At 44.7% G+C, this 144,179-nt stretch overlaps 1 protein-coding gene and 1 pseudogene across 1 annotated transcript; one reads left to right on the forward strand and one right to left on the reverse strand.

Moving 5' to 3' along the window:
- Positions 1-26,834: 26,834 nt before the first annotated feature.
- LOC121282372 lies at positions 26,835-48,578 on the reverse strand (annotated as a pseudogene).
- A 22,096-nt stretch (positions 48,579-70,674) lies between these two features.
- Positions 70,675-109,341, forward strand: LOC121282373 (chemokine-like protein TAFA-2). The gene is made up of 5 exons (XM_041196091.1): positions 70,675-70,789; positions 77,572-77,724; positions 84,846-84,970; positions 107,344-107,577; positions 109,210-109,341. The coding sequence occupies exons 1-5, from the start codon at positions 70,675-70,677 to the stop codon at positions 109,339-109,341; spliced, it is 759 nt and encodes a 252-aa protein (XP_041052025.1).
- Positions 109,342-144,179: the final 34,838 nt, after the last annotated feature.

Consider the following 144,179-nt stretch of genomic DNA (forward strand, 5'->3'; position numbering starts at 1 on the left):
CAAAATCCTGGAACTCCCTCCCTAACAGCACTGTGGGTGTACCTACATCACAGGGACTGCAGCGGTTCAAGAAGGCAGCTCACTACCGCCTTAAGGGATGGGAAATAAATGTTGTCCCAGTCAGCGATGCCCACATTCCATGAACGAGTGATTAAAATAAAAATGCATTTCTCCACCACGCTGTGTTAACTCAACTTTATTACAATTACATGGTTCTTTCTTGAGGCTTTTCCCTGCCTGGTAGATGCACTGTCACTGCAAAACTGAAAAAAATAAACCTATTAATTAAGAGCTTCCATCTCACTGAGGAGGCCTCAGGCCAATCCACATCCAACAACCTGCTCTGCAAACTCTGTTAATATTTTGACTGCTGTGACAAATGCCATCCTAGTAGCTGAGACGATCCACAACTGCCTAAATCAATCAACAACATTCTAACTAAAACAATCCAAACACTCCAACAAAAAGATAAAAGCAAAAAACTGCGGATGCTGGAAATCCAAAACAAAAACAAAAATACCTGGAAAAACTCAGCAGGTCTGGCAGTATTCTGCGGAGAGGAACACAATTAACGTTTCGAGTCCATATGACTCTTCAACATAACTAAGTAAAAATAGAAAAGAGGTGAAATAAGAAGTGGGGGGTGGGGGCGCGGTGGGACAGGTAGAGTTGGATAGAGGGCCAGTGATAGGTGGAGATAACCAAAAGAAGTCACAGACAAAAGGTCAGAGGTGTTGAAGGTAGTGATATTATCTAAGGAATGTGCTAGTTAAGGGTAGAAAGGACAAGCAAGGTACAGATAGCCCTAGTGGGGGTGGGGTGGGGGGAAGGGATCAACATAGGCTAAAAGGTGGAGATAAAACAATGGATGGAAATACATTTAAAAATAATGGAAGTAAGTGGGAAAAGAAAAATCTATATAAATCATTGGAAAAAACAAAGAGGGGGAAAATCGGAAAGGGGGTGGGGATGGAGGAGAGAGTTCATGATCTAAAATTGTTGAACTAAATATTCAGCCCAGAAGGCTGTAAAGTGCCTAGTCGGAAGATGAGGTGTTGTTCCTCCAGTTTGCGTTGAGCTTCACTGGAACAATGCAGCAGGCCAAGGACGGACATGTGGACATGAGAGCAGAGTGGAGAAAAAGCTGATTTGCCCTAACTCCCAATATTAATGGATTATTTAACAAATTCCAAGAGATTATTTAACAAATTCCAAGATGCAGATCTTTGCCAAAAACTAACCATTTCTTCCTTGTGTCATACACTATCTATGTCACAAGTTTCACTGAAATCTGTCCATTTATTTTTGAGATATTTTGTTTACAGACAAACAGACTAATTAACAGGGTGAAAATATTACCTCCACCCACCTTCAGTGCCGGTGGTAATGAGTTTGAATTGTGCATTATCATCAGCAATTCACAAGACAACCACATAGTGGCAGCAGAGTATCAAGAACCAAACAAGCAACTCTTCAAACAGTTGGCAGTTTTTAAACAAGGTCTCTTTGCGTTATTAGATTTTTTTCCTTTTCCCTTGTGGCCTTTATACGATGGTGTGAAACAGTTGATATTGAATTAGCAGCCCGTTTTACATCCTTCCCCAGATTTTCAGTTCCATTGACTTCATTTGCAGGTAGATGCACACAATTACATGCAGGCAGACAGACATCCATGCATGTGCACACATATACACACACTTACACACACACACACACACACACACACATACAGGGTGTAGGGACTGGAGGGGGTTACAGAGATAGGGAGGGGGGAGTTTGTGATTTGATCTGTACTCAGGCTCCCTCTGCCCACAAGTTGAGGGTCATCTTATCAGCTGAGTTGTTAAATCTCGGTTCTTATTAGGATTCCAGTTTCTGTCTGTGCATTGCCAAGGTGGACTCAGGATGGCACTGTGCCTTAATACACTGTCTATGAGGTCTCTGTGGAGCAAAGGCAGCATCAGCAACAACAGCAGCAGCAGAGTAGCCCAGCCCAGCTCACTCTTCCTCTCCCTCTAACCACAGATCACACACATCACACAATATCTCAGACTCTCAAGCTGCTTATCTCCTCTAGTAAACAGCACACACACACCGACGGTGCCAACAGACGCTGCCCTTATCAACAACACTGGAGAGAAATCTACAAACAAATGCCTAAGCACAAATAAACCCCAGGTTGCAGCAGGACTTCCTCATCCTTTCTCTGGTGAGGATAATTGTCACCTTCTCCCGGAGATAAAGTGAAGACTTTGCCAAAGGCGACAGATTGAAAGTTTGAAAAGGTTTTATTCCAGAAACCAATCACCCCCTCCTCCCAAAATCCACCGTTTGAGGAGGGGGGATTCTACCCTCAGGTTAATGAGACGAAAGGAGTCAGAGGAAGTGGAGAGAGGAAGAGAACGACGTTGTTGGTAATCTTCATCCCTGTAGAATAGCCCAGGATGGTGCCACTGATGTTGGGAGGATTTAAAGGGACGGACAGTCACTGATGCCTTCGTGTTCAGAGCAAGACAACAGGTAAGGAGGAGAGAAGGGAAATTGAAAGAGGGATGAGTGAGTGGAATGTTTATTCTTTCTCTCTCCTCCCTATAATTCTTTCTCCTTCTCCCCCTCTCTCCTCTGCTCTCTCTCCTCTTTCACTCCTTCCTTCCTTCCATCACTACCGCTTCCCCCCTCCTTCCTATCTCCCTCCTTCTATCTCTCTCTCCTTTCCCATTTCCCTCCCTTTCTCATTCTCTCCCTCTATCTCCTTCTGCTCCTCTCTCCCATTCTCCTCTCTCTGGTAGAACTAGTACAATGTTTCTGGGATTTTTGAATATGGATGAAGTTGGAGACTTCTGGAAACTTCTAAACCTGGGCATTCCTCCCTTGCCTATCTATCTATTCCCCCCCCCCCCCACCCCCCCCCCCACCCCCCTCGCCCCCCCACCGCGTTCCTGATGCCTTTGCAGAGTCATTGTTGCTGGCGACTCACCCATTCACTCAGTGTGAGGCTGTGCTCATGTTTGTGAAGTTACTTAAAAAGGTAGCCTGTAATCGTGGGTGTCCAACATCACCGGGACAATGTTGGAATGGAGTTTAATATGGTTCAAATTCTTTTACACTTTACTTTTAGCTTAGTAATTTTGAAAGTGTGCAGAGTGATATTTGCCGAAATGAATGAACGATGAAATCAACAAATGCCCATGGTTAAAGGGAGAAATGTCCAGTGATGAAAATCTCTGTCAAATTGAACTCCTGGGCTAGGTTCAGGTGAGGGGCTCAGAGGTGAAGCTTCCTGTTGCCTACACCCCAACCCCCCAGCCAGTTATCCTGGGGTTTTTAACCTGCCAGCCCAAGGAGGTTGCATGGCTCTGGGTAGGGTGGGGAACGTCTGTGTCATGAAGCATAACAATGTGGGACAGGTTCGATAGGACAGGAGGTCATGTCCTGTCTGTCATTTTTATGTGAAAGGCAAGGTGAAAAATATATTCCTAATGTTTATCAGCGCGAGTGTATATACCCGAGTGTGAAAATGTGTGTGCGTGTGCGTGTGTGTGTAAATGTGAGCGCGTATATGCAAGTGGGAGAATATGCGTAAGGTGTCTGTGTGTTAGAGTTATGGTCATTTATGGCACAGAAGGAGTCCATTCGGCCCATTGAGTCTGTGCCGGCTCCCCAAGAAGCAACCCAGTCCCGCTCCCTCGCTTGATTCCCACAGCCCTACAAGTTTATTTCCTTCAGCTGCATGTCCATTTTCCTTCTGAAACCATTTGCAATCATTTCAAGTTTTGTGTCATTTTCCAATTTTGAAATTCGGACCTACACACCCGTTTCTAGGTCGTTACTATATCATTGTATGTATACATCTGCCTGGTTTGAAAAACAGCTGCGCACTGCTACTCTCTCCTCCCCGTTAGTCAGAATCCATGCTGCTGCTCCTGTCCCTTTTATTCCGTGGGCTTCGTTTTACTGGCAGCTATTATGTGGCATCTTTCGAAATGCCTTTTGAAAGTCCATTTACACCACATCAACTACATCACCCACATTAAACCTCTCTGTTACCTCATCAAAGCACTCGATCAATTTAGTTAACCGTGATATGTTAACAAATTCTTTCCTTAATTAATCCACACCTGTCCAAGTAACTGTTAAGTTTGTCCGAGATTATCGTTTCTGAACGCTTTCTTACTACCGAGTTTAAACTAACTAGCTTGTAGCTGCTTTTTGGAACAAACTTGTAACATTTCAATTCTCCAGTCCTCAGGCACCGGCCCCTGTATCTCAGCAGGATTTGAACATCATGGACAGTGACTCCACAATTTCTACTCTTACTTCCCTGAACACCCTCCAAGGTGACTAATCAGCTTTAAATATGGCCAGCCTTTCTAATACCTCCTCTAATAATAACTTTCTAATACCCCCTCTAATAATACCTTTCTAATATCTATTCTAATAATAACTTTCCAATACCTCCTCTTTCTAATACCCCCTCTAATAATACCTTTCTAATATCTATTCTAATAATAACTTTCTAATATCTCCTCTTTCTAATACCCCCTCTAATAATACCTTTCTAATATCTATTCTAATAATACTTTTCTAATACCTTCTCTTTCTAATACCCCCTCTAATAATATCTTTCTAATATCTATTCTAATAATACCTTTCTAATATCCATTCTAATAATACCTTTCTAATACCTCCCCTTTCTAATGCCTCATCTCTGTTACTTTTTAGCCCATCTTATGTCTCAACTACCTCCTCCTTCACTGTCACTTTAGTAACATTTTCATCCTTGGGAGACATAGATGCCAACTACCCAATTCAGCCATGCTCTCTGCATCCATGTGTAGAGCCCCTTTTTGGTCCCTAACCAGCCTCACCCATCCTCTCACTATCTTTTCACTCTTTAGATGCCTGATGAAGTTTTTTTGAATTCCTTTCATGTTAGCTGCCAGTCTCTTCTCACACTCCATCTTTGCTTCCACCTCCTCCAATCAAGTATGTTCCCTCGATTGCTCATGGTCTTTTTCCAGACGATCACAAGGTTTAGGTTAGCTGTGACCACAACCGCTCCCTAGATGTTCCTCCACTGATGTTTGATCCACTTCACTCGCCTCATTCCCAGACCCAGTTCCAACAATGCCTCCTTCCTCTTTGGACCTCAAGCAAAACCGATCAAGGAAATTCTTCTGAACATATTTCAGGGACATCTATGGGGAAGATTTTCCACTCGTCGTTCAGGTGGATAGGTGGGCCTGGGAGTGGCTGCGCCCGCAATCGGGCCCCAGTTAACGGGCAGCCAGCATGAATCGGGCAGCGAAAGCTCCCTGAAGGCGCAGAGCTGCCTCGGGGAGCTGAAGGCTTCCAACATAAAAAATAAACAAGTGAACAAATAAGGAAAACATGTCAAAGAATGGGATTTAAATAATCTTTCTTTCGTTTTTAATTAACACTGGAAACCTCCTCCCACCCGTGGGTGAGGTTTCCTCAAAACTCCAAAGGGCCGCTTGGCTTTTCCACCCGTCCGCCAGCCATAATATCGCCCGAGTGCGCGATGGCGTCGGGATGTTTGATGGATGGTCATTGCCGGGCTATTCCATGCTCGTACGTGTCCGGCGCGAGCCCGCACTCCAAGCAGAAATTCCTGCCCTCCGAGTGTGTCCCCGTGATTGTGAGAATATACGTAACTGTGTGTAAGTGCGAGGGGGTGATATAATCTGTACTCGGGTTTGTAGGGGCCCACTCCTTCTCCTGTCCCCAGCCATAAATGGCACCTGAGAAAGGTGGGAAATGCCTCGGAGCTGCATTTTCCACAGCCCTCCCAGCAAATTAATGGCAGCCCTGCGGAATCAGCTCCGAGGAATTCCTGGAAATACATCTTCCCATAAGGGAATTTATTATTGAGGCAGAGGGCACTGCAGTTACAAGATCACAAGATCATTTTTAAAAATTCTATCACGGGATGTGGACTTGGCTGGCTGGGCCGGCATTTATTGCCCATCCCTAGTTGCCCTTGAGAAGGTGGTGGTGAGCTGCCTTCTTGAACCGCTGCAGTCCCTATGGTGTAGGTGCACCCACAGTGCTGTTAGGGAGGGAGTTCCAGGATTTTGACCCAGCGACAGTGAAGGAACGGCCGATATATTCCCAGATCAGGATGGTGAGTGACTGGGAGGTGATGTTCCCATCTATCAGCTGCTCTCATCCTTCTAGGTGGTAGCAGTCGTGGGTTTGGAAGGTGCTGTCTAAGGAGCCTTGGTGAGTTCCTGCAGTGCATCTTGTAGATGGTACACAGCAGATGCTGCTGCTGTGCGTCGGTGGTGGAGGAAGTGAATGTTTAATGTGGTGGATGGGATGCCAATCAAGCCGGCTGCTTTGTCCTGGATGGTGTTCTGACCAGGATGGGAGGCGTGCACTGTTGACTTAGCCCAACCACTCCACGGGTCGAGCCATTCGTTTAAAAGTTTAATTTACTCACAAACATGGCCAATTGTTTACCTTCACTAACGGAACCCAGAATAAAAAAGACTTTAACTAGGCTTCTTTCAATAAACAAGAAACTTATTAGTTTATTTTAAAACCAGTCTTGTCAAATAGAAAGATAAAGTTTATCAACGTACAGTATGGAATATGAAATTATACTAATTACTCTTTTGAGATACCCTAAGTGACACACACACACACACACACACACACACACACACACACACACACACACACACAACAATGAAATAAAAATAGAAATGGAGGAATTCTATCAAAGGTTAAAAGGCAAAGGATTGACGGTGGAGTCCTTGAAGCGGTGCCTGGGTTATACAGTTAGTCTCTCAGTGCTGATCTGCGAGACAACCAATGACTCTGGCATTGCTTTTCCGGAGGGCTCCAGGAAAACTCGGAGTTACTCTATCCCAGCGTATAACAATTTAGGAACATCTTGTATTCACTTCTGGCTGTGGACTGGCTCTGGACTAAAAAAGGCTGGTGTCTTCCTTCTCAAGCGGTTGGTCCTTCTCTTCTCTAAAGCAAAACCAAAACCCACTTATAAAACACAGTCTTCCAGGTGAATACAAGATGCGTCTAAATCACTATGTGCTGGGATAGAGTACCTGCGAGTGTTCCTGGACCTCACTGGAAAAACAGTGCCAGGTGCAGTTATTTGAATTTCAATTGGAGACACAGGTAGACAGTACTAAAGGGTCATTTTAGGGTGGATATCAAGCTTGATCAACAGGACCTTCTGCACCCATGACGGACGCCTGCTTCATCCCCTTCCTAGAAGGAAGGATCAATATTTTCCGATTTAAACAGCAGAAAGGCATTAAGAGTTTGGAAATAAATCTGGCAGGTAATTGCCAATTCTGTGGCAGTAACAGCCCTTACAATTCTTAACATGGACTTTAAAAGCAGGTAGAGCTTTGCAGAGACTAAAAAAAGACTCCTCTCACCTCTACCTTCTGCTCAGAATCACTTGCATACGCATCTTGAGCTATGACATTAAATGAACATAATGTGACATGGTGACAGCTAATGACTGGCATGTCTCTAAATCAGAATTTCAAATACTCGTTAGTTACTGAGTGTGATAGCTTCTGTTCTTCTGTTTAACATTGTTCCACAGCACTTGTTTAATGATCACAAGTTCACTGGTTTTACAGGCACTCAATTAATCTGCTAAATCTGCCCCCCCCCCACCCCCCCAACCAAAACCCCCATCCCCCACCCCGCCCACCCCCCCCCCCCCACCCCCCCACCCCCACTCTATAGCTGCGACAGAGCTTTTTAACACCGGGGTAGTCAGAAGGTGGAAGATGCCATTTAGGGAGACTAGACCCAAATAACCAAAACTCCAGCCAGAGAGGAGATAGAAGGAATAAAGAATGAGCAGCATTAGGCATCTCTGATTCAGAGTCTCTCAGGTTCTGTGAAATCTGTGGGATTGCTGTTCATCCCATTCACAAAGAGTGTGAATCCACAGCATGAGCTGTAGTGTTTTACTCTGTATCTAACGCTGTGCAGTACCTGATGGGGCAATGTACAGGAAGCTTCACTTTGTATTTAAACTGTGCTCTGCTGGCCCTGGGAGTGTTTGATGGAGACAGTGTAGAGGGAGCTTTACTCTGTATCTAACCCTGTGCTGTACCTGTCCTGGGAGTGTTTGACGGGGACAGTTTAGAGGGAGCTTTACTCTGTATCTAACCCTGTGCTGTACCTGTCCTGGGAGTGTTTGATGGGGACAGTGTAGAGGGAGCTTTACTCTGTATCTAACCCTGTGCTGTACCTGTCCTGGGAGTGTTTGATGGGGACAGTGTAGAGGGAGCTTTACTTTGTATCTAACCCCGTGCTGTGCCTGCCTAGGTATGATACTCGGTACTTCTGCAAATACTTCCTGATCTGATGTAGGGCATTCTCATTGTTGTCCTTGATAAGTGCAGAAAGAAAGGTCATAGATCACCATGATGGGTAAAAAGTTGTGTTTATCTTGAGGTTGAAAAGGAAAGATCTCAATTCACAGTGTGATCAGTAGGTGATGTGTAAAATCGTGCACAGAAGTTAACTAGAGTTTGAATTGTTACCTTGAACATGCTGCTGTTCCGTTATAACCCACTCAGTCTCTCTCCAGGGGAATTAGTGCTCAGCAAATCAACCTGTCACAATTACATAAAAATAGAACTTGTCAGTGATTTATGTTTTGTAAAGAAAGCAAAACAATTTGCATCCAAAGTCCAACACACTCTCTAACTGCGCATTTATACCTGAGGATGGATTTAGCTTGAAGAAAAAATTGCTTCACTGTCTCTCTATCACAGGCACTGACTCTTGTGAAGGACCAGTCTGTGGGACAGGGACTGGGGGAGCAGGCATGCTCTTTCTACTTCAATATTGATGAATGAGTCTGACAATTGACTGCTCCAACACTCCCATTGCAGTGATGATAAACCTGCAGTGATACTGAAACTACTTTCCTACTACTCTGGTTGTTGTACATTAGACTGGTGATTCCCAATGTCTCTCAACAAATTTGTAGATCATTGGTAGTGAGATTAAAACAGTCTTTTTTTTTCATTCTACCCTTGCCTCCAGCGCTTGCATTTCCATCTCATTACAGTAAAGTTTTCACCCTATTAGTCTGTTTGTAAACAATATATCTCAATAACTAATGGACAGATTTCAAAGAAACTTGGTACATAGAAAGGGTATGGCCCAAGGAAGATTTGGTTTTTGGTGAATCTGGATCCTGGAATTTTTTAAAGGATCTGTTAACATTGGGAGATAGGGCAAATTGACTTTTTGTTTTACAACGTTGTGGGTTGTTTTAGAATGTGGTCAATTATTTGATTTTGAATGTTGTAGGTTGTCTCAGCTGCTATGGTGGAATTTATCACAGCTGTCAAAATATGAGCAGAGTTTTCAGAGCAGGTTGTTGGATGTGGATTGGCCTGAAGCCTCCTCATGAGATGGAAGCTCTTAATAAAAAGATTTCTTTCCTCAGCTTTGTAGTTACAGATCGTCAACCAGGCAGAGAAAAGCCTCAAGGAAGAGCTGTGTAATTGTAACGAAGTTGAATTAACAAAGCATGGTGGAGTTATGTGCTCTACTGAGTGACCTCTTCACTTGTTTAGCCCCTGTTTTAGTTGAGTCTTTGGTTCCAAATTTTAGTCATACATTATCTTAGTTTACATTTTTTTCCAAGCTAACTGTTTGCTAGTTTATTTTGGGAGTCATGTACATAGATCATTAAAATGTCAAAAACAGGTGCAAAAAAACACTCAAAAGGCTGATGGGGTGCTGGTCTTTTTATCTACAGTGCTAGGATACAAGGGGTAAAATTCATGCTTCAGCTGTAGAAAGCCCTGGGTTAGACCACATCTGGAGTGGTTCTGGGCCCCGCACCTTTGGAAGGATATATTGGCCTTGGAGGGAGTGCAACAAAGATACTGGGACCCTAAGGGTCCAATGGCAAGGACAGTTTACACAAAATATGATTGTGTTCTCTGGAATTTAGGAAGTCAAGAGGTGATTTGATTGAAGATTTCAAGATATTAAGGAGAACAGATAAGCTAGATAGAGGAATTCTATTTCCGATGGTTCGGGAACCTAGGACTGGGGCCATTGTCTTAAAATTAAATCCAAGCTTTTCAGGACTGAAATTAAAAAACTCTTCTACACACAAAGGGTGTTAGAAGTTTGGAACTTTCTTCTGTAAATGGCAATTTATACTAGATCAATTGTTAGATTTAAATCTGAGATTGATATGTTAACTAAGTATATTAAGGAATATGCAATACAGGCAGGAATATGGAGTTAGGTTGCAGATCAGCCATGACCTCAATGAATGGCAGAGTAGGCTTGAGGGACTGAATGGCCTCCTCCTGTCCCTATGCTCCCTACATTGGTTGCTGTACTGTAGTTGGAGAGCAGCTGGTAGAGACCATTTCCAGTGAGGTGTGTAGATTGGTTCCAGATCATTTCAATGCGATGTGGAGCAGTACACCTTGCAAAAAAAGAATAGTGAGAGAGAGTATATAGCTTAAACAATAACATTTTTAACATTGTACAAGAACAAAGTCAACCATGGGTGCAGAGACATCAATAATGTATTAAAAATCATTGCCTGGGTTTTGCAGGTTTGGGTACATTGTACTCATTTTTAAAAATTCATTTACTGGGCTAGTAATGTTAAGTAGTATGTCATAAATGATCAGTGGCCCTTTTTTACTACTTCTTTACTACTTTACTTTTTTACTAACAGGCAGCTTGATGTTAATTCTTGATCATGCACAACTTAGAATTATCAGAAAGCAAAGTTTTCTGATTTTCTTTAAAAAATTCAAAACATAAAGTTCAGGATTAAGATCATCAAGTTTTAAGTTGCAGCCCAAAAGGAACATGAGAGAAGCAGATTTGTTGCTGACATACAGCAGGTTGCGGATGCCAGCATTTATTGCCCATCCCTAATTGCCCTTGGGAAGGTGGTGGTGAGCTGCCTCCTTGAACTGCTGCAGTCCCCACTTGAACTCTTTCTTTCATCCTTCAACCCTGCAGATTGCTGGGAGAGCAAGTTGCAGAGGCATAATGAGCACAACAAGGAACCTGGGACCTTAGTGACCAACGGGACAAACAGTCAACCTCCCTCACCCAGATTGATAAAGTAATGGAAGGCAAGCTGATAGGATGAATTAGAGCCAAGTCAGGGACAGAAATAAAAATAGAGAGAGGGAAAGAAAGATTGGTTGGAGAGAAAAAAAGAGCCCAAAAGGATAAGTATCAGGTCACCTTGTATCCTTCTGATTTCTCGAGAAAACATCCCCAGCCCATTCAATGTTTCCTGATTGTTGCTACTTCTCAGTTCTGGTATCATATTAATGTACCTCTTGCTTAACAGGAGCAGGGGGTGATGGTGGTCTAGTGGTGATATCGCTGGGTTGGTAATCCACAGGCGCATGGATTCAAATCTCACAGCTGCTGGTGAAATTTAATTAATAAACCTGGAATTGAAAGCTAGACACAGTGACAACTGTCATTAAAAAAAAAAATCTGGTTCACTGATGTCCTTTAGGGAAGGAAATCTGTTATGCTTATCTGCTCTGTAACATGTAACAACACAGCCACATGGTTGACACTTAACTGCCTTCTGAAATGGTCTCGCAAGTCACTGAGTTTAAGGGCAGTTAGGGATGCCAGTGACACCCGTATCCCATGATAGAATAAAAAAAAAACAGACTCACTTGCTTATTAATGCTTAGGCTTGCCAAAGCATGATATATATTTCTGTAGCTGGCAGAAAGCAATAATAACCCTTTGTGAGCAAGAAACAATCCAATAAATAACCCAAGGTAGAAAAAGTGCTCTGTTTTTAATCACAATTTGTTCAGTCACAGTTAGCATGATGGGCTTCCAATTACTGGAAGGTTATTAGAGCCACTGAGAAGATTCATTACGCTGAAGATTCAGACTAGGCTACAAAATTAAGCCTTGGAGTAGGGTGTGTGCCAAAATCTTCTGACTTGCATGCATGGGTGGTAGCACTGAACCAATAAAAAGAGAGTAATTAGAAGAATTCTTTGCGCACAGAGGGAACATAAGAATAGGAGGAGCCATTCAACGACTCAAGCTGTTCAGTCAGGTCATGGCTGATCTGCATCTGCTCATCTTGGTTCTGTAATGCTTAATAGGAACATAAGAAGTGAGAGCTGGAGTCAAGCCTGCTCCACCATTCATAGGATCATGGCTGATTTTCTACCTCAACTCCAATTACCCTCATTATCCCCATAATCCTTAATTCCCACAGTACACAACAATCCATCGACCTCCGTATTGAATATACTCAATGACTGAGCATCCACAGCCCTCTAGGGGTAGAGAATTTCAAATATTCACAACCCTCTGAGTGAAGGAATTTCCAATGTCAGGTCCTAGATGGTGGACCCCAAATCCCAAGACTGGGGTCTCGTGTTCAAGACTCCCCAGCTTGGGAAATATTTTCACAGCTTCTACTCTGTTGAGCCCCTTAAAAACATTTCATGTTTCAATCGGCTCATCTCTTAATCTTAAAAGGGAATATAGGCCTAGTCTACTCAACCTGTCCTCCTAGGACAAACCCCATATCCCATCATAGATATGGCAAAGAGCTACTGCTACACAGGATGAGACTGGGGAGGAAATTGTACGTTGTTCAGGAGAGAATTGGAAAAGTGAAAAGCAAGAATATTAAAGCATACAAAGAAAGGAGTGGGAAATGGGAATAGCTGTGATTGAAGAGTTAGCACCATCACACACTCAATGGGCTGAATGGCCTTTTTTCTGTGCTGTAATGTCTCTATGATGCATTGTGTAAGCCTAGAAATGTTACATTGACAATCAAAAGAAGTTGGTCTAATATTTTCTTCTCTGCTATGTTAGTAGGATTGTAATTTGATTTGAAATAACTGGTGTAAAAAGTGTTAAAATAGGGAATGGAGGCAGGTCATATGAATTTGCAAAATGTTAAAGTACATATTGCAATACATAATTACAAAAGTATAATAAAAACAAAACCCAAAGAACCCTTGTAACCATATAAAGAAAGATAATTGACAAAAGAACCGGAGGGGAGATGAGAAGAATTTCCTTTTACTCAGTGAGCAGTTCCGATCTGAAATGTCTGAAAGGCTGGTGAAAGAAGATTAGCAGTAACTTCTAAATGGGAATTGGATAATTATTTGAAGGAAAAAGAATTTGCAGGAATATGGGGGAAGAACAGAGGATTGGGATGCATTGGATGGATTTTTCAGAGTTGGCACAGGCACAATGGGTCAAATGGCCTCCTGTATCATTCACTGATTTATAACGAACAGAGTTCAGATTAAAATATAACGCAGAACAATGTGAACTGAGCACTGGGAACAAATGGACTCTACTAATATTAAGACAGAAGTCACAATTAAGACACAATTAAATATGCTAAGAGGACAATAGCAGTAGATGCATGAAGACACCTTTTGCAGGTTCCACCCCAAGCCCCACATTATCCTGACTTGGAACTATATCGCTGTTCCTTCACCATCTTTGGATCAAAATCCTGGAACTCCCTCCCTAACAGCACCAACAGCGCTGAGTGTGTACCTGCCCCACATGGACTGCAGCTGTTCAAGAAGATGGCTCGCCACCTTCTCAAGGGCAATTAAGGTTGGGCTACGAAGGCTGGCCTAGCTAGCAACACTCACACCCCATAAAATAATTTAAAAAAAAGTTTGTTCACTCATATCAGCAACAAATTCTGACTGCAGCTTCCTTTTCGAACTCATTATCTCCCAAATATCCCGGGGCCTCATATCTCAGTCAATCTTCCCATTCTTCCACAATCTATGGATTTTGAACACGCCTCTTTGAACTACTAGCTCCTGCTTTATTTCTGCTCTTTAACAGGTGCCCTTGGTTTTCTCAATTAAGCCTGGTGATGAAACCCAGGCCGGCTGAATTTAGATTAGGTCTGAAAGCATAAAAGAAATCCTCTTGACATCTGCTATTACCATGTACAGACTTCTGTCTTAATATTAGTAGAGTCCATTTGTTCCCAGTGCTCTGTTCACATTGTTCTGCGTTATATTTTAATCTGAACTCTGTTTATTATAAATCAGCGAATGATACAGGAGGCCATGTGACCCATTGTGCCTGTGCCGACTCTGAAAAATCCATCCAATGAATGCCAATCTCCTGCTCTTCCCCCATTTCCCTGCAAATTCTTTCTCCTTCAAATACTTATCCAATTCCCATTTAGAAGTTACTGCTAAGCTTCTTTCACCAGCCTTTCAGACATTTCAGATCGGAACTGCTCACTGAGTAAAAGGAAATTCTTCTCATCTCCCCTCCGGTTCTTTTGTCAATTATCTTTCTATATATGGTTACACGGGTTCTTTGGGTCTTGTTTTTATTGTACTTTTGTTTATCCTTGAACTGCACTGCATGCTTTAGAATTCCTTTTACTGGACAGAGAGAGCCGATTATAATCCTTTCAATGATCACACTGGGAGGTAATTCTGGCTTTGTGAGGCAGTATCAAACAGCGACAGTGAATTGACAGACCATTTTACATGTTTATTTCTAAAATTGCTGTGTGTCAGATCTCAAATTCCTTGTATACTGTATCCCAAAATATTATTTTCTGTAAGAGATCAATCTAATTTGCGTTTGAGTGAATCGATACTGCATCTGCTGTCTCCCAAGGGTGTCAGTGGGAACATGTCCAATTTACATAATTGTTCCTCACAGTCCAATCCCTCTTCTGCATCCTTTCAATATCCTTTCTGCATTGTGGTAACCAGAACAGTGCATAGCTGGGCGACATCTTGGGAGGCAGAGATTAAGGGAGGTGAGAAGATCCATATAGTTTGAAGTCAAACAACTGGTAGGTTGGAGAGGGTGATGGTGAATATTAATTTCAACACAGTGAGAATGGGGGAGGGTGTTTCTGTAGGATGATGTATTTAGGATTGAACCGAGTCTCTTCATTACTCCATTTGCAACATTTGTAGTGAGGGTGGGGGCAAGGGGAGAGGGATTTGGAAGGCTTGAACCAGTGCAAAAGGCCAGTTTTAACTAGTTACATTCCCTAAGTGCTCAATGCCATCAGTAAAACACAGAAATCCAAAACAGATTGTGAAGGAGAACAGGCTGCAGGAGGCAGGAGGTGAAAAAAAAAAAATCCCTACCAGAAAAATACTGTCTAACAGAGGGCAATTGTCTATCAGAGATGGATTGTCAGGGGACAATTCTCTATCAGTGAAAGATTGACTATCAGAAATTGTCTATCAGTGAACTATCAAAGAACGATTGTCATTCAGGGAAAGATTCTCTAACCGGGAACAAGAATGTTCTTGTGAGAGGGGAACTTCGAATCAGGCATGAGGATTAGGCATCAGTGCAGTGAATGCTCACAAAATTGAAAAAAATGAATATATGCCAGAATCAAATTTCAAAGTGTAGAATTTTTAATATCGCTGTGATTCTAGCCTGTGATATTTAAAGTGAAATAAATTAATACTTTGAAGCAACTACTGCTCTGTTCCTTTAAATTTCTTCAGTCAGCCAACAGGAATGGACAGTAAATCATTCTGATCTGATATTCCTTTGTAAAGGTCTAGTTACAGAATGAGTATTTGGATTCTTGCCTGTAAATGATTAAGCAGGAATTACATTGAGGACCTTCAACTGCAATTCCAAAATTGTAGTTACGGGAATAATGATATTTAAATGATTCTCGAGGGCACATTCAAATTATCTTAATAAAGTGGCTGGTTAGTTTGGAAGGAAATAAACTTTCACACCGAACAATAACAACAGCAGCTTGTATTTATGTAGCACCTTTAAAGTAGTAAATCACCCAATGTATTTCACAAGAGCAATTATCAAATGATTTTTGACATAAAGCCACATAAGGAGCTATTAGGCAAAGGGACTAAAAGTTTGGTCAAAGAGATAGATCTCACCTCCAGACTAGCCAAAGCCTGTCCTCCATCTACAAAGCACAAGTCAGGAGTGTGATGGAATACTCTTCCCTTGCCTGGATGAGTGCAGCTCCAGCAACACTCAAGAAGCTTGACACCATCCAGGACAAAGCAGTCTGCTTGACTGGCACTCCCTAAACCACCTTAGACATTCACTCTCTCCACCACCGACACACAGTGGCAGCAGTGCGTACCATCTACAAGAGGCACAGCAGCAACTCACTAAGGTTCCTTAGACTGCAGCTTCCAAACTCGCGCCCTCTATCACTTCAAAGGACAAGGGCAGCAGATGCATGGGAATGTGGAAGCTCCCCTCCAGTCACTCACCATCCTGACTTGGAAATATATCATCCTTCCTTCCGTTTGCTGGGTGAAAATCCTGGAACTCCCTCCCTAACAGCCCTGTGGGTGTACCGACACCACATGGACTGCAGCGGTTCAAGAAGGCAGCTCACCACCACCTTCCCAAGGGCAATGAGGGATGGTCAATAAATACTCGCCCAGCTAGTGACACCAATGTCACATGGAAGAATAAAAAAAAGATAGATCTGATGAAAGGTCATTGGCCAGTGAAACATTAACACTGTTTCTCTCTTTGCAGATGCTGTGAGACCTGTCAAGTGTTTCAGCATTTTCTGTTTTTATTTCAGATTTCCCGGTATTTCACTTCTGTTTTAAGGTTTCAGGAGTATCAAACTTACCTCAGAAAGTTTGTGTGTGGAAAATAAGAAATTTATAAATGTTCCATTTTAGCAGCTTACTATATATAATTAAATCTCAGACTCATACAGCACAGAATGAGGCCATTCAGCCCATTGCGCCTGTGCCAGTTCTTTGAAGGTGGAATCTTCCGTCCTTAGGCTACAAGTGTAGTCGGGGCCATTTTCGCATCTTGACTCCCCTCTACCTGTCAGGGAAAAGGCCCGGCTGGGAAATGATCCCAGAGGCTGCCAGTTAAGAGGCTTCCTCCGGCTCCACAGTCCAATTAAGGATTGCAAGTGGATTCCTGAGGCTGAGTCTCAATCGGAAGGTCTGCGGCCTTGGGAGGTCGGGTCCTGCTACTGTTGGAGGGGAAATATGGGGATGTCGCCATCTTGAGGTGCCCTCTCAAGCGATTCGATCTCAATAAAAAAATTCCTGTGGCCGTGGCTGTGAGGGCCCCTTGTTTAGTGGCAGCAGCTGAGGCCAAGGTGACAGCCCCCAGTTAGCCTATTTAATTATGCAGATGCAGGAAGGTGGGAAGGCCCAAGTTTCCATCTCAGAAGTTATATTTCATTATTCATCCACAGGATGTGGGTGTTGCTGACAAGGCCAGCATTTGTTGCTCATCACAGGTTGCCCTTTATCTGAGGGGTTAAGAGTCAACCACATTGCTGTGGGTCTGGAGTCACATGTAGGCCAGACCGGGAAAGGATGGCAGATTTCCTTCCCTAAAGGGCATTAGTGAACCAGATGGGTTTTCATGGTTACCAAGACTGAAACTAGCTTTCAATTCTAGACATCTTTTAATTGATTGACTGGAATTGAAATTCAATGTCATATGGGGGGATTGAAGACATGACCCCAAAACATTAGCCTGGGCCTCTGGATTACTACTTTAGTAACATTACCATTACACCAACATGTCCCCCATTCCTCCTGGTCCTATTTGGAGACTGCCCCCTGCAGACCTGGAAGATTCCATCCTCAGAGTTCTATCAAACTTGCCCCCCTTGCCTGCTGTTTCCCCTTAGCCCTGCAAAGTCTTCCTTCTCTTCTGAAAGTTACATGCGCTGGTGAAAAAAATTCTCCTGGGCATCCCTCTGGCTCTTTTACCAAATGGAGACTCAAAAAAACATTTGCACTCAAATGAGTATCTTTATTTCTAGACATTCTTTCATTAAAGGCTTTAACAGAATCAAAACTTCTGATGCTGGGCAAAGCTACATAAAGCTGCTTGTGTAAAGACAGGCCTAGGAATATAAGTACAAATTTTGTCAAGAGTTTGCCTTTGTGGCTAAATATGAAAGTCTAATTGGGAACTGTTTTCTCTTGCATTGAAAAGGCAGATTTACATTTGATAGGTTCAATATTATTCAAGGAATAAACACTCTATTTCCTTGGAATCTGCCTGTTATAATTTCAGCATCTATCATTGAAGAAAATAGCCTCCTAAGCACCAATCTTGCTCCACGATGAAGCCCTTGTTTAGGATTCAATTTCATAGCAACAGGAGCGGTGGAGCAGGCTCGAGGGGCTGAGTGGCCTACTCTTGTTCCTAATTCATACGTTCATATGTATGTTTGCATTATAAATACTCCTTGCATTGAGATTGTACCTTGACATGCCCATTGGAGTTAGACTGTGTCGGCACTCTGGAAGGTAAACTGGACAGGTTTGAATGGCGGAGCAGGCTCAAGGGGCTGAGTGGCCTACTCCTAATTCGAATGTTTGTCTGTTTGTATGTTACTATCTTCAACTACAGAATCAACGCTTAAGTATTCTTTCAATTCATGAACATATGAACATACGAACAAGGAACAGGAGTAAGCCATTCAGCCCCTCGAGCCTGCTCCGTCATTTAATAAGATCATGCTGATCTGATAGTAACCTGAAATTTGCATCCCACTACCCCTGATAACCTATCACCCCTCCTTGCTTAACAAGAATCTACCCACCTCTGCCTTAAAAATATTCAAAGACTCTGCTTCCACCCCCTTTTCAGGCAGAGAGTTCCAAAGACTCACGACCCACTGAGTGAAAAAATTTCACCTCATCTCTGTTTTAAATGGGTGACCTCTTATTTTTAAACAGTGACCCCTAGTTCTATATTCTCCCACAAGAGGGAACATCCTCTCCACATTGACCCTGTCAAGACCGCTCAGGATCTTATACGTTTCAATCAAGTCACCTCTCACTCTTCTAAACTCCAGTGGATACTAGCCTAGTTTGTCCAATATTTCCTCATAAGCCAACTCACCCATTTCAGGCATTAGTCTGGTAAAGCCTTTTCTGAATTGCTTCCAACACATTTACAACCTTCCTTAAATAAGGCGACCAATACTGTACAGAGTCCTCCAAATGTGGTCTCACCAATGCCCTGTACAACTGAAGCATAACCTCCCTATTTTTTATTCAATTCCCTTTGTAATAAATGATAACATTCTATTATTTGCTGTACTTGCATACTAGCCCTTAGTGTTTCATGCACTAGGACACCCAGGTCCCGCTGCACCTCAGAGCTCTGCAATGTCTCACCATTTGGGATAATATGCTTCTCTTTTATTCTTCCTTCCAAAATGGACAATTTCAAATTTCCCCACATTAAACTCCATTTGCCAGATCTTTGCCCACTCACCTAACCTATCTACATCTATTTGTAGTCTCCTTATGTCCTCTTCACTATTCACTTTTCTACCTATCTTTGTGTCACCAGCAAATTTGGCAACCACATCTTCAATCTCTTCATGCAAGTCATTTATATAATTGTAAACAGATGAGGTCCTCAGCACTGATCCCTGTGGCACACCACTCGTTACATCTTGCCAACATGAAAATGACCCATTTATGCCTACTCTCTGCTTCCTGTTAGCCAGCCAATTTTCTATCCATGCCAATATGTTACCCCCTACACCATGAGCTTTCATTTCCCACAATAACCTTTGATGTGGCGCTTTATCAAATGCCTTCTGGAAATCTAAGTACAGTACATCCACCAGTTCCCCTTTATCCACAGCACATGTTACTTAATCAAAGAACTCCAGTAAGTTGGTTAAAGATGATTTCCCTTTCATAAAATCATGTTGACTCTGCCTGATTACCTTGAGCTTATTTAAGTGCTCTGCCATAACTTATTTCATAAAAGCTTCTAACATTTTCCCTAAGGCAGATATTAAGCTAACTGGCCTGTAGTTACCCACTTTCTGTCTCCCTCCCTTTTTGAATAATGGAGTTACATTTGCTATCTTCCAATCTAATGGGAACTTCCCTGAATCTAGGGAGTTTTAGAAAATTAAAATGAATACATCAATTATCTCTCTGGACACTTGTTTTAAGACCCTATGATGAAATTAATCAGGACCCGGATCTTGTCAGCCCACAGCTCCAACAATTTACTCAGTACCATTTCTCTGGTAACTGTAATTTTCCTGACATCCTTCCCCCCTTCCATTTCCTGGTTTATAGCTGCTTCTGGGATGTTTGTATCGTCTATAGTGAAAACTTACAAAATATCTGTTCAATTCATCTGCCATCTCCTTGTTTTTCATTATCAATTCTCCAGACTCACTTTCTATATGACCAATGCTCACTTTGTTAATTCTTCTTTTTAAAATACTTATGAAAACTCTTACTATCTGTTCTTATATTTCTGGATATCTTTCTCTCATAATCTAATTTTTCCCTCCTTATTAGTCTTTTAGTCATTCTTTGGTGTTCCTTACATTCTATCCAATCTTTTGGCCTTTCACTTATCTTTGCACAATTATCTGCTTTTTCTTTAAGTTTGATGTTATCTTTAACCTTTCTAGTTAACCACAGATAGTGTGTCTGCCCCTTGGTCTTTTTCTTACTCATTGGAATGTTTCTATTCCGTGTATTCTGAAATATCCCCATAAATATTAGCCACTACGTCTCTTTCGACCTATCCCTTAACCTAATTTGCCAATTCACTTTTGCCAGCTCAGCTTTCATGCCCTTGTAATTGCCTTTTTTAAGTTTAAAAACTTAGTCTCAGACCCACTCCTCTCTCCCTCAAACTGAATGTAAAATTCAATCATATTATGGTCGCTACTACCTAGGGAAGCCTTCGTTATGAGATCATTAATTACTCCGATCTCATTGCACAATACCAGGTCTAGTATAGCCTGATCTCTGGTTGGCTCCAGAACCTGCTGTTCCAAGAAACAATCCCGAAAACATTCAATGTACTCCTCACCTAAGCTATCTTTGCCCACTTGACTTTCCCAGTATATGTAAGTTAAAATGTCCCATGATTATCACCGTGCCTTTCTGACAAACTCCAATTATTTCTTCCTTTATGCTCCACCCTACCATGTGGTTACTGTTAGGGGGCCTGTACATGACTCCCACAAGTGACTTCTTGCCTTTACCATTTCTCATCTCTACCCAAACTGTTCCCACACCCTGGTTTCCTGAACTTAGGTCATCCCTCTCTATTGTGCTAACACCATCATTAACTCATCGGGCCACCCCTCCAGCTTTTCCCCACTTTCTGTACTGCCTACATATCCTGTACCCTTCAATATTCAGGTCCCAATCCATGTCCTCCTGTAGCCATGTTTCTGTAATGGCTATCTAATCAGCTGACATCTTTTCTCAAACATTTTATTTAAGTCCAGTGAATCTTTATTTTTAGCACAAAAAATAGCTTTTAAATAATAAGTTTGCATCCAATAATTGCCCTCTCCACATATTGCAGCACTTAACCAATTCTATCACCTCATTCATCCCTCTCAGCATTCCCATCCCATCCCTCAACCTCTCCAGCCAGGGCAATCTCGTTTTTGTCTCCCCTTAACCATCCACTGTTTATGTTCTCCACCAGGCATCCCACCCCCAATCCGTAACTACTAATCATTGGCAGCTGCATGTGCGTCACACGTTTCAGTCCTCCCTGTGCTCCCTACTTACCTCTCCATACACCAGGCATTGCCTACCAAATAAATCCACCAACTGATGCGTCCCTTAAACTCATCAATCAAAGCAGTCCGAGCAGACAATGAGAATTATTATTATAGACAGGGTTAAATGTGAAAAAAATGTACTTTGTAACTGTGACTATATGACTTTCAAAAATAAACTGGATAAATATTTGAATGGGAAAAATTTGCAGGGCTATTGTGATAGAACAGGTGAATGAGACTAATTGAATAATTCTTTCAAAGAGCCAGAACTGGTAAGATTGGCTGAATGGTCTCCAGCTGTACTCTATAATTCTGTGACTCTCAGATGCCATCAACTCATTTTACAATGTGTCTGTCTCAAACTTATGTGCAGCCAATATTGAAGAATTAACAGCTGATGGGAGATTGAAATAACCTTTAGTCCTGCTCCTAATGATCTGATAGCTGCACTTTGATGATTTCCAATTTGAGTTAAGAACCAGTCTACAGTGCAGAAATGCTGACAGGCTGACATAGGTACAGTGTCAGCTTAAAAAACTGACAGGAAGAATGTAAGAGTTACTCAGCACTGAATGTGAGGAAGGATTATCAAGGGAGATGTAAAGATAGTTATCAGGGAGTTTGAAGATTGAAGTTGTACCTGTTAATTCATCGCCCCCACACATTCTGTTCAGTCACAACCTTAGGAAATTCATCTTGAGTGATGTCAGCAGCAATCACAATTCAAATGAAAATATTCATGAAGTCAGTGCCAAGCTAAGAAGCAAACAAACCAGAGAGTGTTTGATGGGTACAGTGTAGACGAGCTTTTATCTAACACTGTGCTGTACCTGTCTTGGGAGTGTTTGATGTGGACAGCATAGAGGGAGCTTTACTCTAATTCTAACCTCGTGCTGTACCTGTCCTGGGAGTGTTTAATGGGGACAGTGTAGAGGGAGCTTTACTCTGTCTCTAGCCCCGTGCACATGTCTGATAGATTTAATACAAGAATATTGTTGCATGTGTTTCATGTGAGGGAATTCCTGAATTCTGGCTCTCAGTCTCTGCACACTTGGGCAGAATTTTTCCAAACCAATGTAAAATGACGCGCGATGATGTCGGGCGAGCGTCCCGATGTCATCGCGCACTTGTGCGTTATTTCGGTCGGCAGGAACGCACGGGAGTTGGAGCCACACCTGCCATTAAGTAAGAGGCCAGTTAAGGCCCTTAAGAACCCAACTGAAACTGATTTTACATTGCCCTTGCAATTTCACACTCGTCACACATGGGCAGGCGGGCAGCCCACAATTTGCAAAACCTCATCCATGGGTGGGATAAAAAGAAACAGCAGCATTGCCAGTGTGAGTAGTGAGAAGTTTGATGGATAGTTTGCTGCTGGTGACTTATTGGTATTTGGCAGCTTCATTTCTGTTAGCATTTCCAGGCTTCATTTCAAGACTCCTCGATGTGTCGAAGGCCCTCGCCAGCCCCCCGCACCCCCCCACCCCCGCCCCCCCGAGGATTTTGACCATGTGGACCCTTCCTGGTATCAGACAGCCTTCCGTTAACCTGGTAATGGGGATTGTGGTCTCCGCTGGAGGCACCTCCTCTGAGGAGGAAGAGAGGGGCAGCAGAGAGAGGAGGCCGGGTGTCCCAATGCAGCTTCCAGGGGAGGGACCTGTGGGAGGAGAGGCGCAGGCACAAGGGGCGCAGGGCCAGCAGGTAGTCCAAGGCAGAAGGGGCCGCAGAAGATGCCACTCTCCTGCTGCCAGGGTTTACAGGCGGTGATGCAGCTACCTCAATATGTCTGAGGAGCAATGCTGAAGGAGGCTCCACCTCTCAAGGGAAACTGTGACCTCCATTTGTCAGAGAAGCGGCCCTGAGATCAGCTCCAACTGTGCGGATGGACACCCCATGCCAGTGGCTCTGCAGGTCACAGTGGCCCTCAGCTTCTATGTCTCCGGCTCTTTCCAGGAGTCAGTGGGGGATCTGTGTGGAGTCTCCCAATCAGCTGTCCACAGCTGTGTCAAGCTGGTGATAGAAGCTCTGTTCAGCCGGGCATTGACCTTCATTCATTTCTGTACAGACGAGGTCAACCAGGCTGAGCGAGCCAGAGGCTTCACAGTGATTGCTGGGTTCCCCCATGTCCAGGATGCAGTCGACTGTACACATGTGACCATCAAGGCGCCAGTGGGTCAGCCAGGTGCCTTCATCAACAGGAAGGGCTTCCACTCCATGAACGTGCAGATAGTGTGTGATCACAGGATGCTGATTCTACAAGTCTGTGCAAGGCACCCAGGCAGCTCCCATGATGCCTACATCCTCAGACACTCCCAGGTGCCGGGGCTCTTCAGTGCTCCAGCCTGGCTTGATGGATGGCTGCTGGGTGACAGGGGCTATCCATTGAAAAGGTGGCTCATGACGCCTCTCTGCCACCTAAGAACAGAGGCAGAGCAGCGCTACAGCAGGAGCTATGCCTCCACAAGAGCGGTGAGATGCACTTCCGATGCCTGGACCCCCCCCCCCCCCCCCCCCCCCCCCCCCCCCCCCCCCACCCCCCCCCCCCCCCCCCCACCCCCCGTATAGGGGGAGCACTACAATACCCCCCAGAGTGGGTGTCACTGATAATGGTTACATGCTGCGCTCTGTACAGTCTGGCACTGGCAAGGGGGGACCCACTGAAGGAAGAGGATCTTGACACAGCTCCACAGGTCATAGAGGATGAGTCCAGTAGTGAGTCAGAAGAGGAGCAGGGTGAGGAGAACACTGAGGCCGTGGAGCCAGACCTCGGTAACCTCCAGGGAGGCAGGGACACCAGGGATGTCTTGATCCAACGCTCCTTCAGCTAAGCTAAAGGCAAAATACTGTGGATGCTGGAAATCTGAAACAAAAACAAAAAATGCTAGGAAAACTCAGCAGGCCTGACAGCATCTGTGGAGAGAAAGAGTTACAGACACAAAATGCTAACTCTGTCTTTCTCTCCACAGATGCTGTCAGACCTGCTGAGTTTTTCCAGCATTTTTTGTTTTTGCTTCTTCAGCTGGGCTGCTGAACTTCTACTTCCACCTCATGCCAGGGCTGCCGCCTCCATCCCCAATGTCTGAAATGACCTTCCCTTTGCCCCCAAGATACACTCAGTGCCTGTGCTGTAAAGAATTGAGACACTCACACCCAGCATTACATACTGGCCTACCCTGCACCTACAAAACAAACGGTGCATATTCAGGTCAATAACACAAAAGTAAATGTAAAATAATGTTGGCACTCTCAGATTATGAACAGAACAATATCAGGTGCCGATGGTCATACCATTAAAAAAAGGAAAACAAAATGGGAGAACAAAAGATCACCCGTGACCAGTCCCTCTTGTGCTTATGCTGCTTTAAACTTACGTTTACATGTGCTACGTCTAGGTGCTCTCGCCTTGCTGGCACTGGCATTGGAGACAGCCAGCTGACTCTGCTGTCTTGTTGGCCTTGATGACCTTGGCAGTTGTCCTCTGGCTCATGGAGCCTGTGCTGGCCCCATCTGGGACGGAACAGCCAGTTCCACAACTGGCCTCTCCCCAGTCGCCGCAGCCTCATCAGATGCTATGGTCACCAGCAGAGGGGTGGAGGAGCTGCTGCCCTCATCCAGAGTGCCCTGAGAGGAGCCCGCAGAGATGACAGGCAGCCCTTGCGCCAACCTGAGGTCACTGTGGACTCTCTGCTCGCCATTGACGGACGGGCACCTAGCTGGAATACTGGGTGCCTCATCCATCTCACGCAACAACATTGACCATTTGAGGTAAATGCCTGTGTGAGGGCTTGCAGCTCTGAGCGCAACCCCAACAACGCTGATTTTGTTTATGGAGCTACCTGTCCATAGAGTCGCCATTCTCTCAATGGAGGAAGCAGTGAGCTCGGCCATGAGGGTCAGCACAGTGCTGATGCTCCACATGGACTCCTCCATCACGGAGACCATGGCCACGCAGACCCTCATGGATCTCCGCCAGATCCTCCTGCACATCTCGCTGGACATTCAGCACCTGCCGCCGAATGGACAACTCCAGAGGCTCATTTTCAGCCTTCAACTCAGCATCATCCTGGTCTCCGACTGCCAGTGCCCTGGGCATTCTCTGCCTCCGCCTGCACCACAAGTGAGTGTGAAGTGTCCTCGCCAATGTACACCGAGATACCAGCCGCCAAACAATGCCTGCCGTGGTGCTGGTATCTGCGCTGGTGCCTGCTTCAGAGAGTGGGTGTGACACAGGTGCTTCTGGGGCCTGGTGGTCCTCCGGTGTCAGGGGTAGCTCCTGGAGGTCCTGATATTGGCTGCATGGTGACAGATCTAAGGGAGAACAAGGACACGTCATTAGTTAAAGTCATCACACTGTCACTGTGCATGCCAGGCACCTTGGTGAGACAATGGAGATCTGCATCATGGTGCCATTGTCTTTCAATGATCAATGTGGAATCTAGTTTTTAGGCTCCCATCAATGGTGAGACTTCACAAGAATGTTTGCACCATCTGAAACACTCAACTCGGTGCGTTGCACTCTTACCTTCGTCTGACACCCCAGACTTTCCGCGGCCAGTTGACCGAGGTACATGGTGCCTCTTGAGCTCCAAGGCCTCCTGCTCGTATCTGGAGAGGATGAGGAGGTGTGGGGGTCCTCCGCCAGTCCACAACCTCTCAATATTGTTATGGGATGTCTTCTCCTGAAAAGACACAAGAGCATTGTTTAGTCCCCTCTCTACCTGTAGCCCCATTGCAGCCTGGCCAACTCCACCTGAGGAGCACCTGGCAGGGCACATCCAAGTCGTGGCCCTCGAGCCACAAGGCGCTCAGTCCGAACGGCCAGGGCTCACCCCCTTGGCCAGCTCCTGCATCATTGATGGTTGGCACTCAGGCTCTAACACCCCTAAGCTCCACAGTTGGGGGGGGGGGGAGGGGTTGTGGCCAGCCCTTAACAATTCACCACACTGATTCATGCCAACATGATACTCACCCTTCTTGAGCACAACACGCCATTAGACCTCTTGTGGCACTGTCCCCTGGTGTGCCGCACCACATTGTGTCTGCTCACCCCGGGCTGCCACCTCCTCCCATGCCCTCTTTGTGAGGTGCAGTGGCCTCCTCTGCCCATCTCTGGGGGCAAGGGTGTCCCTCCAGGCAGCCACCTCCTCCAGGAGGATGGCGAAGAACTCGTCCGAGAAACAGGAGGCGAGTGCCCAGCTGGACTCACCCCCCCCCCGCCTGGCGTCTACATCTGTGTTAGGAATCATGTCCTTGCAGTAACTGAGGCCGGCAGTCTCCCTGGGGCTGTCTGTGCCATTTTTGAACCGCCCGCTGGATCGACATTGGACCCGATGACCAACAGGCTGCCGCCTGCCCCTTCTGGAACATTCTGCAGCCGGCGTTCACGCTCGGCAGGCCTTAAATGGCCCGCCAGCGTGAAACCGTGGTCACGGCCCACCTGTGGGCAATGGGCCGTTTCGTGGCAGCTCCCGCTCTCCCCCTCTGAGCCCGCCCGACGAGGGCAAAATTCTGCCCTTTGATTGTTTTGTTAATACCATTATAATCAATATCAATAATAGGCATTGATTTAATGATTTAATTCATTTCTTCACATCATGTTTCAGTTCCTCTGCCGTATCTCACTCCTCAGGAGCTTTTTTCTCTACTCTGACTGAGATGTAGAGGCCCATTCCAATTGTTGGCACCATCTGCTGCAGAACAAGGTAATGAACGCCACCCCCCACCCCCCCCACCCCCAACCGACACCCCCTGACCCATTCTGATAACTCCACCCACCTCATCACCCACTCTGACAACCCCCACACTCTGCTAGCCCCTCTAACAACCCCAGCCCATCTTGCCAACCACCCCCCATGTCCAGCCATCCCCTGCTGACACACGCACCCCCTCCAATCTGAAACTCACTCTGCATACTTCCCCAACCTGACACCCCCTGATACACCCCCCTCACTCTGACACCTCCCCCACAAATCTGACACCCCGCCCCCCTCCCTGACAACCCCCCCCACCCCCCAACGTTGACACCAGCTCTGGCACACCCCACTAATCTGACACCCCCCCCTCACAAGACCCCAACCTGACACCCTCTGTGACACACACAGCCCACCCTGACACCCCCCCTCACAAGACCCCACCCTGACACCCCCTCTGACCCACCCCCAATCTGGTGTCTCCGGACACACCCTACTCCCATCAGCTTTGGGCCCAGGTCTGTTGTGTATTGCTCTTGCTGCTTTATATCTTGCTTTGGATTTACATTGCTTTCATATTTCTTTAAAAAATGCTTTGCAGTGATTTTGTTTTGCCAAACTTGGTAAAGAGGTTTTCTGTCATTTAGACCTTTGCCTCTGTGAACAGCAGAATAATCTGTACCCTGAATTAGAGGCAAGGCAGCCTTTGCAAGGGTCCCTGAAGGATTGCTCATCTCAGTATCATTTCACCTTTTATTTCCACCCCACCCCACCCCACCCAAGCCTAGCTGGAGATGCTGTGAAGGGTTATTTCACACTGCGTCACTCAGCACAACCAGCCACGCGGAACATCCTCCTTCCTACACCTCCAACTTGTGGTCTTTAAGTCACATTTATTACCCAAGCCTTGAAGCCCACAGACACCATTATTCCATAGTGAAAAAGTGGCTCTTGAAAAGGAATTCATCTCACCGTGGTTTGAATGGCTTTATTGATTGCAGTGGAGTTGTTGATGGGGAAGGAGAAACATCTTTGTTTCTTTTTAAGGTTAATTCCTTGCATTCAAAGTCCCAGCTATCAGGAAGTAAGAGAATCAGTAGCATTGGTACTGATTGGCCAAGGGTGCTGGACAAAGTGAAACAGTGAACTGCTGTACTTATAGTTTTCCCAAGCATCACAGTCACATTCTTCATGCTATAAAGCTCTTGACAGGCGAGGCACTCCACACTGGACTCTGGCACAAGAGGGGAGGAGGAATTTCTTCTCTCCGAGGGTCATTAATCTTTGGAATTCTCTCCCCCAGAGAGCAGCGGAGGCTGGGTCACTGAATATGTCCAAGGCTGAGTGAGACAGAGTTTTGATCTACAAGGGAGTCACGGGTTACAGGGGGCAGGCAGGAGTGTAGAGTTGAGGCCACTTTCAGATCAGCCATGATCTTATTGAATGGTGGAGCAGGCTGGAGGGCTGAATGGCCCACTCCTGCTCTTATTTCCTAAGTTAGCTACAAAGATGATGATGATGATGATGTACACACGGTAACCAATGATTCAGCCCGTGCGTCAGCCAACCATAGAATCTTATAGTACAAAAAGAGGCTACTCATTTCATCGTATCTGTGCTGGGTCTTTGGAAGAGTATCCAATTAATCTCACTTCTCGACTCATCCCCTTCTAACCCTGCAAATGTTTTCTGTTTCAAATATTCATCCATTTCTCAGTTGAGTTCGTATTAAATCTGCTAACACCACCCTTTCAGGCAGCACGTTCCAGAGCACAACAACTCACTGTGTAACAACAATTTCACCTTGTTACTGACCCTCCTGTCAGTCAGACAGGTTATCTCTATTTCCTACATCACAACAACAATAACTGGCATTTATATAGCGCCTTAGCATAATAAAATGTTCAAAGGCACTTTACAGGAGAGTTATAAAGCAATATTTGACACTGAGCTACTTAAGATGATATTAGAGTAGATGACCAAATGCTTGGTCAAAGAGGTAGGTTTAAAGGAACATCTTAAAAAGAGGGGAGAGAGGTTGAGATGTTTAGTGAGGGAATTCCACAACTTAGGACCCAGGCTACTGAAGGCATGGCAGACAAAATCGCAAGAGACCAGAATTACTTGAGCTCAGATATCTCAGAAAGCTGCAAGGGCTGGAGGAGGTGACTGAGATAGGGAGGGATGAGGCTATGGAGGGATTTGAAAACAAGGATGTGAATTTTAAAACTGGCACATTGCTAAACAGGGAGACAGTGTAGGTCAGCAAGCACAGAAGTGATGGCTGAACATGACATGGCATGAGTTAGGGCACTGGCAGCAGAGTTTTCAGTGCCTACACTTCAAAAGTACTTTCATTCATTCTTTCATGTGATGGGAGTGTCGCTGGTAAGGCCAACATTTGTTGCCTATCCCTAACTGCCCTTGAAATGTGATAAGTTGCCTTCTTGACCAACTGTCTATCTGTTGTTGGTACACCCACAGTGCTTTTAGGAAGGGAGTTGTAGAATTTTGACCCAGCGAAAGTGAAGGAATGATGATATATTTCCAAGTCAGGATTGTGAGTGACTTGGAGGGGAACTTCCAGATGCTGGTGTTCCCATCTATCTGCTGCCCTTTTCCTTCTCGATGGTGGAGGTTATGGGCTTGGAAGATGCTGTCTAAGGAGGTTTGATGAGTTTCTGCAGTGCATTTTGTAGATGGTACACACTGCTGCCACCATTCATTGGTAGTGGAGGGAGTGAATGTTTAAGGATGGGGTGCTAATCCATCATGCTGCTTTGTCCTGGATGGTGTTGTGCTCCTTGAGTGTTAATGGAGCTACACTTATCCAGGCAAGTGGAGAGTATTCCATCACACTCCTGACTTGTGCCTTGTAAGTGGTGGACAGGCTTTGGGGAGTCAGGAGGTGAGTTACTCTGCAGAATTCCCAGCCTCTGACTTGCTTTTGGTCTAGTTCAGTTTCTGATTAATGGCAACCCCCTGAATGCTGATAATGGGAGATTCAGCAATGGTAATGCTATTGGGTGTCATGGGGAGATGGTTCGACTCTCTTGTTGGAGATGGTCATTGCCTGGCACTTAATGCAAGTGTTACTTGCCACTTGCTAGCCAAGCCTGAATGTTGGCCAGGTCTAGCTGCATGTGGACATGGACTGCTTCAGTATACTTCATTGGTCTTAAAGCAATTTGGGATGTCCAGAGGGTTCTATTTTCATTATCAAAACTTCTAGAAGCTTCTTATATTACTCAGATGAAACTTTCTCGGACATGCCTGGCTGTTACCTTATGTAAGAGTTTATTTTCTTTAATGCTAGTTGTAACTGTATGTTTGAGATAAGTCAAATGTTCCCAGGTGTGAATCCATTAACTGGATTTATTTGACAATTCCTCTTATGGTAGCTTGCAAAACTGCCAAAGTTTTGAAGTGGGTTTGGATGATGGATTTTACTTAATAATAAAAAAAATGACTTTCTCAGTCGGTTCCAAAATGGTAATAAATGCGCCAAATCAGGTGTCAAACTTGAAAATGTTCTGGGAGACCTGTCATATGCATACCCCTTCAGTAATTTCCAATTCCCTAAGCTGGGGATGATAGTGTAGTGGTTTTGTTACTTGACAGGCGATCCAGAATGCAAGTTCAAGTGCTATACTTTGAGAATTTAAGTTTAAAGCATCTGGCAATATATAAAAGTTACAGCACAGAAACAGGCCATTTGACCCAAATAGTCCATGCTCATGCACATGCTTTTAACATCTGGCTTCACATCAAAGACAAGCTATCTCGTTCAATTCTGCACAAGTTAATGTTATGTGCAAACAGCTACCATATTTGCCTATATGCCACCAGTCACTGACGTCTACAAATGTAGCCATGGACTCAAGCACTGCCTGTCTCCCTCTTGACTCTGCTTCATTCCTCTCCTCTGCACCCTTTCTCCCACCCCTCACCAAATTGGAGAGGATCTGAAGAAAGTTCCTTGACCTGAAATGTATGTTCCCCTCTCCACACATGTTGCCTGACCTAATGAGTGTTTCCAGCATTTTCTGTTTTTATTTCAGAATTCCAGCATCTGCAGTATTTTGCTTTCGTTATTATTATTGGAGAGTTTCTGTCCTGTTGATCTTCATTGTGAAAACCAGAGAAAACCTCCATTGGTTCTGAGGGGAAACCTTGTCTTGAATGAGCAGCATAGAAACAAGCCATTGAGCCCAACTTGCTCAAGTCAGTGTTTATCCTCCACATGAACCTCCTCTTACCCTAATTAACTTAACCTTATCACCATCTACAATTCCTTTCTCCCTTATGTATTCAGCTAGCTTCCCTTTAAATGTATCTATACTGTTCACCTCAAACAGTCCCTCCACATTCTCACCACTCTCTGGGTAAAGGCATTTCTCCTGAATTCCCTATTGAATTTCTTGGTGACTATCTTACATTTTGACCCTCCTAGTTCTGGTCTCACCCACAAGAGAATAAACCCTCTTTACTTATGCTCTATCAAATATGTTCATGATTTTAAAAACATCTTTCAGGTCACCCTTAACCTTTTGTTTTTGAGGGAAATGAACCCCGGCCTGTTCAGTATTTCCTGATAGTTATAACCTTTCAGTTCTGACATTATCGGGAATTGGTAAGCAACTAGTACCAATAAAAATGACCATCCAATATAAATTCAATGTAACAAACCTGACTATTTATTAGCTAAAACTATAATGGTTGATCAGTTGTTGTAAAATCTCTGCTAGTAACTAAGGTCCTGTGGTGAAAGGAAGCGTGTATCCTTACCTGGCCTACAGATTAATCTAGTTACGGATATGGTAACATAGTAATTATGTTACTGGACTAGTAATCTGATTCATTGCTCAAATCCCACCAAGGCAGTCGTGGATCTTAAACTCAGCTAATTAAATAAATCTGAAATGAAAAATCAGTAATGGTGATCCATGAAACTACCAAGTTATTTTAAAGAAACCACCAGGTTCACTGAAATTCCTAAGGGAAGGAAATCTGCTATTTTTACTCAGTCTGTTCTTAAACTCAGGACCCACAGCCATGTGGTCGACTCTTGACAACCCTCTGAAATGGCCTAGTAGACTATTCAGTTATCAACAAGTTGGATCAGCATGACCTTCTCAGGGGCAAGTTGGGATGGGTAATAAATGCTGGCCTTGCCACCCCCCTTCCCAACCCCTTTCCACACTTTTCCCGTGGATGAATAAAAAGTTACAATTGCTAGGACAATATGTTGCCCACATCTTGAGAACAAATAAAATGAAAATGATGGGGCGCAATTATTGTGGAGAAGCTTGGGGGTGTGGGGGGTGGTGTTTGTCCTAGAGAAGTGAATATTATGAGGGGATTGGATAGAGGTGTTTAAAATCACAAGGGGTCCAGACAGGCTAGATAGGGATAAATTGTTTCCATTGTTAGAAGGGTTGAGAGCCAGAGGACAGCAATTTAAGGTGATTGGCAAAAAAAAAGCAACAGCAACATGAGGAAAGTGTTTTTAATGCAGTGAGTGGTTAGGATCTGGAAAGCACTGCCTGAGAGTGTGGCGGAGACAGGTTCAATCAATGCTTTCAAAAGAGAATTGGATATTTATCTGCAGAGAAAATGTTTGTGGGGCAGTGGGAAAAGTGGGACTAGGTGAGGTGCTCTTGCAGAGAGCTGACATAAACACAATGGTCTCCTTCTGCGCTGTAGACATTTCATAATCCTATAATCTGGTCTCTGGTAATTTGTAGCAGATTGTGGCACCAGTGTTTTGCACAATGATCTCCTGCCGGCTCATGGTTTGTTTGCTTGTTGCTGACTTCCTATCTCTACTGAGAGAGAAATGGTTCAGAGAACTACAGGCCATGCCCAGGTCTGCTAACTCAGGTTGAAAGAAATTAAGGAACAAAACATAGTGACCTAGATCTTCCAGTCTCAGAGTTGCCGGAATTCAGCAATTCAGCTGAAACTCAACTCAAGATGAATTGCTTGGAAAGATTGAACTTCTGATGGGCAATTCCCCCATTTCCCAGGACCCTCTGCAAAAGTCTTCGACTCTGAGTTAGATTCAGAGACTTTGGATGGTTACCTGAATAGTTACCCGGGAAATGATAGACAGGAAAATCCTAGTCTAACTCCTGGGTAACTCCCAATCACTCACACTGATCCCCTGACTCCTCCCTCAACTCCCTGACTGATGTCTGACCCTCCCAACCCCCGACAATCTCCATGGCCCCCATCTGAACCCCCAACAACCAGCTCCCTAAACCCTTGACAGCCCCGCCCCGTGACCAGACCTGACTAGCCCCCACTGACTGATGCCATTTGACCTGATCTGACTACCCCCGACCCACGCACCCATCTACCACCCTATCCACCTACCATACTACCCAAATGCCACCATAAACACCTGCCACCCTACTACCCTATCCACCTGTCACCTTTCCACCTGCCACTCTACCCACCTACCACCCTACCACCTGGCTACCTGCCACTCTACCCAATTACCCACTTACCTCATCCACCTTTGCACTCTACCCATTCACTGATTGCTCCACTCACCCATTCACTAACATTTACAGTTGACATCTAAACTTACCTTAAGGCAAATAATGCTCTAAAAGGAGGGTGTGTCCAGCCGAGTCCCCAGTGCTATGGCACTCTGACAGAGCTCTTGGACAGACTCGTCGCTCCGCATTTCTGAAGAAGCTGGTCTTGGAAGACCTAGCCAGAAGTGCGGAGCAGAGTCAGGGTGGGCAAAAGTTGGAATGGAACAGCATTGGGACAATGATCGCCAGTCCTCAGAAGATCCAGGCCATTATTATTTTCATGCCCCTGTGACTTTTCTTCTGGGCTATTCCTCACAGCAGTAACCGGACGATTAATCTTTAATTCCGAGAGACTCCAGGGGAAACCTGGAGAGTTGGCAACCTTACTCGACCTCAGCGAAGAAGTTACTGACAACAATTGGTTTTGTGGGATCACAAAAACACTAGGGGTTTTAGGTTATGTTCAATGTGAATTTAAAAGGCTGAGCTGTTCAATTGGTGAGGCAGGAGCTAACTGAACATATATTGATTTTACTATCTGGCTGAAGTTTAACAGAGCATAGAGGTTAGTAATCAGGGAGCAGGAGCAGCCTAAAGGTCTGACAGGCTCTTGTAATTTAAAGAAAGAAAGACCTTGCATTTGTATAGCACCTTTCAAGACATCACCAGCATTTAATTGAGGGGAGACAGAAGTGTACTGGAAATGTTGCTGGACTAGTAATCCAGAAGCCCAGGCTAATACTCTAGGGATGTGGGTTTAAATCCCATGTGGCAGGTGGAATTTGAATTCAGTTAATACGTCTGGAATTGAAAGCTAGTCTCAGTAATGGTGACAACGAAACTATTGTTTATTGTTGTAAAAATCCATCTGGTTCACTCATGACCATTAGGGAAGGAAATCTGCCTTCCTACTTGGTATTGCTTTGACTCTTAACTGCCCTCTGAAGTGGTTGAACAAGCCACTCAGTTCAAGGGCAATTAAGAGTGTGGTGCCCACATCCATGAATGAATAAAGAAGAAGGAAATTAAGTAGTTCCAAACTATAGTCCTATAGGTAACATGGTAGATAATTTGTATGCAAATAGCAATGTGATAATCATAGAATCATTACAGCATCCAAGGAGTCCATTTGACTCATCTTGCCTGTGTCCACTCTGTGCAAGGACAACTCAAATGGTCCCACTCACCCACTCTTTCCCCCTAGCCCTGCAATTTCTTCCTCTTCACATAATTATCCAATTCTCTTTTAAAAGCTATGATGGAACCTGCCTCCACCACACTCAGTGCCTCCCAGATCCTAACCACTCACGGCATAAAACAGATTTTCCTCATGCCAACATTGGCTCTATAGCCATTCACCTTAAATTGGTGCCGGCTGGCTCTCGGCCCTCCCATGAAGGGGAACAGTTTCTCATTTTGTGTGTTATTGATTAAGAGAGAACTCCCCTGCTCTTCTTCAAATATTGCATGTGGAATCTTAAAGTCTACCCGAGAGGGCAAATGAGGCCTAAATTAAACTTCTCATCTGAAAGACAACACCTCTGACAGTGCAGCATTCCCTCAGTGCTGCATTGGGACTGTCAGCATAGCTTGTTAGCTCAAATCTCTGGAGTGGGACTTGAACTACGACATTCTGATTCAGAGGCGAGAGTAAGATTAGACCAGGTGGGATGTTTCAAAGCTATGAGCAAAGTGGAATATATGTTATATAATATAAAATAATAACAAAAAATGTTGGAAAAGCTCAGCAAGTCTGGCAGCATCTGTGGAGATAATGTTTTGAGTCCAATATGACTCTTCTTTGGAACTGAAGAGAGGCAGAAATGTGATGGGTTTTATGTTGCTGAAATTGGGGGAGGGTCAGGTAGAACAAAAGGAAAGGTCTGGGATAGGGTAGACGGTGGAAGAGATTAAATAAAAAGTATGTCATGGAACAAAAGGCAAAGGGAATGGCAATGGTTGTAGTAAAGGAACAAAGCATGTGTCTGGAGTAAGTGTTAATGGCAGAATAAAGGACAGCTCTGTCTGAAAGCAAAAACATGAAAACAAGATATAGACTGGCACTTGGCAAAAAAAGAGAATCAAATGGAGAGAGAGTTCATGGTCTGAAAATGTTGAACTCAATGTTGAGTCCAAAAGGCTGTAAAGTGCCTAATTGGAAGATAAGGTGCTGTTCCTCCAGTTTGCGTTGAGCTTTACTGGAACATTGTAGCAGGCCAATGACGGACATGTGGACATGAGAGCAAGACGGTGAGTTGAAATGGCAAGCGACAGGAAGACCATTGTCATCCTTTTGGACTGAGCAGAGGTATTCTGCTAAGTGGTCATCCAGTTCCCGTTTGGTCTCCCCTGTGCATTATATTAGGTGGCTCATGTGGATTGAGGGAAAGGTTGTCACAAATTGCCTGTTTGCGTGCTGTTTCATGCTGTGATACTCATGGCAATTACTTTATTGGACAACTTGCATTCAGACCCCATATCTTAAAATGTGTTTCCTGGTTTCCTGTAGGAATAGGTAGAAAAACAGTCGCTGTTTCATCCTTCATTGCCTCTGATCAGGAACCAGGAGGGAAACATGAGCGGATTAGATGTTTCGGTATTTATGCTTTTTAAGCCTTCCATCCATCCTGATGGGATTCCCAAGATCACTACAACCTTTGCTTCTACCACCAGTGTTAATTGCAGCCTGCCTGATGCAGTTCTCGCTTTGAAAGGTCCACGGAAATTGAGATTGGAATCGTCTCCACTAATACCCTCGCTACAATTATTCCTTCGTCATCAGCTCAGTGTCTGAAGTTGTACATATATATTAAACCTATCTCCCTTGAACAGGAAATTAAGTTACAATGAAATTCAGATCCTTTCTAGAGATAATGATTGTGTAAAAACTGTCAAGTTCTGCCCCACTCTGTCTCACTGAGACCATTAGTTTTTAACTGGTTGAAAGTGATATAGCATGGCTTCGATGACATGTCATAAATCATAACGCAGATTTTTTTACACAAAGGTCGAATTCCTTAAATAAATTTATATTTGAAGAACATGCTGAGCATATCACAGAAAGATTGCTTTTTAACCAGAGAGCATTACAGCCTTTGACACTAATTTTTAAATGTAGAATTTCTTTTACAGAGAAGCTGGAAGATGTGAATGGTCCTGTGAAGATGTTTGATAACTAATGGGCAGGTTCAAGAGTCAAGGAATCAATTTCTAAAAAAATATTAAAGCAGAACGGAAGACCTTTATAAAGTGCCCTTCACATCCTCAAAATATCCCAAAGCACAACAATTAAATGTAGTCACTATTGTTACAAAGTCAAATTGCAGCCAATTTATGCACCGCAAGCTCCCACAAACAGCAATGAGATGCTAGATGGCTTTTTTTAGTGATGTTAATTGAGGGATAAAAATTGGCCAGGATTCTGGGGAGGAACTCACCTGCTCAGCTTCGAATATTGCATTGTAACCTTTTATATCCACCTGAGAGGGCAGGCAGGGCCTCAGTTTAACACAACACCTGAAAGATGGTGTCACATTCTTCTTCTGTTCAACATAAATCTATGAATCATAGACAAGGATTGGTGAAACAATTATGTGGGTTCTTTATTTGAAGGGAAGACGATATGCAGATAGGTTTAACTGGGCGGCTCAGCATAGTACATCTGATCCCTACCCTAATGCTTGTCAACTGACTGCTAGTCGTGGGACTAATACGTCACATCCTGTTGAAGTACCCCAGTGCCACATACAGTGTTAAAAGCTGAGCATTTTCTGGGTGCCTGTATGGGGCTGTACCATTCGCATTGCTCACTAGTCTTGCCTGATTTGGCTATTATGCCAGTGGTGGGTGAATTACGCATAGCCTATGGACTCTGTCTACCCATTAGTATGGCTTCATACTCGTATCTGCTTTGCAGTAGGTCTTCCATGCTGTAACCTTTGGGTTAGTCCAAGAGGTCTTTTTGGAATGCTTCCACTGTGCCAGATGCTATTACAAGCTTGATTATTCTGTTGGCTAGCTCTGCTGTCGTGAATTCACATTCACACTCCTTGTCTCTGCGTCTACTTATGAATTGATCAATGGTCTCTGTTGGTTGTTGTCTGAAGGACATGAGTTCCAGATGGTATATTCTGAAGCTGGGCTTCACTTATAATTGTCCTTCGACTATTGACTGTAGATTTTTTCAGATGTTTGTCAGACAGCTTCTTCAGTCTGTGGAGCCTTCATTGCTTACAGCAATTTTAATTTTAATGGCTTGTTTATCTGATTCAGAAATATTGAGGTTCCGAAAACACAGCTTGATGCACGCCGGAACAGAATAAACTCAGCTAGGAGATCCGTTGCTTTCCAATTGTGTGTTGGAAATTTTGTGGTCACCTTTTACCTTTTTGCAGGATTTTTAATGCTATCTGGAGCTTTTAACAGCTATGCAAGTTCCCTCCAGTTTTTTTTTAGTTAATTTAGCCCTAAGTTGCAATACCTTTAGTGGCCAGTGTCTTAGCTGGTCCTAGGTTATTGCTTGATTGCAATGGTGGTGCTGTTTAGCACAATCTGAATTTTTTTGCCAGTTTAACTCTAAGCTCTGCCCACAAAGCAGTTATTTTGGTGGGAAAATGCCTGCAGACTTCAAAAATGAAAGTAAACAGTTAAAAAAGATTTTTTTTTACTAGCTTCTTCTTGCTGTTACTGGATATATTCTTCTCTCCAAAATCAGCAACAATGGACTCTCTCCTCTCTGTAAGTTTTGCTTACAGTGAGGCTCCCAGACTTTGCTATCTAATTTCTGCTCCTACTTAACTTTTGCAGCAGTTAGGTTTTTACTCATTAAACTCTCCCAGATTTGAACAATCTTATTGGGACCCATTACCTGCTGGCTGAAGCAGGGTATGATCCCAGAATGAAGGTACAGTGTGTGTAGAATCCCTACAGAACTGCAAAATCCTTACACCATGGTGAGACTTAAATGCTGTTTCACTTTCACGCCAGTTGTTTTCTTCTGCTGTCTGTGAAGGATTGAGGTTTGTATTTTGCTTAGTCAAATCTCCCTAAATCATGCTGCCACCATGATATGTTCTTCTGTTTGATGTTAGCCAGACCAATCATACATGAGGATTGCTAAAACATTAATGTGGGTTCTTTATTTGAAGATGAGGCTATAACTAGGAGGCTAAGTATAGTACATCTGATCTTTACCCTTTTCCTCGTCAACTGACTGCAAGTCATGGGATTAATAGGCCACATCGTGCAGTGATATATAATGATTGACAGTAGCTTAAGATATTCCTCCTTAAATGTATATGCACATCATATCACAACAGATGGTACATCCGACAGTACAGCACTCCCTCAGTACTGCACTGGGAGCGTTGGCCTGGATTTTGTACTCAAGCCTCTGGTGCCTGACTTGAATCCACAACTTTCTGACTTGAAGGTGGGAGTGCTACAAACTGAGAGGAACGTAAAGAAAAAGACAGTTGTGAGTGACAGTAAAATGTAAAACCACTGATTTATTCTATACGCTCCTGTGTTTAAGTCCCAACTTTAGCCTGCTACCCTGCAGTGTCAGTAACTCCAGTCTGGCTATTGCTTGCTGGCTAGTTATTGTATCTATTCTATAGCTCAGCAATTAAAATACAGGATCTGAAGCAATACTCTGTGTCTAGAGTTGTAACAGCTCATTTGACCCTACAGTTTGAACCCTGCATATGTGATACAAAAGGCAAGTCAACAGAGTTCAACTTGGGGAGGATGTCAATGTCACAGAAACAGGGCACGTTGTCGTGCTGACATTCCACCAGCTCAGGCTGCTCTTCCCAAAAGTGATAATAATACTTGCAAGGCATGCTGGATGCATCTAGGGCAGATCAGCAGATCACTACCCAGTACCAGGTTAATACCTTGGGCTAATTCTCAGCCTGGAATCTGCTGGTTTGTTCGGTGAGATTGCCAAAGACGCTCAAGTTACAAAGTGAGTCTATGTTTGCAAGTGCTGCTATTTTCATGGAAGTGCAGGTGACCTCTGAGGCTCCTCGCCAGGACGGATGTCCCCCATGTACGGGCATCCCTGAAACCAATCCCCAATGAACTCTCAAGATGTACTTACCAGTGAAGCCTTCACCCCTTTGTGAACTTCCTGCCTCATAGTGAACTGATACCTCTGTGAATTGACCCCATGTGATAAAGCACTAAGGCAGACAGCACTCACCATTATTTCTGTACAGATTGGGCAGCAATTTTCAGAGTGGAACTATGCAGTTAAATGTGAAAACCCAGATGTCTCTGTCTGAGATCTCACCATTCGGCTGACAATGGAAATGTATTGAATGGCACGAGAGCCCTGAATGGATGCCTGAGATGTGGCTAAACTCACCACAGAAAACTGCATCATTTCAGTTTAAATACCTTTCTTAATGGCATAGTAAGTCTTAATTACTGTCAAATAACCTCTCTGGAAACTAAAAAACTAACTTTTAAAAGTGTGGAATCTCATTCCTTCTGAGTTTAATTATTGTTAGAGATTTCAAAAAATGTTTGAATAAAGTTTTGAATTAAAAAATGGTAATGATCAGGAACCTGCTATGAAGGTGCTGCAAGTGGTGACAATGAATGATTTTAAAAGGAAATGGGATGGGCATTTGAAGTAAATAAACCTGCAGGGTTACAGGGCTAGAGCGGTGGAATGGGACTGACTGGATAGCTCGACAGAGAGCAAGCATGGACTCAATGGGCTGAATGGCTTCCTTTTGAACTGTAATGACTATATGACTGATTTTACATTGAATTTAATATTCTAGCTGACACTTCCTGGTTTGAACTCTGCACCCTTTATTAACCATTCTTCAATATGATTGGTTAAGGAGATATACAATTGGTTTATCTGTTCACACAGGTCCCATTTACCCTATAGCGGGTGCTATGCTGTTTGGATGCCCCATTAACAGCAACTTATCGAAAGGGTAATTTGAACGTGATTACGAAAGTGGAGGCAAAAATCAAATTCATTATTCAGGATGTGGGTGTTGTTGAAAGGCTGCCATTTATTCACCACCTCTTATTGCCCTTGAGAAGGTGGTTCTTCTTGAAACACTGCAGTCCGCATGGTGATGAAACCGCCTGTTGGGGATGGGTTTCAGGATTTTGACCCAGCGATGATGAAGGAACAGTGATATACGCCAGAATATTGTGTGACTCGAAGGGGAATCGCTGTTTGTTGTTCCCTGGTACCTGCTGCCCTCGCCCTACTGGATGGTGGAGGTTGTGGGCTTCAGGAAGCCATTTGGGGTGGGGGGTGGGCGTGCGCAGTTAAATGCTGAGATGGTGGTAACTATGCAGTGAGGAACTAGGTGGACCAGTAGACTCTCGAAGCTGCAGCCTTGTTTGCATTTGATACTAATCAGCTCACTGTGATGCACGTTGAATCTCAGAGATCATCGTACGACTGACTAGTAACCTAAGAGCCACTCTCCTGAGATCAGAGAAAGGGTTAAAACCCACAGAGAGCAGCAGAGTAACAGGAAGAAGCTCTGCTGACTGGTAACCAAATGGTTAAAGACTGGATAACATTTACAGCCCATAAACTCTGATTATTAATTAATGATTTTAATGATCATTACTATGACTGAACTGACAATTAGACACATTATGCAATTAAAGGTTTTTTGGCCTCTTTTAACACTGGGCTCAGTCGACAAGTTAATTAGTGGAAAGTTCCAATATTAATCATACCATTCTCTTTGAAATGCTAAAATGCCATTTTATCCCAGCTTAGACATGACTGGCTATACTGTCAGATTCTGCTGAATATAAACATGCTGCATAAATGTAAGAAACAGCAAAAGTCAAGGGAAGGATTGGTGAAAATCCCACCCCTTGCAGATTCAAACTCATAGGGCTGGATTTTACCACCCCCCCTCCCCCCATGTCCCACCATCCCCAGTCAGTCGTGCTGTCGATTGGGGTGGGAGGGGCACGTCAAATATGCTGGGTGACCAGCCCACCACCTTCCCACTCACCACGACCGTTCCCTATAACATGGTAGTTGGGCAGGCGACAAAATTGTCAGCCTGCCTGTCCTTTAAAAAAAATACCTAATGAGCAGCTGAGATTGTTAACAAGCCAATTGGCCAGGACATTACACTGCCTATGCCATAATACAGTTGGCGTAGGCAGGTGGGCGGGAGTCAGAAGGCCGTTTTTAAAACTACTTTGTGAAAAAGGCAGGAAGGAATGGTGGTGGTGTTGCAGGGGGTGGTGGGGTGATACGGGGGGCATGTCATTCAAGGGGTGCCCTGTGCGCATTGGGGGGTACCCTGTTACAAGCCCGTGAGGAGGGGTGAAATGACTCGCCTATTCTCCCACTCCAGGTTTGACCATAACAGGGTTTTTAGTGAATTTAGAGAGCAAGTGCTTCGCCAATTCTGTGATAGTCCCACTACTTACGCTTTTTGGTTGTAAAGAATTAGTCAGACTGGTTTTCTTAGGTTAAACAAAGAACAAGTTAAGTTCATTGAAACTACCACCGGAACTAAAAATATCTAGGCAAATCGCAACCACCATTCTTAAGTCGCACGCATGCGTCTGGGCCCACACACACGCACACAAACAAACAAACACACATAAACAAACACACACTAAACAGAAGAGGTTACGGTTAGCAGTTCCTTGGCTGAACCCAATGCAATGGCCAATAAATGCTGGCTCAGCCAGCGAAGCCCACATCCTGTAAATGAATTAAAAAAATGCTAATGTTTGGGCCATTTTGTTCAGTTGTCTCCCTGGGTGTAATTGTATGGAGCAGATTTCTATGATTTTCTCAAAAGGTCTTGGTTTGCAGTAGATTTCTCTCCTCAGGATGGTTACTTTGCAAGCCGAGCTGCATTTCCAAGAGGGACAGACAGAGAGGGCACATGGTTTCAACAGTCCGTGTTTAGTATTGCATTATCTTTTGTTCTCTCTCTCTTGCTTGATAAGCAGTCCTTAAAGTACCTTGCTGGCTGTGTATTCTAGAGAAATTCTATTAGTTCATGTCTGCTGCAATTATTGTTTCAGAGTATTTTGATGTCTCATCTCAGAAACATTTGAGAAGTCTCAGGCTGGTGTGAAGTGACAGGTATTTCACTCCCCCCCCAGGGGATTGAGTCTGCTTTTTCTCATCCCACTTGGTGAAATGTGAGATTGTGTGTATTGTAGAGTTTTGTCATTGTCTCCAGAGGGTTTCAGTTTTTAAAAACCAAGCAGAAAAAGAAAAAAAATAGAAATTATATCTTTAAAAGCACATCCTCATAGCACCCCAACAAGATGTTACCCCCACCCTTTGTTCCTTCTCATCTGGTCTCCAAAACACACCCACCCAACCGTCTTTCTGCCTTCTCTAGGCTCCCCAAACCCTTTCCATCCAAACTCCTGAACTTACCTGGGTCCAGATGCCATGTCAGTCTTCACCCCCAGGCATAATTGCAGTCCCAGCCGTGTCCACCACTCAGTTCTGGCTGCTGGGTTTGCTAGAACTGCCAACCACAATTCTTGAGGGCAGAGCATTTACCATTGAGGGACTGAAGTCTAACCCTCACTCCCTCAAAGCTGCCCGAGCCATGTTCTGGCTGCAGAACAGTCTTCTTGAGCATTGGTTGGTGTGGCACCAATATTTTTTATTGGGTGGGGGGGGGCAGTGGTGGTGGTGTTGGGGTGTGGGTAAGGGGTGAGCTGTGTACTACCACCAACCACCCCCCCCCCCCCCCCCCCCCCCCCCCACGCCCCCCACCAAACCCCATCCTACAATCATACAGCATAGAAGCAGGCCATCAAGCCCACTGGGTCCAGACAGGGTCTTTTAAAGAGTGACCTAATTAGCTCCACTCCCCTTGCTCTTCCACTATTTATCCAATTCCCTTTTGAAAGTTACCATTGAAATAGCTTCCACAACCCTTTCAGTCATGTCAAAACACAACAAGTCACTCTGTAAAAAATTCTCCTCCTCTATCCTTTGGTTCTTTTGCCAATTATATTAAACCCGTGTCTTCTGTGAGCAATTTTGGGCCCCGTATCTCAGGAAGGATGTGCTGGGCCTGGAGAGGGTCCAGAGCAGATTCACGAGAACATTCCCAGGAATGAAAGGCTTAACATATGAGGAACAGTTGAGGATTCTGGGTCTATACTCAATGGAGTTTAGAAGGATGAGGGGGGATCTGATTGAAACTTACAGAATACTGAAAGGCCTGGATAGAGTGGACGTGGGGAAGATGTTTCCATTAGTAGGAGAGACTAGGACCCGAGGGCACAGCCTCAGAGCAAAGGGAAGACCTTTTAGAACAGAGATGAGGAGAAACTTCTTTAGCCAGAGAGTGGTGAATCTATGGAATTCATTGCCACAGAAGGCTGTGGAGGCCAGGTCATTGAGTGTATTTAAGACCGAGATAGATAAGTTCTTGATTGGTAAGGGGATCAAAGATTACGAGAAGAAGGCGGGAGGATGGGGTTGAGAAATGTATCAGCCATGATTGAATGGCGGAGCAGACTCGATGGGCCGAATGGCCTAATTTCTGCTCCGATGTCTTATGGTCTTATGGCTTACGGTCTTCTGGTCGCACCCCACTCCCCCTCCATCAGTTAGGAACAATTTAGCTTTATCTACTCTACCACAACCTCACATAATTAAATCTCCTCCTAAGCTTCTCTGCTCTAAGCAGAACAATTCCAGTTTCTTTACTCCTTCAGACTGACTCAGTTGGTAGCACTCCTGTTTCAGATCTTCCTCCATATCTTGAACATCTAAGATGACTGTAGGACTGAGAGAGTGCTGCATTGGCAGAAGAACATGTTTTGGATGTTAAACTAAGTTTCCACCAGGCAGCCCTAGTGGATGTAAAAAAGATTTCAGATCTTATTCAAAGGTCAGTGTCCTGGACAACACTAATCCTTCAACTAATAGCTGAACTGCAGCCCCCATTAACTGTAGTGTTAATTGTGTGTCAGCGGATAGCGCACTAAACTGAGTTCGGAGGTTATGAGTTTGTTATGTTCCTTCTCTGATGGGTCACTTTGCTCAGCGAACATGGTTGCATGCCTATCTACTGGTGAGTGAGTTGATGAACAAGATAATGCAGATGCAGAGACCAATGTAAGATGAAGCACATGCTGTTTATTCGCACAAGTAACTGAGCATTAAGGCAATGTGTGCTTCTCCAACAGACCCTATTCTAAAATACTGATTAACATTGTAGCCCGCGTTACACAGCAATTGGATAATACAATGGTAAAGTGGTCAATCTGCTCACGTTCTCCTAAAGGTACATTGCACCTCAGATTACCACATCCCTCCCCCTTTATTCGAAAGTAAATTTACAATCTTTACAATATATCAACTATTTATGTAGATAATCTTATTACAAATTCAGTATTTCTGGAGGCTTCTTCAAATGTGTTGAAAGTTGTAGCTCTATAACTTCGGATGGTTTATCCGAGGCCTCCCACTCAGCAGTCATCTGTCCCCTAGGCTGTCCAGTAGGTACCTATAAGTTCGTTTATTCGACTCTCTAAGGTTCAACGTATCCTACAGACTCTTCCAAACTGAGTCGAGTTCCTTCCTGGCGTATCCTTTCTTGTAGATCTGTTTCCCTTTTCCTGAGGTGATCTACCTGTCCCCTAATTATCCGAACTTTGACCGATATGTGATTGGAAAGGGGTTCTGTCACAGCACTAACTTCATCTGATAACCATTTGAGCACATCTCCAAAGTTCTTTGCAAAAACTGTGTCTCCAACAGTGAAGTTTCTTTCAAGACTGTGGTAATCGTGTCCATTTTTCTGGGCCTCCTGACTTCTCTATATCCTCCCCCTTAAATTCGGCCTTATGAGACTCAAATGCGTCCTGCGACATCTCTTCACCAATAACCCTGTGGGGGCAATACTGATGTTCATGTGTGGAGTAGTCCTATAGCTGAGTAATAAGCGTGATAATCTAGTTGCAATAAAGCCTCCAACCAGTTTTTTAATTCCAGATTTGTAGGTCTGGACTGCCCTCTCAGCTAAACCATTGGATTCAGGGTGGTATGGCGTGGTTTTAACATGTGTTATGCTTTTGAGACTTGTAAATCTTTGGACTTGCCCACTGGGGAATGCTGTTCCATTATCAGACACTATTATTTCTGGTAACCCGTGTATCATAAAACTCTGATGCAATCTGCCTATGTTAGCGGCAGATGTGGGTGATCTCACCTCGTACACATCCATCCACTTCGAGTGAGCATCTACGATCAGGAGGAACATTGTGCCCAACAAAGGCCCCACATAATCAATGTGGAAGCAGACCCAGGGCCTTCCTGGCCATTCCCAGGGATGCAATGGAGCTAAAGGGGGCAATTTCTGTATTTGCTGACACTGTATGCAGTTCTTGACTAAGTTTTTGATTTCTGTGTCCATCCCTGGCCACTATAAGTAGCTGCGCACAAGCATTTTCTTCTAGAGATGCCGGGATGAGCACTATGTAATTTGGTCACTAATGATTTTCTTCCTCTCAGAGGCACAATGACTCTCACTTCCCTCAGCAAGATGCCATCCTGGCAGGTGAGCTCATATCTCCTATTAAAATAGGGCTTCATTTCATCAGGCTTTGGTTCGTTAGACCATCCCTGTGAGACTTGTTCCCGTACATGAGTGAAAACTGGATCGTGGTCTGTCCACTCTCTTATTTGTTTGGCATGTACTGGTGATGAATCCAGAAAGTTTAATAACAAGACAAGTTCTTGGGGAATTGGGACGTTCACTTTGCTGTCCTTTAGAGGTAATCAGCTCAGGGCATCAACATTTGCGATCTGGCTAACTGGCCGGTGGATAAACATATATTTGTAAGCAGCTAGAACCAGTGCCCACCTTTGGATGCATGCAGAGGCAATTGGAGGTATTGCCTTATCTACCCCGAACAAGCCTAGTAGTGGCTTGTGGTCGGATACAATGGTAAAGTGGCAACCATAGGCACATTGGTGGAGCTTCTTAATGCCACATATAATTGGTAAACCTTCCTTCTCTATTTGTGAGTATCTTCGTTCTGCAACACTGAGTGTCCTTGAGACATAACCAATGGGCCATTCGGAGCCATCTGCCATCCAGTGGGAGAACACTGCCCCTACTCCATAAGGGGATGCATCGCAGGTTAAAATGAATTCCTTCTTTGGCTCGAAATGTACCAACAGGGTTGATGAATGTAGCAGTTGCTTTACTGTCATTAAAGCCTCTTGTTGTGGAGCTTGCCAGGGCAAACCATATAATGGAGCCAGTACCGTTGACAAATTTGGGAGCAAACGGCCATAATAGTTAATCATTCCCAAGAAGGACTTGAGTTCTGTCGTGTTTTTCGAGGCTGGTGCCTCACAAATAGCTCTCACCTTTTCTTCTGCTGGGTGATGGCCCTGCGAGTTGACCCTATGACCCGGGTAAATCACTTCTTTTCCTTGGAAGATATATTTTTCTCTTTTCAAGTGTACTCCTGCTTGTGAGAAACGCCTCAATACCTCCTCCAGGTTAGCCAGGTGTTCTTCAGCAGTTAAAGTCCTGTTACTAGAACATCATCGAGATAAATCACCTCATGGGGCAAACCTTGGAGCAAGTTTTCCATTGTCCATTGGAAAATGGCACAAGCCGATGAGACTCCGAAGGGTAACTGGGTTTATTGGTATAACCCCCAATGTGTGTTGATAGTCACAAACTCCCGAGAGGCCTTTTCTAGTTCGACTTGCCAGTAAGTGTGGCTCATGTCGAGCTTCGTATATGTGGTTCCCCCGGCCAGCTTGGAGTACAATTCACCAATTTTCAGTATAGGGTACCTGTCAAGTCTGGCCACTTTGTTAACGGTCAACTTGTGGTCCCCGCATATCCGCACAGTCTGGTCAGGCTTTAATACTGGAACTATGGCTGCTGCCCATTGGGAAAATTGTACAGGTTGTAAGACTCCCAACCTTCCCACCCTGTCTAATTCAACATCAACTATGGGGATTTTAGCTTGCAGCCCCTGAATCTTCCCAAGCTCCTCCCTGAAAACAGAAGTATATTTCTGTAATAATTATTGCAAATCCTTCATTCTGAGTTGAAAAATCTCAGTCCACTTCTAACTTTATTTCCTTAAGCCAGTTCCGACTAAGTACACTTGGATCCACTATCAGGGGTAAATTAATAGACTAATTTTCATACTGTGCTGGGACATTGCATATACCTCTTACTCGTATGTCTTCTCCAGTATACATCTTTAACTTAGCATCTGAATTATCCAGACTTAATGGATGGTCTCCCCTATTCAGATATTTGAACATATGTTCCCTTATAGCTGTCGTGGATGCCCCTGTATCCACCTCCATTCGGATGGGTTTCCTGTTGACTTTCACTGTCACGTAGGTTGGCTCTGTTTTACCCATTTTTAAGTTGTGTAGTGAGAAAATATCTGACTCTGTTTCTCCTGGTTCCTCTATCATGTGGATTTCAAGATTTCTACCTTTCTGCTTAAAATTTTGTCTTAATCTGTCTTTACAATATTGCATAATGTGCCCATTATGATAGCAGTAGAAACAATGGATTCTTTTAAATTGTCATTGGCTTGCAGGCTGCCTGGTGCTATTTCTGCCATTATTATTATGGGTTTTCTCTGTTAAACCATTGCTTTTTGCTGGTCTGTTAATGGTGGCTGTTTCCCACCTCTCCACGGACCCCAGCGCTTCTGCGCCATTTCTAACCGGTGCCTCCCTCCTGATGTGAAGGACTGCGCCATTTTGTGCTCCCTTGATTGCTTCTGAACCCTGACTGTGTCTCCATTGTGAGCACCAACTCCAGCACCTTGCTGAAGTCTAAATTCATTTCCGACAACAACCTTTTTTGAATGGCGCCTTCGTTAATCCCACTTACTAATCGGTCTCTTAACACGTCATTAATTGACGTCTCGAACTCACAGTGCTCTGTCAGTTGTTTTAAGGCTGCTACGTAGCAAGCGACTGTCTCTCCTGGGGCACAACACCTCAAATTAAATTTAAAATGTTGCGTTTTTACTGAGGGTTTAGGCTGAAAGTGGCTTTTCACAAGTTTTACAAGCTTATCAAAGCTCTTGGAGTCTGGGCCGTTGGGTGCTGTTAGACTACAAGTTAGGCCGTATGTTATACTGCCACATGTTGATAAGAGGATCGCTCATCTCTTCTCCTCCCCTGATATGTGGTTGCTCAAAAAGAAGAATGTCAGGCGTTCAATGTAATGTGACCAGTCATCGGTGGCCTGATCAAATGGTTCGATGCGGCCAAACTGTGGCATACTGGAGGGAAATAACTTCAACGACTATGATGAAGGCTGTACTTACAATCGCCTTGCAAGGTACGGCTGATTTACAATTGTTGAATTTCTGTGGCTTTCTTTGGTGTCGTTGACTGGTCGTGTTTGGCCTCGTTGCCAGTTGTTATGTTCCTTCTCTGTCGGGTCGCTTTGCTCAGTGAACATGGTTGCACGCCTATCTGCAGGTGAGTGAGTTAGTAAACAAGATACTGCACACGCAGAGACCATGTAAGATGAAGCACATGTTATTTATTTACACAAGTAACAGAACACTAACACAATGTGTGCTTCTCCAACCAGATCTTATTCTAAACTACTGATTAACATTGCAGCCCGCGCTACACAGAAATTGGGTAATACAGTCACACGGTCACATTCTCTTAAAGGTGCATTACACCTCAGATAGAGTTCATGTGTCACTCCAGGGTATGAGAACAAAAATAAAGGTGGACACTACAGTGCTGTACTGAGGGAGTGCTGTGCTGTTATCCATCCTATCACAGATCTTTCCCTGTCTCTGTACTTGCTTAAACTTGTTACATCTCTAATGCTTTGCTGTTCTGATGAAGGGTCATCGACCGGGAACATTGAAATCCTTTCTCTCTCCACAGATGCTGCCAAATCTGCTGAGTATTTCCAGCATGTTCTGTTTTTAACTGGAGTAGTTAATAGTTTATTTCAACAATGAATCATGGTTTTACATAAACTAATTGAACCAATTATAAGTAAAAGCAATGCTAACGGGTTTCTTGTCAACTTATGCAGATCTTGCCTCTGTTTCAGTCAATGAATGTAAAGTCTAAGTGAAGTGTTGCCACTGACAACCGTACTTTTGTACCAACATAACTGCTAATCCTGCTTGTGATGCATTAACTGAAATTCTATTGGCCTCTCTGAAGCAGCTCTTTAATCATTCCTTCCTGTTTATGATTTCATAGTCTATTTTTATTACTAAGTGACAACGTTTTTGTTTGTGGAAGTTTTGGTATGAACTTCCAAAGTAATTGACTGTTTCTTCTGCAGGTTGGTCTCTTTCAGTGCCAGTACTGAGGGAGTGCTGCACTATTGGCAGTGCTGTCTTTCAGATGAAATATTAATCCGAGTCTCCAGCTATCATCTCAGGTGGATGCAAAGGATTCCATGGCACTAATTAAAAATAATGGGGGAGTTCTCCCTGGTGTCCTGGCCAATATTTATCCCTCAATTAACATCGCTAAAGACAGTTCATTCATCTCATACAAATTTAATGATCTAGGAGCAGGAGTAAACCATAAGGCCCTTCAAGCCTGCTCTGCCAGTCAATATGTCATTTAAAAAAAAATATATTTCATGGGACATTGGCAAGACCAGCATTTGTTGCCCATTCCTAATTGCCCTGGAACTGAATGGCTTGCCAGGCCATGTCAGAGGACAGTAAAGCATCAACCATTGCTGTGGGCCTGAAGTCACATGTAGGCCAGACGAGATAAGAATGGCAGATTTCCTTCCCTACAGAACGTTAGTGAATCTGATGAGCTTTATGGCCATTATTACTGAGAATAGCTTGTAATTCCAGATTTTATTGATTACGTTTTAAGTTTTCCCATGGTTAGTACGGACCCATGTCCCCAGACCATTAGCCTGCAGCTGCTGGATTATTAGCCCAATGGTGTTACCACTATGCCACCATGTCTCCTACATGCTTGATTTTCTGCCTCAACTCCACTTTCACGCCTGCTCTCCTTGTCGCTTCATTCTCGAATTGATGAGTAACCTATCTCACTCAGTCTAATATCCCTTCAATGATGGAGCATCCACAGCCCCCTGGAGTGGCGAATTTCAAAGATTCACAGCTCCTTAAGTGCGAATGTCTCCTTACATCTCCTTATCTCAGTCCTAAATGATCGATGCCTTATCCTAGGACTGTGCTCCCTTGTTCTAGGTTTCGCATTGTTATGATCCCAGCTGATGTTACTACTGGACAAGCCAGATCCCAGGGTGGAACCTGGCTTGATAGATGCTAACTTTTATATTTTGTTTAGATACGTGGAGATTGGCTACTTAACAGTCACAGGAGTCAGCTGAAGAACTTTTAACAAAAGAATACAACATTTATTAAACAGGAAAAGATGAACTATATTACAATACTCCTTCAGCCACAGCTATACCTTTACAGATATATACAGATTTGTAAGGATACCACAGGTTACAAAAGCTATCTTATACTCTAATGTTCACAGAAAGTACACAGCCCATGTAAACCAATAAGCGACCTGTGGTCAGACACACCACACTCTGAAACCAAGTGACAGGTGCCATACCAAACAGATGCTATGGATCTCTCCTCAACTCCCCCCAGATGCTTGTCACACTATGATCCAACGAGTCTCACTGAACTCTGTCTCTCACATGAGGATTTCTATCCTCCACTCTTGAAGGACTTGCCTTGGAATCTTCTCTCAAAACAACACTTTCTCTCAGATGCCTTCCGCAAGGGTTTATCTCCAGGCTTTTGAGCTCTCCTTCCAATGTTCCTCACCCATGGGTCACCACATGCTCTCAAACTTTCTTCCAGTCACTCTATCTCACTGACTCAGCCATCAACAGTGCACCACTGCTTCACATGCCCATAACAAAGAGTTACAGACCTTCAGCTGTCTCCGTGGACCTTCTGGCTTCTTGCAGGCCTATATCGCTTTAAATCTGCGTCCTGCAGCTTTTTTCTCTTTAAGCTTGAAGCTTGAAACCTTCCTTTCTGCTCGTTACTGTCACTTCCACAGAACAAAACCTTTTCCAGATTCCTGTCCTTGTCCTTTGACTGGACTGTCTTCTTGGGACCCTTACTGTTCCACTCCTCTAGATTTGGGGACTTTACTCTTTAGTTTCTGGAACCTGTTTCTGTTGGCAACTGCTTCCAACTGAACTCAAACTGCTTTTCTTTCATTTTCTCCTGTGTGTCTGTGTGGGCCCTTGTTGCTAGGCAACAGCACAGTTTTTTTTCTCTACCCTATTGGCTTTAATTCTCCTTTAAGAGTCATAAAACTAATTAGAAATGCAAGTATACAAACCTGCTGTCTCCACTCAAAAATGAAACTACATCCCAGGTTTCACCTTTTAACACACAAATAGAAAAAAAATATAAATTGAACTTAAACTTAAAGATATACCTTATTCCTAACACACTCAAATACACATATAACTTGCTTAAAATAACTCTATTTCCTAACACCATCCAGGGGAAGCTATCTCTCAGTGTCTACCCTTTCGAGCCCCTTCAGAATCCGGTATGTTTCAATGAGACCACCTCTCATTCTTCTAAACTGGAGAGTCTTGACCCAATTTACTCAATCTCTCATCATAAGCATTCCAAGAGGCAACTGCGTGGACCTTTGCTGTACCACATGCTGTGCAAGTATATCCTTGCTTAATGGAGACCAAAACTGTGTACAGTACTCCAGGTTGATCTCACCAAAGCCTTATACAATTGTAGCACCTCATTGCTGTTTGCGGGAGCTTGCTGTGCACAAATTAGCTGCTGTGCTTCCCATGCCACAGTTGGGACTACACCTCAAAAGAACATTCAATTGGTTGTAAGCTGCTTTGGGATGTCTTAAGGTTGTGACAGGCATGAAAATATTTTCTCTCTTCCAGACATGATCTATGCTTGTCATTGAGGCTTTTATATTCTCACACTTAATGCCTTCACTCATGATGATATCATCAATAAATATGGGCACAATGACTCTAAATACTGTTGTAATAAATGCAGAAAATGCTAGAAATACTCAGCAGTTCTGGTATTATCTATGGAGAGAGAAGAAAAGTTAATGTTTCAGGTCAGTGACTGCTCATCAGAACCAGAAACTTGTTTTATTCTGTATGTGATAGGGCTCTAGACAGAGTTTTGGGGATTGTCTGTTTTACCAAAATATGCTGCTTGGGTCTATAGTTTCTGAAAACCATTACTCTTTACTTACAGCAAGTGTTTACATATTTGGACCACCACACAAGATGGAGCTTCTCTTCGTTCCAGACCTTCCTCACTTTTCAGTCATGTGACCTGACATCATTATTACATCAGCACCATGTATGCTTCTGATGTTAACCTTTTACTCTACATCTGCTCCCTAAGTCTTTATCTCCATCATATATCCCCATCCTTCTACATCTCCCGCCAAAGTCTCAGACTTCACAGTGTTAGTCTCTGAGATGCTGTGACCAATCTCTCTGATCTCATTCTGATCTTCCTTTGAGGTCGAGGATCCATACTCTCCCTTATGCCAGTGTGAGTGTTCTTCACCTGGATGGATGTAAAGATGTCAGTAAGTCTTCCTTCTTCTTCAGGATCTGAGTAGTAAGCCCAAGTTCCTATTGGCTTTCTTTTCAAGGATATTAAGGCACTGCAGTTTCCCCCCATGGTACCCTGGTCTGTGTCAATCCTGTATGATTTTGGTTGTGGAGTTTTTTCAATTATTGTGCCTTCTTTCTATTGGTATTGGACCCATACTCTGTCCCTGAGCTTCAGCACTGATAACTCTATGCCTGTGAATGATTCTCTGTTCTTCCTCGTGCTGTTTTACCCTCTTGTGGTGATATTGGGTTTGAGTTTTTGTTCTAGAGATGGAACCTACCCATTAGTAACTCCGATAGTGAGAAACCATTTTGTAGTGGTGAGGTTTGATAAATCAGAAGAGCTGGATTGAGGTCCTTGTTTTTCTTCAATAAATCTTTAATGGTTTGCACCCCTCTCTCAGCCTGTCCATTTGCTTGAGGGTAGCGAGGTGGACTGGTTACACGAATGAAGGCACATTCATTTGCGAAATTGTGGAATAGCTCATTACCCAGTTGCTCCCATTGTCGGGCACTATGATGTCCGGGATGCTGTGTGTTGCATAAGTTCTCTTGAGGGATTGAGTGGCTATTTCTGCTGTGATACTTTGCAATCTGAGTGGTAATCAATGACAATAAGGAAGGTTTCCCCCTAAATTCAAACAAGTCCATTTCCATGGCCTTGATGGAAAAAGTAGAAGGTAATAGTTGCTCTTTTTGTTCTTGGCTGTTTATGGTGCAAGTAAGACAGTTAGAAATCATTTTTTTCCATAGAGTGAGCAATGCCTGGCCACAGGACTGATTGCTCGGCACTTGCACATTTTACTATTCCTCGATGACCTTGGTGAAGTCTTTGAAGAATATCCAGCCAAAGTGCTCTCAATATGACTATTCCTTTGTTGAAGACTAGTAAGTTGTCTATGACAGTGAGGTGCTTGGACTGTTTAAAGTATTACCGTAGAATCAGATTAATGGGGATATAGTCTGGCCATTCTTCCAGATAATATTCTTGGATTTGGAGACATTCTTCATATTGTTGCTGGGCATGTGTTATTTCTTGCACATTTTTCGCAGTAGCTGGTAAGCGCTGAGTGATTAAGGATGTATATGCTTCAACCTCCTCAATGATCAATAAATCCTCTTGTTTGGCTCCTTCTGATGGTATTCATGGGCCATCACATGCCAAGATTTCAGAAGAGATTAAAAGTTGTTTAATCCTTTCAAAATTATTTTGCAGCTCCACATTCCAGCACCACTGTTGACCCTGTCTCAACAGCTGTCTCAAAGGTGCATTGACCTCTGCCAAATTTGATAGGAACTTTCCGACCTGAATGACCATTCTGATGAATCTCTGAAGCTCCGTAATGTTCCTGGGTTGTGGTAATTCTCGGATTACTTTCGTCTTTCGTGGATCAACTGTGATTCCAGTGGCTTGTACTATGTGACCTAGAAACTTGATCATAGGTTTGGTGAACTCACATTTTTCATGCAATGTTAAGCCTGCATCCTGTAGGACTTTTGGGACGGCTCTGACTCTGTGATCATGCTCTTGTCTTGTGGAGCCATGTATAAGTATGTCATCCATATGGCATATTACCCTTTCCATGCCTTCTCTTCTTTGGAAAATTTCTGGAGCAGACACTGTTCCAAAGGGCAATTTATTGAAACATTAATAATCAAATGGCGTTATAAACGTGGTCAGCAATCTGGATTCTTTGTCCAGAGGTGACTGCCAAAATCCACTGTTTGCATCCAATTTGGTGGATAGAGTACTCTTGGCTAGTTTGGCAAGGCTCTCATCCACTGAGGCCATCGGGTGGATCTCACGTTCCACTGATTTGTTTAGTTGAGTTAAATCCACGCAGATTCTTATTGAGCTGCTTGGTTTTGGGGCTATAACCATTCCTCAACACCGTTTTGTTGGCATGGTGACCAGTGAGATAACACCTTGTTGCTGCATCTTTTCAATTTCATCCTTGACTTTGTCTAAGAGTGGGTGAGGGACTTGCCTTGATGTAAAGAGGCAAATTGGTTTAGCATCAGTTCCTTGCGTGATATGGTACTCAGTCTTTAATTTCCCTAGGCTTGTAACCTATTTTGGAAATTCTTTTTGAAATGTGCTGCTGTAATTCTCATTGGAGACTTCATTCACTTTATAGATGAATTTCAGTTTTAGGAGAGCCTTTCTGCATAAGAGAACACTCTTGATTTTGAACAACAGTGAGAGGTTTGAGGATTTCCCGGACTTTATATTTCAGATTTGCCATGAGTTGGCCTTTCATTTTTAAAGTTATCCCGCCAGGATCCTGTAATTTGATAGAGGAATGTTGCAATGTAATCTCTTTGAGCCATTTGACTTCATCTGATTAAACAGAACCCCTGCTCTTGTATCTAGTCTAAAGTCTGTGGGGTGTCCAACCACTTTGAGTTTAATACTCTAATACTTGTTTTCAGTAACATTTACCTCCCCCAGGAATGTTAATTCCTTTGCTTATGATTCTTCCTCCTCTTGTATGCAGCTCCGTTTTAAAATTTTCCCCTTCTTTTACAGGTTGTCAGCGTTTTTGAGTGACAAACAATTTTGAAGTGGTCTATTTTCCCTCAGTTGTGGCGCTCTGCCCTCCTTCTGGATGTTCTTCTTGTTTGCGTGGTTTGTTCCAGACACTGAAGGCATTTCTAAATGGTGGTTGGTGATCTTTTCCCTATTTTAGCAAGCTTAGGCTTTGTCACGCTTTCCCTTTTAAGGCCTACAAACTGAATGGTCTCACTCGATCTTCTCCACAGGATCCCTCCTTCCTCGCAAACAAACATCCGATTCTGTTTCTTGAGTTCCTTTTGCCTCTCAATCTGCACTGCTTTCACTAGTGTCTGTAGGAGATCTGATAATGCTTCGTCTAGGACACCGACTACAATTCTGTCATGAATCAGCTTGTCCTTTAAGATTCCGTAATCGCAGTTCCCTGCAGCCTATACAGATTGTTGATGAACGAAGCCATGCTTCCACCTGGTCTTTGCTTTCTTATATTAAATTTAGCCCTCTCTATTATTAAATTCCGAAGGACACCGAAATAAGAGTTGAAAGCTTGCTGGACCACTTTATAAGAAGTTGAAGTCTCATCAACCCCCTGCCTTGCTATTATGTCATCAATGATAGATCCTACTGCATGCAGTAATGTACTGCCCTGCTGTTTAAGATCTTTCTTGTGTAAACCTGAAGCAGTTCTGTACCTTGTGAACCTTTTGCTCCAGTTGTCCCAGTTCTGGGCCTGTTGCAATCATTCTGCAGTCTGAAATGGCTCTGGGAGCCCTGGAATTGTTCCTGTTTCTGTGCTGCTGCTTGCTGCTTCACACCTGCACTCACTGCTGTCCAGTCTCCAGGTCTGTGTCCTGACATCTTGGTGACTCTGAAGTTTTTTAAATTTTGTCCTTCCTTTGAACCCTGCATCTTTTTGTTAAGGTTCTTTTACTCGCTGCGACCATATTTTGTTGCGTGGTATGGTTCTAGACAGAGGTTTTGGGGATTGTCTATTCTCTCAAAGTATGATGTTTGAGTCTCAAAACCATTATACTTTATTTACAGCAGGTTTTTACACATTTAGACCTCTACACATGGTTGGAGCTTCTCCTCCTTCTAGGCCTTTCTAATACTTAATCATGTGATCTGACATCATTATTACCTCAACATCATGTACACTTCTAATGTTAACTCGTTACTTCATAAAGCTGTTCCCATTGGTGGAAGGGTCCAGAATGAAAGGACACAGATTTAAAGTGATTGGCAAAAGAGCCAAAAGCAACATGAGGAAAAACTTTCTTTACGCAACGAGTGTTTAGGATCTGGAATGTACTGCCTGAGAGTGCGATGGAGGCAGCTTTCAACTGTGGCTTTCAAAAGAGAGTTGGATAATTATCTGAAGAGAAGAAAGTTGTGGGGCCTGGGGAAAAGGCAGGGGAGTTGCTGTCGGCATGGACATGACAGGCCAGATGGCCTCCCTCTGGGTTGTAACCATTCTATGGGCAGAATTTTCCCTGCCCGCTGGTGGCGGGCATGATGGGTGGCGGGAGCGGACAATATGGCACGATCGGTTTCACTACGGTGGGAAGGCAGGTCACGGATTGTCCGCTCAGTCCGCTGACAGAGGGCCGCGTTTCCTACCATCGGTCGTCGGGAACCTCATTGTAATACGTCAGCGTATCATTACCAGGCCATCGGGCCAGGCTCTTGCACCCCCTGCTGGATCGTCTGTCCACGTCGGCGGGAAAGCACGGCGACGTGTTTCACAGCAGCACAGAGGTGGCGTGCACTTGGCGGCCTTCACTTTGGGTGACCTGGAGGTGAGTGAACAGCAATGTTCTGCAGGGTTGCCTGTTGCTTCACAGACTTCAGGGGCGCCGGGGGTCGGGGTTAAGTCCCGCCCTGCTGGGGGGCCGCCCTGCTGGGGGGCAGCCCTGCCACTGAATATAGCGCACAAGCGTTCGGGGTGGGTGGGGGGGGTGGGGCAGTGGATAGGGTGGGTGAGGGTAGTGGCCACACATTCGGGAAACCTGTAGAAAGTGACCATTCCTCTGCAGCTGAGGCAGTTCAGACACAGCCACATTGATATGATTGGGGTCGGGCTCTGAGCTTATCCGTCCACTCAAGTAACGCAGAGCCATTAAGGTTCCACCAAAATCTCCAGATGTCGCGACCCCACCTCCCCGTGACACAGACTGCAAACCCATGAGCGTTTTAGTGGACTGCAGAGCAGTTGGACTGCTTACGTTGTACAACCTCCTCGCTCAAGCTGGCCATGGAGCAGTCACTGCTGGAGGCGCTCACAACCCCTTGCAATGTCAGCATCCCGGTTTGGACCAGTCTCCCCAATGGTTCAAGCTAACAGGGCAGCCATGCAGCGCACTAATCTCTGACTATCCAAGTGGTGGCCAGCACTCTCCAGGATGTGTTAAGGGGCCTTCGCACTTAACCAGGACATGTTCTTAGTACACCCATGCTAACTATGTCTCTCTCTTTCATCCTGCAGGAGGAGTACATCAGGATCATGGAGCCTGGTAAACTAACTGTATGCGTCATGGTCTACAGAGCATGAAGAAGATGGAGGAGAGAGCAACTGAGTCTCCTGGCTGCACAGGGGCAGGAGCAGCACCCTCAGGAAGAAGGTGCGGCTGGGGTTCCCGCACACGCCATCCAAGAGCCACAGCGAGGTGTCACAGGCCGGGACCTAGTGACTCCCGGGGCCTATAGATGCCGCCTTTCATTCCTGCAGATGACCAAGAACCAGTGTTGCCACAAAGACTGCGATTGTCTAGGGAACTGGTCGCTCATATCTGCCATTTACTGCAGGATTTGGCACCATGGGGACATGGAGAGCATCCACTGTCAGTGGCCGTGAAAGTGACCACAGCGCTCAGTTTCTAGGCCAGTGGCTCCTTTCAGGGCTCCACAGGTGACCTCTGTGGGTTCTCACAAGTCCTCACCCACAAATGTATCCATGAGGTCACGGATGCCAGCTTTGCGAGGGCACAAAACTGCACCAGGACCAGGACAACCAGGATGCAAGAGCGATTGGATTCGCCCAGATCTCCAGTTTCCCACATTCAGGGTGCGATCGACTGCACTCATGTGGTGCTCAGATCTCCATTGCAACACACAGTGGACTACATCACCCACAAGGGGTTCCATTTGCTGAATGTGCAGCTGGTGTGTGACCACCACAAACATATCCTGCAGATGTGTGCACGGTTTCCAGGGAATGTGCACGATTCCTACATTCTCAGTCGGTCACAGATCCCTGACATCTTCCAGGGTCCACAGAGGCTGCAGGGATGGCTCCTCAAGGACGAGGGCTACCCGCAGAGGCCATAGCTGATGATACCCGTGCGGTGGCCTCAGACTGCAGCAGAGCCCTGCAATACAGTCCACAGAGGGTATCACACATTATTGTTGTCTACTGAGCCCTTTACAAACAGGCGCTGCAATAGGGAGATGAGCTGGTTGAGGAGATGGAGGAGTTGAAGGTCCTCTGATGAGGTGGACGCTGATGAGGCTGAGGCTGAGGAGGTCCTTGGAGGTGCCAATGACAGGGATGAGACCCTCGCATGGCTAGACAAGGCAGGCGTGCTCAGAAGGCCCTCATAGCTGCTAGATTTGTGGAGGATGATGACGACATGCAGTGAGGTGACCCCATAGATCCTCACATCGCAGTTGTGAATGTTTGTCTCCAGTCTGGCTTCCGGCAGCGCAAATATTCTCTGTGAGAATGCTCCTGTCCTGGAGGTGCAGTGGAGGCCCTAATAGTCGCTCGATTGCAGGAGGATGATGACGATATGTAGTGAGGAAACTCCATAAATCTTCACACAACCTCTGAGAATGTCAGACTCCTGTCTGGCCAAGGGCAGCTCACTTGCGCTCCATGATCAGGGTCATCTCAGAGACACAGCCATGAAACTTTAGAAGCATCTAATGCTTTGTCCACTTTCAGCATCTGAACCCTTCAGAAGCTGGAGCACAGCATCAGTGGTCACAGACGCTGAAGAGATGGGGGCCAGCCCCTCCTTAAAGGAGCTGAGAGCACACGGAGAGAGTGAGAGAACTCTGTGGCGTCTGCCCACTACATTCTGGCAGCAATGACCAGCACCATCGAGGTGCAGGCATCAGTAATGTTTCCAGGGAGTGTGAGGCTGGACCGTCACTTTGGTCTGAAGGCTGCACAGAACACAGGGAAGAGGCCCTGGACTGAGACACCTGCCTTTATCTTGTGCAGAAAGGTTTCACATCTGAGTGACAAGAACACTGCTCATCAGAACAAGGAGCCATAGGCAGGGAGACATTCTTGGGAGTTTATTGACAATAGTGAACAGTATGTACAAGTGATTAACACTCGAGCCCAGGCTGTGCAAATAATTCTCTTAAACATTCCTAACATCTTGGTGCTCCCCAGACATCCACAGCAGAGGTGGGGGCAGCCTGCTAACTGCGACGCGCTGTCTGTAATGACTTTGGCGGGCATTCTCTGGAGGGCAGAGACTTGGAGGACTCCGGCCTGCTTTCAGGGCCCTGCTGTTTGGCAGTGGCACCCTCCTCGGCCTGAGGAGCTGGAGCTGCTGAGGTCACAGGGAGAGGGGAGTGGGATGGGCCGGACACTCTTGGAGTCACCTGGATGGATGGGCCCAGAGTGTGCACCTGCTGATCCCCCTCCCTATGGGTGCCTGAGGGCCCCAGGCTGACTCCTTGAGGAGCAGGGGTAGCTGGAGTGAGATTGAGCTGCCTGGCACCCCTCTCGCGTACTAACTGTTGGAGGCCAACTATGGCATCAGCCTATGCAGCAGTGCAGTAGCAATGCCCTAGGCCAAGGTCTCCATGGCGGCCGCCATCCTACCAGTGTTGACCTTGGTGCATTGGCATGCTGGCACTATAACCTCAGCCTGAAGGCGGATAGACTCCTCTATCGTGCCTTGCAATCTGAGGAGTGCAGCGGACATCCCTTCCTGATGTTCCCGAGCTTGCCTTTGTAGATCCTGCAACTGTGACATGACCAAGTCCAGTGGTTCCTCATATGACTCGGACTCAGCAACATTCTGGCCTCCAGCAGTGCTTCGAGTGCCGGACACCTGGGAAGTCCCTGCCTCCACCTGCTGTGGATCAGACAGTGCAATGTGCTCACCAGATTGTGATCCCAGGGTTGGTCTAAAGCTAGGTCCCATCGAGGCGTGTGTCTCTGCACTGGTGGAGGGTGTGGATGAGCTCTGTGACGGGACTTCAGGGAGGGTGCCTCTAGCTTCCTCTTCAGAGGTTGCCTCAGGGTTTGATTGGAGGCCCTGGGTCATGGACTCTGTCCACTGTTTCACAGATGTGCCTGTGACAGCAAGGAGAGATAATTAGTGCATGGCAGTGGCCTGTGAAACAGGGCACATCACTCACAGCATGGATGTCTGGTGGATGTTGCACTGCTGGATCACCACATGTTAGAGCAGCGCCAACCTCACCATCAGCATATGACCAGTCCGGACCCTCTCTGGCCAGCTGGATGGACCTGTTTTCAAAGTTTGTGAAGGCCTCGATTTCAGGCATTCTGCCACCGGTCTGTGAACTCTCCCTCTTGTTGTGTGCCAGCTTGTCCTGCATGAATAGAGATGGAGAGAGTGTAAGAAGGATGCCTGCCAGGCCAGATGCTAAGTATGCCTGGCGTCTGTGAGTGTTGAGTGGTCCAATGGATGGGATGAGGACAATGATGGTGAGTGTGAGAGAGTGAATGGTGATGTCCCTTGAATGGGCTGTGAGTGAGGGCTCTGTGGATGTGTGATGGGTTTGTGAGTGTGTAGGTTGAGAGTGATGAGAAGAGTGACTTACCCTGGCAGTACGGAGGAGATCATTCATCCTCTTGCAGCACTGGGTGACTATCCCCTTTTATAGGGCGTTGGCGCTGACCATCACTGCCAACGCCTCCCAAGCCGGGTTACAGCTGTTGCTGCCCATCCTGCGGCCAGAGTGGGGGTAGATGATATCCCAGTGGGCCTCCATCACACCCAAAAGTCGCTCGAGAGATGCGTCGCTGAACCTGGGGGGCTGCAGTTTTCTGCACTTTGAGGGCCATGTCTTCCATGTAGCAGTGGTGAGCTGGAAGCACTGAGATGTGTGCTTACATCTAGACTTTAAACATGGTGCCCAGTGATGCAGCGGCCGGTGGGTGAATGAGAGCGTGCCCGCCAGGGAAGTGGCGTGTTTCTTGGGAGCGCATAATTAATAAGGTGGGTTCAGGATGATACAGCGTGAAAACCCGCCATTGCGGCTGGCGGGTAAAATCCCAGCCTTAGTTGAAGGGACCGAGTGTAATGTATCCAAATTTACTGATATTACATAGCCAGGTAAGGAACTGAATTTTGAGGAGGACACCAAGAACCTGTGAGAGATCTAGGCAAGAAACACGGAAAGTAAATAGTATGTTAACCTTTCTTGCAAGGGGGTTGGAGTACAAGAGGAAGGGAGTCTTGTTGCAATTATATAGGACTATGGTGAAACCACACCTGGAGCACTGTGTATAGTTCAAGTCTCATTTAAGGAAGGATATATTTGCCTTAAAAGGGAACTACTTCACCAGGTTCATTCCTGGGATGAGAGGGTTGTTCTGTGAAGAGACATTGAGTAGAATGGGCCTACATGCTCTATGGTTTAGAAGAATAGAGATGATCTAATTGAAATATATAAAATTCTTGGAGGGGTTGACAGGGTAGATACTGAGAGATTGATTCCCCCTGGCTGGAGAGTCTAGAACATGGGGCCATAGTCTCAGGATAAAGGATCGAGAATTGATCTGAAGAAAAGTGTCTTCATTCAGAGGGTTGTGAATCTTTGGAATTCTTTACCCCAGAGAGCTGTGGATGCTCAGTGGTTGAACGTATTCAAGACTGAGATTGAGAGGTTTTTGGGCCCTAAGGGAATAAAGGGATATGGAGATAGTTCAGGTGCAGAATTGGTGGAGTTTAAGTTGAAGATCAGCCAGGATCTAATTGTATGATGGAGCAGGTTTGAAGGACCGAATGGCCTACTCATGTTCTGATGTTCTTATTACAGCAGTGGCTACACATCAAAAGAAGCACTTCATTGACTGTAAAGAGCTTTCATACATCCTGAGATTGCAATGGACATTGTACAATTTTTGTAGCATATTTATTGAATTCAATTTAATAGCATGCCATGGTGGGATTTGAAACCACGACCCCTTGGTTGCAAGTCCCACACCATAATGGCTAGCTTACCGTACTCTATACTCAGCTTGGGCTGCAACACAACACATTTCACCATTGTTTTTAATGCAGCTGCCTTTGTAGGTTCAATACGTATCACTATGCAAGGGTTCCCTGTAGGTTTTTCCTAATGGAATCGCTTCTTTCCAGATGCACCCAAGTGTTTGGTTCCACGTCAAGAGGGCATTGAGTTTAGGCTGGCTAATGCACTTTCCGTAAGGTGGTACTGTTAAAGTGGTACAGTGCTCTCTCAATTCCATCCTGCCCACTGCACATTTAGTTAATCTTGTGTTGAAGTGTGCTGTTGGCTGCATCTTTTTTATAATGCATGAAGTCAATATAAATGATTTAAAAGCTGGAGCATAAACTACAGTATCTCCCAACAACTATATTCGAGTTCTTCTCATAAATACCATTCATCACTGCTCCTGACAGAACAAAAATCAGTGAAATGAATAAAATGTCAGTCATTTCCTTAAGGGGTCGGTGGGATTAAGAGCGCAATGAATTGATGTTGAGTCAGGCTGTGTTCCAACAGGATGCACTGTAGCAGGAAGCTTACAGGGATTCCTGCTAGAACTTAAAAGAGTTTGGTGAGGGAGGAGGAATTCTAAGTTCTTAACACACTATGACATGCACCTGCGGTCTGTCCGCAAGAAAGAACCAAACCTCCCTGTCGCTTGCCATTTTAACACTCCACCCTGCTCTCTTGCCCACATGCCTGTCCTTGGCTTGCTGCATTGTTCCAGTAAAGCCCAACACAAACTGGAGGAACAGCACCTCATCTTCCGACTAGGCACTTTACAGCCTTCCGGACTGAAAATTGAATTCAGCAACTTTAGATCTTGAACTCCCTCCTCCATCCCCACCCCCTTTCCGTTTCTCCCCCCCTCCTTTTGTTTTTTCCAATAATTTATATAGATTTGTCTTTTCCCACCTATTTCCATTATTTTTAAATCTATACCTTGTATGCCCGGTTAGTCTTATTCCACCCCACCCCCACTAGAGCTGTACCTTGTGTCCTGCCATCCATTCTTAATTAGCACATTTGTTTAGATAATACCACCACCTTCAACACCTCTTTGTTCTTTTGACTGTGACATCTTTTGATTATCTGCTCCTATCACTGTTTGCTTGTCCCTACAACAACACCCCCCCACCTCTCTCCCCTCAACCCCCCCCCCACCTTAATCCAGTTTATATTTCACCCCTCTCCTAATTTCACTCAGTTCTGTTGAAGGGTCATGAGGACTCGAAACATCAACTTTTTTTCTTCTCCGCTGATGCTGCCAGACCTACTGAGTTTTTCCAGGTAATTCTGTTTTTGTTTTGGATTTCCAGCATCCGCAGTTTTTTGATTTTATATATATATTTATGACATGTATTGTTGGATGTGGCATGCATTGTTGGTTCAATATGCATTGTTGTGTACAATGTGCACTACCTCTTATGCATTGTTGGCTGTCATGTGCTTAGCTGTGGCATGCAATGTTGCCTGTGACATACATTGCTGTTTGCAACATGCATTGTTAGGTAGAATACATTTGTGACATTGGCTGTGAAATGCATTGTTGGGTGTGGCATGAATTGTTGGTGCAGCAGAGGTTACTGTTAATGTCTTTAGTCATTAGGGTAGGTTTAGAGACCTGTGTCTTTTTACTTTAGAAAAACACAGTCTTCAAGGAGATTTAATTGAAGCAATTAAAATGCTGAAAGGCTTAGCCTGTGCCTATATGATTAGACTACTTAAGGTTGATAGATTAAGGAAGGAGAATGGTCATGTGTATAAGGTATACAAGCCTAGGACTAAGTTAGATATCAGGAAGTTTTTCTTGAGGCCGAAGGTTGTTAAGATTTGGAACAAGTTACTGGTTCCTGTGGTGACTGACGATTTGCTTAACAATTGAAAAAGGAGCTGGGTTAATTCCTTATTGTGACTAATATCACTGTGTACAAAAGGTGGGTGGATTCCTGAGTTTGTACCTCATGGTCACTGTGATTTCCTGAAATGCGGCATAATCACCTTAAGAGGTATGAGGGGAATTTAATTTTTAATTTTCCAAAACTCCCTAGATTCGGGGAAGGTCCCATTAGATTAGAAGATAGCAAATGCAACTCCATTATTCGAAAAGGGAAGGAGACAGAAAGCGGGAAACGACAGGCCAGTTAGCTTAACATCTGTCATAGGGAAAATGTTAGAAGCTGTTATTAAAGAGATTATAGCAGGGCACTTGGATAAGTTCAAGGTCATCAGGCAGAGTCAACATGGTTTTGTGAAAGGGAAACCATGTTTAACCAACATATTGGAGTTCTTTGAGGAAGTAATATGTGCTGTGGATAAAAGGGAACCCGTGGATGTGCTGTACTTAGATTTACAGAAGGCACTTGATGAAGTGTCAGATCAAAAGTTATTGCGGAAAATAAAAGCTCATGGTGTAGGGGGTAAAATATTGGCATGGATAGAAGATTGGCTGGCTACAGGAAGCAGAGAGTGGGCATAAATGTGTCTTTTTCAGGTTGGCAAGATGTAATGAGTGGCATGCCACAGTGATCAGTGCTGGGAGCTCAACTGTTCACAACTTATATAAATGGCTTGGATGAAGGGATGGATGGGGTGGTTGCCAAATTTGCTGATGATGCAAAGGTAGGTAGGAAAGTAAGTTGTGAAGAGAACATAAGGAGGCTACAAACAGATTTGGATAGGTTAAGTGACTGAGCAAAGATCTGGCAGATGGAGTACAGTGTGGGAAAATGTGAAATTGTCCATTTTGGCACGAAGAATAAAAGAGAAGCGTATTATCTAAATGGTGAGAGATTGCAGAGCTCTGAGGTGCAGAGGGGTCTGGGTGTCCTAGTACATGAATCACAAAAGGCTTGTATGCAAGTAGAGCAAGTAATTAGGAAAGCTAATAGAATGTTATCATTTATTGCGAGAGGAATTGAATACATCAGTAGAGAGGTTATACTTCAGTTGTACAGGGCACTAGTGAGACCACATCTGGAGTACTGTGTACAGTATTGGTCACCTCATTTAAGGAAGGATATAAATGTGTTGGAAGGTTTACGAGACTAATACCTGGAATGGGCAGGTTTTCTTATGAGGAAAGCTTAGACAGACTATGCTTGTACCGACTGGAGTTTAGAAGAGTAGGAGACGACTTGATTGAAACATGTAAGATTTTGAGGGGCCTTGACTGGGTGGACATGGAGAGGATGTTTCCTCTTGTGGAAGAATCTAGAACAAGGAGACACTGTTTAAAAATAAGGCGTTGCCCATTTGAAACAGAGATGAGGTGACATTTTTTCACACAGAGGGTTTGTGAGTCTTTGGAACTCTCTTCCTGAAAAGGCGATGGAAGCAGAGTCTTTGAATATTTTTAAGGCAGAGGTGGATAGATTCTTGGCAAGCAAGGGGGTGATAGGTTATTGGGGGTAGGTGGGATGCAGATTTCAGGTTACCATCAGATCAGCCATGATCTTATTAAATGGGGGAGCAGGCTCGAGGGGCTGAATGGCCTACGGCTGCTCCTTGTTTGTATGTTCGTACGTTAATATGAATTAGCCTTGGCTTTTTAAAACAATTTTTTGGCTCACCAAGGGAATTACAGGATTGAACATTAAGGGTACACTAGGCATCATGATGTTGAGTTGAATTTATGGCTGTTTGGGACAGGATGTTTTTTCCTGTCTGGCTTTTAATGTGCAACACACATTGTTGGGTGTGAAATGCACTGTCGAGTGTGTCATGGCTTATTGGTTGTGATGTGCATTGTTGGCATGATAAACATTGTTGGGCATGACATGCATCATTGGTCATAATGTGCACTGTTGTTTGTGACAAACATTGTTGAGTGTAGCAAATTTTATTGAACATGATAAAGATGGTTGAGCATGGTATCCAATTTTAGGTATGATATGCATTGCTGGGCCTGACAAGCATTATTTGGTGCAACATGCATTGTTGTGTTGTGTTGTGGCATGCATTGTTAGGTATGGCATGCATTGTTGGATGTGGCATATGTTGTTGAGTGTTACATGCATTGTTAGGGACATGACATGCATATGGACATGATATGCATTATTGGGTTTGACATGTTGGATGCAACATGAATTGTTGGATCTAACCCTATCAGGATATCCTTCTATTCCTTTCTCCCTCATGTCCTTATCTAGCTTCCCATTGTATCTATGCAGTTCACCCCCACCAATCACAAAATCACAGAATTGTTATGGTGCAGAAGGAGGCCATTTGGCCCATCGTGTCTGCACTGACTCTCTGAATAAGCATTATGACTCAGTGCCACTCTCCTGCCTTTACCCCATAACCCTCCACATTGTTTCTATTTAAATAGAATCTTGACTGCCTCAGTTGAATCTGCCTCTTCCACACTTCCAGGCAGTGCATTCCAGACCTGAACCACTCGCTGTGTGAAAAAGTTTTTTCTCACATTGCATTTGCTTCTTTGGCAAATCACTTTAAATCTGTGCCCTCTCATTTTCGATCTTTTTATGAGCAGGAACAGTTTCTCCCTATCTACTCTGTCCAGCCCCCACATGATTTTGAACATCTCTGTCAAATCCCCTCTTAGCCTTCTCCTCTCTGAGGAGAACAGTCCCAACTTCTCCAATCTATCTTCATAACTGAAGTTTCTCATCCCTGGAACAATTTTTGTAAACTCCTTCTGCACTTTTTCAAATGCATTCACACTCTTCCTAAAGTGTGGCGCCCAGAACTGTACACAATATGCACTGTAGCAGGAATTTTACAGGGATTCCTGCTAGAACTTAATGAGTTTGGTGAGGAAGGAGGAATTCTTACTGAGGTCTGACTAATGTCTTATACAAGTTCAGCAGAGCCTCCTTGCTCTTGTATTCTATGCCTCTATTAATATAGCTTAGGGTACTGTATGCTTTATTAACAGCTCTCTCCACTTGTCCTGCCACCATTAATAACTTATGCGCACATACAGCTAGGTCCCTCTGCTCCTGCGCCCCCTTTCGAGTTGTACCCCTTAGTATATATTCTCTCCATGTTCTTCCGACCAAAATATATCACCTCACACTCCTTTGCATTGAATTTCACCTGCCTACTACCTGCCCACTTGGCTAACTTATCTATGGATTTCTGAAGTTCTACACTGCCCTCCTCACTGGGTTACAATACTTTCAAGTTTTGTATCATCCTCAAACTTTGAAATAATCCCCTGCACACCAAGATCTAGATCATTAATATATAACAGGAAAAGCAAAGGTCCTACTACCAACATTTGGAGAACCTCACTACAAGCTTTCCTTGAGCCCAGAAATATCCATTAACCATTATTCGCTGTTTCCTATTACTGAGCCAATTTTTTGTTTGAGTTTCTACCTTATTCCATGAGCTATAGCTTTTCTCACAAGTTTGTTGTGGGGCAATGTATTGAATGCCTTTTGGAAGTCCATGTAAACCACATCAACAAAATTACTCTCATCAACCCTGTTACCCCTTCAAAAAACTCCAGCAAATTAGTTAAATACAATTTTCCCTTAAGAAATCCATGCTGGCTCTTCTTAAAAAGCTCACATTCTTTCATGTGACTATTAATTCTAAGCTGAATAATTGTTTCTAGAAGCTTCCCCACCACTGAAGTTAAACTGACTGGTCTGTAATTGCTGGGATTATCCTTACAACCTTTATCGATCAAGGTTTGCAATTCTCCAGTCCTCTGGCACCACCCCTGAGTCTAGGGAAGGCTGAAAGATTATGGACAGTGCTCCTGCAATTTCCACTCTCACTTGCTTCAATACCCTTGGATGTATCTCATCTGGTCTCGGTTTCTTGTCAACTTTAACTACCAACAGTTTATCCGATGCTCCTTATCAATTTTGAATCCTTCTTGTGACAGAGTTTCTTCCTCTGTCATCATGGCCTGGGTAGCATCTGTTTCCTTCGTAAAGACAGACAAAGTATTGATTTAATACCTCAACCATGTCCCCTGCCTCCATATGTGAATCCCCTTTTTGGTCCCTAATCAACCCTACTCCTCTTTTTACTACCTTTTTACTATTTATGTGCCTAACTGTGGTAGCACATTCTTCCTGGGTAAAATTATTCTCCTGAATTCTTTACTGGATTTATCAGTGACTATTTTATGTTTATATTACCTAATCTTTGACTTTCCAATATGTAGAAACATAAACTCTGCATCTACTCTGGCAATCCCCTTAATAATTTTAATGAACTGTGTCAGGACACCGCTCAGCCTTCCCTTTTCTAGAGAAAGGAGCCCAAAGCATGTTCAACCTTTCTTGATAGTTACAACCTTTCTGTTCTGATATCATCCTTGTAAATCTTATTGCACCTATTCAGTGCCTTTATATTCTTTGTATAATATGGAGAACTGTTCACCTTGCTCTAACTGAGACACATGGAACATAACAGCAGCAAATCCCTCTGGTGCTGGCAGACAGCATTTTTGTTGCTGCTGTCATTCCAGTTCCTGCTCTAACACATGGGATACGTCATTGATAGAGCAAACTCAAAGTGTCACTCCAAGCCCTATCACATCAGGCTTCATTACATCGCTTGTAAATTGTGCATCTCCTTCATATCTTCATTTTTGTTCTGTAAATTGATTGAAAACCAATGGGGAAATGTAGAAACCTCCAGGTTATTGAACCATGTTGGCTGCTGAAACAATGAAAGAGGAAATAATTAAGGATAATGACCTCTGTGCTGAAAGAGTTGGAATGGTGTGGCAATTCTTCAAGAACTCTTCAGAGTTTGGCATCAATGCTAAGTAAATGAAAGTCTATCAAGTCCTGGTTTTCCCAATTGGTTGAGCCATGTAGATAGGAAGATCCCAGGTTTGAATCCCTAGTCTATGCCTGGTAGCTGCTCTAAGAAGGGGTGATGGCGGAGGGAGTGCTGGTGCTATGAGCAGCCTCAGCACTTGTGAGTTAGGCAGTGAAACACCATCTTCAGATCATGCTATGATCGCAACCCAGGAAGCCTTAGGTTAAGTGGGCATTGGATGCAGGTTCAGCATTTGCAGTGCAGCAACTCATCAAGGCTTCTTTGTAGTACTTCCCAAACCTGTGACCTTCTCATCTCCAAGTCCCTCTTCTAAATCACACACCATGCCAACTTGGACATATATTGGCCATTCCTTCATTGTTGCTCGGTCAGAATCCCAGAACTCCCTCCCTAACAGCGCACTGAGTGCGCCTGCAACATGTGGGCTGCAACGGTTCAAGAAAGCAGGTCATTACCACTTTCTCAAGGGGCAACTAGGGATGAGCCATAAATGACAGTTACACCCACATCCCCAAAAATATTTTTTTTGTACCTCCTACTGTTGACTAGTTGGCCAGAATTCACTCCTGGGTTTCCACTTACATGAGGTACTGAGAAATCCCTGGTGCCCTGGAAACATACCCCAATAAGTGTTGGTGCCTTCTGGAGAGGAAGGGGAATTAATTTATACAATTTCATCTCTATTTTATGAATTTCTTGTAGGATGAGTGGGAACTACTTACAAAACGTGGGCAAGTGGATAATATTGCTCAGCGTGTGTCTGATAACAATCTGGGGAAGAGTGAGTCTGGCTTCAACCCATCATCGAAGCCACTCAGGTATGTACAAATATATAATTTGTGTATTGTTAAATATTTATCTTCTAATGTTCTGGATATGAATTCACCAGATTTTGGAAGACTTCAGTTCTACAGAGCCATGGCCAGAGCCATCTAGAGTATAGCATTAAGTTCTGGGTGCTGCTCCTCATGAAGGATGTACAGGCCTAGAGGTAGTGCAAAGAGATTCACCAAAATATGCTTAAAGGGTTAATTTATGAGGACAGGTTGCATAATCAAGGCTTGTATTTCCTTAAGTATAAAAGGTTTAGGGATGATCCGATCAAGGTATTTAAGATGTTAAAGGGATTTGGTATAATAGATGGAGAGAAACTGGAGACAAGAAAAGAGGGGGCATAACCTTAAAAATAGAGTTAGACTGTTGAGGAGTGAAATTAGAAGGTGCGTTTTCACACAGAAGAATAATGGACATCTGGAATTCCTCCAAAAGCCTTTGGATGCTCTGTGTCAACTGGAGCTTTCAGGGGTGATATTGAAAGATTTTTGTTGGGTATCAAGGGATATGGAGTAATTGCAGCAAAATTGGTTTGAGATACAGATCAGTTATGGTCTAATAGAACGGTGGTAAAAACTTAGTCATAATCTTAATTCTCTTGTCATTTGTGAGTGTGAGCTGGGATTAAAGGTGTCTGTAGTGATCTGCTGATCATTTATTGAAATGAGTTGTTTTTTAGTCGCTTACCATAAAAAAAGCAGCTGAAAATATTGTTAGTATCCATTCAGAAATAAATTTCTTTTGAGGAACAATTAGATTGTTTTGGTAACACTATTTTTATTTTACCCTTTGTAGTATTTATTTCCCATCCTCAGTTGCTCTCAGGGCTTTACTGGTCAACCACAGAGAGTAAACTGATGGGATAAGGGTGGCAGGTTCCTTTACCTGAAAGATATTTTGAACCAATTGGGTTTTTATGATAATCTGGCACTTTTAAGATATTTTTCCCCTGACTCCCAGCCCACAAATGATCAGACTTACTGAATTCAATTTTGCAATTTTGTGGTGAGATTTGAACTCACAGCCCCTTGTGTTGTGAATACAACCTGTACCCATTAGAATATCACAAGCACTGAGAACAGCATCGCCCAGTTACTGTCTCAGGCTTTTTGTTACTGGGATTTCCAAAATATGACTTGTGGTCTGTAGATATTTGAGGGAAATGTCTAAAGCTGCTGGAGTTATTTGGAGAGATAAGGTACCCTTTGACAGAGGTAAGGTACCCTTTTGGAGAGATAAGGTGCCCTTTAGGAGGAGTCATGTGCCCCTTGGGGGAGGTCAAGTACTCCTTTGGGATTGTTAAGAGTAGACATGAATGTGCATAAAAAGTGGGTAAGCTTTGTGGAGCTGTCAAATTGTCATCATTTTAAATCCATAGGTCCTTGAAGTTTTTGAAAAAAAATCCAGTCTGCAGCTGAAAAACATTGATGTTTGTTAGTTAACTGTTTGTCGACATAAGGATTAGTGCGGCATGACTGCTTCCACAACCTATCATTATCACATTAGGGGTTCTGTAGATTCACAGTTTGATTGACAGCTCCAAATAATTACACCTGTCTTTGATGTGGGGTTATAAATACAAATGTACGTTTTCATAAGGGATTAAATACTTGAAAGGATTTAAATGTTATCAATAAGAGTGTTTTTTGAATATAGTGAAGTCTGCACTAGACACAGGTCCTGATTTTTGGAAAGTTGGAATGGCTGTGTGCCTTGAGCCCCGAATCTGGAAGTCCTGCCCCCACTTTGGCCTGTATTGTGAGGGAGTTGGAGTTTAAAAATAGGGAACAACTGTACAGGGTGTTGATGAGGCTGCACCTGGAGTATTGTGTACAGTTTTGGTCCCCGTTTTTAAGAAAGGATACACTGACATTGGAGGCAGTTCAAAAGAGATTCACTTGGCTGATTCCTGGAATGAAGGGGTTGACTTATCAAGAACCGATAGACAGGTTAGGCCTTTATTCATTACAGTTTAGAAGAATGAGGGGTGATTTTATTGAAATGTACAAGATTCTGAGGGTGCTTGACAGGGTAGATGTTGAGAAGATGTTTCCACTAGTGGGGGAATCTCGAACTTGGGGACATGTATTCAGAATAAGGGGACACTCACTTAAAACTGAGATGGAAGGAATTTCTTCTCTCAGAGGGCAGTGAACATCTGGAATTCTCTACCCCAGAGAATTGTGGAGGTTAGATCACTGAAAGCATTTAAAGAGCAGGCAGATAGGTTTTTGAAATATCAGGGAGATGAGGGCTATGAGGAGGTGGTACGAAAGAGGAGTTGAGTCCTGGGGTAGATCAGCCATGATCTTATTGAATGGTGGGACAGGCTTGAGGGGCCGAATGGCCTGCTCCTGCTCCTGTTTCTTTTGTTCTTATATTAAACCTGGCACCTACCATTTTTGTTGGGGGGAATGGAGATGGGTTGTAGTTTGTATATCTGTGGTTCACGGAGACAGCTGCACAAGTAAAAGATCAGCTGCCTTCAAAAAGAAGCAATTTCCGTAACTGGGATGTCCAAAATATGACTTGTGGGATTTAAACATTTCAGGAAAAGGTCTAAAGCTGCCAGAATTATTTGGAGAGATAGGGTATCCTTTTGGAAAGGTTCCAGGTGCCCCTCTGAGAGAGATAAGGTGCCCATTGGGAGAAGCCAGGTGCCCTTTGGTATTGTTAAGAGTCAACATGAACGAGCATAAAAAGTGGATAAGCCGAGTGGCGCTATCAAACTGTCAAGTCATTTAAATTGCCAAGCCCTTTAATTTTTTTTAAAAAAAAGCTGTCTGTTGACACAAGCCTCGAGGTTATCATTATAGGATTAGTGCTGCGTGACTGATTCTACAATGAACTTTATCACAGGAGGGGCCTGTAAGCTCACAGTTTGGCTGAAAGCTCCAAGTGGTTATAAAGTCTTTGATGTGTGGCTAAGAATACAAATATTTATTTTCAGAGTGGATTAAGTACTTGAAGGAAGTTAAATATATTGGGCAGAATTTTACGACAGCAGGGTTTTATGTTCCCGTTGCCATCAATGGCATTTATAATGGCCCGCCACATTTTATGGCCCCGTCCCCGCCTGAAACAGGGTCATAAAATTGTGCCCATTGAATGGGCTTTTATGAATGCAAGTACTTTTTATAAATTAAGTCTGCAATAGAGACTTCAAACTTTATTTTATTTCATCTCAACATGGCTCCTGAGTTCTGCCTGTGATGGATACTGGGTGAATTGGCGTGGAAAATGTAAGTGCAAAGGGTGCTGGGTCGGGGATCATGGGTTGGCATGAGTTGACATTAAGTTGGCATGAGGACTACAAAGGACCATGGGAGTGGGTAGAGGGGCATAGGTTGGCAGGGAGGGTATGTAGGGTCATGAGGGTGGCTAGAAGGGCATTGTATGGCCATGGAGGGAGTGCAGGGCCGTGCAGTTGGGTGGGGGGGCATGAGGTGGCATGAGTTGGCATGGAATGGGGTATGGGAGTGTGTAGGAGGTGAGAGGTTGTGAGGGATGAGGGCTAGAGGACTGTTCTTGTTTTCTTATTTTTATTGTAACTGGGCGAAGTCCAAGAGCAGTGAGATGGGTCTTTGAACCAGCCCACGTCAGCACCCAGCAGCCCTTGTGGCTGCCTCCAAACTCTTTCTAGGGTTGGCAGGCCAACTCCAGTAAGTAACCGTCCCCCTCCCCACATAACGAAAATCTGAAGATTCAGGACGCTTTCCCTGAGAGGGGTTTGCAGAGTTGGGATTTTCCTGACTCTGGGCGAAAATTTGATCCTTGTTGTTGAATTTTGTCTGATAACCATCTGTGAAGTGCCTTGGCTTGTTTTACTGCGTATAAAAATGCAAGATGTGTTGTCTTGGCAATTAGGGTGACTGATTAAGCAGTGCATGTTCCAAGAGTCATAGTTCAGCATTTGAAGTGCTGTCCCCTACTCTTATGAATGTTCCCCTCTGCTCTGTACACAGGAGGAGGCCATTCAACCCTTCCATCCTGTTCCTCCGTTCAGTCAGATCATGGCTGATGTTGTGCCGTAGCAACATTTACCTTCATTGAATCCCTACCACTTGGGGAATGATGCAGGCAGAAGTTGAAATTTGGTTGTGAGGGTCGAGCATAAGTGGCTGCGGTAGGGAGAAAGACAGTGGGTGCAGGGAGTGGGGGAGCAGGAAGATATTTGCCCACTGGCCTCTGTGGAGCTCACTAAAGGGATTGGACAATGAGACATGGTTGACCCTATCGCAATATCTGCTTTCCTGGTCTACCATGAGGTATTTGCAGTGGGGCTATGGTGATAGAGCTCCACCTACCTCTTTAATGAATGTGGGGGGTGACAGGGGGAGAAGGAGGCAGGGAGCAGGCAGGAGAGAAAAACCAAGACCCAAGGCCCAACTGATGTGGTATTCAGTTGGGTCTAGACTGGCGAGCTCTGACTATAAATTGTGTATAAATGATCACATGGAGAATGTCGAGGAAAGATAAATTTTTAACGGGGGAAACTCCAGCATGTATTGGATCCCCTCCCAATTTTCTTCTCTGCTCTGTCTAACCAATACTTTATGTCCAGGCTGTACCAGCAGATATTTGCCCACGGGCCTCTGTGGAGCTCACTAAAGGGATTGGACAATGAGACATGGTTGACCCTATTGCAATACCTGCTTTCCTGGTCTACCATGAGGTATTTGCAGTGGGGCTATGGTGATAGAGCTCCACCTACCTCTTTAATGAAATGGAACACATTGTGTGCCTGTCTATGCCTCTCTTTGGCTATCTCTTTTTCTTTCCTGAGTCTCTTTCGCTCTCTCTGTTAGTCTCTTTCTTGGTTTCCTTAAGTTTCTATCTGTGGCTCGCTGTCTTTTCCCATTTCTCTCCATCTGTCTGTACATAAGTGTCTCTGTCTCTATCTCTGTCTTTGTCTGTCTGGCTCTGTCTTTTTATCTCTCTCTCTCTTTGTCTCTTTCCCTCTTTCTCTGTTCGCCTGTGTGTATATCTCTGTGTTTTCAGCTCTCTCTCTCAGTCTTTCTGTGTCTCTGTGTGTGTTTCTTTCACTCTATCTCTTTCACTATCACTCTCTCTCTTCCATTTACTACCTTTCTTTGGCATTTCAACTCCTTCTTATTGCAGTGGCACCAGCTGATTGCTTAGTTGGTGGAAGCCATGAGCTAAGAAGGAACAAGACAAATTGGTCCCACTCAAAGACAACGGCCAGCAACATCTGACCAGTCAAATGTTCACCCGCTTCCCCTCATGATTGTGTTTGAACACTGCAGCACTAACGGTGCTGTCTGGCAAAAGTATGTGCCACATTCGGAATCTATTGATCAAATAGTACAGAAATGCATTAAATGCTAACCAGGGTTAAAGCAACAAACAATTTAAACTTCATCTTCCTAATCACTTTTGCAGAGATGATTTTGATTATGTTGAGCTTGCAAAGATCGAGATTACAACAATTTCATTTAGAAATGAGCAATGAAGTAGAGATCAAGTCTGTGGGGAGTCGCTTTTGTTTTATCGTAGTCCCATCAGTCACCAAACTTGTAATAATGCATCATTTTTATGATGAGCGGAGCATAGTCAATAAATATTGTTTGTAAGCATCTCAGTAAAAATGTTTGCAGTTAGCTTATGTTTGACTCGCACAGTCAGTACCATGGGCAAGAAAGTCTCGCTCAATGCTGCACTGTTAGAGGTGCCACCTTTCTGAAGGGACATTAAACTGAGGCCTTGTCTGCCCTCTTAGGCCGATTTAAAGATCCTACAGCCACTATTTCAGGTGAGAGCAAGGAACATCTCCCCCATGCCTTGGTCAATATTATCCCCAAATCAACATCACTATAAGAAGATTATCTGGTTATTATCATATTGTTGTTTGTGGGAACTTGCTGTGTGCAAATTGGTTACTGTGCTTTCTACAGTCCAGCAATAACTACACTTCAAAGATACTTCATTGACTGGTCGGAGACTTGGGTGGCCTGAGGATGGGAAAGGTGCTATAGAAATACAAGTTCTTCCTTTTAACATCAAACAGTTGGAGAGGGACAGGGCCTTGAAAGTGCAAGACGTGGATTAGTTGGAATTGGGACTGAACATTATAGCCAGAATTCAGGAAGATTGTAGAATCTGTGTCAGAACCTCGTCTCCTGTGGAAATCTGGCAAAGTCAGTCACTGTGGTGAGATTTAAAGAAACAATGTATCCTCTAAAAATAGAAAAGAAAACTTTACATTTCAATAGTGCCTTTAACCCCAGGATGTTCCAAAGCATTTCACAACCAGTGAAGCATTTTGAAGTGTACTCACTGTTGCAATGTAGGAAGCATGGCAGCAGATTTATGCACAGCAAGCTCCCATGAATAGGAATGTGATAATGATCACAGTGTCACGAGTGACGCTGAGGGATAAATATTGTGCAGACACAAAGGGTAACTCTTCCTCAAAAGACATCCGTAGGATACTTTACAGCAACTTGAGGGAGTAGATAGGGCCTCAATTTAACATCTCATCCAACAGTGCAGCACTCCCTCAGTACTGCACTTGGGGTGTCAGCCTAGAAAGGTTGCTAGAAAGGAGTGGTCCTTGAACACACAACCTTCTGGATACAGAAGCAAGAATGCTACCGACCGAGCCACAATCGACTCAAATTGGATGGGATCCTAGAACCCATGTGGACGTGTGGCAATCTGAGGTGTATGGTGCACACAATTCGGGTATAGAGAAAGTGTTGAAGGGGTTTGCTCCTCACCCTTGTTTGTGTTTTCCTTTTTGCAGTTGTGCATGTTAAAGCTGGAACATGTGAGGTGATTGCTGCCCATCGATGCTGTAATAAGAACAAGATCGAGGAACGCTCCCAGACAGTGAAATGCTCCTGCTTTCCTGGACAGGTAGCTGGGACAACACGAGCGGCCCCATCCTGTGTTGATGGTAGGAAGCTTCTCCTAAATTAAAAGAATTGCAAGCAAGGCTTCTGAAGGACAGGCAGATACAGAACAATATAGAATTTTGCAGACAGAAACAGGCCATTCGGTCCACCTGGTCTGTGCTGGTGTTTATGCTCCACATGAGCCTCCTGCCATAGTGGTCTTGTGGTGCAGTGGGTAGTGTCCTTCTCTCTGGGCCAGAAGCACCAGGTTCAAGTCCCACTTCAGGACTTGATGGCCACAGAAGGTGTATGCATAACGTGGCCAAACAGGTTTGATTATCAGCCTGTAAATCCTTCCAATACAGCTGATGGCAGTTGGTAAGAATGGGTGAGTTTCCTGGGCAGCCACACTGCAGAAGGCAACGGCAAACCACTGCAGCACTTCACCAAACATACACATGGACCAATCCAATGGAACCAATGTTGCCAACCCCCTCTTAGGGCATAGTAGGAGGAGCCTCCTGTCACTCAACTCCATCTCACCATACCATAGAATCATACTGCACAGAATGAAGCAATTTGACCCTTTGTGCCTGGTTTGGCTCTTTGGAGGAACTATCCAATTAATTCCATTCCTCCTGCAAGTATTTATCCAATTCCCTTTTGAAAGTTGTCTGCTTCCATTTCATACAGCGGATTCCAGATTACCGTAACTCGCTGTGTAAAAGCATCCTCCTCATCTCCTATCAGCTTCTTTTGACAATTAAATCTGCGCCCCCCTGGTTACTGAACCTTCTGGCAGTGGAAATGGTCTCTCCTTATTTACTCTATCAAAACCCCTCATAACTTTGAACGCCTCCATTAAATCTCTCCTTAACCTTCTCTGCTGTAAGGAGAACAACCCCAACCTCATTGTCCTCACCGCATAACTGAAGTCCCTCATCCTTGCCATCTTTCAATTTGTTTCCCCTTCAGGCTCTTAGTAGATTGTCCCCAAAAAGCTATTTGGCTCAACCATTCCCTGTGGTAATGAGTTTCACATTCCTCTCCAAGTAAAGAAGTTTCTTCTGAATTCACTGTTTAATTTATCATTTACTTATGGACCTTAGCTTTGGACTCTCCCAACAAGTGTCAAGCATCTTCTCTACATCCACCATATCAAACCCCTTGGTAACTTTAAAGATCTCTATCAGGTCACCCCTCAGCCTTCGTTTTTCCAGAGATGAAGACAGAATATTATTCACTGTGACTTGTTTCTTTTTTCATTCATTCATGAGATGTGAGCATTGCTAGCAAAACTAGCATTTGTTGGTCATCCCTAATTGCCCTTGAGTGAGCCACTTTCTTGAACCGCTGCACCACACGTGGTGTAGGTACACTCACAGTGCTGGGGAGGGAGTTCCAGGAGTTTCACCCAGTGACAGTGAAGTTGAAGTTCCAAGTCAGGATTGTCAGTGACTAGGAGGGAAACTTGCAGGTGGTGGTGTTTCCATGTGCCTGCTGCCCTTGCCCTTCTAGGTGGTAGAGTTCATGGGTTTGGAAGGTGCTGTCAAAGGAGCCTTGGTGAGTTGCTGCAGTGCATTTTGTAGATGGCACACACTGCTGCTACAGTGCGTCGGTGGTGGAGGGAGTGAATGTTTTAGGGTAGTGGATGGGGTGCCAATCAAGCGGGTTGCTTTGACCTGGATGATGTCGAGCTTCTAGAATGTTGTTGGAGCCACACTCATCCAGGCAAGTGGAGAGTATTCCATCGCATGCCTGTCTTGTGCCTTATAGGTGGCGGACAGGCTTTGGAAAGTCAGGAAGTGAGTTACTTACCACAGAATTCCCAGCTTCTGACCTGCTCTTGTAGCCACAGTATTTATATGGCTGTACCAGTTCAGTTTCTGGTCAATGGTAACCTCCAGAATATTGATGGTGGGAGATTCAGCGATGGTAATGCCATTGAAAGTCAAGGGGCAATGGTTAGATTCTCTCTTGTTGCCTTGGTGGTGGCGGTGGTTTGGGGTACAGTGTCACAGGACTAAGAGGAACCTTATATATTTCTGCTTGGCTATCAGCAACTACAGGTTGCAGACCAGGGTGAAGGTCAAAGCTCTTTCTTGCTCTATGCCCTAGTGAGAATCACTGAACACCTCCCACTAGGGAGGAGGAGACAGGAGTTTACACTGAAAGGAAGTATACTGGTCATGTTAGTGGATTAGCGATCCAGAGGCTGTGAGTTTAAATCCCACCATGGGAGTCTGAGAGTTGGGATGTGGTTTATAAATGTGGTACCAGTAAAAGTGACCATGAAGCTGTCGGTTTGTCACACAAATCCAATTGTTTATGAATGCCGTTTTGGGAAGGAAACCTGCCTCCTTACCCACTCTGGGTCTATATGTGACTCCAGTCTCATGCTAAGGTGATTGTGAATTAACTGCCCTCTGGAGTGAGTTAGTCAGCCCTTCAGGTGTATAAAATCTCCAACAACGGTTCAAGGAGAAACAAAAACAGAATTACCTGGAAAAACTTAGCAGGTCTGGCAGCATCGGCGGAGAAGAAAAGAGTTGATGTTTCGAGTCCTCATGACCCTTCGACAGAACTTAGGGCAACTGGGGATGGGCATTAAATGCTGGTCTTGCCAAACATGCCCACATCCTGAGAATGAACTAAAAGGAACCCCTGCACACTAAATCCAGCACGAGACTGATGTCTCCAACCAGTAACACCCCCAACCTTTGTGCAACACACCCAACTCTTAATTGTCATTGCTAACAAGCCCTGACCCTGTTATTAATCAGTTCACAGAGCTACACAAGGAACAATAAATCGCCCTGTCTGTTGCTTATTATGGGCAATTACTGCACCAATTAGGGAATCAAGCATTGTGCTCTCCAGCTCGGTTTGCCCCTGCCCTGCTTGGCACAGGAGATGGGGACAATGGGACCAGAGGATACGACAGAGTGGGCAGGGACCAGGATAAAGATCGGCTGGACAATCAGAAAGAGATGGGTCAGGTGGTCATGGTTTGAATCTTTTATCTTAGGGTTTGTGTCTGGCTGACTATTTTGTTGCTGCTAAGATTTAATTGAAAGTATGAGTAGCCAATAATTAATAATTAGTAACCAATAATTGGTAACTAAGATTTAACAACCACTAATTAACAATGACTAATATTGGATGAAGTATCAGAATATAAGTCACCCCTAAAACCCTGAAGATAATGATTAAAAAAGAGACTTTAACAAGGATAGGTGTAAAGGGTTTCTTTGGCTGAATGGATTACAATTGATCAGTGAACAGTAATTCTGTCACAGTTTTTAACCTTACAGAGAGTAGTTGTTGCAAGACCAGTGGCCCTTGATCCTTCCAGTGACCAGTAAATGTAAATCCGCTGATCCCTGTAAGTGTATCTGAGTGATCAGCGGTGAGAAGTGACCTAGCTTCCCACTCAAGGTGTATGACGTTATCTGATTTTAGAATCACTGTCTATAATTCACCAAAGCGGTCCGCTGATGTGGAAACTTCTGGCAATCCACTGCAGATTTTTTTCTTGGTGAAGCTGCAGCAATGACCTCACGATCGTTAATCTTCTTGTGCGGACACTGTTGTTTATCGAGTGCAGCTACCACAGGGAACTAAATATTTTGGGGTAAACTGAAGTCTTTTAAGTCAGTCAGATACTAGGGTTAGTGTCATGGTTAAGCTTAGAGTCGAGGTCAGGGATTTTAGGTTGTGTTTAAAGTTAGGGTTAGAGTCAAGATTCAGCCTAGAGCCAGAATCAGATTAGTGCCAGGTTTGGGGTCAAAATCAGGTTTAACATTTGAGTTGAAGTTAGTGTGGTTAGTATTGAGATGAAATTGAGGATCATCTTTGTGGTCAAAGTCCATTTTATAACCCAGATTATGACCAGCCTTTATGATTACCATTAGGGTCAAGTTTAGAGGCAGAATGGGACTGTGCCAGGTCCTCGCACGGACTCATATCAACTCCTGATTATCGCTTTGCTTGTACATTCCCAATATCACATTAGTTTTCTTTACTGCACTAGACAGTGTGCAGTTAGTTTTAGTGAATGCTCCACCAGTACACTCAGGCTCCTGTCCTGTGTTGCACCCTGTACCACTTAGTTCATGTTCTCTGTTTAATTTTTCTTCCCAACCTTTCTCTTGAGCTGCTGGCAACTGAGTGGATTGCTAGACCATTTTAAAAGGCATTTAAGAGCCAACAATGTCCATGTGGGACTGGAGTCACTCTGTTCCTCTGTTTCTTCCTCAATCCTTAAATCTCAACCTCGGACACCCCTAGGTAGCAGCGGCCACAATATGATTGAATTTTGCATCCAGTTTGAAAGAGACAAGAGTGGGTCTGAAACTAGTATTTTAAACTTAAATAAGGGCAACTATGTGGGCCTGAAAGCTGAGCTAGCTGAAGTGAACTGGGATACTAGGCTAGGGGATAGATCAATAGAGAAGCAGCGGCAGATGTTTAAGGGAATATTTCAGATTACTCAGAATAAGTATATTCCTACTATAAAGAAAAATTCTAAGGGGAGGTCCCACCATCCGTGGTTCACTAAAAAAAATTAAGAAAAGCATCAAATGTAAGGAAAAAGCATATAACTGGGCAAAAGTGATTGGCAGGACAGATGATTGGACAGAATATAAAGAACAGTGGGCAATGACTAAAAGATTAATCAGGAGAAATAAATTAGAGTATGAGAGGAAGCTAGCTAGAAATGTAAAAATAAATAGCAAGAGTTTCTACAGATATTTAAAAAGGAAAAGAGTAAGTAAAGTGAGTGTTGGTCCTCTAGAGAGTGACAATGGGGAGTTAATAGTAGTTAATAAGGAAATGGAGGATGAAATGAACAAATATTTTGCTTCTGTCTTCACTGTAGAGGATACAAAAAAAAACATTCTAGTAATAGCTGTAAATCAGGAGCTGGGAGGAAGAGAGGAACTTGGTGAAGTTACAATCACTAGGGAAGTGGTACTTCACAAACTGATGGAGCTGCGGGCTAACAAGTCTCCGGGTCCTGATGGACTTCATCTGGGGGTCTTAAAGGAGGTGGCTAATGAGGTGGTAGATGTGTTAGTGTTAATTTTCCGAAATTCATTAGATTCTGGTAAGGTTCCATTGGACTGGAAAGTAGCAAATAAACCCCTCTGTTCAAGGAGGGAAGGAGGCAGAAAACAGGAAACTATAGGTGAGTTAGCTTGATGTATGTCATGGGGAAGTTGTTACAATCGATAATTGAGGAGGTTATAACCAGGCACTTAGAGAAACTCAAGGTAATCAGGAAGAGTCAGCACGGTTTTGCGAAAGGTAAATTATGTTTAACCAAATTATTGGAGTTTTTTGAAGGAGTAACCTGCGCTGTAGATAAAGGGGAGCTGTAGACATGCTGTACTTGGATTTCTAGAAGGCATTTGATAAGGTGCCACATCAAAGACTATTGCAGAAAATAAAAGCTCATGGTGTACAGGGTAACATATTAGTATAGAAAGAAGATTGGCTGGCTGGCAGAAAACAGACAGTATGCATAGATGGGTCTTTTTCTGACTGGTAGGATGTGACAAATGGAGTCCCACAGGGATTTGTGTTGGGGCCTCAACATTTTATAATTTAGATGAGGGGAATGGTGGTATGGTAGCTAAATTTTCAAATGACACAAAGATAAGTAGGAAAGTATGTTATGAAGAAGACATAAGGAGGTTGCTGGTGGATATAGATATAGAGTGGGAAAAGATCTGGTAAAGAAGTAAAGTGTGGGAAAATGTGAAGTTGTTCACTTTGGCAGGAAGAATGAAATAGGAGAGTATTGATTAAATGGAGAGCAATTGCAGAATTCCGAGGTGCAGAGATATCTAGGTGTTCCAGTACATAAGTCACAAAAAGTTAGTATGCAGGTACAGCAAGTAACTAAAAGGCACATGGAATGCTATCCTTTATTACAAGAGGAATTGAACATAAAAGTGAGGATGTTATGCTTCACTTATACAGGTCATTTTTGAGACTGCATCTCGAATACTGTGTGCAGTTTTGGTCTCCTTATTTAAGGAAGGATGTAAATGCTTTGGAAGCGGTTCAGAGGAGGTTTACCAGATTGATACCTGGAATGAGTGAGTTGTCTTATGGGGAAAGGTTGGACAGACTGTGCTTGTTTCCACTGGAGTTTAGAAGAGTGAGGGGTGACTTGATTGAAGTATGTAAGATCCTGAATGGTATTGACAAGGTGGATGTGGAAAGGATGTTTCCTCTTGTGGTTGAGTCCAGAATTAGGAGGCACTGTTTTAAAATTAGGGGTGGCCCTTTTAGGACAGAAGCGAGGAGAAATTTTTTCTCCCAGAGGATTGTGCAACTTTGGAACTCTCTGTCTCGGAAGGTGGTAGAGGTGGGGTCATTGAATATTTTTAAGGCGGAGGTAGATAGATTCTTGTTAGGCAGGGGGATCAAAGATTATTGGGGGTAGATAGTAATGTGGAATTCGAAACACAATCAGATCATCCATGATCTTATTGAATGGTGGAGCAGGCTCGAGGGGCTGAATGGCAAACTCCTGCTCCTACTTCTTATGTACTTATGTCCTATTGGTTAAGAAGATAGACTATTGATCCCACCGTTCACCTAGGCCACATTGCTCTTTGCTGTTATCAGTCACACTTTCAGTAAGTTGTGGAACAAAAATTTTTCAAGCTGAATTGTGAGGGAGAAAGTTAACTTACAAGCCAGGCCATGAGGTAGCCCATTCCAACAAATTCTGGTCCATTGTTACATTCGCTGTTATTATTCCTGTTTCTAATGGTTTCTTAAAGAAATTGACCAAGTAACCTTATATAAAGATCATTTGATCTGGAGTCCATTCAAAAGACTTGCATTTATATGGTACCTTTCGCAACCTTAGGATGTCCCAAAGGCCAATTAAGTACTTTCGAGGTGTAGTAACTGTTGCAATGTAGGAAATGTTGCATTCAAGTTGTGCATAGCAAGACCCCACAAATGCCAGTGTGTCAATCTGTTATTTTGTGATATTGATCGGGATACGGGGGGAGAACTCCCCTGCACTTCTTTGAAATAGTGCCACGAGATCCTTCAGAATGAGTTCTCTGAAGGTGCGAGGCCCAGCGTTGGGAGAAGATGATGGTTGAGAAGTGCATTTCAGCTCCAGTCTCACCATGGTGCGTTCTCTTGATTGCAGCCTCCATCGTCGTTCAGAAGTGGTGGTGCCACATGGAACCATGCTTGGAGGGTGAGGAGTGTAAGGTTCTCCCAGATCTGAGTGGTTGGAGCTGTAGCACCGGAAATAAAGTCAAAACCACCAAGGTTAGTCTGAGCTTCTCATCAACCAATGCACAATTGGTCAGCAGACTTGCACATTCTAATTACATTGTAAAATTTTCATCCTTGTTTTCAAACCCCTTCCTGACATCGCCCTGTGCCTGGGCTGGATTTGGCCTCTGGGGATAGGCTGGGAGGTTGGGAGTTGGCGGGTGTACACATAAAGTGGTGAGGGAAGGTGGGGATGGCCCTCCAGCCCAGAGGCCAATGGAGCCACTTAAGTGGCCAATTAAGGGCCTCTTTCCTCCACCGATGGTACTTTACCAACTGTGGGTAAGCCCTCTGTCTGGTAAATCCTGATGGCCTCCTGCAGGCTCCAGGAGGGGCCTTCCTATTTGGGGACTCTTTGGCCCATGGAGGTGCACCCCAAGGGCAACAGTGACACTTGCCCTCACCAAACCCCCAAACTGCCTCCGCAGCAGAGCCTACCTGATTAGCAGCTCTATGATTGGCCTGTATTTCTTGGGTGTGGGCAACAAACAAACATGTGAACGTACATAATAGGAGCAGAAGTAGGCCATTTGTCCCCTTGAGCCTGCTCCTCCCTTCAATAAGATCATGGCTGATCCATTTGTGTTTCAAATTCCACATTCCCATCTGCCTCCGATAACCTTTGATTCCCTTTCCTAACAAGAATCTATCTACCACTGCCTTAAAAGCATTCATTGCCTTTGGGGCAGAGAGTTCCAAAGTCTCACAAACCCCTGAGAGAAAAAGATTCTCCTCATCTGTCTTAAAAAGGTGACCCCTAATTTTAAAACAGTGCCCCCTAATTCTGCACTCACTCAGAAAAGGAAACGTCTTTTCCAAGCCCACCTTGTCAACACTGTTCAGGATCTTACATACCTCAATCAAAGCACCCCTCACTCTTCTAAACTCCAGTGGAAACAAGCACTAACCTTTCCTCATAAGACAACCTGCTCATTCCAGGTATCAATCTGGTAAACCTCCACTGAACTGCCTCCAACACATTTACATCCTTCCTTAAATAAGGAGACCAAAACAGCCCACAATATTTGAGATGCGGTCTCACCAATGACCTGCATAACTGACGTATAACATCCCTATTCTTATGTTCAATTCCTTTTGTAATTAAGGGTAGGATTACATTTGCCTTCTTAATTACTTGCTGTACCTGCATTCTAACTTTTTGTAACTTATGTATTGGAACACCCAGATGCCTCTGCACCTCAGAATTCTGCAGCCATTCTCTGTTTAAGTGATACTCTGTTTTTTTATTCCTCATGCCAAAGTGAACAACTTCACATTTTCCCACATTATACTCCATTTGCCAGATCTTTGCCCGCTCAGTCAACCTATCTATATCTGTCTGCAGCCTATTTATGTCCTCTCATGTCCTCTTCACAACATACTTTCCTACCTATCTTTGTGTCATCTGAAAATTTAGCTATCATACCCTCGCTCCCCTCATCTAGGTCATCTAGGTGGTAAATTGTAAAATGTTGAGGCCCCAGCACAGATCCCTGTGGGACTCCACTTGTAAAATTCTGCCAGTCAGAAAAAGACCCATTTATGCATACTCTTTGCTTTTTGCCATCCAGCCAATCTTTTATTCATGCTAATATATTACCTCCTAATCCATGATCTTTTATTTTCTGCAATAACCTTTGATGTGGCACCTTAATCAAATGCCTTCTAGAAATCCAACTATAGAACGTCTACAGGCTCCCCTTTATCCACAGCGCATGTTACTCCTTCAAAAAACTCCGACAAATTGGTTAAGCATGATTTCCCTTTCACAAAACCGTGCTGACTCTTCCTGATTACCTTGAGGTTTTTCATGTGCCCAGCTATAACCTTCTTAATGATCGATTCTAATATCTTCCCCACGACAGACGTCAAGCTAACTGGCCTATAGTTTTTTGCCTCCCTTCCTTCTTGAATAGAGTCTGATGGAATCTTTCCAGAGTCTAGGGAATTTTGGAAAATTAACACCAACTGCCTCATTAGCCACCTCTTTTAAGACCCTAGGATGAAGTCTATCAGGACCCGGAGACTTGTCAGCCCGCAGCTCCATCAGTTTGCTCGGTATCGCTTCCCTAGTAATTGTAATTTCCATCCTTAATATGTACGTCCACCCCAGCAGCAATCAATTAATCGTATGCAATGGACAATGTGTGGTGGAGGGCGCTGAGACTTGCAAAGCGGAATCACCCTCTGGTTTTGGGTCTGTTGGCGGGACCTTCATTGTGAGAACAAAATCCAGCCCTATCTCTGTAATCTCCTCCAGCCATACAACCCTCTGATTTCTCTGTGTACCAAACCCCATTCAGCCATCATCCCCTACACTTGCTGATCCACTCTGGTTTTCAGTCCTGACAACACCTCAATTCTAAAATTCTTATCCTTGTTTACAAATCACTTCATGGTCTCACCTCTCCCTACCTCTGTAGCCTTGTCCAGCTCTCTGAGATCTCTGTGCTCCTCCAATTCTAGCCTCTTGCTCATCCCAGATTTTAATCGCTTCAACATTGTCTGTTGTACCATCAGCTGGCTGGACCCTAAACTTCGGAATTCCCTCCCCAAACCTCTCTGCCTCTTTCCTTCTTTAAGATACTCCTTAAAACTTTGACCAAACTTTTGGTCACTTGTCCTAATGTCTTGTTATGTAGCTTGGTGTCAAATTTTGTTTAACTTACGCTTTCATGACATGCTTTGGGATATTTACATAAATGCAAATTGTTTTATTTCTTGTTGGGAGGAATTGAAGGTGTTTGTTGCATTGTACAGCTTTAAATCGGGAGAAATACATTGGACCAAAGCAAAAGATGGGCTGAAAGACAATGCGAAGGTCAAGCTTTTCAATCTTTCAGCTCTTTGATGTAACCAAATAGTGTGCAGCACAACTGCTAATGGCATTAAATCAGATCGCAGATAATTTCCATGCCAAATCCAAAGTATTTTTTATGTAAGCATGCCAGTCTTCTACCATTTTCACTGATATAGAATCGGGCAGCACACAAGGAGGCCATTCGGCCCCTCATTCTTGTGCCAGTTTTTTGAAAGAATGTCCCATTAAATCCCCCCCCCATTCTTTCTCCATAGCCCCACAAACCTTTCCTTTTCTAGATTTTAATCCTACTCCATTTTGAAAGTTACGATTGAATCGGCTTCCACCACTCTTTCTGGCAGAGCATTCCACATCACAACAACTCACTGTGTACCATGGTTTTCCCTCAAGTCACTTCTGGTCCTTTTGACAATTATCTTATCTGTGTCCTGTGGTGACCGACTGAAGAGTAATTTGCAATCCCGTGTGCACCTTTTGGGTTGAGAATCAGTAGCGTGGCTAAACTGTTCAGTTAGTTTGTGTCTGTGGAGATACTCTTCATTCAAACTCACTAAGAAGGACCTTGGACTTATAGAGCGCCTTCCACAACCTCAGGATGTCCCAAAGTGCTTCTCAACCAATGAAGTGCTTTTCGATAGTTTGGTCACCTGTTGTAGAGAATGCAGCAACCAATCTGAGCACAGCAAGATCCCACAACCAGCAATGAAGTACATGATCGATGAATTGTCCATTTTGGCAGGAAAAATAAAAAAGAAGCATATCTAAATGTTGAGAGATTGCAGAGCTCTGAGGTGCAGAGGAATCTGGGCGTCCTAGTGAATGAATCACAAAAGGCTAGTATGCAGGTACAGCAAGTACTAGGAAAGCTAATAGAATGTTATCGTTTAGTGCGAGGGGAATTGATTACAAAAGTAGGGAGGTTATGCTTCAGTTGTGCAGGGCACTTGTGACACCACATTTGGAGTACTGTGTACAGTATTGGTCACCTTATTTAAGGAATGATGCAAATGCGTTGGAAGAAGCTCAGAGAAGGTTTACCAGACTAATACCTGGAATGGATGGTTTGTCTTATGAGGAAAGGTTGGACAGACTAGGCTTGTATCCAATGGAGTTTAGAAGAGTGAGAGGTGATTTGATTGAAACATGTAAGATCCTGAGGGGTCTTGACAGGGTGGATGTGGGGATGACGTTTCTTCTTGTGGGAGAATCTAGAACCGGGGGTCACTGTTTTAACACAAGGGGTCGCCCATTTAAAACGGAGATGAAGTGAAATATTTTCTCTCAGAGTGTCATGAGACTTTGGAACTCTCTTCCTGAAAAGGCGATGGAAGCAGAGTCTTTGAATATTTTTAAGTCAGAAGTGGATAGATTCTTGGTAAGCAAGGGGGTGATAGGTTATCAAGGTAGGTGGGATGTAGATTTCAGGTTACTATCAGATGAGCCATGATATTATTAAATGGGGGAGCAGGCTCGAGGGGCTCAATAGCCTACTCCTGCTCCTTGTTTGTATGTTCGTATGTATGTTTGTATGAATCTGTTTACTGTAGTAGGGTAAAGGAATAAATTCTGACTGGGATGCAAAAGATAATCTCCTTACTCTTCTTCACAATATTGCCCGGGATCTTTAATGTTCACTAGATTGGCACACTGGGCCTTGGTTTAACATCTTATTTGGGAAACACCTTATTTGAGACTTCCAACAGTGCAATGCTCCCTCAGCACTGCACTGAAGGGTCAGCCTGGGTTATGTACTCAAACCTTGTACTGGAGCTTGAACCTCTCACCTTCTTAAAGGGGAACAATTTGGGGAAACTGTTGGTGAGTTCAACGGGGAGATGAACAGTTATTTGATAATGAGTGGAGTTAATGGATGTGAGAAATAAAATTAGTGTATTATCAAACTTTGTCCCCTTTTTTTAGCCATGGACAGTCTAACTACTTATCTTTAGAAGAGAGAAGACCGAGGGGTGACCCAATAGAGGTCTTTAAAATTATGAAAAGTTTTGATAGGATATTCATAGGGAAGATGTTTCCAATTGTAGGAGGATCCAAAAATATGAGTCATACATGTTATAAAGCTCCAGTTAATTCCTATAAGGAATTCAGGAGAAATGACTCCACCCAAAGAGTGCTGAGAATGTGGAACTTACTACCACATTGATGTTTGAGACAAATAACAAAAATGTATTTGAGGGGAAGTTAGATAAACACATGAGGGAGAAAGGAATGTTGATAGGGTGAGGTGAAGTAGGATAGGAGAAGGCTCATGTGGAGCTTAAACACTGGCCTAGAACAATTGGGCTGAAAGGCCTGTTTCTGTATTGTAAGTTCTTTGTAATTCCATGTAGTATTGATGTGTGACCCTTGTTAGTAAGATATTCTGTAGAAGTGTTTGAACTGGTAGATGGGGCAGTGGTTCTTAGACATTTAGCACATGGGACCTCTTGATTCAAACCAGTTAGACGAACTGTGATGGTGATGTTACCAGCTCAACTAGAACTTGTGGGCCAGAGGGTTAGTGCTGGAGCCCCCAGCATATCGGACTGCTTCATAGTGATTAGCTACTGTATCCCATTGATTTATCTGTTCACTCTTGTTGTATTCCAGGTCACTCGATAGTCCTTTGGGAATACGGGAGGCAGTGTTTTATTTTTTAAAAGCTGAAAAGTGTTCCATCTTTCAACTGAGGGCTCCACAGATTGGACCGGTTAACCTGACTTATAGTTTGTTCCCAAGCAGCTGCTTTTGTCCGAATGGGAATCGCCTCAGCTCCCAAAGGAACATCAGATATAATGAGGGCACCTGAGACACTACACGGGAGAAAAGGATGCATCGGAGGGATTCTATTGATGGGTGAACACTGGGACGCTGAAGAGGATAAAGGCTGCGATGTACTCCTCTTAGTGACATATGCCAGGGGAATGGACATTGCTTGTGCTGAAAGTTCAACTTCCTTCCAGCGCACTGAAGCCTGACTTAAGAGGGACACCCCTCCTCTCCACCTTTGTCATAAAGGGACAATGCTCCCCTGTCCAATTGCCCTGCCCAGCAACTTCTTCAAGGCATCTCAGTATGAATAAGAGCTGTGGTCTTCAAGATGTTAAGTCACCTTCAAAAGTAAAGAAGAAGTTTACCTGACTTATTCCAACAAAAGCTTGGATTTTTGCCTCTTTCCATCCAATTCCAGCCAGCAAAACACAGTCCTTTTGTTTTGAGCTGCTTGAGGCAGGCAAAACTCTGGAGCAGCCATTGATAACCATGGCAGACAGTGTGACTGAACTGTAATATTTCCTAAATCCACAGGATGGGTGAATGTGACAGCGAGTAGTAATGTTTGAAAGCCAAGATGTCTTGTGGGAGTTGAGTAGATGGCCAGCATCATTGCACAGGTGTTAAAGTGACTTGAGAATTGCCTGTTGCTGCACCTGACTGGGTCCAATCCATCTTCTTCCTCAGAAGGCTTTACTCACCAACAGTAAGACTGGTTTTACTGTCACATGGTTTCTGGGATCACTGCTGTTTCTGGATCTGATATCCTCACTCCCTCCTCCAATTGCTCCATTACTGATATTGCAGCAATGCCTCTTCTGCGTTTTTATAATGGGCCTCCTGATTGGCTCCTGGTGACTCTGTAGACAAGATTGAGTAGTGAAAATTAACCAGATCTTGTGACCTTCTGTAATCCCCCCGGTTAGATTGTATAATAACTGTACAAATTCAGAGTTAATACAGGTTCATGTCGATAAAGAGAATGCCTTGTGTTTTAAATTTATTGCTGTCGATTTCTCACCCGGCTTGTTAAGTTAAAATTGCTCTCTGATCAGACTTGTTGGGCAAAGATCTGTGGCTCTGAACTCTAGTTGTTTCCTCAACTGCCACAGAATTGGCTCTTATCAAAATCATGATTGACATTCTATGTGACTCTGACCATAGAGAATGATCCCCCCCTCATCCTTCCTGACCTGTGTACAGCCTTTGAAATGGTTGATCACACCATCCATCTCTGACACCTCTCCCTCACCATTCAGTTGGGTGGGATTGTTCACGCCTTGGGACATTTTACCATGTTAAAAGCGCTTTATGAATGCAAGTTCCTGTCATTACCGAGTAGGAATCAGAAACATCAAGTTTAAAATCATGATAATTCTGCCTGAGATTTTGATACCAATAGATGATATTTGCTTGATATTTGATCAGTCCTTCTGGAAGGGAATAAGGCACCTCAACAGTGGCAGAATGTTGGATAGTTTTTGGCTTCAGTGTGGAGGGTTATGAATGATAAATGTCTCAAAATGGCCCCAGGCGCTTTGCAGGAATGTAATAAAACAAAAATAGGCATTGGGTCAATGAAGGAGATGTTGGGAGGAATTACTGAAAACATGGTCAAAAAGATGGGTTATCCTTAAAGAAGCAACAGATATGGAGGGCTTAGGGAGGGAATTCCAGAGCTTTGGAAGAAAACACTGTCCTGTATTTCCTTTGTTGAGATCCAGCTGTTAGCCATTCTTAGCAAGCCTTTAACATGCTCAACAATCTGCGGCATAAATATTTATTATTTCTGTGAGCTATTTGAATGTTTTTCTCTCTCAGCGAAATAGATCTATGCAACACAACAAGGTCAAAGGGCATTTGTGACCTGTCCTAAAGCCAAGCAGCTGGAGGTGCTGTACTCCAAATCATGAAGTCACAACTGGGGGAATGATAAGTTGTATCATTTGGTGGAATACAACATTTTGTGTTGCTAATGACTCAATTGCTGAGGGACTAAAATGGGTTAAATATAAAATGTCAAACAATAGTCCAGAATTCCCTGGAGCGGGGCATCTTGCAGCATTTCTCCAAAGTTAGTTAGACTTTATTTCCTCACTGTTTACCTGAAAAATGATTTTGCCCTTCACATTGCTGAGACTGCGAGCTGATAATGGCACGGTGACGGCAACAGGAGCATCTGTGGCCACCATGAATGACAGGACGAACAGTCAATCTCCTTAACCAAGAGAATTAAGGATTGAGAAAGAGAGGAACAACAAAGAAGCCAATGAGATTAGATTCAAATCAGGTACAGGGAGAGAAATAAAGAGAGGAAAAGAAAGATTGGGTGAAGAGAGAGAGAGAAAAGTGACAGAAAAGGAAAAGAAGAAAACAAATTAAAATCTAAATTTTAAAAAATCTCTAGGAAGGGTATACTAACTGCAGCAATGAGACTTCACCATTTTAATTGTTCCCTTTTTGGGCTGGAGGTTAAGTGGCATTGCATGAATGTAAGTTATCATTAAAAGGGCCCTTAAGTATCAGCCCTAACTTTCTATGCTGAGCTTAGTTGGCACTTAAAGTGCAAATGCAGCAATTTCACAAAATTCACAGAGAGGCTGAGGACGAGCTGTCACTTTCATAAGGCTAACGGCAGAGCATCCCAAATCAACCTGTAACCTGAGGCAATTCACAGTTCACGCTGTGCTAACAGGGAGTTCACTTTTGTTCTTTTCCTATACTTTGGTTTCTGGAGAATGAAGATTGTTCTAGTGTTGGTTTGTTTCTGGTTCCTCGGTTCCTGTCCTATAGTTACATTACTTCGGGATAAAGGACACTTACTTTTTCAAATTCCCAAATGCTGTTGAAAATCTACTCACGTTGCACATCAAAGCTACCACTTGGTACTACATGAAGTCAGTGATATTCTAATCAAGAATGGACAAAATTCTGAGTGTTCAACATAACAAACCATCAGCTTATGATTCATGTAATCAATAAGCCAACTCCCTCTCTACAGGTTAGCTGTAGTGCCGACAGAAGAGTTTTATTGAACTGTGGATAAAGTAGAGGTGGTACCGAGATCACACTGTGAAGCAAGAAGATGCTTGAAACTAGATGAGCAATACTGATCAGAGCAGGTTCCGTACCACTTATCAGTTTCTTTTCAAACAGCTCCCTGGAGCAGGCAGGGATAATATTCAGATTACATCCTGCTGAATTTGAGAGTCAATTGCTGGGATCAATTTGCTTTTCCCATTTCCTGTCTCTGAAGAAAAGGAAGAACTTCACCACCTCGGGACATCCCAAAGCACACTTTACAGCCAATGTTGTAATGTTGGGAATGCAGCTGTCAGTTGGCACTCAGCTAGCTCCTATAAGCAGCAATGTAAAAATGACCAGATAACCTCTAATAGTCAAGGAAACCTCCTGCTGATTACCACGTACCGCCCTCCCTCAGCTGACGAATCAGTGCTCCTCCGTGTTGAACACCATTTGGAGGAAGCACTGAGGGTGGCAAGGATGCAGAAAGTACTTTGGGTGGGGTCTTCAATGTCTATCACCAAGAGTGGCTCAGTAGCACCACTGCTGACCGAGCTGGCCGGGACCTAAAGGACATAACTGCTAGACTGGGTCTGCGGCAGGTGGTGAGGGAACCAACAAGAGGGAAAAACATACTTGACCATAACTTTCCAACTTGCCTGCATCTGTCGATGACAGTATCGATAGGATTGACCATCCCCACAGTCATAGTGGAGATGAAGTCTCACCTTCATATTGAGGATACCCTCCATCTTGTTGTATGACACTACCACCATGCTAAATGGAATAGATTTCAAACAGATCTAGCAACTCAAGACTGGGCATCCATAAGGCGCTGTGGGCCATCAGCAGCAGCAGAATTGTACTCGACCACAATTGTAACTTTATGGCCCGGCATATCCCCCTCTCTATCATTACCATCAAGCCAAGGGATCAACCCTGGTTTAATGAAGAGTACAGGAGGACATGCCAGGAGCAGCACCAGCCATTCCTAAAATGAGATGTCAACCTGATGAAGCGGCAACACTTGTGTGCTAAACAGCATAAGCAGCAAGTGATAGACAGAGCTAAGCGATCCCACAACCAGCAGATCAGATCTAAGCTCTGCAGTCCTGCCACATCCAGTCGTGAATGGTGGCGGGCAATTAGACAACTCATTGGAGGAGGAGGCTCCACAAATATCCCCATCCTCAATGATGGGGAACCCGGCACATCAATGCAAAAGATAAGCCTGAAGCATTTGCTACAATCTTCAGCCAGAAGCACCGAGTGGATGATCCATCTTGTCCTCCTCCGGAGGTCTCCAGCATCACAGATTCCAGTCTTCAGCCAATTCAATTCACTCCACATGATATCAAGAAATGGCTGAAGGCACTGGATACTGCAAAGGCTATGGGCCCCCACAGTATTCTGATAATAGTACTGAAGACTTGTGTTCCAGAGCTTGCTGCATCCCGAGCCAAGCTATTCCAGTATAGCTACAACACTGGCATCTACCCGGTTATGTGGAAAATTTCCCAGATATGTCCTGTACACAAAAAGCAGGACAAATTTAACCTGGCCAATTACCGCCTCATCAGTTGACTCTCCATCATCAGTAAAGTAATAGAAGGGGTCTTCAACAGTGCTACCAAGTGGCACTTGCTTAACAATAATCTGCTCACTAATGCCAAATTTCCACTAGGGCCACTCAGCTCCTGACCTCATTACAGCCTTGGTTCAAGCATGAACAAAAGAGCTGAAATCCTGGGGTAGGGTGAGGTGACTGCTCTTGACATCAGGGCAGCATTTACAGAGTGTGGTATCAAGGAGCCCCAGCAAAACTGGAGTCAATGGAAATCAGGGGAAACTCCCCACTGGTTGGAGTTATACCTAGCACAAAGGAAGATGGTTGTGGTTGTTGGAGGTCAGTCATCTCAGTTCCAGGACATCACTGCAAGAGTTCCCTAGGGTAGTGTCCTTGACCCAACCATCTTCAGCTGCTTCATCAATGACTTTCCTTCCAACATAAGGTCAGAAATGGGGATGTTCACTGATGAATGCACAATTTTCCGCACCATTCACGATTCCTCAGATACTGAAGCAGTCCAAGTTCAAATGCAGCAAGACCTCGACAATATCCAGGCTTGGGCTGACAAGTGGCAAGTAACATTCGCACCACACAAGTGCTAGGCAATGATCATCTCCAACAAGAGAGAATCTAACCATTGCCCCTTGACATTCAATGGCATTACCATTATTGAATCCCCCACTATCAACTCCTGGGGGGTTACCATTGAACAGAAACTGAACTCAGCTAGCCATATAAATACTGTGGCTACAAGAGCAGGTCAGAAGCTTGGAATCCTGCAGCGAGTAACTCACCTCCTGACTCCCCAAAGCCTGTCCTCCATCCACAAGGCACAAGTCAGGAGTGTGATGGAATACTCCCCACTTGCCTGGATGAGTGTAGCTCCCATAACACTCAAGAAGCTTGACACCATCCAGAACAAAGTAGCCCACTTGATTGGCACCTCTTCCACAAACATTCATCCCTCCACCACTGGCACACAGTGGCAGCAGTGTGCACCATCTACAAGATGCACTGCAAGGACTCACCAAGTTTCCTTAGACATCACCTACTAAACCCGTGACCTCTACCATCTAGAAGGACAAGGGCAGCAGATACATGGGAACATCATCACCTGGAAGTTCCTCTCCAAGCCCCTCACCATCCTGACTTCGAAATTCCTTTACTGTCGCTGGGTCATAATCCTGGAACTCTGTAACAGCACTGTGGGTGTACCTGTACCACATGGACTGCAGCGGTTCAAGAAGGCAGCTCACCTCCACATTCTCAATGGCAATTAGGGATAAGCAATAAATGCTGGCCTAGCCGGTGACACCCACATCCCGTGAGTGAATAGGAAAAAAGTTAACAATACCCTTTTAAATTATCAGCCTCCTTTTCCGACATCCTGTACTGGGTGAGCAGGTATTTCCCCTAATTAAAATCAATGTTTTCAGTTCCCGCTTCAAACTCACTTCCCTACCTAGCAAGTCCATCCCTCTCCCTGGCAACTGTTTGAGATTAAGCCAGTCTGATCACAACCATTGTGCCCCAGTTGATCCCTGGATGGCTTTTTTTACATCATATTTGCACCATTAGTAAGACCGCTTATTCCTACTTCCGTAACAAGTCGACTGTGCCCCTGTCTCAGCTCATCAGCTGCTGAAAGTTTCATTCATGCCATAGTCACCTCTAGGTTTGACTATTCCAATGCTTTTTGGATGGTCTCCAACATTTTACCTTCCATAAAACTTGAGCTTATCCAAAAGTTGCACCAAATCCCATTCGTCCCACAACCCCAGTCCTACATTGGCTCCTAGCCAAGCAAAGTTTTGATTTTAAAATTGTCATCCCCACCCTTCCCTACCTGTATAATCTCCCCCGGCCCCACAACCCTCTAAGATATCTGCACTCATCTAATTCTGGCCTCTTGGACATATCCGATTTTAATCACTCCATCAATGTTGGGATGTGGGCATCACTGGGCAGGACAGCATTTATTGCCAATCCCTAAGTGCCCTTGAGAAGCTTTGGAATTCACTCCCTACACCTCTCCACCTGTCTACCTCTTCTGCTCCTTTAAGACACTTCTTAAAAGCTGCCTTTTTGACCAAGCCCTTATCATTTAACCTAATATCTCTTTATTGACTCAGCGTCATACTTTGTTCTGTAACATTCCTGTGAGGGGCTTTTGGGTATATCATTATGTTAAAGACACTATAGAAATATAAGCTGTTGCTAAATCCTGGGGCAGGGTTCTACAGTTAGGGTCATAAATCTCAAAGCTACGTTATGGTCCTGAATGTTTGATTAAATTCCTTTCCCTCATTGTGCTCAACAAACCTGCAAACGTGTTAGATTCCCCAGTAAACATTTAGATTGGTATTGTGTTATCTCTCCTTTGCCTGCAGCCTCTGTGGACATGAGGCCTCTTATTGATATGCAATATCAAAAAAAAATGTGAGCTCTAATTATTATTTTACATGAGTGCCTTGGAATTGGAATCACAAAGGGCTGTGTATGTATCTGATCTGTAACACTGCACATTCGCAGTTTGGAAACTCTGAGAGTCCCATCAATCACAGACCATCCTTACAATCAACTAACAGTACTGGCTCCAGGGCAGTTATTTAACTCTATCATGCACAGCCTGCTCTGGAAACATTCTGAAAGCAAGAAAACATACTGGACTGAAAGGGTTAAATGATGAGGTTTCATAGACTAGGCTTGTATTCCCTTAAATATAGAATATTCAAAGCGTAATATAATTGAGGTGTTTAAGATGGAGGATGGATATAAAGGAACTGATTCCTCTGGTGGGAAGAGTCCAGAACGAGAGAGCATAACTTGAAAATCAGAGCCAGGCTGTATAAGGATGATGTCAGGAAGCATTTCTTCACACAAAGGTTAATGGAAATCTGGAACTCTTCCTCTCCCAAATCGCTGTCGAGACTGGGGGTCCCGTGGAGCTTTCAAAACCGAGATGGGTAGGTTTTGGTTGAGTAAGCATACTTGAGCCAAGATGAGTAAATGGATTTAAGGTGCAGAACCTCACTGCCTAGAATGGCCTAGAGCCATTCCTGAGACCTGACCCCGATGGCTTTTGCATTCTGCCTGCTTGTGCGATGGTGGCCAATTAACAGGCAGCTTGGGCATTCGCCATCTGATTTAGTATGGCGGGCATGCTCTGCAGGAGCGCCCGAGGCTGTGGGTGGCTGGCAGCTGCTGATGTACCAATAACGAGGGTGCCTCAAGGTGGAGGAACCCTCTGAAGACTTTTAAATGGAGCAAAAGATACTGTGCCCACAGCTGCCGTAGTGGAGGGGAAGTTTATCCTCAGGCTGACCTGTGGCTACAGTTCTGAGCCTCTGAACTCCACAGCTCTGATGGGAAAAGGGGGGACTGAAGAACCTTTCCAGCCTGCCACTGCCTCCATGTACCTGCTGGCCTTCAGCCTCAGCCGGGGGGACTGTCCACTCTCAGGAAGTTCCTGGCAACATCAATTTACCCCTACATGGGCAATTAATTGATTCTAATTGGCTGTTGATCTAACCCTGCACCCGGCAAGGGCACTCCGAAGCAGGATCGTGTCGGGGAGATGACAAGGGGTGCAACGTACTTTCGGAAATTACCCACCCTTCAAAGCCATCTCTCTGCAACTGATAAGATTCTGCCCAAGGTACGGATCAGCATGATTTAATTGAATAGAAGCAGGCTGAAGGGCTGAATGGCCTCCTCCTGTTCCGCTTTTCCTAAATTATGGCCTGGCTGTTTCTTCATTTTTAAATAAACAAAGTCTTTTCTCTAGCTGATTTCAGGAGGTTTCAGGGGCTACCAGCCCGACGCGTGGCTGTTTTTACATGAGTCTGGGTGCAGAATAGCAACAGGCTATTGGGCCACTGAACCCTCACATCCAAGCCCAATTTCATCTCCTCAGCTGATGTCCACATATGAGGACTTACCACAGGGGTCATTGGGTCACAGTCTGGAGCAGGAACCCTGGCCAATATCTGATGTATGAGCTGAGGGACACTGAGGCCAACTAGGATCATTGAATCAAACCCTCTCCATGCCTTTCTAGCCTCAGTATTGTTCAGGTTTTTCCGTGTTTTGTAATATAACCTTCTCAATGTAGTAGAGGAGTGACAGGTTAAATAGGAATTGAACAGACTACAGCGTGACTCTGAAAAAGTATTAAGTGGTAGTTCAGTGGGTTGGGCTGTGGGTTCAAGTTCCATTCCAGGGAGTCATACGGACTCGCAACGTTAACTGTGTTCCTCTCCGCAGATGCTGTCAGACCTGCTGAGTTTTTCCAGGTATTTTTGTTTTTGTTTTGGATTTCCAGCGTCCGCAGTTTTTGTGCTTTTATTCCATTCCAGAGACCTGAGTACTCAAATCAAGACTGACAATTCCAGTGCAGTACTGAGTGAGTGCTGCACTGTCAGAGGATCAGTACCAAGTGAGCACTGCACCATCAGAGGGTCAGTACTGAGGGAGTACTGCACTGTCAGAGGGTCAGTGCCGAGGGAGCACTGCACCGTCAGGGGGTCAGTACTGAGGGAGCGCTGCACTGTCAGAGGGTCAGTACCGAGGGAGCACTGCACTGTCAGAGGGTCAGTACTGAGTGCGTGCTGCACTGTCAGAGGGTCAGTACTGAGGGAGCGCTGCACTGTCAGAGGGTCAGTACTGAGTGCGTGCTGCACTGTCAGAGGGTCAGTACTGAGGGAGCACTGCACTGTCAGAGGGTCAGTACTGAGGGAGCGCTGCACTGTCAGAGGGTCAGTACTGAAGGAGTGCTGCACTGGCAGAAGTCTCGCATCTTGGATGTTATTTTAAACTGAAGCCCCATCTTCCCTCTCAGGTGGACATAAAAGATTCCACGTGCTATTTCAAAGAAGTACAGGGGAGTTCTACCTGGAGTCTGGGCCAGTATTTTAGCCCTCAAACAGTATCACTTAGACAGATTATCTGGGGCTTTATCACATTGCCATTTGTGGGAGCTTGCTGTGGGCAAATTGGTGCTGCACCTCCAATATTACAAAAATGACTACACTTCAGAGAAATACTTCATTGGCTGTATGCTGCTGACTCCATTCAGCCTTACTGGATTGGGGCCTGGTCTGAATCCTGATACAGGAGCCTATTGCTATTCTGCACCAATACAGCAGCAACACTCTCCTGGCATGGGATGAAGGTGTGCACAACACTTTTCCTATTGGCCATTTAGCTGCCAACAAATATCTCGGTTTAGGATTTCTTTAAAACAGAGCAAATATTCCTTCATTTTTAGAGTAGAAAAATGCAATGCCCATCTTCATGGCCCTTTAAAAAAAAACTATTGAAGATTAAAACCTCCTGGGATGGGGGATTTGTAGAAGAGAACTCTTGCAGCTACAACACTTACCTTCTTCAGTATTTGATATATTTTCAATTCTCCTCCTTACAACAAAACAAGGGAGAAAGATCTTTATTCACAGGATGTGAGCATCACTGTCAAGGCCAGAATTTGTTACTCACCCCTAACTGCCCTTCAGAAGATGGTGGTGAGCCACCTTCTTTTCTGCAGGGACCTTGCTGCAGTCCATGTGGTGTAGGTACACCCACAGTGCTGTTAGGAAGGGAGTTCCAGGATTTTGACCCAGCGACAGTGAAGGAATGGTGATATATTTCCAAGTCAGGATGGTGTGTGGCTTGGAGGGGAGCTTGGTGGTGTTCCCCATGCATTTGCTGCCCTTGTCCTTCTAGGTGAAAGCGGTCTGGAAGTTGCTGCGGACGTTTCTTTGGTGATTTGCTGCCGTGCATCTTGTAGATGGTACACACTCCTGCCATTATGTGCTAGTGGTAGAGGGAGTGAATGAGTGGTGGATAGGGTGCATTTATATAGCACCTTTCACATCCTTAGGCCATCCAAAGCACTTCATCACAAATGGATTGTTGTTGAAATGTAGTTAATGCTACATAGGCAAAATAAGGGAATGTTTGGTTCATCAACACTTAAGTTACAAGCTCAAGTCCTGCTGCACTTTCAGTATAATTATTTCTTCTTACATGTCATGAGCAGTATTTGAAATGCAACTTTCCTCTTGATTACATTTCAAATTTTGTCGCATTGCATGAATGCATAATATCCTGTTCAATTATTGCATAGTATCCTATCTAATTTTTCAAGAAACTATGAATGAGATCTTGTGAGTATTTTCATTTCCATTCATGCCTTGTCCAAACTTCCAAGGGCTCCTGGTCAGCTGAATCCGGGTTTCATTATGCTCAGACCTAAGTGAACATATAAAGGGTCAAACTTTCCAAGGTGAGACTGGCTTCTGGGTGCCTGTGACTCAGTGGCTATCTCTCTTCCCTCTGATTCAAAAGATTGTGAGTCCAAGTTCCTCTCCAGAGACCTGAGCAACAAATCTCCACTCACACTCTCAGTGCAACACTGAGGAAGTAGCTGCACTGTCGCAGGTGTCCCCTTTTGGATGTAACTTTAAACTGAAGCACTGTTTTCCTTTAGAAGTAAAAGATTCCATTCCTGCTTTTTGAAGAAGGTCAGCAAAATTCCCAGCAAATGTTTATCCCTCAACCAGCATTACTGAAATATATTGCTTGTTTATTTATTTCAGGGTTTCTTTTTGTGGCGTCTTGCTGTTCACAGATTGGTTCTCATGTTTCCTACATTAGAACAGTGGCTGCACTGCAATAAATACTTCATTGCTGTACAGTGCTTTGGGACCTTCATTAAAGGTGCTACAGAAATGGAATTCCTTCTTCACCACATTATTGCCAAGGAGTCATTTCTGCAACAACACTTGGTCTGCTCGTTTGGCTTCTCCCATTTTGATGTTGCTTCAATGTTTTTCACTGAGACCTTGACCCTTTAATTCAACATCGCGCATGTCGTTGTCAAACAGGACAAGGCAGAGCTGCAAACCTTTGAATATGAGCAGAAGGTGGTGAAAGCGGTTACTGGGCACAGCAGAAGAATAGAACTGTCAAATATAATAGTTTGTTAAAATGATATAGGGTCAGGGGAGTGAAACTATATTGGAATTAATGAGGCGTTTAAGGAATTTTACAACACATTATGCATCCCGGGATGTAAATCAAATGGAACAGATTTTAATAAGTCTTACCAGGTTAACCTTGGCAAAGTACACCCTCATCAGGAGTCCCACTGCAATCTGACTAAAACCTCAAATGGAACAAGCATATCTAAATCATGCAGCAGAGGTCACAGACACATTTACGATAGGCAAGGTTTTTGTGTAGGATGAATGTTGCTCAGTTTTATACAATATTCCAGATGGTCTCTTGCATTAGTGAAATTGTTTCATTGTTTGATTCCCTTCTAACTGAGATGTTCAAATTCATCGCTTGTCCCCAGTGTTCTTCCCCTTCAGTGTTAGGTCATCTCAATTTAGTTGGGTCAGTGGGGGACAGTTCCCATAGGCTTCAGAGACCCTGTGAAGCACATGGGGAGAAAAAAGTCAGACAAGGTTTCTGCTGAAAATTGCTTTTGCGCAAATTTCAGGTGATTAGAGAATCAGGCTTGATTGTCATGCTACCCATGGCACCCATGGGTATTACTCCTGTCTCCAAAGGTTGTGCGTTCGACCCACTCCAGGCTTGAGCACATAAACCAGCGTCACACTCCAGTGCCGTTACTAAGGGAGTGCCGGAGGTGCCATCTTTCAGGGGAGATCCCATCTGCCTCTGCAAGTATACGTGAAAGATCTCAACATGGCACTATTTCAAACAGGATCAGCAGAGTTATCCCCATTGTCCTAAGCAAGATTTATTCCTTAACCAACATCACAAAAATCAGGTAATCTGGCCATTATCATATTGCCCTTTGTGGGATCCTGTGCTCAAATTCACCTTTGAAATGGAGCAGTCAAATGAGATCCCTTTCCTCAACATACCAGCTGAGAAATCTACCAATGGGTTCTCTACTATTGTCTACCACAAGCCTGCCTTCACTGGTCAATACAGTCGTTGGGATTCCTATGGTTCCATGTGCTATAAGATTGGCCTTATTGGCAACCTTGTAAATAGGGCCCAAGCCATTTGCTCACCATGCAAGCTTGATGCTGAAATAAGGCACATCACAGGCATCCCATGGGGTAATGGTTACCCTGATCAGATAATTTTGCGCTATATATCACACAAATTCATGAACAGGTCTAAGGCCACAGCTTTTGGCCCTGAAAGGTGCCCAATCTACCTCAGGTTACCCTGGAAGGGCAAAGTATCTCAAAAATTTGAGCAACAGGTGGAACTAGCTGTTTCACGCTGTTACTGTGCAATAGCAACTGGAGTGGTATTTGCCACTAACAGGATGCTGCCATCAAGCCAAAAGGACGTTCTGCCTATCACACAAATGAGTAAAGTGGTGTATGAATTTCAGTATTGGTGTGATGCCAGGCATGTAGGCTGTATGTCCCAAAGATTGGCTAATCGTATCAAATGACATGTTTCTTCAGCTGTTTGCAACAGGCAACGTACTGATCGTACCCAACCAGCTGTGCTTACAAAATTCAAAACTTAGTGTCCAACATTAGATGTGATTCCGTGATTGGACAGCACTTGCTAAACAACTCTGATTGTGCTAAGAATTACACTAACAACCAATTTAGAATTATCAGTTGGGCTTGCAGCGTGGCTTACTTACACATGCTAGAAGCTATATATATTCACACTCAGGGCCCTGTCCTTTTCAGGCAGAAGGAGCATGTCCAAGCATTGTGCCTTTTTCACCTAAACAAAAGCTTGGGGGCAGCCATTCCCTGGTTCATTTCCCATTCTTGACTAATCAGAATCAACCCATGGCAATGCCTTGCCCAATCAGAATCGGCTGGCCTGGTTTGAATTTAAACAAAAAGCTTGGCAGTTAACTGTTCCCTGGTGCTTTCTCCATGGCAACACTTCTACCAATCAGAGTCCAGTTGTCAACCAATCAGAACACTCTTCTCATGCAGTATAATTTGTTGTTCCCTTTACAATTCTTGCGAATCTGTCTTGATGAGTACAAGATGAAAAGCTTTGACAGTGTGTCTCTTTTTCCAGCAATACTCAAGTTCTGTATTACCAAATCACTACTATCTAGATTCTTTAGGCATCCAAATAAAACAGTAATCATGTCACCCCTCACCTTTCTGTTTTCCAGTGAGCGGATGCCAGACTTACATAATCCAATCCCACCATCCCCTCAACCATTCTGGTTGGTCTCTTCTACATCCTATAGATACCTGCAGTACCCTCACTGTACTGCCACAGAACTGTACACAGTATTCATAGTAGCATGATTACCGATAATGACACTCCACATATAGTGAATTTGTGTGCTGCTGATTAGGATTTTATCATCAACATATTTCCTCAAAGCTGAAGTCTGGCTTCCAGAAATTAAAATGCAGTATATATGCAGTATATAGCAGTGCATTAGGTAAATGCTGTAATATTGTAATATTAAAATTGGCAGGTAGCGTTGTGTGTAAGGGGGGTGGGGGGGTTGGGGGGGGGAGGCGGTGGGTGGTGGTGGTGGGGAGGGGATCAACATTCCTTCATTCTGCATGCTGTTTCCCAATCTTCACATGTGTCGCATGCCAACTGGTCTTCACTCCCCCATCTGATGGTGTGCAGGAGTGCTGCCGATATATGGTATATGGGATTTCACCCAAGTGACAATGGTGAGACGCTTCTCTCATTGTTAGGTTACCACTGCACCATTTTCCTGTTTTCTCTCCACCACATGGATTTTCAGGATCGTCAGTCTGTTGATGCCTCAATCTGTGCAGGTCCATTACTACCAGAAATGGGTTTCTCAAAGGGAATTTCCCCAATTTATAGAGAAAGAGGGGCAGGAACGGCATAAAAGTTTGCCAGGCAGGACAAGTTGTACCAATGGCCTGACCTCCCACTGGTCCCCACACGCCCATCTCCAGACCGTGTTTCAACTTTAAAGTTAACCGGAAAATACTCCACTTGGTGCTGGGAGGAAGGAGTATCACTCTTCAACAATATCTTCCAAACCCACAACTTTTACCATCTGGAAGGTCAATCACAGTAGGCGATAAGTTCCACCTCCAAGCCACTCACCATCCTGACTTGGAAGTATATCACCGTTCCTTCACTGTCGCTGGGTCAAAATCCTGGAACTCCCTCCCTAGCAGCACGGCGGGTGTACCCACTCCACAGGGATTACAGCGGTTCAAGAAGACGGCTCACCACCACCTTCTCAAGGGCATTTAGGGTTGGGCAATAAATGCTGGCCTAGCTAGCAGTGTCCACTTCTCATGAACAAAACAAAGGGGTGTGTGCCTGTGGCCCTGACTTGGATTCTGCCATGGTCACTAAGTGTCAGTCTCATACTTTCCTCTCACCCCAGTGTCAGGTCAGCTGGTCACAGTCTGTGGCAGGAAGTGGAGGTCAGTCTGCCATTCAATTCGTGCAAAGCAGAAAATCCCTGACTAGAAACAATAATGGAGGATTGAAATGGATTTCAACTGCTTTTTGCAATCTGATAGTGTGACCCAAGTGAGGCCCCAGTTATTATCCCTACTAGAGAGGCTGTGAAGTGGCAGATTTTGTTGGTCACCTTCTAGCTTCTGTTAGGTTTGCAGAGTTTTGGTGTTAAATGTGCTTAACGCTTTCCGTGCCTGAGCTTTGAGTGAGAAAAAGTTCAAAGATCTCTGTTCTGACATCAAAGAAGGGACTTGTGTATAACTTAACGGTAACATCTTGATCTGTAGCTCTATGTTTGCCTCAGTCTCCATACCTGAAGGGGTCAGAGGGGCGTATTCTGTAATTGAGCACCTTCCCACACAACCTCCATCAGAAATGTTGCTCAGAAACTACAGAAAAGGTCTCCGGGACTTGGACTCTCGCCCTTTGTTGGTTATTTTGCAGATTAGAAATTGCGGATGTCTCCTTAGGTTGTAAAATCCTACTTCTTTGACCAAGATTTTAATCATAGAATCACAAAATTGTTACAGCGCAGAAGGAGGCCATTTGACCTGTCTTCCCTGGCTCCCCATATGAGAAATTCACTTAGTGCCATTCTCCTGCCTTCTCCCGGTAACCCTGCACATTCTTCTGTTTCAGATAACAGTCTGTCTCCAGCACAATATCAGACAGTGCATCCCAGATCTATTCCAATACCTTGGTCTTTAGCCTTATCACAATTGTTTTTTTTCTGAAAGCGCTCCTCTAAAGTGCCTTGTGATGCTTTGCTACATTGAATGTGCCATATTAATGAAAATATTTTGTTATTGTACTTTTAGCATGTGTTTGTGTCTTTTTGCTTCTCTGTATTAATTAGTCTGTAAATAAAACTGATTCAATAATTTAGCCTGAGCTGATTAGTTTCATTCTGATGCTATTCCCTACCTTTTTCGAAGGATAAGTGAGCAATAATAGATGTGTCACATGATTCCCAAAAACCATATATTGGGAATAGGGCGTTCATTGTTCATCCTGTGCATGCTAACTCATATGTGCTGTTTGCCAATGACTGTGCTTTTGTGTCACACTGTGAGTAAGGTCTTCAAAGGTTCATGGACTGTTTTTCAAAAATGGCTGATGATTATGGGCTAACCATCAGCATAAGGAAGACAGAGGTATCCCACCAACCTCCACCAAATTCTGACCACACCACACCTACTCTAACTTTCAATGACACAACCCTGAAGGCTGTAGGTAACTTCATCTATCTTAGGAGCACAATCTCCAGAAATGCCTGTATTGACAGTGAGGTTGCAAATAGAATTGCCACAACAAGCTCAGCATTTGCCCTTTTATGCAAGAGAATGTGGAGGAAGAAAGGTATCAAACTTATAACAAAATTTGTTGCGTATAAAGCTGTGTTAATACTTACCATTATCAATATGCCTGTGAGACGTGGACTGCCTACTCCAGACATAGTTGGACAGGTTCCACGTGAAATGCATTTGGAACATCGTGCACATCAAAAAGGAGGACTAAATGCCTAACCTTGAGGTACTTCAAAAAGCAGAAATATCTGGAATCAAAGCACTCATCATTAGGGCCCAGCTCAGATGCAGTGGACATGTAATATGTATGACTAATATGATGATAAAACCCCTATTCATAACTTAAAATTGGACACTGCCTGTGAAGTAGGATGAGATTAATGTTCAAGGACTCCTTGAAGGTGAATCTCAGTAAATGTGCCATTGTCCACCACAGACTGGGAATAAAATGCACAAGAAAGAACTACCTGGGGAGCAATGTCAAGTAATGGCCTTGTTTCCTACAAACAGCAAAGAATACAGGCAGCTAAGGACAAAGGGCAAGCTAGAAAGACCGAGCAGTCCCAACAAAACTGGGCAATTCATCCTTGCGCACACTGTGGAAAGCCATGGAGGTCTTCATTCGGGCTTCACAGCCACTGCAGGATGCACACCAGATGACTCCATGCATGTAAGAAACAACCATCTTCAATAACAAATGAAAACCAATGACGAGAACCCATATATGACAAATATAAGGATTGCATTTTAGCTCTTAGGACTCTATGTTACTTAAGGGAATTTACATTTTAGCTGTGAACAAGAGTGTTGAGAGAGAGTGTTGAGGAAACAACACCACCAGGTGGTTTAAAGCCCCAAAAATCGTTAAATGTTTGAAACAGCCATAAGACCTTGATGAGGAATGAAACAGTAACATCATGCAGTTAAATTGTGCCTTTCACATCAGACATCCCAAAGCATTTTACAGAAGTGCTTTTGAAGTGTAGCACTGTTTTAATGTAGAGAAAGCGGCAGCCAATTTGTGCACAGCAAGCCCTCAGAACAGCAATGCAATATTGACCAGATGATCTATTTTAGTGACGTTGATTGAGCAATAAATATTGTCCAAGATACCGGAGAGAACTCCCCTGTTCTTCTTCAAAATAGTGCCATGGGACATTTCACTAGAGAGTGTTCACCAGACAGGGCAGCTTAAGGTAGGAATTCAAGAGCTTAGGCCCAGGTCTGCCAATGGTAGTGCAGAGGAAATCAGGGAAGGGCAAGGGGCCACATTTGGAGGAATGCTAAGTTTTGGAAGGGTTGTAGCATTGAAGGAGCTTACCGGGATAGGGGAGGGGATTATTTGAAAACATGAATGAGTGTTGAATATTAATATAACAGTGGTTTGGAAATCATGACTGCAGAGTGATACTCAGGTGCTCAGTCAATCATTAGTTAACAGTGAAGCAAGGCATCGATGAAGCTCAGTTACTGCCCCTGGGGTTGGACAAGGTTTGGTTTAATAATCACTTTCACTGTGCATTGAGACATTAGCCTAGAGCCCACAGCGGATGTGATTAGCAGAGGAACTTCTAATGCGTCTGCATAACAGACCTCAGGATGTTGTTCCAAAACAAACAGATTGGCCAGAAATCAGAAGAATCTCATACAAAGGTATCTGTCAGCTGAGATTACCAAACAGTTTACAATTCATTTAGAAATTATTCACATTGTGGCAGAGGGAAAGATTAGTGACGTCGCTGTTTTCCCTGATGGGAGGGAGAGTTCCCCCTGGTGTCCTGGGCAAATATTTGTCCTTCAACCAACACCAGTAAAAAAGACATCAGTAAAATAAATAGATTATCTAGTCGTTATCACATTGTTGATTCTCGGAGATTGCTATTGCGCAGCTACTTGAGATCATGCAAGGCGCTATAGACATTCAGTTCTAAAATGCACAGTGAAAAGTAATAATTCAGCCGTGTTGTCCCACTGGATGAGCAGCGTATTCCAGGCATCCTGCCTGTGCCGGGAGCACGTCAGAGAACCATCATGGCAGTGGTGTTGACCTGTCTCTAACTCAATGTGGCTCCCAACTGAAAGAATGGGAGTCTTCGTTTATTCTGACAGCACCATTTCTTTTCATGGCAGCATGTGTTTGATGTCTTATTTTAAAATTCTCATCTTTGTTTTCAAATACTTCCATGGTCTCAGCCCCTCCTTATCTCTGAAACCTCCTCCCATCCTACAACCTGTTAGAATCTCTGCAATAAACCAATTCTGGTCTCTTGAGCATCCCCGATTTTAATTGCTCTAATATTAGTGTCCATACCTTCAGCTGACTGGGGCTCTCAGCTCTGGAATTCCCTACCTGAACCTCTCCGCTCCTGTCTGCTCCTTTAAATTGCTCCTTAAAATCTATCACTTTGACCGAGCTTTTGTTAATGTGACCTAGATGTCAAATGTGGTTCGGTGTCAAATGTTGTTTGATAATCACTCCTGTGAATTGTCTTGGAATGTTTTATTGCTTTAAAGGTGCTAATTAAATGCAAGTTGTTGTTATATCATACGAACATATGAAATAGGAGCAGGAGTAGGCCATTCGGCCCCTCGAGCCTTCTCCACCATTCAATAAGTTCATGGCCGATCTGTTTGTATTTCGAGTTCCACCTTCCCATCTACCCCCAATAAGCTTTGATTCTTTTGCCTAACAAGAATCTATCTACCGCTGCCTTAAAAATATTCAATGACCCCGCCTCCACCACCTTCTGAGGCAGAGAATTCCAAAGTCACACAATCCTCTGAGAGAAAAAAATTCTTCTCATCTCTGTCCTAAAAGGGCGACTCCTCATTTTAAAACAGTGCCCCCTAGTCCTGGACTCACCCACAAGAGGAAACGTCCTTTCCAGAAACGTCCACCTTGTCAAGACCGTGCAGGATCTTAAATATTTCAATCAAGTCACCCCTCACTCTTCTAAACTCCAGTGGAAACAAGCCCAGTCTGTCCAACCTACCCTCATAAGACAGCCCACTCATTCCAGGCATCAATCTACTAAACCTCCCCTGAACCACCTCCAATGCATTTACATCCTTCCTTAAATAAGGAGATCAAAACTGCACACAGTATTTGAGATGCAGCCTCACCAATGCCCTGTATAACTGAAGCATAACATCCTTACTTTTATTTTCATATCTTGTTGTACTAAAGGATATAATTCTATTAGCCTTCTTAATTACTTGCTGTACCTGCATACTGACTTTTTGTGACTCATGCACAAGAAAACCTAGATCCCTCTGCACCTCGGAATTCTGCAGTCATTCTCTGTTTAAGTAATACTCTGCACTTTTATTCCTCCTGCCAAAGTGAACAACTTCATACTTTCCCACATTAAACTCCATCTGCCAGATTTTTGCCCACTCACTTAGCCTATCTAAATCCATCTGCAAACTCCTTAGGTCTGAACAACATACTTGCTTATCTATCTTTGTATCATCTGTAAATTTAGCAACCATGCCTTCACTCCCCTCATCTAACTTGTAAAAAGTTAAGGCCCCAGCACAGTTCCCTGCAGGATTCTACTTGCCACAGCCTTCCATTCAGACCTTTTTCTGCATACTCTCTTTTTTTGCCAGCCAGCCAATCTTCTATCCAGGTTAATATGTTACTCCCAACACCATGAGTTTTTATGTTCCGCAATAGCCTTTGATGTAGCACCTTATCAAATTATTTCTCGAAATCCAAAGTACAGCACATCTGCGGGCTCCTTTCTATCCTTAGCACATGTTCCTTCTTCAAAGAACTCTAATAAATCGGTTAAATGCGATTTCCCTTTCATAAAACTGTGCTGGCTGTTAGTGATTACCTTGAGTTTTTCTAAGTGCCCGGCCATACCCTCTTTAATAATCGATTCTAACACCATTCCCAAGGCAGACGTCAAGCTAACTGGCCTATAGTTTCCTGCTGCCTGCCTCCCTCCCTTCTTGAATAGTGGGGTTATATTTGCTACTTTGAATTCTGATGGGACCTTTCCAAAATCCAGCGGATTTTGGAAAATTAACACCAACACAGCTACTACCTCATTAGCCACCTTTTTTAAGGCCCTAGGATGAAGTCCATCAGGAACCAGAGACAATCACCAGGAAGGAGGGTTTTGATGGATTGTGAATTTGATATCTCCAAGATTAACCTCTAAGTTTGATCCAGTCAAGTGGAAGTCAGTTATAAGATCAAAATTTCCAATGTGATGGAGTGTCCAGCTCCAGGATTGATGTTGTCTTCAGATTCTTGAAGATCTATTGAAGCAACATTTTGATATTGTTAGGAAATAGAGACAGTTTGGGTGAGTCATATTTGTTTTTGTGGGTGTTAGGACTGAGTTATAGATTTAAAGTTTAAATTTGATTTGTATTTCTGTATTTCTGTGCTAAGAAAAGGTCAAGTTGAGATTTAGTTTCACTTTAAAAGATGGGATCTAGTTTCATTTTAGAGGGAGACAGCCAGTCTAAAGCTGTTTGTATATTTGCATTTCTAATGAGTTTTATGAGTCTAAGAGAAATTAAAGAAAACACAAGAGTAGAAAAAAACTGTGCTGTTCCCTAGAAACAGGGGTCCAAAGAGGCAGGCCCCAACGCTCTCTACACACACAGGCAGAGCAGCTGAAAGCAGTTTGAGTTCAGTTGAAAGTAGGTGCCAGAGAGAGACTGGAGCAACGGGACAGAAAGCAAGTCCCAAGCTAAAGAAGAAGGTCCCCAAATCTAGGAGAGTGGAACAGAAAAGATCTCAAGAAGACCTTCTAGTCTAAGGAAGGACAGGAACCTGGGAAAGATCTGAGGGGAAGCTGATGAGAGATTGATAGCATCTGTTTGGAGTGGCATCTGTCACTTGGTTTCAGAGTGTGGTGTGCCTGACCATAAGTTGCCAATTGGTTTACATGGACTGTGTACTTACTGTGAACTTTACAGTATAAGATCGTTTTTGTAACTTGTGTTATCCTTACAAATTTGTACATATCTGTAAAGTTATCGTTGTGGGTGAAGGAGTATTGTAATATAGTTCATCTTTTTCTGTTTAACAGATGTTTTATTCTTTTGTTAAAAGTTCATCAGCTGACTCCTGTGACTCTGTTCAGTGGCCACTCTCCACGTATCTAAACAAAAGATAAATATTAGGATCTATCAAGCAGGGTTCCACCCTGGGATCTGGCTTGTCCAGTGGTAACATCAGCTGGGATCATAACAACATTCGTCACTAACTTCACAGTGTTTTGCAAAAATAAACTGTCAAACAATTCCTCGATTAAAATTTCATCTAAATCATGAAAGGTTTCTGCTTTGAGTCGCTGCATTTGATTTTAGAGCAATTTCACCAGCCGTTTCGCACAGTTTCTGTTAGGAAGTGACACATTCCCTTGAAAACATACACAAACTGTCAGGGCTGTTTAACGATAGAAGGCCAATTAAATAGTAAGTAGAGCTTTAGAACTTATAGTCAATACATTGTAATTATTTCCATTCATTTCCTTTCTGTCTCCTGATGGTGCTGATTCTTCCTGGTGTAAATTTCTATGGCTATTCAAGTGCTTCCCTTAATGTGTGTGTCAATACATAGTGTGTGTACGAGTGTGAGTGTAAGTATGTGAGGGTGTGTATGTGTGAGTGAGTGTGCATGGGAATGTGAGTGGTGAATGTGTTTGTGTATACGTGTGTGCATATGTCTGTGAGAGTGTGTGTGTTTGAGTGTGTGTGGGAGTATGTGTGAGTGTACCTGTGTTTGAGTGTGTATGCTTGAGTGTGGGAGCATGTGTGTGAACGTGACTGTGTGTACGTGTACGTTTGTGTGTGTGTGTGTGTGTGTGTGTGTGCGAGCGTGTGTGTGCACATGTGAGTGTGTGTGTCTGTGTGAATGTATGCATGCACGTAGGTCATATGTCCTAATTTGAACCTCATGATATAAATACTTGGAGCATTAGAAGATGTTCAGCCGATTTGGTTATTTTCTGTGTAAGATCAACATTTAAAGGTACAACTGAAAAAAATCCATCGTAATTGAAGCTTTCCTACGTTACAAAACTGACTTCAAAAGCACGTCATTGACTGTAAAATGCTTTTGGATATTCTGGTCAAGAAAGGTGCTATACAATGCAAGCTCTTTTTTACATTCGTTATTAAAGGTAAGATGTAATTATTATTTTCTATAATCTGAATGCTGATGTGAGTTTTTTTGGGAATGATGTGTTACATTTTTGCAAGAAAAACAATGTGGTCACTATTGCTTGGAAAATAAGAATCTAGATGTGGTAGAGACCAAAAAGGTCTGGGAGTACAAATACACAAATCACAAAAAATAGTGACACAGGTTATCAAGGGCATTAAAAAAAAGCAAACAAACACTGGGATTTATTTCTGGAGTGGTAGAATTGAAAAATTGAGACAGGCTAAACCTGTATTGAACCTTGGTAAGACCACACATGGAATATTGGGTATAATTCTGAAAAGGATATGTGGGCACTAGAGGGTCCAGAATAGATTTACATGGATGATAACAGAACTGTGAGGTTATACTTATCAGAAAAGAATGAACAACCTGGGTCTCTTTTTTCTTCAGAAGATAGGCTGACAGGCTAATAGAAGTTGTTAAAAGTATGAAAGATTTTGACGGAGTAGGTATGAGAGATTGTTACCACTTGTGGGGAAGAGCATAACTACAGCTGTCAATAGTGCTCCAGAACTTGCCATGCTCTTAGCCAAACTGTTTCAATACAGCTACAACACTGGCATTTGTGGATGTGTAAAATTGTCCAGGCACATCCTGTGCACAGAAAACAGGACAAATCCAAACCGACCAATTACCTCCTCATCAGTCTATTCTCAAACACCAGTAAGGTGATGGAAAGGGTCATCAACTTTGCTCTAAGTGTTACTTGCTTAGCAATAACTTGCTCACTGGCGTTCAGTTTGGGTTCCACCAGGGCCACTCAGCTCCTGACCTCATTACAGCCTTGGTTCAAACATGGACAAAAGAGCTGAACTCCTGAAGCGAGGTGAGAGTGACTGCCCTTGACATCAAGGCAGCATTTGACCGAGTGTGGCATCAAGGAGCCCTAGCAAAACTGGAATCAATGGGAATCAGGGGTATTCCACTGGTTGGTGTCATACCTAACACAAAGGAAGATGGTTGTGGTTGTTGGAGGTCAATCATCTCAGCTCCAGGACATCACTGCAAGAGTTCCTCAGGGTAGTGTCCTCAGCCCAACCATCTTCAGCTGCTTCATCAATGACCTTCCTTCCATCATAAGGTCAGAAGTGCAGATGTTCACTGATGATTGCACAATGTTCAGCACCATTTGTAACTCCTCAGATACTGAAGCAACCCATGTCCAAATGCAGCTAGACCTGGACAATATCCAGGCTTGGGCTGACAAGTAGCAAGTAATATTCGTGGCACACAAGTGCCAGGCAATGGCCATCTCCAACAAAATAGAATCTAACCATCGCCCCTTGACGTTCAATGGCATTGCTATCACTGAATCTCCCACTATCAACATTCTAGGGGATTACCATTTACCAGAAACTGAACTGGATTAGCCATATAAATACCGCAGCTACAAGAGCAGGTCAGAGGCTAGGAATCCTGTGACAAGTAACTCACCTCCTGAATCCCCAAAACCTGTCCAACATCTACAAGGCACAAGTCAGGATTGTGATAGAATACTCTCCACTTGCCTGCTCCAACAGCACTCAAGAAACTTGACACCATCCAGGACAAAGCAGCCTACTTGATTGGCACCCCATCCACAAACATTCACTCCCTCCACTACCGACACACAGTAGCAACAGTGTGTACCATCTATAAGATGCGCTGCAGGAATTCACCAAGAATCCTTAGGCAGCACCTTCCAAACACACAACCACTGCCATCCAGAAGGGCAAGTGCAACAGACACATGGGAAACTACCACCTAGAAGTTCCCCTCTAAGACACTCACCATCCTGACTTGGAAATATATTTCCGTTCCTTCACTGTCACTGGGTCATAATCCTGGAACTCTCTCTCTAGCAGCACTGTGGGTGCAGCAGTTTAAAATGGAAGTTCATCACCACCTTCTCAAGGGCAATAAATGCTGGCCTAGCCAGTGATGCCCACATGTCGTGAATGAATTAAAAAAAAAGAGACAAAAGAAAATCCAATTGGGAATTCAGGAGAAAGTTCCTTACCCAGAGAGTGATGAGCATGTGGAGTTCACTATCACCTGGTGTCGATGAGGCAAATAACATAGATACATCCAGGGGGAGGCAGGATAAGCATATGAAGGAGAAACCCATAGAAGAATATGGTAATAGAGTTAGATGAAGATGGATTGGGGGAAGACCATAAAAGAAAAAGTACTACAGGCAATGCCAAGGTATATTCCCTTGAAGGGGAAAGGTGGGACAAATAAATCCAGAGTGCCCTGGATGCTTAGAGAGATAGAGATGAAGATGACAGGGAAGAAGTACGTGTACGACAGATGTTGGGTAGAAAATACAATGGAGAATCCGGCTGAATATAGAGGGACCAGAGGGCAAGTGAAGAAACTAATAAGAAAAGCAAGGAGATAACATGAAAATAGGCTGGCAGTGAACATAAAAGGGAATCCCATAAGCATGTAAATGATAAAAGGGTAGTTAAAGAAAGAGTATGGCTGATTAGGGACAAAAAAGAGGACTTGAATGTGGAGACTGGAGAAATAGCAGAGGGGTTGAATGAATACTTTTCATTCGTCTTTACAAAGGAAGAAGATGCTACCCAGGCCGAGGTGAGAGAGGAGGTGACTGGTACACCAGAAGAACTTACAATGGAGAGGGAAGAGGTGTTGGAAAGGCTATCTTGACTTAAAATAGGTAAAGTACCAGGACCGGGTAAGATGCATTCAAGGATTCTGAGGGAAGTGAGAGTGGAAATTGCAGAGGCATTAGTGATAATCTTCCAGTCTTCCTTAGATACAGGGGAGGTGCCAGAGGACTGGAGAATTGCAAATGTTACACCCTTATCCAAAAAGGGATGCAAGGGTAAAGCTGGCAACTACAGGCCAATCAGTTTGACCTGTACCAGTGGTAGGGAAATTTCTGGAAACTATATTACAGGATAAAATAATTAATTACTTAGACAAGTGCAGGATAATTAAGCAAAGCCACCATGGATTCATCAAGGGAAAATCATGTTTAACTTGCTGGAGTTTTTTGAGGAGGTAGCATAGAAGGTTGGTAAAGGAAACACTGTTGATGTGGTGTACATGGATTTTCAAGAGGCATTTGATAGTGCCACACAACAGACTTGTGAGCAAAATTCTAGGTCATGGAATTGAAGGGAAAGTAGGCACTTGGATAAGAAATTGGCTGAGTGACAGGAAACAGAGAGTAGTGGTTAATGGGTGTTTTACAGATTGGAGGAAGGCTTGTAGTGGAGTTTCCCAGGGGACCCTTGCTCTTCCTGATGTACATTAATGACTTAGACAGTGGTGTGCAGGGCTTGATTTCAAAATTTGCAGATGATACGAAGATTGGAAACATTGTCAACTATGATGGGGATAGTCTTGAACTTCAAAAGGATATAGATATGTGTGTGGATTGGGCAGACAAGTGGTAGAGGAAGTTCAATGTAGAGAAGTATGAGGTGCTTCATTTTGGCAGGAAACATATGGTGAGACAATATAACATAAAGGGAGAGCCTCTAAAAGAGGTGCAGGAAGAGAGGGACCTCGGTCATTGAAGATGGCAGGGCATGTTGAGAGAACAGTTAATAAGGCATATAGTATCTTCGGCTTTATTAATAGGAGCATTGAGTACAAGAGTAAGGAGGTCAAAAGAGGACAGCCACCCAGTGCTGAGGATGAATGATCTCAGTTCTGCCAGGGTAAGTCACTCTTATCATCACTCTCAACTCACACACTCACAAACCCATCACATACCCACAGGGATCGCTCTCACTGCCGGTTCAAGGAATATCACCATTCACTCTCTCACACTGACTGCCATTGTCCTCATCCCATCCATGGGACCACTCACCATCCACACATGCCAGACATACTTATCATCTGGCCTGGCAGGCATCCTGCTTATGCTTTCTCCATCTCTGTTCATGCGGGACAAGCTGGCGCATAACAAGAGGGAGAGGTCACAGACCAGTGGAGGAATGCCTAAAATCAAGGTCCTCATGGACTTTGAAAACAGAGCCATGCAACTGGCCGGCGAAGATCTGGACCAGTCCTGTGCTGATGGCGAGGTCGCGCTGCTGTACCAAGTGAGGATCCAGCAGTGCAACATCCATCAGGCAACCATGCCGTGAGTGATGTGTCCTGTATCCCAGGCCACTGCCACGCACTAATTATTTCCACTTGCTCCCGCAGGCACATCTGGGAAACAGCTGATGGAGTTCATGATCCAATCAAGTCCTGAAGAAACCTCTGAAGAGGAATTTAGAGGCACCCTCCCTGAAGTTCCATCACTGCGCTCACCCACAGCCTTCACCAGTGCAGAGACAGACACCTTGGGGGGACCTAGCTTTAGACTAGCCCCGGGATCACAATCTGATGAGCACATCGCACTGTCTGATCCACAGCAGGTGGAGGCAGGGACTTCCCAGGTGTCTGGCACTCAGAGCACTGCTGAAGGCCAGAAATTTGCTGAGTCTGAGTCAGATGATGAGCCTCTGGACTCGGTCATGTCACAGTTTCTGGAGCTGCAAAGGCAAACTCAGGAACATCAGGGAGGGATGTCCGCTGCACTCCTCAGATTGCAAGGCACGATGGAGCAGTGCGTCCACCTTCAGCTTGAGGTGATAGCACCGGCATGCCAATGCGCCGAGGTCAACACTGGTAGGATGGCGGCCTCTGTGGAGGCCTTGGTCCAGGACTTTGCTCCTGCTCTGCTGCACGGGCTCAACTCCATTGCTCATGCCATAGTTGGCCTCCAACAGTGTGTACACAAGAGGGGTGCTGGGCAGCTCAATCTCACTCCAGCTACCCCTGCTCCTCAAGGAGTCAGCCCGGGGCCCTCGGGCACCCATAGGGAGGGGGATCAGCAGGTGCACACTCTGGGCCCATCCATCCAGGTGACTCTGAGAAGGTCCGGTCCACCCGACTCCCCTCTCCCTGTGACCTCAGCAGCTCCAGCTCCACAGGCCGAGGAGGGTGTCACTGACACACAGCAGGACTCTGAAAGCAGGCCCTCCGGAGTCATCACAGACAGGGCGCCACAGTCAGCAGGCTGCCCCCACCTCTGCTGTGGCTGTCCGCGGAGCACCAACACCAAGGCAGAGTTAAAACAGCTAAAGAGAATTATTTGCACAGCTTGGGCACGGGTGTTAATCACTTATACATACTGTTTGCTATTGTCAATATATTCCCAAAATATCTCCCTGCCTATGGCTCCTTGTTCTGATGAGCAGTGTTCTTGTCACTCAGATGTGAAACCTTTCTGCACAAGATAAAGGCAGGTGTCTCAGTCCAGGGCCTCTTCCCAGTGCTCTGTGCAGCCTTCAGACCAAAGTGATGGTCCAGCCTCACACTCCCTGGACATATTGCTGTCGCCTGCACCTTGACGGTGCTTAGCATTGCTGCCAGAATGTATTGGGCAGGCGTCACAGAGTTCTCTCATTCTCTCCGTGTGCTCGCAGCACCTTTAAGGAGGGGCTGGCCCCCATCGCTTCAGCGTCTGTGACCACTGATGCTGTGCTCCAGCTCCTGAAGGGCTGAAGGCGGACAAAGCATTAGATGCTTCTAAAGTTTCATGGCTGCGTCTCTGAGATGACCCTGATCGTGGAGCGCAAGTGAACTCCCCTCAGCCAGACAGGAGTCAGACCTTGTCAGAGGCTGTGTGAAGATCTATGGAGTGTCCTCGCTGCATATCATCATCATCCTCCTGCAACTGAGCGACTATTGGGGCCTCCACTGCTTCTCCATGACAGGAGCATTCTCACAGAGAGTATTTGTGCTGCCATAAGCCAGACTGGAGTCAAACATTCGCAGATGCAATATGAGGGTCTATGGGGTCACTTCAATGCATGTCATCATCATGCTTCACAAATCTAGCAGCTATGAGGGCCTCCAGAGCGTGCATGCCTCATCCAGCTAGTGCAAGAGCCTCATCCCCATCATTGTCGCCTCCGAGGATCTACTCACCTTCATCCCCTTCAGCGTCCTCCTCATTGGAGGAGGCCTCCACCTCCTCCACCTCCTCCTCAGCCAGCTTGTCTCCCTGTTGGAGCGCCCAGTTGTAAAGGACGCAGCAGGCAATCAGCAGCATCGGATGCTGTGTCTGCCTTCAGCACCTATGCCCTTCAGGAGCTGGAGCACAGTATCAGTGGTCACAGATACTGAAGAGATGGGCAGCAGCCCCTCCTTAAAGGTGCTGAGAGCACGCGGAGAAAATGACAGAACTCTGTGGCACCTGCCCGCTGCATTCTGGCAGGATGCATGACACCCTCTGTGGACTGCAATGCTGGGCTCCACCAGACCAGCCCGGGCGCTGCACCCTCACCTTCACCAAGTTGTGAGCTGCAGCATGAGCCTCATTATAGTGTCGCTCTGCTGCAGTCTGAGGCTGCCGCACGGGTGACATCAGCCATGGACTCTGCAGGTAGCCCTTGTCCCCGCGGAGCCAACCCTGCAGCTTCTGTGGACCCTGGAAGATATCAGGGATCTGTGACCGACTGAGAATGTAGGAATCGTGCACATTCCCTGGAAAACATGCACGCATCTGCAGGATGTGTTTGTGGTGGTCACACACCAGCTGCACATTCAGCAAATGGAACCCCTTGCGGTTGATGTAGTCCACCGGGTGTTGTGACGGAGATCTGAGCACCACATGAGTGTAGTCGATCGCACCCTGCACTGTGGGAAACCCGCGATCTGGGTAAATCCAATTGCTCTTGCATCCTGGCTGTCCTGGTGCTGGCGAAATACACAAAGTTGTGTGCCCTTGCAAAGCTGGCATCTGTGACCTCATGGATGCATTTGTGGGTGGAGGTTTGGAAGATCCCATAGAGGTCACCTGTGCAGTCCTGAAAGGAGCCACTTGCACAGAAACTGAGCGCTGTGGTCACTTTCACAGCCACTGGCAGTGGATGCCCTCCATGTCCCTGTGGCACCAAATCCTGCAGTAACTGGCAGATGTGACCGAAAGTTCCCTAGACAATCGCAGTTTTCGGTGACACTGGTTCTCGGTCATCTACAGGAATGACAGGTGGCATCTATAGACCCTGGGCATCGCTAGGTGCCAATCAGCGATGGCTCACTGTGGCTCTTTGGTGGCGTGTGCAGGAGCCCCAGACGCACCTTCTTCCAGAGGGTGCTGCTCCTGTCTCTGCACAGCCAGGAGCCTCCATCACTCTCATCTCCATTGCCTTCGCTATCTGTAGACCATGAGGCATACAGCTAATTCACCAGGCTCCATGATCCTGATGTACTCCTCCTGCAGGATGAAAGAGAGAGACATGTGGTTAGCATGGGTGTACTAAGGACCTGACCTGTCCTGGTTAAGTGTGATGGTCCCTTAACACATCCTGGAGAGTGCTGGCCACCACTTGGATGGTCAGAAATTAGTGCGCTGCATGGCTGCCTGAAGCCCCACCCACCTCCGCCCCACTCCATCTGACCGATTGGCAGCAGCTTTGCCCATTGGGCTGCATGCTGTGCTCTCAGCTCAGGCACAGACATTCTCCTAACCTGCACTGCAAGGCTGCACTGTTAGCTTGAACCATGGGAGAGACTGGTCCAAACTGGGATGCTGACATTGCAAGGGGCTGTGAGCGCCTCCAGCAGTGACTGCGCCACGGCCAAGTTTAGCGAGGAGGTTGTACAACGTGTGCAGTCTGTGCCGGGGTTGGGGGCGGGGGGTGGGGGGGTGGTGGGGGGGTGGTGGGGGAGGTGGGGGTGGAGGGAGGTGAATAGTTTTGGAGCACTTGGTGGTACTTTGATGCCTCTGCATTGCTTCAATGGGCAGATAATCTAGAAGACCAACTCCAGTCATATCAATGTGATTGCGCCTGAACTGTCTCAGCCGCTGAGGAATGGTCACTTTATACAGGTTTCCCGAACATGTGGCCACTTCCCTCACCCACCTTACCCCCCACTCTGAATACTTGTGTGCTATATTCAGCAGCTGGGCTGCCCTCCCGCCATTCCCCCATTCCCCCGCTCCCGACTCCCAAAGTTTGCCTCAACAGCTGGGTTGCCCTTCCCCCCTCTCAACCCCACCCCACAGGTTGCCTCAACGGCTGGTCTGCCCTTAACCCCGACCCCTCCAACGCCCCTCAAGCTTGAAGTCCAATAGGTGACCCTGGCGAGCACTGCACAACATTGTTGTGCACTCACCTCCCAGTTCCCCTCAAAGTGCAGGCCGCCAAGTTGACGTCTTTTACGTGCCGCTGTGAAACATGTTGGCCTGCTTTGTCGCCGTCGTGGACGGACAATCCAGCGGAGAGGCGGTGGGGGGAGATGGGGGGACAACTCCGGTGGGACGGCCTGATAAGGATATGCTGATGTATTACAGTGAGGATCCTGACATCCGATGGTGGGAAACACGGCCCACTGTCAGTGGGCTGAGCGAATGATTGCAAACTGGTTTCCTGCGGTAGTAAAACTGATTGCGCCATATTGTCCGCTCACACCATCGATCACGCCTGACGCCAGTGGGCGCAGAAAATTCCACCCACTAGTTGGTCATCATCTGGAGCATTGCATCCAGTTCTGGGCACCATACTTGAGGAAGGATGTGAAGGCATTGGAGAGGTTACAGAGGAGATTCACAAGAATGATTCCCAGAATGAAGAACTGTAGCTATGAGGATAGATTGGAGAGGTTGGGGCTGTTTTCCTTGCAGAAAGGAAGGCTGAGAGGAGACCTGATAGGGAAATTCAAGATCCTGAGGGGTATGGACAGGATAAATAGTGAGAAACTGTTCCCACTCAAGATAACATCAAGAACTAGAGGGCACAGGTTCAAAATAATTGGCAAAAGGAGTAAATGTGATGTGAGGAAAAATTTTTTTCACCCAGAGAATGGTTGGAATCTGGAATATACTTCCTGAAAGGGTAGTGGAGGTAGGTTCGATCGAGCTATTCAAAAGGGAATTGGATTGCTACCTGAAAAGAAAGAATGCGCAAGGTTACAGGGATAAGGCAGGGGAGTGGACTAGGTGGAATGCTCTTTCAGAGAGCCAGTGCAGACTTGATGGGCCAAATGGCCTCTTTCTGCACTGTGAAGATGCTGTGATAGTGATACTGTGATAAATGCCAGCATATATTAGTTGGGCTGATTGGCCTGTTATGTGTTGTAAACATTAGGGAATTCCATGATCCAGTGAAGCTTTATGAAGAAACAACTCTCCTTTCTATTGGTGAATTGGTAATGAGTGCTGGATAGAGAGGCTCAATGGCTAAAGGTGGAGCAAATCCAGAACAGAAGCAGGATAACTAGAGGAGTTATGAGAGAGTTAGAGCATTTGGAGGGGAATTAGAGAGAGAGAGAGATAAAGGGTGTGGAGGAGATTAATGAGGGGAATGGAATATTTGGGAGAGGATATAGGAGAGACATCGATTACGTGGAAGGTGATTTAGAAGAGCAATAGAGAGAACAGGAAAGAATCTGGGAGAGCGATGAAGCGCACAGTACTGCAAAATTGAACTATTTTGCACTCAATAAATAGGTGTGATGAATCCCAATTTTCCTCCCAAAGACCTCAGTGTGAGGAGGTCACTGTTAGAAACTGAACATTGGCATCAACAATGCATTCCCCAAAGCAATGAACAGCTACAAACAATGCTGCTGACACATGACAACATGTTACCCATCGAACAAAAAACAACACCTTGCATTTGCATAGCACTGTTAATGTAGCTAATTGCCCCAAGTTGCTTCAGAGGAGCACTATCAGAAAGAAATTTGATACTCACATAAGGAGATGTTAGGGCAGGTAGTCAAAAGGTTGGGCAAAGGGGTAGGTTTTAAGGGGAGTCTTAAAGGAGGAGAGAGAGGTGGAGAGTTTTAGGTATGAAATTCCAGAGCATAGGACCCAGGCAGCTGAAGGCACGGCCGCCAATGGTGGAGTGATTGAAGTAGGGAATTCTCATCAGGCCTGAATTGGAGGAGTGCAGAGATTTTGGAGGCGATCTTAGTTGTGGGACTGGAGGGGGGTTACACAGATACCCTGGGAGGGGACGAGCTGGCCATGGGAGAATTTGAAAGCAAGGTGGGAATTTTAAAATTGAGGCATTGCTGGACTGGGGTCAATGGAGTTCAGCAAGCACAGGGGTGATGGCTGAGTGGAACTTTGTGCGAGTTAGGGTATGAACTTTAAATAGTAGAATACTTTCAATCCAGCCTTGGTGGAAAGCTTGATCTCAGGAATCACCCACAAAAATCACAGCTCTCCTAGAGCTTAAAGAAACACAATATGTAAAGTGTCAGTAAGAAATTCTACATGAAAACATCTCTTCTTAAGACTTGATATATTCCATCGTGTCAAAGTGAAGATTGAACACATTTGAATGAAACAGTAAAGAACTGTAATCATTTTTTCTGTGTGTGTGAAAGCTGCACCTGGAATATTGAGTGAAGAGGGAGTTTACTGAGAGACGTGAGCATGGTTCAAAATCCTTCCACTGGAGGGTTTGGTGCTTAATCTAATATTATTAGCGTGACCTTAATGAGAATGAAGTCAAACATCTTTTATTAAATAACTGCTAACTGGGAACATGTATAAATTATCTCACACATCACTGCTTCCAAACAACGCCCCCCTTTTTGTCTCATTCCACACAGGGGAGCAGAATCAACTTAAAAATGTTGCGAAATTCTGAACTGCTGCATAGGAACAGGTACCTCATCAATGTGATCAGTATTCAAAGAACAACACCCAGATTCAGCATTGCGAGGGTTTGTGGAACATTTCCTGGGTTCATTAATGTGCTTCTGAAGTCTTTATTTCATCTCTAAGCTACATAGAATTTATCCCTATTTTGGGAATGCGCAAAGCGTTTTTCCCAGATTTTCAAACCCCTCCATTTTACTCACTCCACTCAGAAAATGCTCCATCATCACCTACCACATCTTTGGAGGGAGGTGGTGACATAGCAGTAATGTTACTAGACTAGTGGCCCAGGTTAATGCTCTGGAGATATGGGTTCAAATCCCACCATAGCAGCTGGTGGAATTTAAGTTTAATTAATAAATCTGGAATTGAAAGCTAGTCTCAGTAATGGTGACCATGGCAACCATCATCAATTGCTGTAAAAATCCAACTGGTTCACTAGGAAGGGAAGCTGATGTCCTTACCTGGCCTGGCCTACCTGTGAATCCAGACCCAGAGCAATGCGGTTGACCTTTAAATGCCCTCTGAAATGGCCTAGCAAACTGCTCAGTTGTATTAAACTTTTTTAAAGCTACAAAAAGGACTGAAACCAGGCAGCTCACCTGGGGGCTAGTGCCAAAACTGGGAGAGCTGTCTCACTGGCTAGTCAAGCAACAGCCTGACATAGTCAGCTTCATGGAATCAGATCTTACAGATAATGTCCCAGACACCACCACTACCATCGCTGGGTATGTCCTTTCCCACTGGCAGGACAGGCCCAGCAGAGGTGGTGGCACAGTGGTATCCAGTCGGGAGGGAGTTGCCCTGGGAGTCCTCAACATTGACTCTAAACCCAATGAAGCATCAGGTCAAACATGGGCAAGGAAACCTCCTGCTGATTACCACATACCACCCTCCCTCAGCCGACGAATCGGTGCTCCTCCATTTTGAACACCACTTGGAGGAAGCGTTGAGTATTGAGGAAGCAAGGGTGCAGAATATACTCTGGGTGGGGCACTTCAATGTCCATCATCAAGTGTGCCTCGATAGCTGGCTGAATCCTAAATGAGATGTCAACCTGGTGAAGCTATAACACAGGACTATTGGCATGCCAAACAGCGGAAGCAGCATGCAATAGACAGAGCTAAGCGATCCCACAATCAACAGATCAGATCTAATTCTGTAGTCCTGCCACATCCAGTTGTGAATGGTGGTGGACAATTAAACAACTCACTGCAGGAGGAGGCTCCACAAATATCCCCATACTTAATGATGGGGGAGCCCAGCACATCAGTGCAAAAGATAAGGCTGAAGCATTTACAACCACCTTCAGCCAGAAGTGCTGAGTGGATGATACATCTCAGCCTCCTCCTGAGGTCACCAGCATCATAGATGCCAGTCTTCAGCCAATTGGATTCACTTCATGTGATATCATGAAATGCCTGAAGGCACTGAAGGCTATGGACCCTGACAGTAGACTTGTGCTCCAGAACTAGTCACATCTCTAGCCAAGTTGTCCCAGTACACCTTCAACGCTGGCATCTACCCGGCGATGTGGAAAACTCCTCATGCATGTCCTGTATTCAAAAAAGCGGACAAATCCAACCCGGACAATTACCGCCCTATCAGTCTACTCTCAATCATCAGCAAAGTGATGGAGGTGTCGTCCACAGTGCTATCAAATGGCACTTACTCAGCAATAACCTGCTCACTCTCGCTCAGTCTGGGTTCCACCAGGGCCACTCAGCTTCTGATCTCATTACAGCCTTGGTTGATACATGGACAAAAGAGCTGAACTCCCAAGGTGACATGAGAGTGACTGCCCTTGACATCAAGGCCGCATTTGACCGAGTGTGGCATTAAGGAGCCCGAGCAAAACTGATGTCAATGGGAGTCAGGGGGAAAGCTCTCCACTGGCTGGAGTCATAGCCAGCACAAAGGGAGATGGTTGTGGTTATTGGAGGTAAATCATCTCAGCTCCAGGACATCACTGCAGGAGTTCCTCAGGGTAGTGTCCTCAGCCCAACCATCTTCAGCTGCTTCATCAATGACCTTCCTTCCATCATAAGGTCAGAAGTAGGGATGTTCGCTGATGATTGTGCAATATTCAACATCATTCACAACTCCTCAGATACTGAAGGAGTCCATGTCCAAACGTAGCGAGACCTGGACAATATCCAGGCTTGGGCTGACAAATGGCAAGTAACATTCGTGCCTCACAAGTGCCAGGCAATGACCATCTCCAACAAAAAATAATCTAAAAAGCTCCCCTTGACATTCAATGGCATTAACATTGCCAAACCCCAACTCTCAACATCCTGGGGGTTACTATTGACCAGAAACTGAACTGGGCTAGCCATGTAAATACTGTGACTACAAGAGCGGGTCAGAGGCTGGGACTTCTGTGGCGAGTAATTCACTTCTTGATTTCCCCAAAGTCTGTCCAGCATCTGCAAGAAACAAGTCAGGATTGTGATGGAATACACTCCACTTGCCTGGATGAGTGTAGTTCCAACAATGCGCAAGAAGCTTGACACCATCCAAGACAAAGCACCCCATCCACAAACGTTCACTCCCTCCACCACCGACGCACAGTAGCAGCAGTGTGTACCATCTACAAGATGCTCTGCAGAAACTCACCAAGGCTCCTTTGACAGCACCTTCAAAATCCATGAGCACTACCATCTAGAAGGACTAGGGCAGCAGATACATGGGAACACCACCACCTACAAGGTCCCCTCCAAGCCACTCATCATCCTGACTTGGAAATATATCACCGTTACTTCACTGACACTGGGTCAAAGTCCTGGAACTCCCTCCCTAATAGCACTGTGGGTGTACCTACACCACAGGGACTGCAGTGGTTCAAGAAGGCAGCTCAGCACCGCCTTCTCAAGGACAACTAGGGATGGGCAATAAATGCTGGCCTAGCCAGAGATGCCCACATCCCATGGACAAATAAAACAAATCTGTAATTCTCCTCAAAAGGACAACTTGTGTTTACATAGTGCCTTTGGTATGGTAAAATGTCCTAAGGACCTTCACGCGGGGTGTTATTGAACAAATGTTGACCCCGGGCTACAACCGGAGATATTAGGACAGGTGACCTAATATCGGTCAAAGATTTGAAGGAGTGTTTTAAAGGAGGAGAGGCAGAAGCACAGAGTTTTAGGGAGGCAATTCCATTCTTACAGCCTAGGCAACTGAAGGCATGACCACCAATGGTGGAGTGATTAAAATTGGGGAGGCCCAATCCAGAATTGTAGGATTGTAGAGATCTCAGAGTGTTGTAGGGCTAGAGGAGGTTAAAGAGATAGGTAGAGGGTGAGGGTCCTGGGGGGGAGTTTGGAAACAAGGATGAAAATTTTAAATTTGAGGCACTACTGATTCCAGAGTAGATCAGCAAGCATAGAGTTCTACTTAAGCTTCATGTTCCATTGTTCCACTAAAGTTACATGCCTTATAGCTCCTTGATATGTAGGGGCATTTGAGAAGGGAGGAAAGACCAAAGTAAGAAGCAAGTTATTATTGAGCCCGATTTATGTTTTCTATAACCATTGCCATAGAACTCACTCTATTACACAGTTGAGTGGAATATGTTCCCATGTGATTTTGTGTGTAGGTTTGTGACAAAGATTAGTAATGTATAAATGGAGAATAACTTAAAAAGTTTGTATTTGCTTAACTTTCAGGCTGATGTGAATTAAATATGTTCAGAGTGTCCTAATAAACAATGCAATCCGAGGGAATTTGGGCTGTAGTATGAGAAGAATCTGGTGGGAATCGAAAAATAAATATACTTTTCTTGTGTGCAAATGAAAGCCTGAGTATTTATGTGACTATAAATCTAATTAGGCAACTGTGAGCGTTATTAATATTCCAGCATCTGTACAATGCTTCCATCACCTAGGAATAATTTAATTTTGTTGAATTTAACAAACGCATGATCGGAATACTGTAACTGAAAAGCACAGGCTGCTTTGAAAGGGTTTTATTCAGTTAAGAAATGATTAAGGGAGTGCGATGGCAACTCTGCCCTTTAACATGCTCTGTCTTTGCTCCTTCTTTATTCAGGTGAAGGATCAGAGAGGGTAGACATGGCCAAGTTATGAAAAGCAGATGAGAAGCAAAAGCCAAATCATTCTGGAGTTGGTTTGGGTGATATCAAGAGGGTTTTGGTAGAGTAGATGGGGAGAAAGTATTTCTACTGGAAGGAAGGTTGATAACCAGGGGAAACAGATTTCAAATAATTGGCAAAAGAGAGGCGACATGAGGAGACATTAAGTGAGTTGTTGGGATCTGGAATGTGCCATCTGAAAGGGTAGAGGAACAATGGAGGAATAAGATTCAATAGTAAATTACAAAAGGGAGTTGGATAAATAATTGAAAGTGAAGAATTTAAAGGGCTCTAGCGAAAGAGCAGGGGAGTGGGATTCACTGAATTGGTCTTTCAAGGAGCCAGCACAAGCATGGTGGGCTGAATGGCTCCTCTGTATGACTCTCCCTCTGCTCCCCACACAACTCACAATATGTATTTCACCATTGTGGATTTTCATATTTCTGAATTCTCAATGGGACTATGCTCACTGCTCTAAATGTTTCACCTAATTTCCTTTATTCTATTCTTTTCACTTCCTCTCCACATATTGCTAAAATTTACCTGTCATTGACCTGTCTTCTACATGAATATATTCCCTCCCAACCTTTAAATACCAAGGAAATCATCATCTCCTTCAATTTCCCTTTTCTTTAAAACTCAGCTTAGAATCATAGAATGATACAGCAGATAACAAGGCCATTTGAACCCTTGTGCCTATGCTGGGTCTTTGAAAGAACTATCTGATTAGTACTATTTCCCTGCTCTTCCCCCATAGCCCTGCAAAATTCTCCTATCAAGTTTCCTTTTGAAAGTTATTATTGAATCTGCGTTCAACACCTTTTCAGGCAGCGCATTCCAGTTCCAAACAACTGACAGAGTGAAAATATTTCTCCTCATCTCCGTCCCTTGCTTCTGCTGCCAATTATTTCAAAACTGCGTCCCCTGGTTACTGACTCTCCCACCAGTGGAAACAGTTTCCCCTTATTTACACTATCAAAGCCCTTCATGATTTTGAGCGACTCTAGAGGCAAATCAGAGAAGGGGCTAATCAAAATGTTAAGGGTTGAATTGTGAGGTAAGGCTGGAGAACTGCTTTAACTTTATGCAATGGCATTAAAATGGGTGACATCAAACCAGCTGTCTGTTTACACTATTACCATTGAAGTCAAGGGTAATAAAACTGGGATAGACATATAACAGGCTCCCGATTTGCTATCATCTGTTTTACACTATCGTACAAAGCCAAGATCTCCTGCTATGAGTGATTGACTGAGGGAATAAACGTCTAGAGGGGGTACTGAAAAAAAATCACCTTCCAATCATTTTAGGGCTGATGGGTGCCATGGTAGGAAGGAATAACTGGATCTCTCTGGATGGATGAATTCGGATGGGCTGAGTGGCCCAACAAAGCTTGTGATCAAATTGGAAAATAAACCCTGCAGAACAGCAATCAAAATGATTGTAACACTGGAAACACAATTGGTATTTGTATTCTGATTGGATATAATCATCAATGTACAAGAAACACTTTTTACATAGAATTGCAGAGAATGTAATTCACAAGAACTGGCCTTTCAGCCCAATTGATCCATGCCGAAGTTTATACCCCACACCTACTTCATCTCATCCTATCTGCCAATCCTTATATTCCTTTCTCCCTTATTTAATTTTCTTGGGAATTTGATAAGCACCTGAAGGGAAAAAAATTGATTGACTACAGGGAAAGGGCCAGTGAGTGGGACTGGCTAACTTGCTCTTGCAGAGAGCCAGCATGGGCTCGATGGGTTGAATGGGCTCCTTCTAAGTTTTAACCATTCAGTGATTCTATCCAACTTCACCTTAAATGCATCTATGCTATTTGCCTCAACCATTCCCTGCGGTAGCTTGCTCCACATTCTTAGCACTCTTTGCGTAAAAAGGTTTTTCCTGAATTCCTTATTAGATTTATTATTGACAAAATTAGAAAAGGATAAAGCATGAGAACGAGGCTATTCAGCCCATTGTGCCTGTGCTGTCTTCCTGAAGGGGCTACCAAGCCTCCACATAGAAAGATGAAGTGATTGATTCAAGATGGTGCACAGATTGAAGTCAAAGAAGAATCTATCTCAAATCGATAAATACAGAATACAAAAGGTAGTGGTTTCACTCTCTTTTTACATAGAAATTAAACACCTAAACGTGATTTTAAATATAAATAAACTCATTTTTAAAGCCCTTTCCCTAAGGAGGGTGATGGCAGGAATGGATGTAAAAATTTCTCTTTTCTGGTTCTACACCAGAATTATTTGTAGATCAGTAATCAATGCTTGTCATGTTCTGATTCTACAGCTCTGATGGATGACAGGGCAACACCCATTGTACGAGCTTTTTGGAGTATGAGGGAATGGATAAATCATTCCTCTTCTAGCGTCTAATGCCTGAGTTTAATCTGAAGTCTGGGAAATTCTGTCACCACTGAGATTAAACTCCTAGTTCCCTGGAGATTTATTTTCCTATCTGATACAGCCGACTCTAAAGCTGCCGCAACTTTAAGACTCTCTCATTATTGACAATTTGCAAGCTGATAGCTGTTTCCGACTTCTCCTGAGTGTGAAGTTAGTGACTTTTATTGGATCGACAAAGTTGGGGTCCAACAGAAGTATTGTTAGAATTTGTTGCTAACTCAAAGAATGAAAAACCTTTAGCAACTAAAAATTTTACAAATGCTCTACTACATGGAGTAGTCGAGGTGAATAGCAGATATGCATTTAAGGGGAAGCTGAATCAACAAATGAGGGGGAAAGGAATGGGAGGAAATGTTGGTAGGGTGAGAGGAGGCTCCTGTGCAGCATAAACACCAGCATTGACCAGTTGGACCGACTGGTTTGACTCTATGCTGTACTGTCTTTGTAATTATTTAATGATGTTGATTGAGTGATAAATACTGACAAGGACTTTGTGAAGAACTCTTATTTGAATTTGTATAACAGAAGCTTTTATGCCCATTTCTTGCAGTGTCCTGATAAAGTAAAGGGTTTAAATTCTTGCTTATTTATATTTAAAATTGCATTTACTTCTGCAGTTCAAGTGAATATTCCAGGAATTAATCTTTTTCTCTTCTTCGAGTGTATTTATTGCTGTAATATTAGTGTTTGATTATCACAACACATGATAACAAGCTAAAATTTCCCATGGGAAATGGAGATTTCCTGCAGCTGCCTAGAATCCGAGGATTTATCTGATTAATTGAATCCAGGGAGACAATTCCTTTCAGGATTTAAGTTTGGATGAATGAAATTGTAACAAATTGTGTGTAGATCGCTGCCTGTATTTTTCTGTTATTAATGGGAAATAAATGCATTTTAAACATAACACAAAATTAGAAAAGGATGCATTACAATAAGTAGATTCAATTAAATTCTGGCAGAGCTGACTGATAAATACATTCTCTCGTATCTGGCACGACTAGATGGACAGCATATATTTATCAGTCATGGGAATGATGAAAGGATGTGACCTCCATGACCTCCTAACGTGCTTCACAGCTAATGAAATACATTTGGAGGTGCAGGGTCACTGTTGTAAGATAGAAAACACTGCAGTCAGAATTACACACAGCAAGGTCCCACCAACAGCTAGGGGATAAATTGCCAGATAATCTGGGCTTGTTTTTTATGCATTGACTTGAGGGATAAATATTGGCCTGGACACCAGGGAAAACTCCCCTAATCTTCTTTCCGATAGTGTCGTGGGGCTATTACAGTCGCTTGGGGCAGATCGAGCATTGGTTCGGCATCTCATCCAAAGACAGCATCACCAGCAGTGCATCTTTTCCATCAGTAATGCACTGGGACTAGCAGTCTTGATCATGTGCTCAAGTCCCAGGAGAGGTTGCTTGAACGCATAACCCCTTGACACATAAATGAGAGTTTTACCTACCGAGCCACAGCTAACTGCCCAGCAATCCCTCTCAATGGGAGCTTGGTTCAGAGGTGACGCCCAAACCATTAATTGTGCTGATTCGGTGACTCAAACAATCATCGATGGAGGCTCATTGTGAGGTGTGAAGGATCCCCTGAGTAAACCCTACAGTCTGTCTTGAAATACAATTCACACAAACTCCAACATAAATGCCAGGTGAAAAATGTAAGCTGCATAAGTGTTATCCACGGTGGACATTGTGCTTTCTGTCCCTTTTTCCTCACTCCTCCTCCGGCATTGCCTGGACATCCACAACCCTCCGAGATCTCTGTGCTCCTCTAATCCTGGTCTCTTATGCCTCCTCATGCCTTCAGCTGCCTTGGCCCCAAACACTGGAATTCCATCCCCAGATCTCTCTGCCTCCCCATCTCGCTTTCCTCCTTTAAGAGTCTTCTTAAAACCTACCTCTTGGGTAAGCTTTTGGCTATCTGCCCATATATCTCCTTATGTAGCTTTATAATATTCCTGTGGAGCACCTTGGGACATTTCAATACATTAAGGACAGTATATAAATCTAAGTGGTTGTTGTTACAAGCAGTGAGAACCTGGAGTTTGCAAAGAGCACTTAAGGAACAACTTCATTATGAAGTAAAAGAATTAGGGCTCAGGATATCAGCACTGGAATTTAAAGGTTAAAGTGGTGTGTTAAAATCATCAGGTGTAGAATAGGGAGGTATGTGAAAGGGAAGAGATGAGTGCTGTCCACATTCGGTACAGTTCCAAGTCGAGAATTGTTGAACGGAGATGTGTTGAATTGTTCCTGACTCTGGCCCCATACTGTCACAATTTCTCAGAACTGAATTCCCTTTCACATTTGTTTTCATTTATTTTGACACTCTTTCTCTGCACATATGGACACTGAGCTGTGCGGATGTGCTCCCAATGGGAGCTGCGTTTGAGTAATCGCTGATTGCATTCTGTTGCGTCTGAAAGGCGATACAACTTATCAAGATTAGTGACGTTTGCTAAGCTTCAACCAAGGGCTCGTTCAAGCAGCATGTAGCTTCGAGTCACCAGCTGCTCTTCCTTGTCACTCCCTCAGAGCTCCTCACCTTAATACATTGAACTTTTAAAAAATTTGTTCTTTCATGGGAGGTGGGTGACACAAGCCAGCATTTGTTGCCCATCCCTAATTGTTTGCTAGGCCAATTCAGAGTTAACCTCATTCCTGTGGATCTGGAGTCACATGTTGGCTAGATCAGATAAGGATGGCAGATTTCCTTCTCTAAAGGGGACATTAGTACACCAGGTAGGTTTTTTTACAACGATCGATGATAGTTTCATGGTCACCATTACTGAAACTAGTTTTTGTTGTGGATAATTGGTTACATCTCAATAGATTTTAATGAAGTCTGAAGAGGTTACTTGTAAGTTTTTATTCACTCTTTTTTATTTATCCATGGGACGTGGACGTTGCTGGCTAGGCCAGAATTTATTGCCCATCCCTAATTGCCCTTCAGAAAGTGGTGGTGAACTGCTTTCTTGAACTGCAGCAGCCCATGTGGGTTAGGTACACCCAAAGTGCTGTTAGGGAGGGAATTCTAGGACTTTGACCCAGCTACAGTGAAGGAACGGCGATATATTTCAAGTCAAGATGATGAGTGACTTGAAGGGGAACTTCCAGGTGGTGGTGTTCCCATGTGTTTGCTGCCCTTGTCCTTCTAGATGGTAGCAGTCGTGGGTTTGGAAGGTAATGTCTAAAGAGCCTTGGTGAGTTCCTGCAGTGCATCCTGTAGATGAAATTGCTGCCACTGTGCGTCAGTGGTGGAGGGAGTGAATGTTTGTCGATGGAGTGCCAATCAAGTGGGCTTCAGTGTCCTGGATGGTGTTGAGCTTTTTGAGTGTTGTGGAAGCTGCATTCTTCCAGGCAAGTGGAGAGTATCCCATCACACTCCTGCCTTGTAGATGATGGACAGGCTTTGGAGAGTGAGGAAGTGAGTTACACACTGCAGGATTCCTAGCCTCTGACCTGCTCTTGTAACCACAATATTTATATGGCTGGTCTAGTTCAGTTTCTGGTAAATAGTAACCCTCAGGATGTTGATAGTGGGGGATTCAGTGATGGTAATGCCATTGAACATCAAGGGGTGATGGTTAGATTCTCTCTTGTTGGAGATGGTCATTGCCTGGCACTTGTGTGCCACGAATGTTACCTGCCACTTGTCAACCCGAGCCTGGATATTGCCCAGGTCTTGCTGCATTTGGACACGGACTGTTTCATTATCAGAGGAGTTGCAAATTGTGCAATAATCAGTGAATATCTGCACTTCTGCCCTTATTATGGAAGGAAGGTCACTGATGAAGCAGCTGAAGATGGTTGGGCCTCGGACACTACCCTGAGGAACTCCTGCAGTGATGTCCTGGAGCTGAGATGACTGACCTCCAACAACCACAACCATCTTCCTTTGTGCTAGGTATGACTCCAGCCATCATAGATCTTTCCCACTGATTCCCATTGACTCTAGTTTTATTAGTGTAATTGATGCCAGACTCGGTCAAGTGCGGCCTTGATGTCAAGGGCAGTCACTCTCACCTCACCTCGGGAGTTCAGCTCTGTTTTCCATGTTTGAACCAAGGCTGTAATAAAGTCAGGAGCTGAGTGGCCCTGGTGGAACACAGACTGGGCATCAGTGAGGTTATTTCTAAGCAAGAGCCATTTGACAGCACTGTTGATGATCCCTTCCGTCATTTTACTGATGATCGAGAGTAGACTGATGGGCAAGTAATTGGGCTGGTAGGATTTGTCCTGCTTTTTGTGTACAGGACATAGCTGGGCAATTTTCCACATAGCCAGGTATTTGCCAGTGTTGTAGCTGTACTGTAACAGCTTGGCTAGGGGTATGGCAAGTTCTGGAGCACAAGTCTTCAGTACTATTGCCGGAATATTGTCAGGGCCAGACAGAGAGGGATCAAGAAAGATAGAGTGACACACAAAGAGGAGACACAGAATTAAGACAGACAGAGAGAACAAGACAGATAGAGAAACAGATAGAGAGAGAGAGACAGAGACAGAGACAGACAGATAAAGATAGAGACAGACAGAGAGGGAGACAGAGAGAGAGAGAAAAGGAAATATGCACACATAGAGAAGAGAGGGAACAAATTAGACAAAGAGAGACAGTGAGAGATACTTCCAACTTAGACAGAGAGAAGAGAAAGATAGTGACAAAAAGAGAGAGAGAGGACAGACAGACGTAGAGAGGGGCACGTACACACTCAGATAGGGAGAGGAGATAGACACAAACAGAGACAGATGAGACAGAGAGAGGGAGACAGAGAGAGAGAGATACACACTCGGAGAGGGAAAGAGACAGATAGACAGAGAACAAACCAAATAATAACAGTTCCCTGCAGCTGCACCCAGAGTCTGCACTGAGGTAGCCTGGGGCCTAATGTGAAGCTTCTGTCTCCTTCTCCATTGCCTCAGGAAGAGGGGCTGACAGGAACTGGTTTGGGATGGGTTGCTTCATGAAGTAATTGTGCTTGGAAGGGGAGTGGGCAGCAGGTGGAAGGTGAGAGGTAGGATTTGGAGTAAGGGTAGAGGAACGAAGTGGGGGGAATGATACATAAAACCATCTCCACCTTCAGCTAAAGAAAGAAAGCGATGGAATAAAGCGTGAGATAGAGAGTGTGAGAATTTAATCAGCACGTCATGAGCTGCAGCCAAGAAGCTAAATCCACAAGAAGATGGTCGTAAAGGATAATCACAGGAAATCTCACGCTATTCTTCAGAGGGTTAAGCAGGCTGTGTAAAAGGATGATTCTGGGTTTGAGGAGTTCCAGTTTTCAGCAAGATACAAGGAAGGTTTTTTTAATGTGTGAAATGGGGAGGTGTGTGGTGTGATTGAAGTTCTGGAGATTATAAAGTGGGGATGAAACTTCAAATTCCAAGAGACACAAATGAGGGATTTAGGTGCTAGTGAGTCAGGAAAATCTTTCCACCCAAAGGGTGGTGGAATTGTGAAATAAATTGTAAGGGAATGATGTTAAAATGCTGGGCTGGAAGAGGCTGGATTCGATGGTGCGGATGGGTGGGTGGAGGGGGAGTGTGTGGTGAGGGTGAAGAGGCTGCCTATGGGTATGGGAGAGAAAGTGAGTGAGTGAGTGAATGAGTGTGGGATAGAGAGAGAGAGTGAGTGAGTGGGTGAGTGTGAGAGAGAGACTGCAGGAGAGAAAGAGTGAGTGGGGGAGAGAGAGAGAGAGTGTGGGAGAGAGAGAGTGAGTGTGGGAGAGAGAGTGAGTGCAGGAGAGAGAGAGTGAGTGTGGGAGAGAGAGAGTGAATGCGGGAGAGAGAGAGTGAGTGTGGGAGAGAGAGTGAGTGTGGAAGAGAGTGAGTGAGTTTGAGAGAGAGAGAGAGTGTGGGAGAGAGAGAGAGTGAGTGTGGGAGAGAGAGAGTGAGCGTGGGAGAGAGAGAGTGTGTGGGAGAGAGAGAGTGTGTGGGAGAGAGAGTGAGTGTGGGAGAGAGGGTGAGTGTGGAAGAGAGTGAGTGAGTGTGGGAGAGAGAGAGTGAGTGTGGGAGAGAGAGAGAGTGGGAGAGTGAGATAGTCAGTGTGGGAGAGAGTCAGTGTGGGAGAGAGAGAATGAGTGTGGGAGTGTGTGTGTGTTTGGCTCACTTGCAGTCTCAGGATCCCCACTCACTCTTACCCCTATACACCAGCACGGTGGGTGAGAGTGAATGAGTGAGTGAGCATCAAGAGATTGGGAGTGAGCCAGACAAACCGACTCTGTCCCTCTCAAACTCTAATGGTCATCCTTATTAATTACTCTGTTTTAATGATCAATTTGTTACTTTGATATTGCTTTATTTTTGCTCAACAAGTTGTTTATTTTCTTTATACCTCAACGTTATTTTGATATTCATGATCAATGTTGTGCCAAACCTTAATTTTCCGAAAGTTGTTCATCGATCCTTGAGTGAGGAAAGAATGGAAATGCGGACCCCCACCGAGTGAAAAGGTTGGATTAGCCTGGATTAGGGGAATGGGCAGTAACTGCTATCGAGTAACGCTCTCACCCTGTGAAAGAATAACTACAAGAAGATAGATGTGGGCAGTTGGGGGTTGAGTTCTACCAAAAAGGGACAGATTTGTGGGCACATGGTCCCTCTCTGGTTGCTATAAACCCTCCTGCTGTTATTAGGCAGATGGCTCTGACATGTAGAACCTACTGTTTTGTAGATTCACATTAGTGAGGCCGCATTAACATACACCTGATCACATCTGTACATCACGGTGTTCCACTCATTAAAGCCATCTTGCCTGCACCTCTTTCCCAATTCTGAGCACACTTCTGCCTCACGCCTATCGAGAGCTATCTTGTCACTGCTGCCTCTCCCTTATTATTTTAAATTAATCCTATTAAGCTGCAGAAGTCATTTCATTTCATCTGCAGCCTGTTACTTATCTAGCGAGAATATGACATCAATTATTCAGTAGGTATAGTGCAGTAAAAACGTTGATATTAATTATACATTCCGATGTCTTAGAAGATTAGACATTAATATCCTGATAAGTGTTAGGGAGTATCACTGTGTGATCAGGACCGAGCCACAGATGTGGAACGGTTCCACAGGGGGATCCAGACAGGCTGACATTCCAAATGGTGCCGCCTGCAATGATCACTTTCTTATTGCATCAGGTGAAAGATTGACGTTATGTGCAATGTCTTTACTGTGATTCCCTAGATAATGTGACAATTCTACAAATTTGACCATTAGGTCGACCCCCCCCCCACCCCACCCCACCCGCCCCCCCCCCCCCCCCCCCCCCCCAACACCCCCACCCCCCCACCCACCCCAATCCAACCACCATTGCACCAGAAACCTGAGGTGATAGTCAAGGCTAATACTCCCACTGGAGTACTGAGGGAGTGCAGCACTGTCGGACTTATGGATGAGATGTTAAACTGAGGCCTTGCCTGCCCTTTCAGGTGGAGGTAAGAGCCCCCATGGCCACTATTCGACAGATGAGCAGGAGATTGCTGTGTACACATTTGCTGTGGAGTTTCCTACATTACAACAGAGTCAAGAGTACATGTTAGACTGTAAAGCATATAGGAATATCTTGTGTTCATTAAAAGTGCGATATAAATATAGCTCTTTATTTTATTAGTGGTCACTCATTCTCCATTATCCTCAACCTGTCGATCTACCTCTATAATACTTGCTTCTGTTATCTTTTCAGCATCACTTACTCCCTCACCTCCAATTCTCCATCTCCCTTTACCCTTCAATCCTCCTCTAAGCAGCCTCCCTCTATACTGTCCCCATCAAACACTCCCAGGGCAGGTACAGCACTGGGTTAGATACAGAGTAAAGCTCCCTCTACACTGTCCCCATCAAACACTCCCAGGACAGGTACAGCACGGGATTAGATACAGAGTCAAATTCCCTCTACACTGTCCTCATCAAACACTCCCAGGATAGGTACAGCATGTTTGCATTGTAGGTGGAGATGTATTCTCTATCTAAACTGTGCTAGCTCAGTGACAGGGGGGTGCTGACTGTTGACACTGGGAGCTTGAAACAGGATCTGCTTCATTCCTGAGCTTTCATTCCCCTCCCATGGTTAGAAAAAACAAAAAGTGCACATCTGAAATTGAAAGCAAAACAAAATAACTAGACAAGTCTGTACTAAGTAATATTTTCACTTGAGGTGCTTGAGCCTCTCGGATTTTAGACATCTTGCTGATCTTTGTATCTTTGATGAATCAGTCCAATGGGATCTGCCTACTGCGGGTTACTCACTGATAATATCTGGAAGCCTGGCACTATCCTGTTGGCATGTGTGTCTGTGTGTGTGTATGTGTGTATGTGCATCTCTATGTGTCTCCGTGTGTTTATGTGTTTGTGTGTATCTATGTGTGTATGCGTGTGTATTTGTGTGTCTGCACATGTCTGTGTGTCTGTGCGTGTGTATGTCTGCATGTGTGGGTGTGTATGTGTGTTTGTGTTTGTTTGTGTGACTGTGTGTTTGTGTGTATCTGTATGTTTGTGTGTGTCTCTGTGTGTGAGTGTTTGTGTGTGTCTGTGTGTTTGTGTGTGTGTGTGCCTCTGTGTGTGTGTGTGTGTGTGTGTGTGCCTGTGCACATGCGAGTGTGTGTGTCTGTATGTGTGTGCGTGTGTCTGTGTCTGTGTCTCTGTGTGTATATGTGTGCCTGTGTGCATGTGTACGTGTGTGTGATTGTGTAAGTGATTGTGTGTGTGTGTGTGTGTGTGTGTATGTATGTCTGTGTATGTGTCTGTGTGATTGTGTGTGAGTTCCATATGTGTGTGTATGTGTGTGTATGCCTGTGATTGACTGTAGGCGGAATCATCCCTGATTTGCACTAAATGCGGTAGCGGGTGGGTAAAATGATGTTTTACCGTCGGCCGCAATGGCAGCTTCTCACTCTGTATTGTCCCAAACCCGCAGCATTAATTATGCATTCCCGGGAAACACACTGTTTCCATGGTGGGCGGGATCTCATTTGCCTGCTTGTCATCACCTCGCTGCTTCATTGCGCCGGGCGACATATTTAAAGTGCAGCTGTGCGCACACCTCTCAGTGCTTCCAGCCCACGACTGCTGCACGGAAGACATGGCCTCAAGAGGCAAGAGGACGACAGCCCCCAGGTTTAGTGATGCGTCCCTTGGGCGCCTTTTGGACGCAGTGGAGGCTGGCTATGATGTTCTCTACCCCCGCTCTGGCCGCAGGATGGGCAGCTACCTCACTTATCCGGCTTGGGAGGAAGTGGCAGCGGAGGTCAGCGCCAACGCCCTTCAAAAGAGGACAGCCACCCAGTGCTGCAAGAGGATGAATGATCTCCTCCGTTCCACCAGGGTAAGTCACTCTTCTCATCACTCTCAACTCACTCACTCACAAACCCATCACACATGCACAAGGGTGGCTCTCACTGCCAGTTCAAGGAATATCACCATTCTCTCTCTCACACTCACCGTCATTGTCCTCATCCCATCCATGGGACCACTCACCACCCACACATGCCAGGCATACATGTATCTGGCTTGGCAGGCATCCTGCTTACGCTTTCTCCATCTCTATTCATGCAGGACAAGCTGGCACACAACAAGGAGAGGTCGCTGACCGGTGGAGGAATATCCGAAATCGAGGTCTTCACGGACTTTGAAAACAGAGCCATGCAACGGGCTGGCGAGGATCTGGACTGGTCCTGTGCTGATGGTGAGATCAGCGCTGCTGTACCAATTGAGGGTCCAGCAGTGCAACATCCATCAGGCAACCATGCCGTGAGTGATGTGTCCTGTATCCTAGGCCACTGCCATGTACTAATTATTTCTCCTTGCTCCCGCAGGCACATCTGGGAAACAGCTGATAGAGTTCATGACCCAGGGCCTCCAATCAAGCCCTGAAGAAACCTCTGAAGAGGAATCTAGAGGCACCCCCCCTGAAGTCCCATCACAGCGCCCACCCACACCCTCCACCAGTGCAGAGACACACACCTCGGGGGGACATAGCTTTAGAATAGCCCTGGGATCACAATCTGATGAGCACATCGCACTGTCTGATCCACAGCAGGTGGAGGCAGGGACTTCCCAGGTGTCTGGCACTCAGAGCACTGCTGAAGGCCAGAAATTTGCTGAGTCCAAGTCAGATGATGAGCCTCTGGACTCGGTCATGTCACAGTTTCTGGAGCTGCAAAGGCAAGCACGGGAACATCAGGGAGGGATGTCTGCTGCACTCCTCAGATTGCAAGGCACGATGGAGCAGTGCGTCCACCTTCAGTCTGAAGTGATAGCACCAGCATGCCAATGCACCGAGGTCAACACTGGTAGGCTGGCGGCCGCCATGGAGACCTGGGTCCAGGACATTGGTCCTTCACTGCTGCGCGGGCTGAACTCCATCACTGATGCCATAGTTGGCCTCCAACAGTGTGTACACGAGAGGGGTGCTGGGTAGCTCGATCTCACTCCAGCTACGCCTACTTCTCAAGGAGTCAGCCTGGGGCCCTCGGGCACCCATAGGGAGGAGGATCAGCAGGTGCACACTCTGGGCCCATCCATCCAGGTGACTCCGAGAGTGTCTGAACAATCGGAATCTTCCTTTGACCTCAGCAGCTCCAGCTCCACAGGCCGAGGTGGGTGCCACTGCAACACAGCAGCACCCTGAAAGCAGGCACCTAACAAGGTCATCACAGACGGGACATCACATACAGCAGGCTGCCTCCAACCCTACAGTGGATGTCCGGGGAGCACCAAAACATAGCAGCAGGGTAAGGAAAGTTAAGAAGATGTAGTTTCATGGTCTGGGCACAGGTGTTAATCACTTGTACATAATGTTCACTATTTTAAAATAAACTCCCAAGAATGTCTCCCTGCCTGTGGCTCCTTGTTCTGATGAGCAGTGTTCTTGTCACTCAGATGTGAAACCTTTCTGCACAAGATAAAGGCAGGTGTCTCAGTCCAGGGCCTCTTCCCTGTGCTCTGTGTGGCCTTCAGACCAAAGTGATTATCCAGCCTCACACTCCCTGGAAACATTACTGATACCTGCACCTCAACGGTGCTAGTCATTGCTGCCAGAATGTAGTGGGCAGGCACCACAGAGTTCTCTCACTCTCTCCGTGTGCTCTCAGCACCTTTATGGAGGGGCTGGCCCCCATCTCTTCAGCATCTGTGATCATTGATGCTGTGCTCCAGCTCCTGAAGGGCTGAGGTGCTGAAGGCAGACAAAGGATCAGAACGTCTAAATTTTCATGGCTGCGTCTCTATGATATGACCCTAATCGCAGAGCACAAGCGAGCAGCCCTTACCCAGACAGGAGTCAGACACTCACAGAGGCTATGTGAAGATTTATGGAGTGTCCCCACTGCATCTCATCATCCTCCTGCAATCGAGTGACTATTAGGGCCTCCACTGTGTCTCCATAACAGGAGCATTCTCACAAAGGGTATTCACCCTTCCAGAAGCCAAACTGGAGTCAAATGTTCAGATGCGATGTGAGGATCTATGGGGACACCTCCCTGCATGTTGTCATCATCCTCCACAAATCTAGCAGCTGTGAGGGCCTCCCAAGCACACCTGCCTCATCTGGCTTGTGCGAGGGCTTCTTCGCCTTCATCGTTGTCTTTGAGGACCTCCTCACCCTCATCCCCATCGATATCCTCCTCATTGGAGGAGACCTCCAGCTCCTTCATCTGCTCCTCAGCCAGCTTGATGCAGTGCCAGGCTGTAAAGGGCGTAGCAAACAATGACGATGCTTGACACCCTCTGTGGACTGTATTGCAGGGCTCCACCAGACCAGTCCAGGCACCGGAACCTCATCTTCAGCATCCCGATGGTCTGCTCCACCAAGTTGCGAGTTGTAGCATGAGCATCATTATAGCGTCGCTCTGCTGCAGTCTGAGGCCACCACACGGATGTCATCAGCCACGGCCTCTGTGAGTAGCCCTTGTCCCCGAGGAGCCAACCCTGCAGCCTCTGTGGACCCTGGAAGATGTCAGGGATCTGTGTGTGACTGAGTATGTAGGAGTCGTGCACTCTCCCTGGAAACCTGCAGGATGTGTTTGTGGTGGTCGCACACCAGCTGCACATTCAGCGAATGGGATCCTTTGCGGTTGATATAGTTGACCGTGTGTTGCGATGGAGATCTGAGCGCCATGTGAGTGCAGTCGATGGCACCCTGCACCTGTGAGAAACCCGAGATCTGGGCAAATGCAATCACTCTTGCATCCTGGCTGTCCTGGCCCTGGATGAAATACACAAAGTTGTGTTGTCCTCGCAAAGATGGCATCTGTGACCTCATGGATGCATTTGTGGGTGGAGGCTTATGATATCCCACAGAGGTCATCTGTGGAGTTCTGAGATGAGCCAGTGGCATAAAAACTGAGCACCATGGTCACTTTCGCAGCCACTGGCAGTGGATGCCCTCCATGTCCACGTGGCACCAAATCCTGCAGTAGCCGGCAGATGGGACTGACCAGTTCCCCAGACATACGCAGTCTTCGGCGACACTGGTTCTCGGTCATCTGCAGGAATGAAAGGCGGTGACTATAGACCCTGGGTCTAGCTAGGCCTCGACTAACAACAGCTCACTCTGGCTCTTCAGCAGCGTGTATGGGAGCCCACGCCGCCCCTTCTTCCTGAGGTTGGGGCTCCTCCCTCTGTGCAGCCAGGTACCTCCGTCACTGTCCGACGTCTCTGCTCTCTGTAGGCCATGAGGCATACAGCTAGTTCACCAGGCTCCATGATTTTGATATACTCCTCCTGCAGGATGAAAGAGAGAGGTGTGTGGGTCAGCCTGGGTATATTAAGAACCTCTCTAGGTTAACTCTGAAGGACCCTTAATGCTTTCTGGAGAGTGCTGGCCACCACTAGATGTCCAGAGATTAGTGTGCTGTATGGCTGCCTGAAACCCCGCTCACCTCCGCCCCACTCCATCTGACCAATTGGCAGCAGCTTTGTCCTTTGGACTGCAGGCTGTGCTCTCAGCTCAGGCACAGGCATTCTCCTAACCTGGGTTAGTAATCCAGAGCCCAGGGTAATGCTCTGGGGACCTGGGTTCGAATCCTGCCACGTCAGATGGTGAAATTTAAGTTCAATAAAAATCTGGAATTAAAAAAGATAAATTAAAATGTCTAATGATGGCCACGAAACCATTGTAAATTGTTGTAAACACCCACCTGGTCCACTAACGTCCTTTAGGGAAGGAAATTTACCACCCTTACCTGGTTCGGCCTACATGTGACTGCAGACCCACAGCAATGTGGTTCACTCTGAACTGCCCTCGGAACAAGGGCAATTAGGGATGGGCAATAAATGCTGGCTCAGCCAGTGACGCCCACATCCCATGAACGAATAAAAAAGCCCCGCACTGTTAGCTTGAACCATGGGGGAGACTGGTCCACACCGGGGTGATGACATTGCAAGGGGCTGTGAGTGCCTCCAGCAGTGACTGCTCCATGGACAGGCTTAGTGAGGAGGTTGTACAATGTGCCCCGTCATTCAGCTGTTTTGCTGCCCTCTAAAACGCTCATTAGTTCACAGTCTGTACCCAAGGGATGAAAAGCTCTGGGGCACTTGGTAGCACTTGCTTGCCTCTGCGTTGCTCGAGTGGGCAGATAAGCTAGAACGCCAACTCCACACGTGTCAATGTGACTGCGTCTGAACTGTCTCAGCGGCAGAGGAATGGTCACTTTATACAAGGTTCCCCCAATGCACAGCCGCTTCCCTCCCCCCAACCCCCACCCCGCACCTGCTTGTGCACTACCTTCAACCGCAGGGCAGCCCTTCCCCCATCCCCAAGTCACCTAAACTGCAGGGCAGCCCTGCTCCTCATGCCTCCAACACGCCTCAACCTTGAAGTCCAACAGGCAACCGGGGTCAGCGCTCTGTAACGTTACTGTGCACTCACCTCCGAGTTCCCCTCACAGTGCAGCCCACCAAGTGCACAGCCT

The sequence above is a fragment of the Carcharodon carcharias genome, chromosome 9 (genome assembly GCF_017639515.1).
Source record: "Carcharodon carcharias isolate sCarCar2 chromosome 9, sCarCar2.pri, whole genome shotgun sequence".
Classification (NCBI taxonomy): Eukaryota; Metazoa; Chordata; class Chondrichthyes; order Lamniformes; family Lamnidae; genus Carcharodon; species Carcharodon carcharias.

Excerpts from the sequence above, each read along its gene's own strand:
- LOC121282373 (XM_041196091.1), top strand. The coding sequence starts at position 70,675 with ATGAGTGGGAACTACTTACAAAACGTGGGCAAGTGGATAATATTGCTC. Across the intron at positions 70,790-77,571 it reads CCATCATCGAAGCCACTCAG|TTGTGCATGTTAAAGCTGGA; the intron begins GTATGTACAAAT and ends TCCTTTTTGCAG. Across the intron at positions 77,725-84,845 it reads GGCCCCATCCTGTGTTGATG|CCTCCATCGTCGTTCAGAAG; the intron begins GTAGGAAGCTTC and ends TCTTGATTGCAG.